The sequence below is a fragment of the Aplidium turbinatum genome, chromosome 1 (assembly GCF_918807975.1).
Source record: "Aplidium turbinatum chromosome 1, kaAplTurb1.1, whole genome shotgun sequence".
In the NCBI taxonomy this organism is placed as follows: Eukaryota; Metazoa; Chordata; class Ascidiacea; order Aplousobranchia; family Polyclinidae; genus Aplidium; species Aplidium turbinatum.
The window spans coordinates 60,638,608-60,749,211 of NC_137472.1; the positions used below are offsets into that span (position 1 = coordinate 60,638,608).

General features: G+C 39.2%; 4 protein-coding genes across 4 annotated transcripts in view; 2 read left to right on the forward strand and 2 right to left on the reverse strand.

Moving 5' to 3' along the window:
- LOC145773312 (serine/threonine-protein phosphatase 4 catalytic subunit B) overlaps nucleotides 1-4,818 on the forward strand; it is an 8,792-nt gene extending 3,974 nt beyond the window's left edge. The window contains exons 4-7 of the mRNA XM_082584796.1: nucleotides 2,647-2,808; nucleotides 3,103-3,178; nucleotides 3,414-3,603; nucleotides 4,572-4,818. Of these exons, the coding sequence (XP_082440922.1) occupies nucleotides 2,647-2,808; nucleotides 3,103-3,178; nucleotides 3,414-3,603; nucleotides 4,572-4,701 (558 nt within the window). The 3' untranslated portion in view covers nucleotides 4,702-4,818. The remainder of the gene's footprint in view (nucleotides 1-2,646; nucleotides 2,809-3,102; nucleotides 3,179-3,413; nucleotides 3,604-4,571) is intronic.
- Nucleotides 4,819-21,357: 16,539 nt separating this feature from the next.
- Nucleotides 21,358-77,803, forward strand: LOC145768138 (uncharacterized). The gene is made up of 18 exons (XM_082579614.1): nucleotides 21,358-21,532; nucleotides 21,700-22,020; nucleotides 22,590-22,663; nucleotides 33,190-33,427; nucleotides 41,254-42,119; nucleotides 53,188-53,266; nucleotides 60,650-63,097; nucleotides 63,517-64,215; nucleotides 68,339-68,418; nucleotides 68,741-68,968; nucleotides 69,213-69,288; nucleotides 70,166-70,277; nucleotides 70,430-70,527; nucleotides 72,823-72,878; nucleotides 73,073-73,263; nucleotides 73,390-73,495; nucleotides 73,883-74,034; nucleotides 77,136-77,803. The coding sequence occupies exons 1-18, from the start codon at nucleotides 21,358-21,360 to the stop codon at nucleotides 77,335-77,337; spliced, it is 6,201 nt and encodes a 2,066-aa protein (XP_082435740.1). The 3' UTR covers nucleotides 77,338-77,803.
- Nucleotides 77,804-78,918: 1,115 nt separating this feature from the next.
- Nucleotides 78,919-87,668, reverse strand: LOC145784345 (ATP-dependent RNA helicase DDX1-like). The gene is made up of 13 exons (XM_082596149.1): nucleotides 87,523-87,668; nucleotides 85,933-87,384; nucleotides 85,507-85,677; nucleotides 84,999-85,191; nucleotides 84,585-84,817; nucleotides 83,905-84,150; nucleotides 83,111-83,332; nucleotides 82,400-82,583; nucleotides 81,857-82,071; nucleotides 81,138-81,320; nucleotides 80,602-80,684; nucleotides 80,233-80,338; nucleotides 78,919-79,922 (listed from the first exon to the last, which is right to left on the reverse strand). Exons 2-13 carry the CDS (start codon nucleotides 86,359-86,361, stop codon nucleotides 79,758-79,760), a joined length of 2,430 nt encoding a protein of 809 aa, XP_082452275.1. The 5' UTR covers nucleotides 86,362-87,384; nucleotides 87,523-87,668; the 3' UTR covers nucleotides 78,919-79,757.
- A 1,266-nt stretch (nucleotides 87,669-88,934) lies between these two features.
- LOC145768148 (U11/U12 small nuclear ribonucleoprotein 25 kDa protein-like) lies at nucleotides 88,935-89,387 on the reverse strand. Its single transcript, XM_082579622.1, has one exon. It carries the CDS (start codon nucleotides 89,385-89,387, stop codon nucleotides 88,935-88,937), a length of 453 nt encoding a protein of 150 aa, XP_082435748.1.
- Between the last annotated feature and the right edge of the window lie 21,217 nt (nucleotides 89,388-110,604).

Here is a 110,604-nt window from a genome sequence, read left to right on the forward strand (position 1 = left end):
GTTTACAGACAAATTTAGACATGTTTTAAAATTTTAATTTTTGCAATGATGACATATTTTCTTGCATTTTATGGAAATTTTTGTGATTTCTGAAGGTTATGATAGTAGCAAGTTGGATTTACTGGTTCGGGTACATTCTGAAGCAATATAAATAGACTCATTAGTTAAACATTTTAACAGAAACAATGGCTAAGGAAGTCCAGATGAAAAAGTAGTATTATAATTCTTATTTATGTAACAAATTACATCACAGGCATGTAAGTATGTATGCTGTTTCTCCACCCATTAACTTGATTCCGATTTTACCTTCCAGGATACTACGAAATATACCTACCTGACTTATTCTATTGAATGTATTGTATTAGCTGAGTGTAAGAATGGCATAACGATCTTCAATAAAGGATGGTCCTTTTGAAATAGAAAAGTATGAGTCACTGCAAGCATCCGAACTTCCGCTTCGTTTGAATGTACTCAGACATTTTCTCTATCTCCGTACATTTCAATTTATGAATTCCACAACATCTAGTCAACTGCACAATCAACTCTACGAAGACATCATCAACATATATTCATCTGCATCTATAGCAGCCACAAAGTGCAAGAAGACCATCATAGACCAAGTAAAAGAGCTTGAAACCAAAAGAAAGACTGTGAACAAAAACAAGAATAACCATCAGATTCTTAGGTTTAATAATTTTTTTTTAGGAAGTCTTAACTTTAAAATTGGTATTCTAAAGGAAAATGTGTTGCTGAAGGTGTCGTGGATCATCTCACCTCAATGAAAATTAACATATCTAACATATGTGTTATTTGAGGACATGGTACAAACTCTAATACAGGCTGGAAGGATGGTTCAATGGCCCATATCGAAAGAAGTATAGGAAGACCTTGTCAGCATGTAGATCGCTTACTTCACTACTGCGAGTTATCACTTCGCAAACTTTTTGAACACATTGATGTATCAACTTCAGGGCCAAACAGTTTTAATGGCCCAATCGGAAAAATGCTTGCCAAAAATGTATGAGAAATGGAGCCACTATTATTTGAACCACTCATTAATATATATACCAAAATATCCTGAAATTTCGGTTCAAGTTGAGCAGAATCTTTCAAATGATGCAAAGCACCTGCATAAGCTGGGCAGTTTGCATAAGCTGGACTATTTGAACCACTAAATAATATTATATATATATATATCAAAATATCCTGAAATTTCGGTTCAAGTTGAGCAGAATCTCTCAAATGATGCAAAGCACCTGCATAAGCTGGGCAAGGCGACCAATAGTGGAAATCTTCCAGAAAGTTTAATCAAGAAAAAAATTGGCCCACTGTGTCACTCGCGTTGGTTAACTCTAACTTATTGTACCTAAGAATCTGCTGGTTATTCTTCTTTTTGTTCACAGTCTTTCTTTTGGTTTCAAGCTCTTTTATTTGGTCTATGATGGTCTTCTTGCACTTTGTGGCTGCTATAGATGCAGATGAATATTATGTTGATGATGTCTTCGTAGAGTTGATTGTGCAGTTGACTAGATGTTGTGGAATTCATAAATTGAAATGTACGGAGATAGAGAAAATGTCTGAGTACATTCAAACGAAGCGGAAGTTCGGATGTTTTCAGTGACTCATACTTTTCTATTTCTAAAGGACCATCCTTTATTGAAGATCGTTATGACATTCTTACACTCAGCTAATACAATACATTCAATAGAATAAGTCAGGTAGGTATATTTCGTAGTATCCTGGAAGGTATAATCGGAATCAAGTTAATGGGTGGAGAAAAATCATACATACTTAAATGCCTGTGATGTAATTTGTTACATAAATAAGAATTATAATACTACTTTTTCATCTGGACTTCCTTAGCCATTGTTTCTGTTAAAATGTTTAACTAATGAGTCTATTTATATTGCTTCAGAATGTACCAGAACCAGTAAATCCAACTTGCTATTATCATAACCTTCAAAAACCACAAAAATTTCCATAAAATGCAAGAAAATTTGTCACTGTTGCAAAAATTAAAATTTTAAAACATGTCTGAATTTGTCTGTAAACTTAATAAATGGATTAATTATCCAAAAACAATAGAAATGAATACCAACATGCCCTACCTAGCACAAAAGATTAAAATTTTATGAAGATTTCAAAATTCCGGTAGCCTGCAAATGTTCCGGGGCCGACAGCAGGGTCTAAACATTGACGAAAAAAAAATTTTTTTTGCATGCCTTAATTTTTCAGGCATACACAGATATTTAGATATCCCCCCAATTGAAATTAAAAATTTGCCCCAAAAGGGCGCAGCTTAAACAGCGGACTTCTTTCCTTGCTAGAGTTGTTACCTTAAATGCTTTTCCAACTCCAAGTGGAATGCTTTTTCAGGCGGAAGCATATTCTTCTAAGCATAGAACAACTTGCTGTTGAAATTGTGCATTTCAAATTCGATATACCTTTTCCATCAGACTTGTGACATAATTGAGAACTTTGATTATTTCGGAATAATTGATTTAAAGTGAAAGTACTGCGCAACATTCGTACGCCTGAGAAGTATTCCAGTGGCGTAGAAATGAGCATTGAAATGAAAGCGGGATCCTTGTATAGTGTCCCGGCCTCTAGTTTGTCAGCTATTCTGATTTGTTTGCCACCTTCCAGGTATATGGCTTCTATGACGAGTGCCTTCGAAAGTATGGTTCAGTCACTGTGTGGCGCTATTGTACAGAAATATTTGATTACTTGAGCCTGTCAGCAATCATTGATGGGAAGATCTTTTGTGTCCACGGCGGACTTTCGCCTTCCATACAAACGTTAGATCAGGTAAAAAATGAAGTTTTTGCCAAATTTGGCAGTTACAAAAGTAATAAGCTTTTGATTATCCTACCACTTGTTTTCACGACTTGCTTACAGTTGAGCTGATCAATATCATTTTGAGCTGCACAGCATTGAAAGTCACCTTCGAGGTATAACGCGCCGTCACCGTGCCAGTGCGTTGCATGTCTAGCTTTTTTCACGTCTGTGTCATGGCAAGACCTAATGAAATCTTTGACTACCAAACATGTCTGAATACGATTAAAACATGTGAATGTGATAAACACAAAAGTTTTTCTCTAGATCCGTTGCATAGATAGGAAGCAAGAAGTACCTCACGATGGTCCGATGTGTGATCTGCTGTGGTCTGATCCTGAAGGTTTGTTACCCGATTATTTATCTTGACTAGGGCGAGCCAGCATTAACATGTGTGTTCATCTTGCGTATGAGGCTATGTCATAAACGCTACGGCACAATTAGTCCACACTACGGATTGTTTGCTCATTGTGGGTTTGGAAACCTGCACAGAGCATATCCGGGTCACATTCTCAAAACTTCCCGGTCCGGAAGTTTTAAGAATGTGACCCGGACCGTGACAGCCTTCTATTTTGCAGACACCACGGGATGGGGAGTCAGCCCCCGTGGGGCGGGTTATCTTTTCGGTAGCGACGTCGTTTCCAACTTCAACCACTGTAACGATATCGACTTGATCTGTCGAGCACATCAGCTGGTCATGGAAGGGTTCAAGTGGCACTTTAACCAAACTGTTCTGACCGTCTGGTCCGCTCCTAACTACTGCTACAGGTTGTACAATCGTAACATATTTTGTTGTAAAAACTGTTTTAACTTTTTTAGTTGTATACAGCAACAGTGGATTATTGACCAATTAAATATTTGCTGATTGGGCAATTAATTTCGCGGGCTACATTATCCACCCATCGTAATCCGCTGAATAGAGTCTCCGATTACTGATCCACCGATGAGCTTTGCGCATAATAATAAGCTAATCGTCTGATTAGAAAGTATTCTTTCTCTAATCAGACGATTAGCTTAATCGGCCGCCTAAAATATCTGTTGTTGGTGCTACTGCAGTATTATAGCCGATGCGGCCTTTGGTGAACTAGATGCTCAGTTCGTAAATTGTTCCAATGTTCCCTTTGTCGTGCAGTATCCCAAAGTGTTCTTGGTTGGCTGATTGATGTATTTCGTTGAAAATTAGGTACAAATTTTGTTCGTTGCCTGCCACCGAGAAGACGACCGCTTAGACAAAGATTTTCGAATTCTTCTTTTCTGATGATGTGACCGAGAAATTTGAATTGCCTTTGAGTTATGTTGTTGATGCATCTAACCGTAAACGTGCACATATGGCGATAAAGAAACACCTGAAGCCAAACTGCGTAGTCACTAGTCAATCATCGCTTTGTTGCTAATTTTAAAAGTTTTTATATTTGAATTTAAGTTAGACTGGATGTTCTTCGTATTGGAGGCGATCAGTTTGTTTTAGTAAGGTTGAACCGATTGTTCAGTCAAATTATCGTGGACAGTTGGCTTCACGTCTCAAAAAATATTAGTCCACTTAGAACTTTTCACTACAGCTTGAAACCTCTTCAAGGAGGCATGGTGAAATTTTCAAAGCTACGCTTCCAAAGAGTCTTTATTAGACAAGTAGCCTTATGCCTCGATCAGTTTGCTTGTTGGTTGCCTACCCCGCAAAGTTGACCCGATTTGCCTTTCTGAGTTCTTTATTTTTTTGAATCACATTTATCTTGCAGGTGCGGAAACGTGGCAGCCATCTTTGAATTAGACGAACATTTACAGAAAGAATTTATTATATTTGAAGCGGCCCCCCAAGAAGCCAGGGGGGTCCCGGTCAAGAAACCATTACCCGATTATTTTCTTTGATTTATTATTGGATCATTTTATCTCAATTTTTACTTGAAATGTTTGTTATTTTTATTCCGTATGAAGTCACAAACGATTATGTGTCTCAAGTTTCTGAACTGAATGTTTCTCGTGGATATTGGGAAAGTTGATTGCAGGTTGTCATTGCAAGAGATAGTTACAGTAGCCTGATGCCTTAGGAGGTTATCACAAATCCATGGGTGTCTCAAATCCATGACCTGACAAGATCTTTCTTTTCTGCTGTCACGCTTCTTCTGATGTTGGGACGAGCAATTCCAGACAGAATGTGATGTTGGTTGGTTTGAGACAGCCTGTAATCAAACGGCAGCTTTGGTTTAATATAGGATCGGTTTTCTTAGCATGTAGCTCAGTGGTTAGTGCGTCCGCTTCCGAATCGGTAGACATGGGTTCGATACCATGTCGTGTCATACTAAGGACTTTTGAATGGTACTGAATTTAATTCCTGCTTGGCACTGAGCAATGGAAAAGATTCAGGTAATAATGTACTCAGTTGCGCCTCTATACGGTTGCATTGACACTGTCTTCTTTGTAAAGCGCTGAGAAGCAATGCATTCTACGATGAATACAGCGCTATATAAAAACAAGCATTATTATTATGTGCCCAGCGTTTCCAAACTGGGCAGGCATATTCTGCAGCCGAATAGCATTAGGCTAAAACAGCTGACCGCATTGTATCTCGAAGGGCGCCTCAATCAAACTTTTCTGTTTCGAGAAGCGACCTTAGCTCTTTCTTTTTCAATATGGGACTTGTATGTGAGGGACCTATCTAGTTTGACGCCGTGGGATTGATAGGCTACAATGCGCCAGTTTGGCTCCATTCCAGGAAAGGTTTAGTTGGCATGATGCAACCCTGGATCTGAGGTGGAATGCTCAAACTTGGGTTTTGTTGGAGTTGACACCTAGGTGTTTCTCCGTGTGGTATGTTGTCAGCCCGTCCAGAGCATCGCTAAGTATTTTCTCCGTTGAAGATAAGTATTTGTGTTGCGTTGTTATACACAGATCGTCAGCGTATAGGAAGCTTCTTGTACGAGGGTGGATTGGTCGGTCGTTCGTATAAACGTTGTACAAGATGGGGGCTAAAACACTCCCTTGTAGTAGACCATTAGGCTATTCTGCCGTCTCCATCCACTATTTTTTCCATCAAAATAAACATAAGTGCGACGGTTGTTAAGCAACGATTGTAGGGGAGACTCAGGTAAGTTGGCCCACTCTAAATAATTTTTTAACTACAATAGCCTAGTTATTGTTACGTATCGTACGCATACCGGTACTGAGAAAGTGCTGTTGAAACTACCTTATCACCAGGTTGGGAGGCTCCAGCAAGCAGTAGGCCTATAACCATGTGAGCACGATTTTTGTGTGAAAAATTATGATTTTTGGATTTTAGAATTTTTTGTATGTCGAGTGAGTTCTTTCCTACTATATAAGAAAGGTTATTATTTAGTGAGTGCAGCGCTAGAGTAGCCTACCGTAAACCGGGGTAGGCACTTTTACGTATTACACTGCCCGAAGAGGTAACCGCAACCATGCGTATCGTATATGACATTACTGGTGTTTTAGTCACAACTTTTCTCATAAACTCCATTGTTTGCAGTCACTACGATTCTTCTTGCACTCAGTTCAGTTGAAGAAAAAATAGTATTAGCAGAGGGTGGGAATCGAACCCATGCAATCGAAATTACTACTCCTCTGCCCTAACCATTAGGCATCTGCTTTCCATCTAAATAATCGGGAATCTCAGCGTCAACTGTCTGTCTCGCTAAAAGGAAATCCTTTACCATACACTGCAAACCCAACTTACCTTGGAGTAAAACTTGACCGGCAGTTGACCTACAGACCCCACATCGAGTCACTCCGTGCCAAGGTTACCTCGCGAAATAACCTCTTGAGAAGCCTAGCAGGAACAGGATGGGGAGCCCGAGCATCAACCTTGCGTACAAGTGCACTAGCCTTGGTCTACAGCTCAGCCGAATATGCCTCAGCTGTGTGGAACCGCAGCAGACACACAAAAAAGATGGATGTATGCATTAACGACACCTTGCGCATCATCACTGGCTGTCTCCGCCCCACACCTACTGCTTATCTGCCAACTTTGGCTGGCATTGCTCCTGCTCATGTCCGTAGGGAAGAAGCCTCTTACAAACTGGCTCTACATGCGAGACTCGATCCTCAACACCTTCTCCACAGTCACTCCCAAACAAATGGACCAGTCAGACCTCAACGCCTATCATCAAGGCGCCCATTCCATCGATACGCTATACAACTTGTGGATAAGAACTTCAGCTGCATGGAAACATGGGCCCAAGAATGGAACGAGCTGCCACATATCCCTCCCCAGTTTTCAGTTATGCCAGCACTCTCCATCCCTCCTGGAGCAGACCTCTCAAGAAAGGCATGGGTCACATTGAACAGGATCAGATGTGACGTTGGCTGTACTGGAGCTAATCTGTTTAGGTGGGGGTTGCATAATTCGCCGATATGTGTCTGCGGAGCGGTAGAACAAACAATGCAACACATACTCCACGAATGTTCCATCTTACGACCCCCAAGTGGAATCACTGGTATTCGACAACTGGACCCAACTACCGTATCTTGGCTGCACGAGGAGGCATTGCCAATCTAAGCTGCTACAAGTCAAACGAGAGAAGAAGAAGAAGACCATTAGGCAACGTTGGTTGTGGCGATGCATTCGGTTAAATTTCTTTGTATGAAAATCTTTCGATAAAGACGATCAGTTAATCACGTGTTGAGTCATGTCACGCATGATAGCGCTACCAACATCAGCGATGTCGTAAGTCACGCATGGTTGCGGTTACCTTTTCGGGCAGTGTAGCCTAATACGTAAAAGTGCCTAGCCTACCTAGTTATTAAAGCTCACTTTGACTGTGAAACCGTTGTTAGAAGGTCGATAGTTTGACATAAATTTAGTTTTTACAATATGGTTGCCATGCAGGGAAGTTGGCCCATATCGTGGGTGGGTAGGTTGGCCACCATGGCCAACTTGCCTTCACGAGGTATTACAGTAGAACTTGGTTAATCCGGATCTTCGCCTAATTCGGATAAAACTGGAAGTACAAATGATTTGTAATCTTTTTCTTGAGAAACAGCTTTGGATTATTTAATCCGGATCTTCGCCTATTCTGGACAAAAGTTGCGCTTTCTCTATCGCTTTATCCGGATTTGCCCGACAGTTTTGCCATTTTATGCTAAAACGTAACGGATTTCTTCCGTTCATGAACAGTATTCTCTCCTAACGCAAAATTCGTGCGCAAATGCCCAAACTCGTACTGTAACTTGAAAAGATGTCGGTGGAATTTTCGGTCGTAATGTCGTTGACGTTTTTCCAATCGAAGACTTTGTTTGACCGTGATTTTTTTGTAAGTTTTCCATAGAAACTCGTCTTCGTAACTGTTTTCAAAAGTTTTGTGTGAGTACAGATTATTCCGACACGCATCTGAAGATGTAACTTTTGCCAGTGTGTTCTTGCGTTAGACGCAGAGTCTACAAATACATTCATTTTACATGCATACTGCATTTCAAAAGAACTCTATCACTGGGTCGCTAATGTGGTGATCGCGCGTCTCGGAATTGGCAGATGACCACACTAATGCGTTCAATTTCGGTGATTTTTACCGATACCCTTGTACAGGGCCTCCAAGAGCCCTGCCGGGCCCCGGTGCAGATGTTGCTGCCGGGCCCCCCCAGCGCGACATGTCGCATGATCTCACAAATCACAAGCAAAATTTGTGGTGCGGGTTAATCCACAAGGCCAATGCACACATGGTGTTCTGAACAGTGTTTCTATTTTAATATCAGATCTGTTTAAAATATATATAATACAATTACAAAGAATACATTAGGTTTAACACTCCATTATTTCACAAAGAATGCAGTATTGTAGTGGTGTTAACAACTTTAAATTCATAAATACATGAAGAATGCATTGCTACTGGTTCATGACATTAAGAAATACCAAGTTCATTTCTGGATCAATATTCAATACTCAATAGGCTGTTGCTTTTTATTTTCACTCCTTTGGTTTTCTTTGCTTGTTTGAGTAAAATTGCATTTAAGCAGAATTGGAGGTCACTTTCTCTTCATTTCCACAGCAAGTGGTCAGTACTCAGTAGAAAACAAAGTTGAATATATTTCTATTTTCAATCTACCAATGATGTAAACGTACCTACATCTATCACTATACTATGTATCGAGACTTTACAGACACCTTGCATAACTGCAGAATGCCTGTTTGAGTCAATATTGACACTGTTCCTGAAATTCAAGAATAAGATTGGAATGGCCTGGCCAAAAAAGACTGCTAAGAAATAAATAGTGAAAACAAACGAAAAGAAAAACTTAAAAATATATAATATATATTTGTTGATATACTAAACATATTTTTGAAAATCAGCACCTTTCTGCAGTGCTGGAAAAAGTAAGTTGCACTGCAACTAGGACACTTCTAATTCTGTCTCGAGTTAAAAGTACTTGTACTTCAACAGAAGTGAAGACCTATGATTTTTTACTCAAATATCACACTTTCACTCATCTTTTATCTTTTTTTTCAATTTCTGTTAGACTGTTATCATGACATTTGGCCCTGCTACAAGAACAAAAATTATTTTCCAGCACTGCTTTTATGAAACTTGCTTGCATTAATATAGCAAAATGACTCAACAAACCCTAAAAACTCAAAAATATTGTACTGTGTATCAGAGATCAGAGAAGTTTCATGATTTCAGTATAATTGTAGGCTGTGTTTAGATATATTTACACTATATACTATAGTGTAAATATAGCCTCAGTAGCGTTGCCAGATAAGGAATTCTGCCTTAATTTGAGAAAAGTTTAAAGCTGTTGAAAACAAAAACTTGTATTGTGGAAATTTTTGTTAGTCCTGGGCAAAGATCAAAACCCTAACCTTATTCCTAACCCTTACCTTAACCCTTCCTGACTTTAATCTTAACTCTGGTAACACCGGATTGTAACCATGGCAGCAAGTGGGTAAAAATAGCTACTTCAATAATTTGTAACCAAAAAAAAAAACACTTAAACAGTTTTGTACCGTACTGAAAAAGTGACAGTGAGAACATCTTGCTCAGCAGGAGCAACTCTAACAATATTTCAATACACATAACTGTCACTGCTTGCTTAAGTGTCATAAATTGACAATTTGTCAGAAACATGCATGGAATACCTTCTGTGTAATTACTGTAACCTACCCTGATCAATCAACTGCTGATTAAAACATACACACCCAAATATTCACATTAAAACACCCAGACTAACACTGAAATTAAAACATTGAAATAAACTGAAATATTCACTCACACTGCAATATTTGCATTAAACATAAACACTGAAATATTCACAATAAAACACACATACAGCCTCCAAATCCTTGACAGACATTTCCACCACATTCAACTTTGCAGGGATTGCAGGCCTTGCCGGTGGACATGTTCGCTAGTCTCTGTCATGATTACACCTAGACTTCCAACAAGATTACAAAGCAGTGACTGCATATTTGATCTAACTATTGTTAATTGTAGAGTAAGAATGTACATTGTACAGTTATATATACATTTTGGAAGTTGTCTCAGGGTATCTCTCTGGCAGATGGTGCTGACCTGCTCATTAACACTGCTTGTTTACCAGTAGTAGCTTTGAAGTGTTTACAATAGACAATGAAAATCTGCAAATGATTTAATTTGACTTGGTGTTGCATTTTTAACAAGCCGAAGGAGGCAGTTCAGTTGGACATCCACAAAAACTGCAAATTCAAGGCCTGCACACACTGAAATATAACATAAAATCTACTCTCTGAAACAAGCCTATTCACATAAAGCCTATATTTTTTAGAGGAGCTTTTCTAGCCTTTCTACCAGAAAAATTTCTGATGTGTCAAAATCAATTGTTTTGGCTAGTTTTGATTCGATGGTTAGCCTGGCCAAATCAACAAGACCTTAGCGCTAAAATATAAACATTTTGTCGGGCCCCCCTGAACTAAAAAAATTGAAAATTCTGTAGTTTTTTAAAAAGGAATGCCCATGATGGACCAATCGAAATACAAAACTAATATAAAAAAAATATTTTATACAAAATCGACTTCAGCACGCAAATTTAAACATTTTGACGGGCCCCCTTGAACTAAAAAAATTGAAAATTATGTATTTTTAAAAAAGGGCATACTCCAGAAGGGGCCCAATCGAAACACGGAACTACTGTAATATAAAAAACAATATTTTATGAAAAATCAACCTTTGCACAATTTAAACCGATGCAAATTTAAACATTTTGTCGGGCCCCCCTAAACTGAAATAATTGAAAATTCTGTAGTTTTAAATAAGGGCACATCCATGAGGAGGCCCAATTGAAACACGGAACAAATATAGGCTACAAACAATATTTTATGCAAAGTTGTTGAAATTTTTAGCGCGTGAATTTAGACATGTTGTCGGGCCCCCATGAGCTCACCGGGCCCCGGTGCAATGCACCGGTTGTCCCCCCCTCTTGTGGGCCCTGCCCTTGTATCTAGGTAACCTCAGGCTTGATAGAACCGTCATCGGTTAATCCGGATGGAATCGCCGGTCAAATCGAATCCAGATTAACCGAGTTTTACTGTATACAGAATGATAATAATTGACTAATTAATACGATGACTTATTTTTGCAAGATTGAAGTAGCCTATCATCAAGTATCCAAAGTAAGTAAATCGCGGCTTTACATCGGCTTTAAACGATCAATAACAATAATACACTTCCTAACATCGTTTTTACGCCACAAATTGCGACAACTTATTCCTAACCCATATGATAATAATAGTAAGTAATCAAGAAAACCAATCGCGGAAATGTGTATCAACCACTTCTCAAGCGACGGTCTAAAACGTAGCCTACCTCGTTTCGGAGATACATCAAAAAATGTTCTACTTATGCAAAAATGGGGTTTGTAGCCTATTGCAAACAAGGTCCTACCTATCAGTATCGTTAAGGTGACCAGATCGTTAGGAATAAAGGCATGCCGTTCCAACTACATTATGTTTGATACAACCTTTGTTATTTTCGAAAGCTTATTTGGTGTAGGCTACTTATGTAAAAAAAGTTTACTGAGGTAAAATACAGCATTATAGCCTAATAGTAAATTATATTAATATAAACCATAGCCTACATGAATGCATAGGCTACATAGAAAAAATTATGTACGGTATGTATGCCTCTATAAAATCAATAAATAATTAGAAAGAAAATAAAGTTGGGGAGAAAGAGAACTTTTCCACTGTTTAATATACCATAGATGGACATGTTTTTCCCACGTGGCCAACTTACCTTCCATGATGGGCCAACTTACCCGCACAGGAAAGCAAGATGGTCCATTTTATTTTTTTCGGAAAACTTGAAAAATTATATACCTGAAAATGTTTGTTTGATGCAAGAATATGTCCACTTCTAGAGTGATGAATTCTCTACTCTTCAATAGCATTCGCTTTAACATATGTTTTGTTATTAGCTCACAAATTCAATTTTTCATTTTGGCGAACGTGCAACGCGTGAAAGAAGGCGCGCGGCCAAAGAACATTCAGTTCTTCAACGTCCATGTGAATAACACTCAAGGACGTCCTAAGATGCGTTGGCTAAACTACGGCGGAGAAGGTCTGCGGTTGGCAGGTTTTATCTTGGTCGACTTTCAAGACCGGGTGGCATGGAAAAATGGCAACCAACCCTCGCAATACCGGGAACAGGAGGGATTAAATCGTACAGATAGATGGATGTTATTGCATTGTCAGTTATATGAATATTACGCATGTAAACAACATTAGGCTACTTTTGAGTCATATTAGCAGAGAATGCGAGAACTAGTTGGTGATTTTAAAGTGGTAGGTTAGGCTAAGTTATAAACAAGGAAAATGGTTACGAACAACTGCAGTAGGCTATCGCATTGTTTTTCAGTAACAGCAAAACATTTTTAGGTGTAATAAATTCAAGACATTGGCTAAAACTTATTTCTAGCTTCTTCTTGCGTTTGAGGCCGCCACAGGTCACGTTGTTACATCCAGGCGCAGCAGCCAATGGATTGTGTTTTCATCGAGCCTTGTGAGGTCCACATATCTGTCCTGGGGTCAGTGGCTCCGGCAGGGGGGGGGCAGGCGGGGCAGCTGCCCCCCCAATGTTTTGGGCATCATCTTTTTAATTTTTTTTTTTATTAGAACAATATTTTTTTAATATTTAGATCCCAACCTCAAGTAAGTCAACTCAAGTTGCAAGGGAGGGGGGGGGGGGGGGGTAAAAGTTCTCTCTTTAAAAAAAAGTATGGAAAACCTTGATGACTAAATTGTACAGTAGATAAAAAGATTTTCTACAGAAGCAAAGATATAGACTTTTTAAAGTTTTAACTAACGAACGTCACATTGATGTAGAAAAATAACAACCTGTTAAATTTTTGATATCTCACACTCCCGTGACTTCTTCCGCGCGCATTTTGGCATTGGTTGCTTGTAGTGATTCTTTCACTTAAACAAAACGTTTTGTTTCAGCAGTTTTGAGTTGTTCGATTCATAAGTTGTAGGAGACTCAATTTCTCCAATATTTATCATTTATGTTTCTTCTTTAATCTCAGCAGAGTATAAAACTTGTAAAAGTTTTTCATTCATACGACGTAATGAATGAAGTTATATCTCAAATCGGCGTAATGACGTGACATCATCTAAACATTTTACCGAATAATAAATTAACAAATTCGATCGTCAAAGGTGGTTTGGTGGTGGTAAATATTACGAAATGAAAAAAATGTGATAAGGTTGGAAGACATGACGTCATGTATTTTCAATACAAATTGAAGTTTAAAATTTATTCTTTGGTTCATAGTCGTAACTCGTAATCCTCCTTCAAAGCGGTACTACAAAGAACAATTTTCGATAAGGGGGGCATCAAGAATAAGTCGACATGACTTTTAACCCTTAGAAGGTTGGGCTCCTGGAGTCTTGCTCAGTTTGGGGGGGGGGTGTCGATTTTTCTTATGCTTTAGGAGTGATATCTCTGTTATATTGGCACGGTTTCAAAATTTGGAATTCACTTTGTAAAAGTATTCACGCTGAGCATATCCGAAAATTAAAACTATGTGAATTTTAGTACTGCCCATATACGTTGAAATGTTGAGGTCACTTATGAGTTTAATTTGTAGCGTGAGTTTACACATTATTTTTTGGTAGAGTAATGAATAACGTGCCTTGTAATGTTGTGATTAATTTTTTTTTACATTATTTTACATACAGCCAGTGCCCTTCACGCTGTGAAACAGTTAGGATTAACGAGACATGGGCCAAATTAATTACTTTCATCCAGCTGGTGGAAAAATGTTTCAAAATAGAATACGAAATATTTCAGAGGATTTGCTGAGAAATGCCTTATATCTTTCAATTTATAACCTTTATTCGCTCAAAATTTCAGCTCAATAGAAGTGAATAAAAATTAGGAAAAGTCAAGAAATCTCGTAGTCGCAGGCCTCAGTGGTTTTAGAGATACAACTGTTGATACAAAAAAGTTGAATTGACAGCCCCCCCCCCCCCAACCTTCAAAGGGTTTGCATTGAGTCAACAGATCTATGCCTTAAGGTTTACGTCAGCTCCGGAGATCAGTAAAATATAAGGTTGTCATCTTCGGTGCAACAAGACCATTGATTGATTGATTGATTGGTTTAGTGAGGATTCGTAGTCCCATTGATTTCATTTTGAGTGATCATACTGATTTTCAATTTGCTCCTACAAGACGTTACGTAATGAAAAAATATATAACTAAGGTTGGAAGACATTACGTCATATCTTTTCAATTCAAAATGAAGTTTAAAATTTATTCTTTTGTTCATAGTCGTAATCCTCCTTCAAAGCGGTATTTCAAAGAACAATTTTCGATAAGGGGGGCATCAAGAATATGTCGACATGATTTTTAAGGTTTACGTCAGCTCCGTAGATCAATAAAATATAAGGTTCTCATTATCGTGATTGTAAGCCGCGGGAAATTTTTTCTCTAAAAAACAGATTCCCGGGAAGCTAAACATTTTTTCCAGCCCTGGTAGAAAACAAGAGAAATTAAATAATATACCACTGTCTTGCATGTCTTGTACCAGTGGCGTAGCCAAGGGAAGGGGGATCGGGGGTTTCAACCTTTCAAATTGAATTTACGGATGTTAATATACATTGTTTACAAGAAAAGCTTTAGCCTATGATGTAATTTCTCGTCAAACTGTGCAAGGATGCAAGCCATCTGCAACTGTTGAGATCGCTTGTTCGATCTAGATTAACATCTAAACAGCTATTCGTTATACAAAACTTGAATATATCAGAAATAGCCTAAAGTAACTTCATTGTCTCAAAGATTTTTGTTTGACACTCATCAAGATGTATGACCTCTATGACGTTACATTTTCTAAACTTTGGGTTGACTTCAGAGCATAAAAGTTAGTGACTTACCCGAATAAGATCGCTTTTTCAATCAACCAAGGAGAAAATTGATAAATAATAAAACTGTAATAATCTCGCAAAAAAAAGCAATCAACCTATGTCTCTAAAACAAAGTTTGCCTAATTTTAAACAAAACTGCATTAAAAGAGCGAGTTTTGCCAATACCAAACATTCAAATATCTCAGTCTGGAATTAGCAACAAGAAAACATAGAGACTTAGCTTTATTTCCGAAAAATGCCGAAGAAAACATGATCTTATCCTTTTGCTATGCCACCGGACAGCACCATTTTACAGAAATATTCATACCCACAATTTTGTTGAAAATGCTCTCAGAATGCACCAAACTGAAAGTAATTTTTCAAAAATTTCTGGGGGAGACCCCCCAGACCCCCCGCCGCTAGGTGTCGCCTTCGGCGAACACGCCATCGGGCTTCGCCCGCCGGCTGTCAACACCCCCCCTTTCAAACTTTTTGACTACGCCACTGTCTTGCACTGTCAATTTTTGCCCCCCCATTGTTCAAGGTCTGGCGGCGCCACTGCCTGGGGTCGATATACAGTGCTGTTAAAACAGGATCTTCGCAATTGAAAATAGGCTAATCAGTCTAGCTTAGCCTCTAGCCTTTTGTGTTTTTTTTTAAGTCAAACACCGATTAGTCTATAGGTTCAAACCTAGAAAAATTTAGTTTGTTTTTATTTCTAACCATCACAAGAAAAAACAACATTTGCCAAACATAGCAGAAGGACACTTGAGTTGAAGTTTTTACTTGTGGTTCCATGTAGGCTACAATGTAGATTATGTAGGCTACCTTTGAATGGAGAGCTACGGTAGGTTACCCTTCTATTGAATTGTTTTGAGCAAACACACTCGTGAGAGCATTCTTGCTGCCGTTTAGCTATTCGTTCTCGGGCGTTAATCCAACAGCGTTATCTGGGAACTTAAAAACACTTTATGTGATGATGTGTCGCATTCACTCTCACCTGTTAAGCCATCATATGTGTAGGGTATAATATTGCTGATCAAACAATATCTGTTTGCTTCTCAGCGGAACAATTACGTAATCATTACGTTAATAAATTGTAATACAACCATGGGTAGGTACTTTGCGCTTTCCAAATAGATTTGTGCTTTATTGTGACAATATTTGAGGAATGACGGGCTCCATTCCAGTCAGGTTTAATCGACGACATACTCATGTAGTTGCTGTCATAGCTGAATATTTCAGTTAGTACGCTGAGCCAAGTGATAAACAGACAGCTTACTGTAACGTTAGTAGACCATGGTTTCTACGTTTTTTAACAGCTGTGTATTAAAAACTTTGTCAGCATTTCAATTGCTGTTGGTTCCGCATAGTGTTTGATAGCACTTGAACAATGAACAGGTTCTATTCTTCTTCAAGTAAATTAATCCAATAGGCTCAGCTCACTGCAATTTAGGTCCACTGTGAAATTGAAAATCTAACCTAGACTGAGCGAAAGTAGCTTACTTAAGCCAGAAGAGTTTTATTTTATTGAAAATTTGTAGTTGCACACAACGATGTTGGCGTGATTTTCCAGATAAGCCACTTTTTTTTCTATATCTCTGTTTTTGACAGCTAATTACAGTCTTTTCTAGTTTTTTCATACAAACAGCTTGATTTAAAGTAGTCTATATTCAATGTACACGCGTACCTTTTGTTGTCAAGTGATGTACGCTAGAGGTGGGAATTTTCTAAAACCAGCAGCTTAAATATATTCTTGCTCGTTTAGCTAAATGGAAAAAAATGAAATCAAATATTTCAAAACCTAGCATTATTTGGTGTGCATGCTGTGTTAGGTGGAGTGCGTTGTTTTCGAGAAATGTAGCCTAAGTCTGACCTACTGTGGTGTTTTATCCAGTCAGGCAATTTTTACGGAAAGTGCTGATGAATTTCAAGCCAAAAGTTGACCTTGAAGCAGTTTGTTTCCTACTTATAGCCTACTTTGCTGTTTGTTAATTTTTATTTTTTCTTACTGAGCAAATGCTGTTTGAATTGTGATTGTTGTAGCCTATTCCCACTAAGAGCTTTAGACAAGTAGGCTACAAGTTTATTTAAAGGAAAACTTTTTACAAATTTTAAGTAGAGCTAAGCCCAATTCTAATAGGTTTCATAAATAATGAACAATTTATCCGTAGAGACTTTTACTACTGAAATCTCAACAAATACTAAAAAGGTTTGTCTGGAGAGAGTTATTTCATAGACAAGAACAATGGATGTTTGTATTATTTAAAAAAATTCATGCCTTCTTCGCCGCTTTCCCAAACTGTTGAAGACCTGCAGCTACAGGTGATATTTCTTCTTACTAAACCATAGCTAACCATGTAGGCTACTTTACAATGCATAGCCTTCATAATAATAGACTGTGTTTTTGTTTTGGTTCATTAGAATTTTCAATCAGACCTCAACTTCCGATTTCTGCAGCAGTGACGTAGATGGAAAGAAAATTTAAGGGGAGCAAAGGCAAAGGGCAAATATTTTAATGTTGGAAAAAAATAGTTTGTTTAAAAATTTAACTACTGCATGCGGCCAAACATTTATGGAACGTCATTAAACATATAACGCAATGTTATTAAAACGTTTTGATAATACATGAAAAACATTTTTTGGAAGGGATGCAAGATAAAATGTTTGGAAAGCGATTGCCCCAGTGGCTGCGTTCCTGTTCTGCTGTAACTACTGCAATGTGTCGAAAAGACTTTATGATCGAAAGCCAAGAAAAGTGGCCTGTAGTCTACTTTATGAAAAGTTAATATATAATTTCATCGTTTATTAGCCTACCCTCATAATTATTTTTAAGGCAAAAATTTGGCCCTTAAAATGACAAGTTTCAGCGTTGTAGATCTTTATCTTCGATCTGATAAACTTCTTTTTGAAGTTTAAATCTGAAAGTTAAGCGAAGCCTTCATGGTTGGTTGGTTTTGAATCTTTATCTTCGGACTGACAAAGCCTTGATAGGTTATTTCTGGTAGTTTCGCATACGTGTAGACTCACTGTAGAGGCTTTTGACTCAGGGCCGGTTACCAAGATTGGCAGAGTGAAGTTTTCCGATTGTTGAAGTGTTGTTGCCGGGGGATTATTCCATTCACTAGGTGCCGCTGAATGGAGAGCAGTCCTCAACGTGCTCAAGCGCACACCTCGAGAGTCGAACCAGCGCCGCGTGATCTTGAGCCTGGCGCGTAACCACTGAGCTAACGGGGCGAACGACCCTAAATGGTATTGTAGGTGCACTGAGACTAAGCTTGACCCATGCACCCAACCAGTGGCGTACGCAGGATTTTCTAAAGGGGGGGCATTGACAATAGCGTAGCCAGGAATTTTGAAAGGGGGTGTTGACAACTGGCGGGTGAATCCCGACGGCGTTTTCGCCTAAGATGAGCGGCGGGGGGTCTAGGGGGCCTCCCCCAGAAAATTTTGAAAAATTACTTTGAATTTGGTGCATTTTAAGAGCATTTTCAACAAAAATGTGGGTATGAATATTCCTGTCAAATGGTGCTGTCAGGTGGCATAGCAAAAGGATAAGATCATGTTTTCTTCGGCATTTTTCGGAAACAAAGCTAAGTCTCTATGTTTTCTTGTTGCTAAATCCTGGCTGAGATGTTTGAATGTTTGGTATTGGCAAAACTCGCTCTTTTAATGCAGTTTTGTTTAAAATTAGGCAAGTTTTTTTTTTAGACTGAAAGCATCATTCCTAAGCATAAAGAGACTGAAAGCATGATTCTCAATATCGTGACGTCATACGCGTGCCAAGGGGGGGTTGTAACCCCCAAACCACCTGGCTACGCCACTGGCCATTGATATCCCAGACGTCTTCATAATATCCCAGTATGGTTTTAGTTTAGACTTTATCCATTTCTTTCTCACTATAATAGGCTTACAGAACACTATACTAGTTATGCTACATTGGCATACCTGGGGTGGGGTAGGTGGATTGGGCCATGTATTTTGTATTGGCTTAGACTATAGAACAACATTGTTAATTGCTTTGACAGTGCAACCCAAAACATATTAAATGCCTTAATCTACGTCGTTAACTACTAAAACATTTTTAGGGGGGCCATACCCCCCTGCGCACGCTAGTGCACCCAACCATCCAAAGCACTAAGTGGCTAAGGCAGCACTTCTCCGTTGCTGTTTGTAAATTATTCCATTTACTCGGTGCCGCAGAGTAAAGATCCAATGGCTTGAAGTGCGTTACTCAAGCACCCACCTCGATAATTGAACCATAGTTGCTTGGTCACTATTTCTTTACTTTCAAACCCGTGTATTATTTTGGTATTTAAACTGGAAAGTTATCAATATATTTTAACAGCTCCGACTATGTGGTTCCATGAAGGAGAGAGCAACTATACGGTCTGCTATACAACAGCTCCGAGAGAAACAAGGCAGGTGTTTAACTGTTTGTTAATGTGTTCGCGATGACGTCTTCTAAATGCATTTCTCCGTCGATAATAACTTGGCCTACCGGTACACAGCAGTCACGTAGCCAAAGAGGGGGTAGTAAGTTCCGAATCTCCTTTGACACTGTGACGTCACAAATCAACAACTATGTTAATCATTTTGAGTAATCATTCAGCGTGTCCTCCAATAAGACTACCATATTGGGGCTAGGGTTATTGAAAGAATGATTTGGGCCCGGTGTCAACGAGATCCCCGAAGTAAAACAAGCTCGTACGCCATAGACATGCATGCAACAAATACGCAAAAAAATTAAATGTGTATAGGCGAAGTGACGATCGAGTGCGTTTCATAAAATTTTACGGCGCAGTAATTTCCACATGTCAAGAACAATAGTGCGACTGGGAGGAAAGAATAAGCTTGCACTGCGGTGAGATGGAAAACTGGTCATAGTATCCGAAGTGATTGTTATATCCATAGATTGTTAAGTGGAATTAAGTAACCCTAGTTAAGTTAAGTGGCTTCTATACGGTACTATTGAGAAATAAAACAGAGTAACCTTAGCGGGTTCAACATACTTTTTAGAAAGTAGCCTATATTAAACCCACTTTTAAAAAATTATGTTAAACCGGCAAAGGTTAATCTGTTTTATTTCTCTAAGGTTCAACAAAGCAAACTCTCTACCAAAGCTTTAACAGTAGCCTACTATTGATCCGATAACTCTGACGTCACACAACTTACAAAAGAGGGAGTTTTTATATCACCCCCAAATTCCCAACCCTTGTTTTATGCAAAACATACACTAGTTTGTATTGTTATGGGGCCATTTCTGTGGCATCATATTTGAAATTACACTTTCTGTTTTAGCTTTTAGAACTTTACATGGTTTCCTTAAAGATATATTTCCTGCATTTCATTCCAAACTTTTAATATTGCAACTTGAAGTTTTTTCTTTTAAACGACATGTGATGATGAAATTCCTTTTTCGCTTCAAGTTTTTATTGAAAATGGGCGTTTATCATTTTAATTCCTCAACATTCAATGAGGCATAATAGATCAACAATTTGTTTACGGCCAGATCCCTTTATCCGTGGGACGTCAATCAGACGAAGCAGAAAGAAAGCAGCTCAGAAGGCTCCAGTCGAGTATGGAAATAAAAATAGTAAATCTATCGAGCAAACTGTTGCTGATCTGCAACCTTCTACTGCAAAGGAAGAAACTAAATCCACTGGTGAGGCGAATATTGTACAAGATAGTTCACATTTGTAGCGAAAACTTCTTAACCGTTAATTTTGTCTATTCCAGTCATACCATTCAGAAGAACTGATATGGACTCAGACCACTCAGAGGAACTAAGTAGATAGAATGATTCACTGACGAAACTTCGACAATCACAAAATTCACTCTGTTAAACTCGGTGACCGGGCCTGAGTCAGTGATTCAAAGCTTCTGCAAGTAGATGCGAAACTGTCAGGATAAAGCTTCTAAAAAGCCTTCTCCGTCCGACGATAAAGATTTAACGAAAAATAGAAATTATAACTCAAATTTGTTGAAATCGATTTGTTTTCATTTCATCTTTAAATTACTCGAGAGAAGATTTGATAACCTCGCTAAACAACGATTATTTGACACAAAGTCGAGTTTAGTCTATTTCTGACTACAAAGAAGTATCCAGCCAACAAATCAGTTGTATTTTTACAATTATTCAACGTTTTCAAACGTTAAACAAATGTAAAAAAACAATTGTTTTGCTGTGTAGGTAGTTAATGTTTGATGTAATAGATTTCATAGCGGTCCGATCTTCCTTGAGGAGAAGCAGAAGACGACTCGCTCGGCTGCCACCTGATGACGATAAAACAAAATCAAATGAGACACTTGTTGGCGACAACAACGAGTCAAAGCAGCAGCGCTCAACGATGGAACAACACCCAAAGAGTCAAGGTAAATGGCTATTTAATCATTAAGCATTATTTTATAACCCTCACGAAGAACAATTTTAAAGGAAATTTGCACTATTCTTAAGTGAATGTAAAATATGTTTTTGCAATTCTTTTTATCTTTCACTTCTAAGATTGAAACATTCTATGAAAGCATAATTATTTAAACAGATGAAACCCAAGATGTTCCTGGATTGGGGTTGTTCTCCCAGACATCATCTGTTCGACGAAGCAGAAGAAAATTGCCCAGACTACCAAAAGACGACCCCAGTAAAACAGAAGTTGTTGTGGAATGCGCTCGAGAAAGTGACGAGAAGAAATCGAACAATGCTTCCAATGAGGAAGAAGTAGAAGACCAAGAAGATTCGAATGAGACTGAGGAAAATGAGACGATGCCTGTGAAAAGCAGCGAGATCTTCCAGGACTGGAAGAAAGACATTGAACAAAGTCTTGTTGCATTCGTTGAAGATGAAACCTCCTTAGATCAACCGGGTAAGTTGCATGGAATATTTATTAAATATTTCTGTTATACTCACAATTTCTGGCTTTCCTTCAGTTTGCTTCTATTCTCTGCCATTTGCACTCCAGACAGGCAGTCAAGCACTTTGAAGATGTCGGTTGTGATTAATTACGAAATGTTGGCCAATTTAGAGCTATCATTGTTGTGCACTGTGCAGCTGCATGGCTGAACACGTTTGAACTAACCTATCGGCAGCACAAGGCTGTGTCTTGGCCATACTTATAGTGGCATCATTGTCCAAGTGATTGGGCGCAAAGGACCGTTTGCCTTGCCTTTCTTTAGTAATTTTTTTTGGTTTATCATCAAAGTGTTCTGGCTCAAAAACAAAAGTACCAACAACAACAAACGATGAGTAGCCAGCAATGAACTGAAAAAACTGACAAGTTATAAAAGATTAATGCATTATGTAAACTGCGTTGTATGCTAGAGGTGGTTCTTAAAATCACTTGACTATTTTCAGTCTTCTTCAGTTTAACATGATTTTAATTCACTTTGTAAGGGTCACCAGTAGGCTATACGCTATCGTTCATTTTGCTTTCAGACGAACCTGTTCAAGAAAATATCATTTTCACAGCGTCAGCTTCTCCAGCAACCAACGATCCACAAGCGCACGAGGTAAACCAGACCAAGTAGTGATTTGCATACGTTTTGATAGGTCCGTTAAATGGCGTACAAGATTTGTTTGTCGGAACTGTTGTATTTTCGCTTCCGGCACCCGGCCTGCAGCCAAACTCACATCAGCCGGAAGATGCGATAATTCACAACTTTATCTTGATATGTGTGAAGTTGCACTGCGCATGCGTGAGCAAATGTTAAAGAAGGAGAATTCTTGTAAAATTTAAAGTTTTAATTTAATTTAATTCCTCTTGTTGTTTTGGTGCCGTGCAAGGAATGGTGCGATTTGAAAAGCGGATTTTCTCACATGTTTCGCTCTTGCCTTCACTAATGTGCCAATTATTGCTACTTGTGTTACTGATACTTATAATATTTTGTACAATCATGAAAAGGAGCAAATTTCCTGACTTGTTACAAATTGTTCATGGTTTTGTTTTGTCACTTTACAGCCGCAGTAATTTTTATAAAGCAGTTGCCTTCCTCTATCACTTGCTTTTCCCGCGTGTGTTTATTTTTATGGGGGAGGGCGATATCTACCCCAACTATATATTTCCGTCTAAACTGCGGCCCCAGCATCACAGTTGTGGTCTGCCGCACCATTTCATCTGTCCTTTCATCCTGGTATCATCACATGCTTACGCCATGATCAACTTACCCAACCAGCAAAAGTTGCCATTTTTAGGTTATTTCAGTGTTGCCAGACGCTTTAACAATGAAGAAAGGTGTAATTTTTTTCAATGGAAATAGCGTCACGCACGAACAAACGCATCCGACGTAACCTGCTTAGTCTGAGCATGGACATTGCACGCACGGTTTTGGTTTATTTCAAGCAATTCTTTTGAAGTTTTTTGTTTGACATCATTTCAATAACTAGTAACTTTGACGCTATATAGGAGATGGTTTCCCTTGCTAAAATGGTCGCACATTGATTCAACGTCTGTAGGCGTTGAATCAATGTGAAAATGAAGGAAATTTTGCTGTCTCGGTGTGTACAAGGCTTCTGTTAGAAGCGAAGATGAACATCCACGTTCTTGCTTTCAATGTTCAATGCCGCACTGTTAGGCGGGTCTCCACAGTGTTTGCTTTAGTAATTTGCATTTCGCAACCTATTTATTCAATTCAAATTATCTTTCACTTCTGGAATGTAAACACAAACACGAGGCACGGGAGGTGGTGACAAAAGGAGTTGGTGATAAAATCTGGATAACGTCCATCTGCTGTTGGTGGCAATGCAGGAACACTACCACAAAACTTTCTTAATAAAAAATGGAGCCAAAGAAAATAAGTGATAACTTTATTGAAGTAAAACAGTTGAATTGCTTGATCAAGATTTCCAGCTCAGAATGGATCACCAAGCCATGTCAGAGAGTTTGACTCAACAGAAATATCCATCTATCCTTAGATAACTACAAAATCTGTTTACGCGATAAATTGCAATAGCAAGGCGTGATTTAGTTTTGCTTTTCATTCCTGCCAAAAATCTTGAAACGACACAGTTCAATCAACGGGCCAATGTCGTCAGCCAATAATGTCTCGGTTTCACCCATTGCGCTCGGTTCCAAAGAAGAGGTAGATTTTGTAATTTTAGGTACTATCAATTATATCAATGGAGTCGAGACTTTCTTATTTTTTTATATTGTGATTGAGATTTGATTTAGCGAGGTAATTGTCGGTTCGTTATTTACGTCATGAAAATGTCGTCATCGCCATGCATTGTCACCTTCGTCTGTGGTAGAGCCATTGCTTTCTGACGATAATTGTTTTGTGTAAACAGAAGAAACATTCCGCTTTAAAACCGCAAATCTTTGAGCGCTTTCCGAATACTTTGCATACCACGCTAAGTGTTCTGGCCACAGATACCTTCTTCTCAGAAGGCAGAGCCACCATTTGTATGCAGAGACGTTTAATTTAGCAGCTGGATTTGCAAGAACTGTGATACCACAGAAAAAGTTTTTTGGGCTACGGAAGCATGTTTAGAAATTTATTATTGGTTGAGCATAGCACCAGTACGATAAGTGCTACTACTTTGTATTGAGCTATGTTTGACCCCGGGTCAGTGCAGTGGCAGATTCAGGGGGGGGGGGGGGGCGATTGGGGCGAACGCCATCTTCTTTTAAACACAGAAAAAGTAACTTTATTCATGGCGCATTTACAATATCGGGTTAATGCGAACCTACACATTACTGTATTGTGTTATGTTGAAATCCACCCCCTAAAGCTACATGCCAAGTCCGCCCCTAAGTCAGTGGTAAGGTTATCCAAATGGCTGATGATAAGTGGTTGGTTTGTATAGATCAGTGGTTCTTAACCTTTTTTTCCCCAGCGCCCCTTTTCAGAGATTTCCATAGTCTGGCGCCCACTATAATATAAGGGCTGTAGCCTACTAATGACATTTTCTTCCAAGACTGTAAGGCTAGCCTACAGCCAGTAGTAATTAGTTATTAGTTAGTAAGAAAAAACTAGTTTAAGCCGATGTTAGTTTTAATACTAAAAAATCAGCACAGATGTGCCTTAAGGCTCTTAACTTAAAAGTCTTAAGGCACATCTCTGCTGATTTTTTAGTAGTTAGTAAGAGTTACACTAATAACCATTATTGAATGACTATTATTATGACCAGTCCTTATGGTTTGCTTGCACTGCCTGCCCGCTGTCCCTGCCAAAAGCTGACCACAAAATGCCATTTACTTACTACAAGGAAAGGGAAACAATGCCCATTATCAACAACAAAGGCCATGCACAACACCATCCGACGTCCACGCTTGTCGGATGGTGTTGTGCATTGTGCTGTATAGGCCAACATAGAATGCTCTGAGAGAGAATCACTACTTCCCTTGTTAAACACAATCTCTATACTGTATATAGCTCCTCATCCTCGGTGGATTCTCGTACCCCCAGCAGAACTACTAAAGCAAATTTGCAGTGAGAAAAATATCGTTACACCTTCTGAATGTAGCGCCCCCTATAACGCCCCCTGAATATTTCCGCCCCTCTAAAAGTTAACAGCGCCCACTAGGAGGCGGTAGCGCCCAGGTTAAGAACCACTGGTATAGATAAACTGTCATGGCAATATCGTTGCTTTACAGGGTGGTTGTTAAAGTGTACAGCAAATGTTCAGTTCAGTTTGTTTTTATTTCTGACCATCACAAGTCACAACGAAAAAAGAAATAAATGAGCAGTTGTCACTGTCACTCTCTGGCTACTTATGAACATTTTGAAGATGTTTAATGATTTTGATCAGACAGTGTTTCAATGTATCTTTCACCAGTTTCATTATTTTTCCATGCATTGGATTGGCGTCAATTTCTTTTGCTTCATTCAACTTAATTCTTATGGGAAGAAAGAACATGTTTTTTAATGCTAACTCCCGACCGTAACCGATGTGAACCTCCTTGAAGAAGAAGCAATTTGAGCAGGGCAGGTTCTCAAAAAAGAGTAATTTTTATTGCTCAGACTGCAAATCAGCCGTTTTTACATTGATTCAACTTCTGAAGACGTTGAATCAATGTAAAAAACTAATCTGCTGAGATAGCTGCAGAAGGAAATATCAAGAAGGAATAGAGCAGGCGATATCAGATGAAGCGAAACCGAAGATGAGAGTTGGGCGAATAACATGGAAACAGATCGCCTGACAAACACGCGCGCACACATAAGTTTAAGTTAAGAGGTAGATATCAGTTGACAATTTAATTATTTCTGTAGAAATCTAAATTATATCAATCAAAAAATAAAAAGTCTAATATACTGATGTTTTCATCTTCAGTGCCATTGAATGAAAAAAACAATGTTATCAAAACAATGTAGTTTTTGAAGACTTTGCTAAGCATTAGTTTAGTATTCACATGTTGGACTTTATATTTTTTGATAAATCAACCAGGCATTCAAACTATTTTACTTCCATTCATCAGATGAACATTGCAACTACTGCTAGAAAAGACAATAATCCTGATGAGCACCTAAACTCTTCGGTATTTAAAGGAGATTGTTGTGAGAAAATGTTTTTCTGGCCACAGCAATTCTACATGTCAGTGACGTAATGACATGCTTTGCATTAGTGTGCACTCACCCGTGACGTTCATTGCCAAGAATTCGGTTCCGACATTTTGAGTCTTCAAGTGTTCGTCCTGGCTCGCAAAATCGGTCAGTTTACCTCAAGGCAAGATGTTAAGTTGTTGAATCGATGTAAACGGCCTAATTTTGCCGGTAAATATGTCATTGCAGGCAATGATATAATTCCTATAGTTTGCAACTTTTTAGCGTTAAACTGAACAAAAAGTTTAGACTCCGCTTTAAAATCGCTGCGTTGCGTCGAATTACGGAAAGAGAATACGTTGCCTCGGGCGCAACCATCCGGTTGATTACACAATCGCTTACCCCTGCTAACCCATACGATGGTGACGTCACAAATTGGCCATTCATTCTCTGCAAATAAGATTGTGACATGTGTGATCGTCAGATGATGATGGAATAACGTAAAATGGGATTTGTTTCTGAATTTTTTGAGTGTCAACTTCCAAATTACGCCAGACTAGTTCAAATGTTGGATAAAGTTTCGTGTTCGTTCAAGTTGAAGGAATTTACATAAAGACGGAGTTTGCTAGTTTGGTTGATTTAACATTGCTTGACATATTATTCGCGCTTATTATTTGTTGCTGCTTGAATATTGAAAGGATTTGAAAAAAACGTTACATTGAACATCAGAAAATACCCTGTGGACAAAGTCAGTTGTTTTTCATTTCATGGTTGTTTCCCTCGCTCATCCGTTCTTTAAATCCGTACAAAAGTGACAGTCCAGACGTTGAATCAATGTTAACAGACAGATTTTGTTAGCTGAGAAGTTTTAGTGCTCTCAAACGACTGCTGCTAAAATTAAATATTTTAAAGTAACACCGTAGAGTCTCTGCTTTATTTAACTTTGGAAGTTTTCTTTGCAAGCTTTCTCAGTCAGGCTGTACAGAAAACACAACTGCAGAACTAGAGAACCAGTCAGCTGGAAAGAGTCATGATCAAATTGGTTTCATTCATAAAGGGACGCTACAAAAATAGCACTTGGATGAGCTTTTCCGAAGGTTACATATTTTTTCCTGAAATATTAGAACTTGGACGCATTTGCAATAGCATTCGAACTTTCATTACCTTCTGAAAGCATTTTCAATTTGTTGTCATTTTAAGTGTTTTAAGGTGATTGGAAAATGAATCAGTTATGGCTGCCATTGACTGACTGCCATTGTATAATTTTTATTGTTAATGCAATTATGGCGTGTTTTTTTGAGACGCTTGGTAGGTTGTACCTGTGATTGTGCAAGACGGTTGTTGTTGTACTAAGGTACAAAACGTACTAGTTTGGCAGATGTGACATTGAAATTTATAATCTTAAATACTCGTCCGCATTAAGCATTGATTAAGTTTTTGCTGAAAGTTTTGCCTTTCTTGGTGTAACAGTTTGAAGACTCAATTGTTTGCGCACGGCAAGCGATAACGAAATTCTGCAGAGTGCTTGAACTTGAAATCTGGACGCACCGTCACTGCGTGGTTTGCTGCTTGTTCGGGAGCTGGTATTAATTGCGTCACAGATCTGTTGTTGTCATTGTATGAGATAATGAGTGTCTCAAATATTGTATCAGCTTTAACTAAAACCGCAATTTACCTGAAAAGAACTCATTGGACAGCAGCATTTTGAAAAGCTTTGCTCAGGAATTTAAGAAATTTTTTTAATGGAATTGTTACCTACTAAGAAGGTTATGTTGTTTTTGTTGCCGTTTAATAACAATCCAATCAATCGACTGGGTGGTGATTTGGGCGTACTGTTCTGTTAAAATTGGTTTGTCGCACTGCAAGAATGAACAGGACATTAGTATAGCAAAAACGTTTCTCTGCCGTAGAGAAATTTTCCACTCGGGTGAAAAGTTATCAAAGTTTTCCCTAATAAAAAAACATTATGATGGTGGAGGTAAATTTTATATATTGAGGAGTAAAATAAGGAATTTACTAAATAAGAAAATACAAACTACATGATAAAGCCCAAAATCTGATAGACCTAATGGGGGTAATTGGACAGTCAGCCAAGGGTAAAAGAGAGTAAAAAGATGATAATCGTTAGCATTGCAACACTGGTCGAGCTATTCCGACCTGACTTTCTACTACATTATGACTGAAATTACCGTATTAATTATCACCATTGTCATGTACAGCGCCCAGGAGCATAGTTTGACTGTGGATGTGGCGCTATATAAATGTTGTTATTATTATTATTACTTGCTTTGAACTTTGGAAAATCTGTCTCGTATTGTTTTTTCTCAACTTTTTTTTGTTCAAACACATCTTTGTATTATAAATGATTTTTGTAAATGATTTTTGGTATTCAACTGGGAATTTAATTTTGTGAATTCATTGTACTCAACTGTAAACCCAATTTCATCTGCTGAGATTGCCTATTCTATTTAAAAATAAATCACAAGTTAAATGGAGAGACGGTGAGAAATATACGAATCTATTTAAATTCGATGTAAATTTTCCGGTGAAAACATAACAGTTGTGTAGGGCAAGGTACAGTGGCTCACAATACTTACTGTGATGTAAAAATAACGTAAAAAAAAACCTTGATTGTCTTGCAACAGAGGAATGATTGGGTTGATCTGAGAAAAAAGTGCCGCGACCAAAATTTACAATGAGTTATTTTGGGAAGTTTGTTTGTACAAGCATTGTACAAGTCAGAAGTTTATACAAGCCGATCGGCTAACTCATTGCTTGTTGAAGGCTTGTCTGAGCACTTTAGTGTATAATGGCCAATAGTTTATGTTGAACTGTGTGTAGTAGCACTAAATGGGCAAAATAATCACTCATACGGCCAAGAGAAGATAATTTGAGCCCAGTTCTAATCTCTCGTACCAATCGTAATCTGCTAATTAGAACCGTCGATTACTGATTCACAGAGGAACTTCACGCAAACTGATTCTCAAATATGTAATCCGACGATTAGATAATTTGCACCCACTGTAATCCGTTGAATAGAATCGCGGATTACTGATCCACCAATAAACTTTGTGCAAACTGACCCAAGATTAACTACAGTAATAAGATGGCTTCCCAAATCGGCCGTTTAAAATATTCGTTGTTGGTTGCTGTGATCGCGTTCATTTTTGTTTATGACGTCATCATGACATAATATCGGATACAAGACAATAGTAGACGGTTTAAGCAGTTTTATATGAAAGTATGATGACTGATGAGTTCTTCTGGCGTGAATGAGCTAAAATAAATTATCACCAGAAGGGGCACGTGATAACCCGCATTCATTACGACGTTTCGTCAATTAGACACGACTGACTTCTTCCGGGTGCTAGATCAGTTAATGAACACTTTTCCAACTTGGCAGGACACAGAACTATGTTGCAATAAATAATTTAACATGTGCAATAAATACCAAAAATTGAAATTGGATATTTTGTGCAAAGTTTGAAAGCCACTTGAAAAAAGGGAATTTAAATGTTGTCAAGTGTTTTTTAATTAACACAAAGTCAGGAATCCGTTAAAAGGGAACAAGAGTTAACTCCTACACAGACTAAAAATCTCCGGACTAATTTTTGAAATTGAGAAATTAAATTTTGAGTTGTACAATAAAGTGTAATAAATCAAGAAGCCATTGTAGCCCCATTGAATTATTTGATGTATAGGCTAGGGCCGCTAGGCAGTAATTTCTTGTGCAAAATTAGTAATGTTTCACTCTAGGCATGATGTATGAGGTAGTGTGGTGCATTTCCAAAGCGTGACTGATGTAACGACAAAACAAATGCCATTTACTGTTTTAGTTCAAACGTGTTTGGTTAGTTTCATTTCCCCACAGTCCTAATTCATCTGGCCCTTATTCCTTTTGCTTCAATGATCGTGTTACCACAACAACAATGTGGAATTACCTGCCGCCAACCTGCGATTAGCTTAGTTTCTTGATTGTACTGCCATTGATTGTTTAATCCTAACCCGCCTCAGGTTATAACCTCAATTTAATTGTTGGGAGATCTTCAATCTATTCTTTGACCTGCTGCTCTATGTCTATGACGTCATCGCCGTTATAATGTTTTATTGCATCTGAATCACTTGTGACGTCGGTGGTTGTTATAAAAGCGGTTTCATTTGATTGTTGTTGATTGTGGCGTAACAGGTGGCTAGAGAAGCGGAACGGAAAACAGTCGTTTCTGAAAGGCAACTTATAGTAAAAGTAGACTATTTGTCCAGGTACTCGAGGCGATTTTCAAGTTGATTCAATGTTTAAAAACGTTTATCCGAGGTTGAAGTGGCAGCCATTGTGACTTCGAGTTCATAGTGTTCGACAAACCGCAGCCCATGTTTTAGCTATTTAGCAAATTGGACAGAGCCGCAAAACGCAGCCAGCAGACACGATTATAGTAAGAGGACTTTTACAAAGTTCTATTGTGCATCTGCATTCAACAATTTGCTTTCACAAAACCAGCAAACAAACTGAATAATCTGAATTAAACGTTGGTCGTTGCATCTTGTTTTTAGAAAGTTTAGTATGAACATAATAGTTTCTTCTTCTTCTTGGTCAACTATTAATATTTGTTTATGATTCATCAGTCGCAAAACAACTAGATGTAACAATCCATTTGTGTTTCCAATGATTACGATCGACAAAGAATCGGAATAATTCATCGCTAGTTGAAAGGCACAATGTCAGATCTTACTCTCTAGCTGTGATGTTCATGACTGTCAACGCTTCCTCTTATGCGACGTCCTCACAATTGTGACAATAAACGGTCTTGCTTGACGAATAACATTATTTCAACAAGAAATGCACTTTTACGTGAATCAAGTGTGCAGTTACGTTATGTTAATATAACAAAGATGTTGAGCAATACAGATTTTACAAATAAGGAGAAAATTGTGACCGAATGACCTCAAAGTTAATGGACTGTCGCAGGTTATCTGGCTTGTTTCTGTAAAAAGTAATTTTAGAGTTAATTTTAGAGTTTTGTTGCATATCAGGGGTATGACAATTTTTTAACTTAAGTGTCTTTATTCGGAGCCTCATTTTCTCATTGCTACCCGACCATCTCCCCAACGGCTCGTACAGCATGTGCACATTTTTACACTACAATTTCAAAGTCAAATGATGGTTGAAAGTTTCTTCTGCAAATTAGAGCGAAATTTGTTTTGTAAACTCGGTTGATAAGAAACTCTTGTTTGTTTGAGTGTAAAGTGCCATAATATTGCGCATATAGCTCAGGAGAAGTTTGTTGTGTGCCACTTGGCAGATTAGTTATTTGTTACATTGATTTAGCGTCTGCAGACTTTGTATCAATGTCAAAAACTGGTTTGCTGAGTTAAATTTTTTGTGTTTACCTAAGTAACCGCTGAAAACAGTTGTTGAAATATTTTCTCTTAATGGTAACAAAACATTATTAAACTCTATGTAGTTTGTATGGATTGAGTTCGACCATCACTGCTTTAAACATTCCGCTAACTGCAACTTCTTCTGGAATCAATTTCAGGGATATTGTCATGTAATCACAGCTCCTGCTCAACGTCTCATTATGTCAACGTTTACTTACAAACTTTCTCGTTTGGCTGCGCATGTATGATCTTGATAATTGGTATTTGAGTCAGTGCATCTGCATATTAGTGAGGGATGGTGGATGGTTTTGTGCTCTGGTTTATCATCAGTGTAGCTTTCAAAACTTTAGATTTGTCTGCATTGTTAAAAGTAAACCCATGAAAAGGTTGAGGATATACGAAAGTAGGCTATATCGAAGGAAAGATTTTCAACGGATAATTATGTTTCAAAAGTTTAAATATAACATACGTGATAACAAGACAAGTCATCAAAAGGTTAAATCCACATTTAAGTTTTTGGCTTGAGGAAGCTTGTTATGTTTAGTTGACGGGACGTTTTAAATGGGGGAAGATCAGCACATACAGTTCCTTGTATGTTAGTTCATCTTGCACAGTTCAGTTGCATACATTAGCAGAAGATGGTCTAGTTTGCTGTGATTGTCTGGCGGACAGCTTCATTCCATTTCTCGTGCATTGTGTTTCCGCTGATATTCTGAGCAAACCATAAGGAACTACCTAGACAGCAAAATCCGTGGTTTTTACATTGATTCAACGTCTGCGGACGTTGAATCAATGTAAAAACCACGGATTTTGCTGTCCGGGTACCCGGTAGAATGTAGACATGCCATTTGCGTAGTTGGTTTTACGTATTTGTAGTTATGCTATTTATATTTCAATAAATGTACATTAAAAGGAAATTCTCTAAGTTTTATGATTTCAAGTTTGTTTTTAAAGAATACCGTGCCACATTAATTTAAGATAAACTTGATAGATTTGCTTCGTTGAAAGATGCCTGAAAGACAAATTAAATATTTACACAACAGAAAAAACAATATTCTATCAATAATTTTGATTGAAGTGAAATTTTAATAAAGTTATTCTGTGTCTTAGACAAATATTTAATATTGAAACTTTCATACTTCAGACGACGACCTTACACTTAAGCTTTAACTTTTGTGCAGCTTCTGTCTGAAATTATCGAAACTCCAAGTTGTGGCTTTCGTTTTGACGTCACAAAGGACTTGTTGTGTGACGTCACGAAGGGAAGCGAACACCCGCGTGCACCTGCCGACGGAGATAGCGCACCTGGGCTGGGTTGTACCCCAGTTGGATCTGGGAATAAACAGATTTATCCAAAAGAGTTCTGCTCAACTACAACTGCTCCGGAATCATCAACAGCTGGTGAATTTATCGCGTCAGGTAAGAACAGTTTATGATGGTTCTTTCATTATCTTGTTGAGCAGTTATTTATATCAGTTATGTTTGGCAACTATATATTTATAAACTTTAGACTTAACTTCATATTTGGTATATATGAAAACTTGTATCATACATACGTACATCTTTGCAATGTTTTTCAACGTTGAATTTGTAGAAAGTGATGCAATGGCCCACCATTCTTGGGAGGTTGACATCATTCCTTGCATGGGAGATGCACAAATATTTGACCAACTTACTATGGTCGTTTAGCGCTTAGTCCATCCTTAGACAAAGTCCTTTGTTTACCTTGGGCGGATATTTATACAACTCTTTTTATTTGTTTACATGTTCAGCAATGCGGTTTGTAAAGTTTACCCATCGATAAATGTTATGACGTCATCACAAAGTGACCATCTAACATCAGTTTTACAACATTTTCTTCTTTATGTTGACTTATGGTCGCAATATCTTAAGTATTTTAGATTTTTTTACAATTTTTTAAAGTGGCAGCAAAATTGTGACTTGTAAAATTGCTTACAACTAACTTTTAACTTGTGTAATCACCCGTAAGCACTTTGCTCAAAGTTTTTGCAGATGAAAAATTATTTTGCCATAAATGTAACCAAAATCTGACCAATTTGTTCGAAATACGTTTATTGGGGTATGATGAACAAAAAGAATTTTCCTCCCACTGCATAAAATGGCCGGTTATAAAACTGGCAGTACTTCAATCCGCGAAGATACAGACCGGCTGCACACTTATCTGCAACCGTGAAAAATTGAAGAAAAAAAAAACGAAAAAGCGACTTTTCAAGATGCGGAGCTCAAGTCATGGCGAAAATAGCTTCCTATCAAACTATACGTGGAAGGTCAAAGCTATTTTGATATGAGTGAAGTTTCATGTTTTGAGAAGTTGGTGGTTTTTTGTTTAAATTTGTCAACTTTTTCAAGTCTGCTTGAATTCTTTGCGCATCCATCACTTGTATCATGGTCCGATCCGATAAATGTCTGCAGCCACACCCCCTCTTTTCTTACAAAAATACGACACAAAAGTGCCTTTAAAATCTCTTGTCGAGCGCAATCGAAATCGCTCTTTTGAAGATAAAGAAATGACAAGAGACAAGTTTTATTGCTTTATAGTTTGTATACCAACTGAGGAATGTGAGCATGGTTGACTAGCTACAGTAGAACAGAAAATTGATGCTACTAGCCAAATTCCTACTTTTTTATGTTGTCTTCTCGTTCACGTGACTTACTTACATTTATGTGAAATAGTGGTTTCAATAATAAACAATTCAAATGAGCTGCAAGCAACTTAATGTTTTGTTCACGACTCCAATGATCGCAAACTCTTCACCAACCTGAAAATTAATAGAAGTTATCAATTATGATGACGTCATACATGACGTATGGTTGGAAAACATTAATTTGTGACGTCACATGTAGTATAACACTGATTCAGAAATGAGTGAGATGGCTTAAATGTTTGTTGCTTGTAAATGACAGTGTTTTTCAAGTAGTCGTCTTTTTGTCACGTAAAGCATTTGTTGTTGTCAGTTGCCACATTATCACCTTGACAATACCTTGATTCTTTTGCGACCGAATGGACTGAATTAGAAGTTAGAACATACGATGAACCATATCAATTCTAAAAACATGTTCTTTTGGTCTTTAAACTCTTCGAGCATCATATGTTTTCCCGCAGCACTGCTTTTGTATCGATCTACCTATAACCTTTCCAGGCAGCAAAGTAGTGTTTTTATGTTGATGCAACGTCTGCAAGCGTTGAAGCAAAATACAAAAGGATTAACTTGTTAGGCTGGTTGTCTTCTTGTATTGGCCTTGTGCAGATCAGCAAGCTTCAAGCTTCACTGTATTGTGCTGCTCTCTGATACCACAGATCGAAATCGAGTTTTAGCTGCGATTAAACTGACTGGGGAGAAAATATATTCGTTTCGTTTGTATTACAATGGTATAATACTGCTATTTTGCATTCATCAAATGCTGGCATTTGCACAACAATCTAACCTTTTAGTGTAATTTATTAAGTTAAGAATCGATTTCGCTATAGTAATAGCATCTTCAGCTTATTGAAATAGAATTATTACAAGACATGTATCCGAGTCGTTCAAATCAAGCATTGTTGTGGTTTTGACACTGGTCAGAAGATATTTTTTTTTCCTTTTTCTTCGAAGTGGATAAATTTGTTTCGCCATTCCCAATGGTCGCTATCTTGTCTTTCGATGATTTTCCATTATGCGACTTTAGCTCTACTGCGTCATCTTGTGGTTTCAAGTACGACCATGTATTCTCTCCATGTGTTTGTCTTGTCGACTGGTTCTCACGCCACGTGATATGGGACATCAATCATTCTATGCTTAATATTTAGAAACCTTGAACCCTTAAAACGTACCATCTTTGTGGTTTTGCTTACTGCTTAAATGTGGCTAGATGTACTGATACTACGCGAGTATGGTTGATCCATTTTTATCATAATTGCATAACCAAATTTTGCAAAGCTGAAAGTGTATGTTAGAATGGTATAGGTAATGTATTTCCACTATCAGTCACAGATCCATCTTGTTCTATGTGAGTGCTTTTCATCAGAGAGAATTTTCTTAAATATTTTTGTTGTAATGACGAATCCCAAACATCGCTGATTTGTGTAATTGGTCGCTCAGTTCTTTTGTGTTGATGTTTTGAAGACAATGTTTAGACTTGGTGTTTTGTCTATATCAAATATCAAACAATATCATTAATTGTTTGTCATTATTGCATCCGGTTTGAAATGATAGCAGACAACTCGCTACAATAAGCAATAATCAGTCAATCAAGTAAAAAAGAGGTAGAAAGACTTTCAATGATTTAAAACGTGCATCCACATACCCCAGCAGTGTCTGAGGCTGGGTTTGCCCTAGACACGCAAAGGTAGAGGTAGTTTCGTGCCATACATTACCGTTTCCACTACTACTTGTGTGTTTCCCTCTACAGTGTTTACTCAAATGTTGCAGTAGATGCAAGCGACTCCACCATGTAAAGTTTTATAAACGTTGAAACTTTTTGTTTCAATAACCGTCTTTAACTTCAGAGTACAAAAGAGTTTTTACCTATTTACGAAAATTAAATCATTGCCCGAAGGTGTTATGTCTGGAGTTTGGCATTGTTTTGTAAAATCGTGTTCCAGACAGTTTTGAAATCTGACCCACTTGACGAGTAATCGTAGCCACTTGAAATCACGAAACACAATTCTTTCTTTTTCCCTTTCTATTGTCCCGCATCACATATACAATCGTGTTGTACATTGTGACAGCATAGAGTTGATACACACGAGAAAGAAGGGTAGCTTGTTTGGCGAGAACGTTGACCTATTTAAGCTGGTAAATGTTGCCCTTTTACATTCACTTTCTGTTTTTAAAATATCTTTGTTGTTTTTGTCTTGGTAAGTTTCAGATTTTTTGCTTTCAGAACAAGGAACATGACACCAGAGCAAGCCGGATTGATGATTGTTACAGCGTGTTAGTTTTCTGCGCAGTTGGTGCCGTGTAATGGAGTTGGTAACGAAGAGTGTTTGAATGATACAGAACAGAATTTTGTTTTAAAATATTCTTAAATTAGTTATGTTCTGTGCCACTTTAGACTGGTGTGAGTGACAGCGTTACTTCAACAGTAGCTAGGCACAACACAGGGTTGTTAGTTACCGCTAAACATTGCACTAGTCATTGTCAACTGGCAGCTGGTTGCCTGACCTTGAACCACGTCTTCAGCTTCCCTTAGTGTGAAGCGTTTGCGTTTTTCTGCAAGGCTTCACATAAAAGTAGAATATTTATGTCAATGTCTCCAGGAATATAGCCAAAGTTCAGTTGCGTTTTGTCTTCTAATCACACCAGACTGAATGTTAGTTGCTGTTTGAGTTTCCTAAGCAAATGATCATGGATGAATCTTGCTTGACTTGTGGTGCCGTTTGCAGCACCAGGTAGCAGAGTGAAACAATCATACTCAGTTTTATATTTTTTTTTGCAGAATGCCGTCACAATAAGCTTAAAGGAATGAGACAAGCTTTTGAATTATAAGCTGCTGTTTCAACAGCAATAATAATAATCCCAAACAGTCTATCGCACAGCTTTACAGAAGTTTGTTCAAAGCTTTGAAGCTGCTGTAAAAAAGAAAAGCTCCACCATATGCGTTGTTTTTTCTTCGGCAAGCGTTATTTTTATGTACAAAACGTCATCTTCTTGTTGGTATGGACAGATTTGCGGCTTTGTGTAGCCTACAAATCATATCTTCACCATTCAGTTTAGTCAGGTGCCCGTGCGCTGCGAAACAATGCTAAGCATTCCGGTCTATCTACTGTGGTTCGAGGTAGCAAGCTATAAAGATGACATGGCACGCATACTGGAATATTTAATCAATCTCTCAATTCAACCGTAATCCGTTGATTAAAATCGCGAATTGCTAATTCATGTTTGCTAAAGAGTGAGTGGGAGAGAAAGTGATTTTATTAATCTTTCAAATACCAATCAAGAAATATTGGAACACAAAGAAAGAATGAATGGTTTTCGCACAAACTGATTTAAGATTAACTAATCAAACGATTAAAAAAAAAAATGCGTCTAACTATAAGAATAGAAATTAGGAAAGAAATGCAAAGATAAAATCAGCATGTAATCTTTACTAGTTGCAATGGATGCCACAAATTTCTCAGCAAATGTTGCGACTCATGAATGAGGACTAGAAGTTAGAACTTTGATTGTTAAAAAAGCGAAGTTATTTGTACGTTTTCAATATCTACAGTAGTTCTAAACAAACTGTTTCAGTCCTTACAAAGATGAAAAGGTCTACAAGCTGAAATAACTTTGACCAAGAGCGTGGTTAATCGAGATGGGAAGCGAACCGGCTCACTATCCTCGACAAGCAAAATGTAGAGACTGGAGCCTTTTGACTGATATATCGAGTCAAAACACAGTATTTGCACAAAAAATGTTCTAATTGACTCAACTGCTTTTGCTGATTTTACAACAAATGGTGTGTTTTTATAGCGTTGTAGAAGCCCAACCGAGCGCATTGTCCATCGGACTCTGTGCCAACAAACCTGGTCACACTACTGACACAGTGCCGGATTAACCAAGTGTGGGGCCTGTAGCAGATTGATTTGATGTACAGATAATGACTGGGAAGTAATAGAATATTTCATAGGTTTGATATTTTTTCATTATAGTGTAGCCGCTCTTGCCCCATCGTGTTTCGCAAATAGGCTAGGCTAGTTTTTAATCAACTTCAATTTTGAAAATGATCTTTCTCCAGTAGCCTACAATTAGTTACCATCATACATAGATAAATGCGTAACAAATTGTCAATGTTAGGAAACGTGGTGTCAATATTGTTTTCTTTAATCGAAGTGAAATAGTTGAGTTCTGGAGAGGAGCAATCATTAATCAATAGCTTTACGAATTGGTGTATGCCTTGCGACGTTGCTCCAGCGCAGATTGTAAGCTTAAGCTGTCCAATACTGCAAGAAAAACTTCCACCGGGAATCTGTCTTTAGTTGATATCCATTGCATCTGAAATTGAACGGCCACTGCCTACATTCTCATCGTGCGTTCGATTTTGGACAATTCTTCTTGTGCTTGTTGGTCGGTAATCCGCACTTGAATCAGCTTCTGCGCCTCTTACTCAAACTTAGTCTGTAGAAACTTGTTCTCTGAAAGTCTGTAGGGATCCTGCCAAAGAGGCACACAACTCTGAAGCAATGTTGAGATTTTGCCGCTTTGTTTGAAGAGAGGCTTGACTTGCCTGGAAGCGATCGGGTAAGCTATTTTAAAACACCACTAAGATTCCAATTTCGAGCAACTCCATTTTCTGGAGGAGTCAATTTGGCTGCTGTCGACATTCTACCTTCTGCACTTGGTCATTTGCAAGTTTCTCCAGTGCCTTTTTGAAAAGAAAACGTTCTTTAATTACTTTAATGGCATCAGCTCTTCCGACCATCGTGTTTCAGAGAGCTTCTTTAGCACTCCACCACATGAACACTCCAGAACGGACCACCGGTGGGTTGAAGCAGCAAAAAATAGCCTACAGTCAAAGAACTGAACTGTTTCTGGACACGATTGCGCAGCGCGCTGCATACACCAACTTAATTCAACGAATGAGCATAGCATGGAACATATTCTGCAACAGCACCATTTTTTTGACAAGTGCCTTTAGGTCTAGTCCGTTATATTTTCCGCTCATGTTGGACGCGTTGTAATAGTTCTGTCCAAAGCAATCGGCAAGATTGATACTCTTCTCACTGGTGTACACTTGTACAGTACAATCGAATAATCTTTCAAACAACTAATATCGTGGACTCGTGGCACTCGATCAGGCAGTTGCCTCCAGCGGAAATGACCGGTTTTTAAAGTTTACAATAATTAGGAAGGGATAAGACGTTGGGACTAAGTAATTTAATCCTACAACTATAATATTCTCCCATGCCATACCAGTTTGCAAGTCAAAAATTATTTACCAACTATGTTCAACATTTTTTTGCAAAAAAAATGTTTTGCTCACCAAGCGCGGGGCCGTAGCAGCTGCTACATCTGCTGCTATAGTTAATCCGGCGCTGTACTGACATCGGGTTTCGTGGCTCTCTACAGACTGGTTCTCTAGCATAGACCATTCGTGCAAAGAACATTGCATAATTTATTGTATTATATTGTGGAACAGGTGTAGACTAAGTTCCTTGCTTACTTTCTTATTGTCAATCGACAAACTGTGATTTGTGACGTAACAAGGTGAAGCTGAAGCCAAAGACAGTGAGTCACCTCCTCATTTCTTTATTGGACTGGCACTTGTCCTTTTAATTCTACAAACATCATAAGCAACCAGTTTGTTGAAATTTGATAATACTATTAAGTATTAATTGCTATATAATTGAATGATGACTTGAAGTGGTATTATTCTTACGGGCCCATCTATTGTATCATGGGTAAACTGAACTCTGGTCAAAGCTATTAAAAAAGAAGACGAAGACATAATTCACAGAAATCCGTGCGTCTTTCTCTCACGCCCATCAACACCTTTAATAAAGTACCAAGGTCGATCTATAAAACATTATTGTCTTTTTATACAAATCTTGAAAACATTCTATTTTCGATGAAATAAATTGAGAATTCTCTTTTGTTTCACTTTTTTTCCATCCGATGAATGCTGCTTATGTTGAACACGAAGGCTTGTTTACAAACAAAGCGCAACAAATAGGTCACGTCGTAAAGACTTGAACAACCGTGAAGAGATTGATATCCTCAGTCCTTGCACAAGCTGTGATTTGTAATATGGTGATGTTTTAAACACATTTCGTTTAGGTGACGTACGTTTTACGTGTTTTTTTACGTATTTTACGTGTTTTACGTATAGTTCGCATGTGATGAGTTGCGACTGCTACACTGGTTTTGGGTTTGTAGCGATTAGTTTTGAGTTGGATTGAGTGAATTTTACCTGATTGTGAGGCGTGAATTAATATTAACCTTGAAGTAAAAAAAGCTTTTTGGAGTCTTGATCCAAGCAGTTTCTTTTGGAGGTTTTGAACCAACGACAGTGGTTAATGTTCTCATTTTCAACGAAGTGTTAATGCTTTCAAATTCTTCCATCACTCCATTTGCCGTTGAACGAAGAGTTGTATTTGAAGCGTGCTACATAACTGCTCACACCGAGAGTCGAACTACCGTTGTTTGATCTTACCAAGTATTTTTTTAATTGAATCACTGGCCATAACTTTAAGTTCGATTTATTAAGTTTAAAACTGAAGGTTATTGTGGAACATTTCTGACAAATAATTTTGTTTCTTTCAGTGCTTTCACCAAAACTCGCTCCGGAGTCTTCGGGCAGGCGATCCCGATCTCGATCTCCGTTTTCGCGTTTCCTGAAGACGAAATCATCCGAAAATTTTCCCGTAAAGAAACAGGAACCAAAATCGCCCCCTCCATCGGAGAGCAAAGATTCTGGGTTCGGTAAAAGACGATTTTCAAAGCGTTTTCGCAAACGAACAAGCAAATCAAATTCGTCAGGGGAAGTTAAAGAAATTGCCAAAACAGCTGACGAAGGAGGTGATACGCCACAACTTCCCTCGCAACCGCCTATCGCTGTTTCGTCTCGATCGAGTGGGGTTATCTCCGACGACTTGTCTTCTCGTCCAGATTTGCATTCAGACCCTCCTTCTTCTTCCGATCCACATAGCGCGAAAGCGACATCTAGCGTTCGCGATCATTCGCGCAAACAGTCCGCACGAGTTGTATTGAGAGCGATTGGAAAGAAGCTTTTTACTCCAAAACAAAAACTTCATAACGATTTGGAACCTCCTGTTAAGAAACCCAACTCGCCACCTTCAACCCCATTCCGACACGAACCTAAATCACCCACAAATTTATTCAAAGTCGAGCATGAAATAAAACTTCCTTCTCGATTTGCGACCCCCCTTACCACCCACCTTGCCTCATTATCCTCCCCAATACCTTCCCAAAGCGAAAAACAAGCGTCTCCTGTTTGGAAGAAACGTAAATCTACTAGTGGCGAAATGGAAGTACTTGCCCGCCCACAAGATGGAGCCCCTAATCAACTCCAATCAAGCTTTTCCAGCAACAATCAAGAGCGTGATGACGTCACCGTGAGGTCATCGGTCGATTACGAAGCGATGAGCATCAGCGAACTGAAATTCTTGGTGAGCAAAACTTTAATTAATTTTGATCATTCTTAGACAAATACCGATATGCAGTATCAGCTACAATACCATCAGAGTAACGTAAATTAACGAACAATAAACGTAAATTAATTCCGTACCGTAAATTAAACATAAATTGTAAATTTGACCAAAATTGCCCGATAGCTCTGTTGGTTAACGCGTGACTTCGTGAAAGAGGAAGCCTCAAGATCAAGCGGCGCTGGTTCGACTCTCGGGGTGTGCGCTTGAGGACTGCTTTCCATTCAAGTCAAGTCAGCGGAACCTAGTGGATGAAATAATTCCCCGGTAACAACACTTCAACAAGCGGGAGCCTCACTCTGTTAATCTCGCTGACCGGTCCTGCGTCAGTGATCCAAAGCCTCCACAAATATGCGAAACTAGATTAAGCTCTCAAAGGAACTTTTCCAGTCAGAAGATAAAGATTCAAGCAATCAATTAATTTACAGGAGATAAAAATAAATTACGTCACTCCGTACATAGTCTTGAGTGGCCGTCGTCTTATTAGGAGATCATGAATATATTTTTGGAATAGAAATTAACTTTTCAATTAAGAGAGTTTATTTTTATCGTTTTGTACTAAAACTTTCAAGTGCGTCTTGCCTGTGTAATATTTTTATTTTGCTACACTCATTTTGATAAACGGAAACTATTGTCTCTGATTTTGATTGTCTTGCTGCCCTTTCAAATGACAGTGACATCTTTCCATATTTGTATGATCATCATGACACATTTTGATTGATGGAAGTTTCATGATGTGAGGTCCTTCTGAAAGTGCTGCCTGTTTATTTGCCTTCACTGCATGACGTCATTTTTGCAAACCGAGAACCTAATAACCTGGGCAGCTGAGTGAAAAAGAAAATTATAAATAGTCACTTTGCCTTGTATGGTAATCATTGCTGCATTTCCTGGCTAGTAAAAGTTTCAATTGTTGATGATGGATTACACAAATTATTACGTGAAATTGTCAGTTTAAGTTAAAGTTGCTTGTATATTTGAGGCGACTTTATACCCAGGCAAGCAGGCTTAGCTGGTGGAAGCATAAATAGTTATACTGCTGTGTATATAACAAGCAGTGACGATGTAAAGAAGCTCCAACATCAGTGTATGTATTTTCACTGACTTTGAAGTGGCTCCATTTTTGAGGAGTATGCTGTCTTCTTGCAGTTGTTGGTGGAATAGGCAACACAACGACATCATCGCTTTCCTATCTCTGACCTTCACCCGTGTAGAAATAAGATTGCCAGCGTCTGATAAAGAACTAATTAACTACAGAATAGAGCATTATAACTATATTTGTAAGCATAAGTAGTGTACGGGTCAGATGATACGAAATATGTTTTAGGTACAATCGATTGTATCTTTTACTTGGTGGTCGTCAAATGGAATTTAATTACGCAAACAATGATTCGAATAGTCTGCGAATGTTTTCACCAAAGTTAGTAATGCTTCCGAGGTATTGCCGTGCGAGATCTACAGTAACGTAATTACTGTCGTAAGGTATTTCTTGCATTGTTTCAACGACTGTAGACTTCAAATCAATTCAAAGACGACACATCCCGTTAGTTTTCACAAGTGCTACTGACGAGAACTATCACTAATTGATGATCACAGTTACATGTTTGTGAATCAAACACTGTACGAGAAAGATATACCTGAACACTTTAAATCAAATATAGTTATTAGTCTCTAAACCTTTGACAACCTGTTTCACCTAAAAGGAGGATCATCAGAAGGACCTTTATAGAATTTAATTGTATAATTTAATTGTATGCTGAGGTGGAATCTCGCGCAGGTCAAGCCCCGTGTCCAGTCCAGATGTCGTGCCGAGTTGAACATGAAGGCGACATCTTCGTCATCACAATTTGAAGCTAACCGACAATCGTGAGAAACAAATGTTGCCACCAAATACTATTTAAAAAAAAAAATATTTAAAACATGACCCAAGAAATTGGAACGGAAGAAGGAACGTTCGGAAGCTTCGAAATCGATTTACACTTTCACGTTGATATCCGTGTAAAGTCCCAGTTCCATTGAAGCTTTGACACAAAATGGGTTTCATCCCTTGCGACATTTACTTCTATAAAAAGTTAAGTTTAGGCGGAAGTGGTAGATTTTTAATATTTCCATACTGCGATGCAAGAATTGGACTTGAAATCTTGGAAATCCTTCAATCTCTTCCGTTTTGACCGTGGGAATCTCTTTAGTTGTTGGACAGAACAGTGCGACACAAACTGCAACGATTTATGATTCTGCCAACATCGCGGGATCTTTAAACAGTCGCTTGTGACGTCACACTAATAGATCTGAATGCCATTAACTACTTTGTTGTTTGGACTGACGTGGGCCGCAAACATAAGTAAATACTTGAAACTTTCTCCCCGTTTTTGAAATATGTTACTACATTTGAAAAGATTGGTTGTGATAATAAATTTTAATTTCCTTGCAGTTTGAATGATGATACCACATCTTTAAAAGCAAAATTTGTAACTCCAACACAGCTTCAATGATAACCTGACTGCTCGGAACTCGATACTTTTGGTTGACTTTGTTCTCTTGAGGCTACCTTAAGCCCAAATAGAAACTGATCGCAGGACCCCTCGGAGGCTTATTATGGAGACGTGCAATGCAACCGATCGACTAACCCATACCCCTTCCCCTGATTGAGATAGTCTGATGGTCTATTAGAATGGAGAAGTATCAGCGGATACAACTTTGGCAGAGGGAGATATCTTTATTGAACTGATGTGCGAACACTATCAAACAACAAACCACTGCCCATATATATCAAAAAAGCAAAAAATGCCAACTTTTTGTTGACACGTCTGGCCCTTGTCGCAGACTATTATTTTTGCATCATGATAAAACAAATTTCATGACAAATTCTATGTTATTGCGTTGTATTATTTGCATATGAGTGAGTGAAATGTATTTTCGGTTAGTAAAGTAAACTATTGAGGGCCCACTTTTGGATGAAGAAAGCTTTTAGTAATTTCAACAAGTTTTTATTTAAATTAAACGTTATTTGATGTTGGATCAGTTTCTGACTTTGTTTGTCAAATTATTTTCTTTCAATTGAAATCTCGTCAACTGAATGGAACAGGTACTCCCATTCAACAGATGGGATATAGTCACGTAACATTTCACTTCAACCAAACGTTGTATTAATGCAAAACAGCTTCATCACCCATTCACATGTTGACGGGGTAGAGAGGTTATGAGACCTTCATTTGTATAGTATCCAGACTATAAACCCCACGACTCGGCCATTTCATCAACATGTCTATCTGATGTGTCCATCGTGTTCTGACCAGTTTCACGTCAATTAAACAGAAGATGACAGGAAAACGGATATTAAAGTCGCAGTGGCACGACATTGCTTGCGCATTGAATGGTTCGCGTCTTGCCACCAGGGTTGCCAGATTGGCCTTTTTACGGCCAAATGTCAGAAATTTCGCCTTTTTGAAAAGTGTTTGGCTGGACAATTTTTGTTTGGCCGCTTGGCCTTTTTTTGGCATTTTTTAGTTTCCCGATTGGCATTTGTTTGGCTTTTTTTTTCTTTTGGTTTTCATAGTTCTTTTGGTTATCCCTAGCAACAGTGAAAAGTTTTGGTGTAGCGTTTTACATCATCATAATTATATTGGGTATAAATATTGTATATATATATACTATTTCATATTGCATTAAGTGATATGCCAATATTAACTCCTTCTCACTAGTCACCTGGGTCTCACTGTTGGACGTTAATGGCTTTTTAGTCTACAGGATGACGCTTAGCCTAATGCTGTATGCATATTTCAGTTGTATTGTAATTGTTTCCATACCTATCTGTTTGTATTTTATGGATTGCATTTTTTCAGGAATTTTACTAAGCGATTCTTCTTTAACAGATAACATGTAGAACAATAGAAACTGGGTAAATATTATCTAATTTGTTGTTGAAAGTAAGTGCAAAAACACCACTGATTTCAACAAAGAGAACAAAACCTCAGGTTTGGCCTTTTTTTCTATAATTTGGCCATTTTTGGGGATGCATTTGGCGTTTTTTGTTTTATCAATCTGGCAACCCTGCTTGCCACTTGCTTTCAGTAACTCTCCGCAATGACAACTGCCGAGTTTGTTACTTGACACGTTCTGGTGTTTGCTTTATGGTCTCAAGTGATGTTCACAGTGCATAGGCGGGATAGTGAATTTTACTGAAGGTTGTAAATGAAAAGAATCGTATCCAAAAGAAAGTTTTGGAATTGTTTGATTAGAAAAGCGCATGGCAAGAAAGCTTACCCAACCGAGGCAACCAAGGTTTTGTAGCATCTTTTCTATTACGTTGTAAATTGCAGGCTTGCAAGCATGGTACATTTATTATGGTGCTTCCCAATCAACAAGTCAATCATTTTGACTTTAAGTCTACGTCTGCAGACGTTGAATCAATGCAAAAAAGGAGCGCTTTGCTGATTTAGTGGTAGCTCAATTAGAAACTTGTTCAAATCATATAAACTGAGCAAACGTTTTGTAAAAGTGAAGCAATGTGACACAAGCAGTTGAAAAGATCCGTGCCAAATTGTCATGCTTCAAATGCGTGCCCAGTCTAATGACAATAAGTGTCAATGTGGCCTACTCAGTCAACTCAACACATTTGTTGAATGCAATCAAGTCTTGTTTCTAGTGTTAGTTTTTTTGTGCCAGGACCAGCAACACTGGGTGACGTTTAGAGCTACCAGGTGCCTACGAAGTAGTCGCAAATCGACCAGTGACCGACATCACTCGCGAACATGATATGACAGTTTTTCTCTATCCCTACCTTGTTTTGCAAGCCAGTCATTGGAAATCAGCAAAAAAAAACGTTTTTCTTGTGGACTTAATCATTTTTACAAACTTATTCAGTTGTTTTAGTTCTGCCGGCATATTTGTTGCAAACTTTTTCTTTTTAATTCAAGTTGTTAAGATTAAAATTTTCAAACTTAATAACGTTTTGTGATTCTTTTGGCCACAAAACTGTGTGTGAAAACTCAGCATTTTGAAAAGAGACATCACTAATGGATAATAAATTGTAGTGAACACCAATAACGTTCTATTCATTCTCTGTGTTCAACTATTCATACCACTGCGTAGTGCGTAGGATATGTATACTTGTGAATTGTGATCGGTTTGAACTGGCCATTGGCAGCGCTATCTATTCCTGTTATAAAGTGGAGTTAAATATGCTAACTTTCCCGTTTGAGAATGTTTGAGGTCGATTTCCTGTAATTTGTATCCAGCACGAAGATTGGTGCAACTTACTTGGACTCGGATGAAATGCGTTGAATACAACAAGTGCGATCATCTTGGTCATGTTTTGTGCCATGTTTCTAACTATTTCATGTGTTCATAAAGGTTTATTTTTTTCTTGATTTTACTATCAGTGCCCCAGGGTGTATGTGGTGCAGCAATCGTAGTTGTGTTTATGTTACAACTGGTTTCTCTGAGATTTGTCACTGAGATTATCGGCCGTTTGGACAATATTACTTGTCTTTTGACTTAATCGATATTAACAACACCTGATCTTTTAGTTACTTATCATAGAAACCAAGTTGTTGGGTCGGTGAGTGCAGCGATAAAGCCATGGCCATGTAATTTTGGCTTTGCACAATTGGTCTCTTTTGTTGCTTATCTCACATTGTGACGTATAGATACAAAGCGCCATTTCTTGCTCTGCTCTGGTCGTAAAATGGATCACTGTCAAAGATAAAATGTTAACAACGTAGAATTTTCTCGGTGGCTACGAATCTCCGAGTCCAATCAACAGTGGCTGCAGTGAGTCACGCCTGAGTGGTTTTATTGAAATTTTTGTATTAAAGAACTACTCTATATTTGACTGCAACAATTTACACATTTGACAGGGGTGAAATGGCAACATTGCAAAGGCAGTGTCACATTGTCACTTGATTTATGTTTGAAATGGAACAGAATACCGCAATATGAATGTGATGAAGTCACAATACCCGATGTTGATAATGATTGAAGAAGATTAAAGATTAAATCGGTTGTTCTCTGCCCGTTGAACCAATGCTAAAAAGGAATTCTTCTGCTTCGTCGTGTGAGCCTCTGGGGCCGAAGGTCTATCCTTTAATTACCCCAGGTTTACGATGTTCCCGCACTACACTGGAAGGCTGCCAGAGAGCAGCCAGTCTTTGGACTGGTTTCCAGACTGTGTAGCGTAGTAGGTTTTGCTAATTGTTCTGGAAAACATCGGTTAATTCGACATCCCAGAGTAGTAATAGGATGGACCTCTGACTAAGGCCTTGCAGAATCCAATGAAAACATGCAAATGTTGCCCCTTCAGGAACAGTAGAAATATAAATTATGTGACAAAACTCAACATAATTTTTCCACGATAAGATTTACTGCAGACTTCGAGCGATGACCAATGCCAAAAGATATTGAAAAACACGTAAGAGTCGGTCAGGTTGACGTGGGGGATTAAATTATAAAATAATTATATCACCGGCTGTAATAAAAAGAAATGTTTTCCAGCACAGAAGATTAACACGTGGTGTACATTACGAAAGAAGAACAAGGTTTGCTCTCACTGGACTTGGTAAAAAGGAAGAGAATTTTTGCTTGTATTTTATTAGGCTTGCACTCAGGACTTCAGCTTCTGATTGTGACGTATCTTGCGTAGGAAAACGTCATTGAGTCACCGGTCACGTGTTTCAGCTTGCACGTATGTTGCCAAGATTGCCTTGTAGGAAACACATCAATGTTTGCCATGATATGAATCCCAGTGTTGTCCTTTGTGCTTTCACTGAGTTCAAGACAAAGCAGATTGTCTCGAACTTCATGCATCACAATAAGGGCCAGGCATACGACTCCTCCGAAGTAAATTAATTTCGAAAATATTTTGTTTCGTTGCAAACTCGAAACAAAAATAAAAGATTTGCTAATGATTTAAGTTTCAAACCGCCTTAGTAGGCTACCTTGGTGAATGGTTGTTTCTGAAGGTCATGACAGACGATCGAGGCCAATGGCGCGCTAAGTAGATGCCGCATTGTTCTTGAAACAATCAAACCGTGAGAATCCGCTTGTGTGGTCAGCATAAGGAGAATCAGGTGGACACATGGAAATTGTCCAGATGAGGAGCAGAAAGTATTATAGAATGATAGAAAGTGTCAATGTAGAATATAAAGTTTTACATGCACTACTGCAATGTGCTGAAGATTTTACTTTTTTAACTTCTTGGAATCTATTCATATAGTTATAGATTGGTCAAACGTAATAACTTGTTTTAACTTTTATATGACGTATGCAAAAAGCATTCACTGCTATATTTTCCACGTTCGTGTGCAATGTGGACAAGCTTTTGTTTTACAATTGAAACCACAGACATTTGCATTACATCAACGTGTTTTTGTGCACATCTAGCTATTCCCATACATCTTTTGATCATGAGGGCTGAAGCACGTGCATTTCCTGAATCCAATTGTTCAGCATCTGTGTGGTGACACTCCAAGCAAACAAATTATTGTTCTACGTAGATTTTACAATGAAATACATAAATCAATCGAAAGCTATTTCCACCAATTTGAGTTTGATGAATATCTTATGATCATGGGAAGTGGTAATTGCACTCGCCAGGTTCACCTCGTCACGAAAGCACGATTGCAAGTTATTTGTCAACGCTTTGTGACGTCAGCAACCCGAATGCGGCCTTTTAAATTTTTACCTCGTGCTTACTTTCATCAAACACCAAGTTTGCTCATCGTGGTGTTGGGTGTCAAAAAAGTTGCAATTCATAGAAATTGATTGAACGAGGTTGCATTTCTAGCTTCATGTTTTATTGTGCCAGCTTCGAATGCATTTTGCTTTTGAATCGGACCATTATAAGTTATTTTAATGTCAAATTGATGAAATTACCGTTTTTAAAAGCTTGATACTTTACGTTTGACATTTTACAGAAGATGCTATAAATGTAGAAGAAATACACTTATTATAAGTGTGATGTTAATGCACCTTTTGATATGAGTCACTCAACCGACTCAAACGTTTGAGATTGAAATTTGCCTGGGTTAGGTTTTCAATACCAGGAAGGTCTTATTGGATTGAGGTGATTAATATATTTGGAATTGCGCGGCTTTACTGAAGAGTTACTTTTGATGTGGCATAAAGATAATTTTTGTAGTAAACTGTGAGTATCATTTAGAATTGTATGAATTTCCATGAACCATTATTAAGTCCAAAGCAGTTTCTTCGGACACGATTTCCAGTTAAACTACTTTACAACCACGACGGTTGCAAGTGTGGTGAGATCTTAGATTTAAGTTTCTCAATCACTTAATGTTGAAACATCATCAGCGGATGTCAAGTTGCAGCCAAATGATAAAATGTTGGAATTTGTTCTGTTTCCTTTGCATTCATCTTTGGAGTTGTTCAGCTTTATCATTCACTTTGTCTTCTGGGTTCCTGTTTCCTGGTAACCGAAGTTGACCATGTTGACGGTTCAACGACCGCGTGTTCTCTGTTCGTTTGTACAAACCAACAAATGCATTCCACGAATAATTTCACACCAATCCTACACGGTTGAAACTAAGACGTGACTTTCTGCAATTCTTTTTTAAAACGACTTTATTAATAACTAAAAATCAAGACGAAAGATTCCTCTGCCGACATTTCTGGCACAATCTGTGTGTTCCCAGTCCACATTGTCTCGATGGATTTGCAATTGTAACGTTGCCTATGTCCTTGTGATGACGTCCGGTGTGGCGCTCGGCAATTCATTCAGTAACTTTCCCATTCAAGGGTAGTTCTACCATCGGGCGCACGATCTTCAGGAGTTGAAGGGAGCTGCAATGCAAAACTCTTGAACTCGCATGGCATTTATTTTCAAAGCGACTCATTTGAGCGGATATCAAGATATTTTGATAAAATTTGAGCATTTACTTTTAAAAATCAAGATGCAAGTCGGTGAATTTTAGGCAAGCATTTGTTGCTAGTTTGTTGAGATTACTTTATGGTTAGATTACGTTAAAGTCACGCAGAGACAGAGCATTCGTTCCAGTGACCCGTTGTTGAGTAAATAGATGCTTGGTTGTTCACGGATGAGAGAAATTTGAAATACTTGATTTCATTTGACTAAATTCTCTTCTTTTAGTTGATATCATGTTACCAGACGTATCTTTGACGTTTTCTGTTGCGGTTTTCTGCTAGTACTGATGGGTCTCGCATACAAGGTAGAACAAAATCACAAACCCAAGTAATGCAAACCACAGTTTAGGTGGGAATCTAAACTATTGTGCAGAGGTTGTTTTCTGAAGGAGATTGTCTAGTTATCTGAAAGAAAAGGTTTTGTATAACTAGGAATTGTGAAATTAATATTCTTTGAATTAGATTTGTTAAAAAAAAGTAAAGCATCGAACTTGAAAAGTGTGATTAACTGGACGGACAAGATTGGTGCAAAAATGTACAATTGCTCATTCGGGCGTTTCAGATAAGGAATTTATTGAACGATTTGAAATTGATTTGAGAATCAAGTTACTTCTTGACGTTTTGCACGCCGTATCACATCGCATCTTCAGAGTTACATGTGTATCAAATTCATTTTGGGACTTTCGAAATCAGGTTCAATTGCTTCTTATATTGAGAAGTATCTTTAATTTTAAAAGTTTTAGTAGAATTGGAAGCTTCTACTGTGTAGTGTGCTGACAGAGAACGTGGCGTCTACTATGCTTGAATTGAAGGAAGTTGTCAAAGTTTATCGATTTTGCAGAATGCCCGGAGCAGTGATTTGTGCAATCTTATCTGACCACATTGATAGATATACAGATGTGTCTTCATAAGCTGATCGGTAATAAGGCGGTTTGTTTGAACGACTTAAGTTGTCTTGGGTTGCAAGGTTGGTATTTGCTGCAAACCCACGCAGGTGGCAGTCAGCTGGAGAGAACAGGCAGACAGTTTTGAGAAATTTGTTCTTAGCATAGTTGGTACATTATCGGAGCGAAACAAAATGCGGTTGTAGCTTTGCTTATGGTGAAACATCGTTGTACACATAGTGACTGAGGTTTAAATGACTTTATCCCAAAACGTAGCTGGTCATTAAACTTTTTAAACAGAATGAAGATTTTTGGTTCCGAGTTAGCATTGAGTGTGGAACAAGTAGACCATTTAAATAGGACTCATCCGCATGTCATAATTGGATGTTGTTCATGTTCAAGTTAATAGTAAACAGGTTGCAGCAAAACTGCTGTCATCAGCACATCTTAGTCATTTTGGTGCGTTTGACAGATTTTGAATGTTTCAAATTACAATTTTGTTCAAGTGTTTGCTGCACCACGCATAAACAGCCATCCCGTTCGATTGTGACGCAACAACAAGCTATGTGACAATAAAGGAACTGTTTGCGTCACAAATTAACTGCGTTGTGGGCAAAAAGAAATTACTTATTTAAAATTGACAGTCTAATTTTAAATAGCTGCATCAGAAAACATGGAAACTTTTATTTCTGCAACATCATCAGGACCTACACAATCAGGGTACCCGGTCATTTGGTCGACAGGACGTTTGGTCGACAGACATTTGGTCGACAGGACGTTTGGTCGACAGGACGTTAGGTCGACAGAACGATTTATTTTAGGGTTAGGGTTAGTTAACTAACCATAACCCTAATCTAACCTTGACTCTAACCCTAACCCTAACCCTAAAATAAATCGTTCTGTCGACCTAACGTCCTGTCGACCAAACGTCCTGTCGACCAAACGTCCTGTCGACCAAATGTCTGTCGACCAAACGACCGTGCACCCACAATCAGTGCCTCAGTGCATCAATCTTATGCTGAGAGTTGATATATTTTGATCCATACAAAACAAAAACACGTTTGCATCTTTTGTTGCAAATCAATGTGTCGCTGACAAGTTGAGCGAAAACTCAAAACTGTTTAAAACCTTTTGTTACGTAGCTTCACATTATTTCTAACACGATTTTACAGTTTTCTTAGTAGGCATGACTGACTGTTATTTTTTCTTTTCATGTTTTGGATCAAATTTTTTGTGAAAATGGATAAATTGAATCGATGTGAAAGTAGTTGAGCACGAGTTCTACGCTTCAAGAGAAAGAGAAAATCCGAAGCGTCATTCGAAGCCTTCTGGAAGACAGCGACGAAGGTTTGTTCTGGATTCTATCTTTGAGATATCTATAATTTGTTTTCACACAAGGATGGGTCTCGATGCTTTCAATATTGTATTGATCGGTTTTAGCATCTGCTGTTGCAAACAGCGTTGATAAAAAGATCCGGCGCTTGTAATCGTGATGTGATCTACCAAACATTTTTGTCGTTATAATTTGCGATCGACGTAAGCATTGTGAGTCTAACTACAAACTACTTGTTACTCAAACTAAAACTACAAACCACAAACTAAACTACAATATAGATCGTAAATCGTGCAAAATATCTATCAAATATTGCAGAAACACTCCTTTAGTTTGATCATGTGTCAAACCACGCGATTGATCCGCCTCTGATCCGTGCGGATCTGGTCTTGAAATGTGGTACATCATGACATTATTAGCATGTGTTTTGTTACATTTTTCCTTCTTGCTGTTAAAGATGTCTGGGTTTGTTTGGTTTGCATCATGGAATTTATGGAAATCGCTGTGACATTCAAGCGTTCTCCAACATAGCAATGTTTCTGTATACTTTAAATTTAACAGTTTAGTGTTGTTTTCCAACTATCTACTTTCGTATCAAATGTTTTTCATTGTTAGTAGCAAGTTGTATACAAGCTTGTTATGACGTGTAAAATGTTTTTTTTAAATATTATACCATGTGATTCTTAATTACAAAAATATAACACTCAAAACAACGCTTTGACTTGTTTGTGCTCCTCATGTTGAATTTTGAAACGACTTGAAAAAGTTGAAACACTGCATATTATGGTGACAAACTATGAAACATACTTTTTGATGAAAGCGGATGTTTACGGAATAAGTTGTCGCGTTGTATTTCTTTAGCATTCTTACATTGATATATTGACGGATTAGTTGTTTTGATGATGACGAAGTCACTGAAGTTTGTCACCTGATGATGAACTAATTGACATTTTGTGGCTACAAACAGATTGTGATAAGCATTTGTCTTTGCTAACTTAGTTGTTTGCTGAGTGTTTGTGACGGTTGAACATAGAGGCGGAAACGAAGTAAGTTGTAAAAGTGTTGATCCAATATTTTGTTCAAATAGTTTTGCACTAAAATCTGCGATTTCGTACAACTTTGGTTAAGTAGGTTACTCGTGCTATGACAGATATGGTTCATAATCTCGGAAGCTCAGAGATTGTATGAGATTAGTTTCGTCCGGTAATTAGCCGACAGAGGATATGAAGTTGCAAGAAGTTTGCGGAGTCAACAAGAGAATGTGGTTTTACGATCACGCCGACGGAACCATTTTCTCCATCAATCTATATAATACTTGGTCCATAAATCATTAGTCGAGTCATTACGAATTGATTTACACGATCTTGGACAAGACCAACAGGTTTATCTGGGCATGTCAAACACGATAAAATTGTCACAAGTGTCACAAAATGCATTGAGTCAATATCAGGTTTATACGAACGTCTGCTAAGTTTTGTTTCGCTGAACAATACAATGCACATATTCATAGCGCGATTCTTGTTAATCCTCTATGTTGAAGTAGATGCTGTCAGAATGGCGCTGGTACGTCTGAATTCATTGACCATCGTCTTCTAAATCTCAAAGTGATATCTTGAAGTCTTCAAGAGTTTATTGGCCTTGTTAATGATTAATACAATAACTAACATGAGATGGACAAGTGAAACTCACTAAGAGCATCTTGATGTTCTGGTGTGGGCTATTCCATTGTAGCAGTGCTTGTGTTTCATTATGTGGTTGCTTGATAGTTGTTGAAGTCAGCCAGCTTCTGCTGAGGGCGTCTGTTGATTTTTGTTACATCTTCTGACTCAGACAGCAAATCAACCATTTTTTACATTGCTTGAACGTCTGCATACGTTGAAACAATGTAAAAAATAGTTGATTTGCTGGTTGTGGAATTACATGACTTGATTAATGCAGCTTCCACGTTCAAAGAAATAGTCTGAAATGTACAGTACTGTAAACTTTTTTTTCATCTATGTTGTGAAAATTGACTTAACATGTTCGAGCAAACCATCAGATAACGATCGTTAAAGCCAAGTAATCAAGATTAGCCGATTCAATGTTAGCTTTTACAGGCAAGGTATGTCTTTAGGTAATGATTTAATTTGTGGGTTGAGTTGTTACATTTTCTCAGGCTTGATTTTTACCTACCATGGCTGGATAGATAGGGTGATTTTTAACGACATTACCATGCATACTTCCAGCTTTCAGAGCCTAACTCGCGATATAATTAATGAGGTTGTAGACGAAATTAGCCCCTGTACTCACTACTCAGCCGTCTGTAATGTTGGATAAAAGAAAAACTAATTTGCTGACTTGGCAAGTGAAGAGACTAGTCCAGACCAAGTGTGAGGTTGACGTTTTTGGTGGTTTATTCTTGTTTTTGTTCTCCTCTTGCGGACAAACCCAAGTTGCAGCGTCACTACACAGTGATGCCATCTTGACTGTGCTTTATTTCTATAATGTTTTTTACACTTAATAACGTAATTGGTCGTGACATTAGATAGGAAGATTGTATCTGGTCACTCAACTTATGATGACAGAATGAATGCTTGTTATTTCATAATTTATCGTTCAGCTTGATCAGATTTGATCTGGTTCTATGAAGGGACTATCACTCATGGTTACAACTAAATGTTTTTTTAATTTGTTGAAACATTTATTTGAGAATTTTCTCATTAAACATCACAAAAACAAAGTTGCGTAGTTTCAAATTGAGTATATTTCAATAGTGGAATGAAAGTTAATTTTATCAAAGTTTCCGCAATAGAAATAAAATAACATTGTAGACAAAGCTAGTCAATGGAAGGTTATGAAAATGCGAAACAATAGCTTGAAGGCGCAATTGCAGAATTTGTTTGTTAGGTTTTGGTCCTGGTTGTTAGTTGTGTGATCGGTATCTTGACCATACGTTATATGCATGGAAGTGTTTGTGGTTGTGTACACCAGCCACATGTTCTATGTCACATTGTGAGGAAAAAAAAGAAGCACAGTGTACAGTAGATGTTTGGTTTGCTAGGGGGTGGTTTGCCTAATTGACAGCCGCAAAGTTGCGCTCGTATCTGAGATAACAAGAAGATGTAGAAAGGTTGCTCCTAAGTCCTAGTTAGCAAATTTTCCCTTTTTTATATACATACAGATCAGTCCGTCTACAGACGTTGAATCAATGTAAAGATCGATTTACTAATCTGGAGTGATTTTATCTCATTATTATGGCCCATGCTGCTTCACACAAGATATGTGCAGTGTTAAAAGCTACCATACGACCTTGCCTGGATTCGAACTTTCGCCCTACAGATGCAATCATCAGAACAGGTTTCATTTCCTCCGAGCATGCGCGTTTGTAGCTGTTGTTGATAAGATGATCCATCATACATGTACACTGAGGTGGTTGTGTGAACAGAGGACGTTCTTAACGTGATGTCCAGTCTAGCCAGCGCATGTTTTGGAGGGAATTCATTGCTGCGTGGTAGGATTTGTTTAAGTTCATTCGGGCGTTCATTATGTGTCAAGTGGCTTTGGATTGATGATGTCATAGTGTCCGCTTGTGCAAACCAATGAGAATAATTCATTGCAAATCGTGCACGATTTCACTTTACAAACTGCTTCTATTCAAAAACGTTTATGATTGAGTTGTTGAGCGTTGTTGGGCACCTTCGTTTTAGGATTAATTAGTTAGGAATATTAAACTTGCAGTTCTAAGATTAATGAATTGCTGTCAGGCTTGGTATATCAGACAAATGCACTGCCAACACACTACTCACAGCCTCATCTGATCATGCAAATGTTGGCCCAACGAATGTTTCTCATCAATCCACTTGCTGGCTTCAAACGAACCTATCAATCAAAAGTTGTTTCTGCTGCAATTAATTTGAGTTCTTGATTCATGGTCGAAAAGTTTTCGGCTTATCTCCTCCGAAATTTTCAACTTTGAAACAAGTAACTTAAAGCTAAGAAGTAATTTTTTTCTCCAAAGAAAAGTGACACAAATTATTCCCAGTTTTGGAACTCAAACATGATTTTAAATTTAGCCGGCGTTGCTTTTAAACGTCTAGTTTTATCTGGAAGATTATTTGGTAATCTTTATATGACAAAGATATAACTTTTTTGTTCGATTTCAGTCAACAGGAAATATTGTAGTTGCGTTGAGTTGGTGTGTTGAAACGTTGCGTCAATGTACGGTTAATCACTTAGTTTACATTACCTGCTGCTGCTGCCCAAGGAAAACAAAGGTAAAGTTTTTTCAAAGCAACTAACTTTACAGCAACATATAGTAAGATCATACAAGCAACGACTAACGTCGGAGCTTGGCGCGCAACGTTTGGTTCCGAAACAGGTTATTTATTTTCTAAGTAAAAAACCTAAAGCTTAAAAATGTAAAAATTAAACTATATTCAGCAAACATTCCGCCAACAAGACGTCTGTATAAAGTGGCAGATCCAGGGGGGCGATCAGGGCGATCGCCACCATCCCTAAAACACTGAAAAGTATCATTTTATTCATCATACATTTGCAAAGCCCGGTTAATGTAAACCCTACACATTATTGTGGGATGGCGCAGCGGATAAGGCGCTCGCTTTCCAATCATGTAATCCTGGTTCGACTCCCGGCTTAAGCTACTTGTTGAAGAACACCGCTCACCTCTACCCAGGGTGTAATAAATTGGGTTGGCGTAATTGCTGAAGTAAAGGCGGCCGAGAGAAAGGAAGTGGCCATCTTACTCTCGTTAGTACCGAAGGCTTAGTATAATGAGAACCTTATCTTCTCATCCCCCGATGCTTGGATCAAGTATGGGGCTCATCTTCCCCCTACACATTATTGTGATTGGTTGAAACTACCCCCCCCCCCCACCAAAGCTACCTGTTGGATCCGCTCTTGTCTGCCGCAATACTTTGAAGCGTTTGTTGAGCACAAATTCAACTTCTACTCTACATTACTGGGCATTGTGCTTTTAAGTCAGATCGACACAATAGCTCCAACCTCGTCACTTTTTGGCCAGTTATGTCAACCTCAGTCAATTCAATTGTTGAGCAACAAACGTTGTAACTTTGTTGAAAATAACACATCGCATTATTGGTTGAAGGAGCTACGGAAGTTATATCTATCAGAAATTATGTTCATTAATGCTGTTAGAAAGCACTCTGCAATACTTAATGACGAACTTCCCGTGTTTTGTCACGATACTCCAAAAGTTCTCCAAACGAAGTTCTTCACGGCCACTAAAGGCGCGATATGAAGTGGGCCGTGTTCACGATGATTAGCAACGATCGTAATGTCTTCTGTCCAACTTTAGTGGCAAGATCATAAGCGATGCTAATATGGCAATTAACCTTTGAAAATGGATCGATTAATCTCCCAGTGGTAAGCTTAGCAGGCTCTGTGGCTATGATACTTGGCAAGTCGCTTGGCTTTGTGAGTCGTTTCGAAAAACGTTTTTATTTTGATTGGTGGTTTAAAATACAATTTCTTAAAAGTACGGATTGAACGAAGTATTGCTAAGTGAATGAGCGTTCGATTTGAAATAGCTAGATATAAAGTTGTAACTTGTTGCATAAGTGTAATGTCTAACAACAGAACATTTCTGATTTTTCGGCAAAACTTTGCGGAAAAGGATAATACAGAATTAGGAATAATCTAAACACAGAATGCTTCTTGTAAAAAGCAATGACTTTTTTCGTTAAATCCTAATCGTCAAGCAGCAAAGTAATGGAATCTTGCGCTTGTTAAATACGATCTCGGCAATGTGCAAACTGCAAACCTGGCTGCTGGCATTCCTCAGCTTTAGAGAGCTATCGATCATGTTGCATTTGTTAAGAATTTGACTTCTTACTTTATCCGACCTGGATTTTCATTGTGCTGTTCAGAGTGCAGGCTCCCAGAATCTGGTAGAAGTAACAACTTTTTATGATGTCAACTTATTTACAGTGTGCGCATTACAAAAAATCATTAAAAGTTTATAAAACCTCAATTGAGAAGTGAACATTATGCTTCTGGCCATCAAATGTCTGGTAAATAATTGCCTTTAAATTTAGCAAGCTTACTCTAAGCGTGCAGTTTCTGGTAGAATAGTAGTTTGTGCTTCTGTTAAAAATATTACTTATTTAATTCTGAAACTTTTAAAATTGTTTTTGCTTGAAATGAAAAGGTCACTTCTTTGTGATCTCACACATTGAATTCTTCAGCAGATTATAATAATTGCGACCGCTGTTCCGCGAGATAATACCAATGTGATCAGGTGTTGTGTTACTCATAAGCTCATTTCTGGAATGTGCCGCATCACTTGCGACGTAATTTAACATTGCTACACGTTGAAAAAATGTTGAATTTTTGAAATGTTTGGCTCCCTGTATCAACCCGAACATCAGTTTGCATGAAACTAATGAATACGGTTGCTTGGAGAGGGACTCTCGTCAGACGTAAAGAGTGTCAAGACCGAAATGAATTGTATTATTGACACTGAAAGTTTTGATTGTTTATTAAGGACGATATCTCCAGGATAAGAAAAATGTGCTACTTGTCTTTGATCCAGTTACCACGCGAATCTTCGCTGTCAGCTAAATTCTAAATGCACAGATAAACATTTGTGTGAAACCCAGGCATGTTTCTGATAAAAGTGATTGGGCTTTTAATTCACAAAAATGATCTAAGGACCTTGAGATATTAAGGGGATTCGTAGTAGTCAGCGTAGGGGACCAACCCAGACAACAAAATCCGTCATTTTAACATTGATTCAACGTCTGCAGACGCAGGCGTTGAATCAATGTTAAAATGACAGAAATTGCTATCTGGGACTGCAGTGCCACGATTTGTAAAAGTCCTATAATTTTTCGTAGATCTATTGCAGCGTTGTTTGGTTTTTCTGCCTTGTTTTTGAGATCTCTGTAGTTTTGATTGTTACGTGTCTTTCATCGCGTGGGCATTGTGCAAATAGCCCTTCATTCATTCACTCGAACAAGTTTATTTACAGTTCATTTGAACAAACATTGTCGCGTTTATCGACGTACGTAAAAGCTTCTTTAGGTAACTTTGCTAGCTAAGTAAACGTCATTGGTCTTCCTGTCAATAACCGCATAGATCAATCACTGTCACCTTTCTAGAATCCATGATATTGAAAACCACCACCCAGGTTTTACAAATTGCAAAAGATATCATTCTGAGCAAATGTTATTTCTTTGAATTCTATCTTTTGATTATGTGTATGTTGTTTTTTTGTTTTTTTCTTCTGAGATACTGTATGTGTTATTTTGTATGACGTTTGTTGGTCTACAATTGATTTCCATATTGGCACTGCATCTGCATTGCTTTTGTTATACTTTACTGTATATCTAAGTTCAAAATCCGAAAGTTGAAGATAACCGGATATTATTGTGTTTCAGACACTGCAGCGTCTTTTGTGAACTCACCATCTAATGGACCTTCTTCCTCATTGAAGAGGAGCACTCCCGTTCAACGCACCGCATCTCCATCGTTGGATCAAGCCAAATCATCTTTTAACGTCACTTTCAACAACAATAAAGCAACAACAAAACCTTGGGATCCTTCTCCAACACGAAAGCATTCCTTCCGTCCTGTTGCTACGCCAACAGCTCGGACCACAAGCAAAGAGGATCATTCGAGTCCTCCCGACAACGCCCGTCATTCGCAGGAGGAGACTACTCCTAAAGTAGGACGATCCTCCAATTCGAGGTTCGGTAAACGTGAGTTTTCCGCCTCCGTTCGAACCTTCCGGCCGTCTTTCCAAGCTCCTGGACCTTCCATCAACCGAACAGAGTCTCTGAAGCTTCATCGGCCCAAAGACTTCATAAAGGCCGATTCGTCGACGTCGTCATCTGGCGCGTCACCGGTCGCTAAACCGCGAACAGTTCTCGAATCATCGAAATCATCGAGCAACGTTGAATCTGCATCTTCACCGAAAGTGTCTAAAGTAAAAGCTGCGTTTAACTACTCCTTGAAACAATCGCAACATCCCATCTCCAGCGTCACTCTTCAAAGATCGGAAAGCTCCAAAGAAAACGACGTTGCTTTCCCGGAAAAATCTCCTTTTATTCCTGTGGTTCGTGGGAACAAGCGACGCTCACGCGGTATTCTTGGAAGAGTTTTAGGATTTAAGATCGACTCAGAGACCCATTCTTCTCCTAAGCAACATACGACTCCTCCTAAAACTTTCAATTCGGAAAGCAAATCTACGCCAGCTCTTCCAGAAACGGTTTTAGATTCCGTTTCTGAAGAAAAATCGTCCCCACCTGTCTTAGAAAATAGTAGTCATCTCAAGAGAGCACAACTTTCTATTCAACCTGATACTCTTCCTGAAGATTTCTCTATTGAAAATTCAAACAAGAAAGAGTCTGACACTGATCTAAGTGAAGTGGTGTGTGAAACCGAAGCTGAAAAATCAAGATCTTTTATCGAAGAAACTCAGCATCTATCAGAAGACAAGTGTGTCGTGCTCACCGCCGATCAGTCAATAAGTGATTTAATCAGAGAGCTAGTTGACAAAACTGTTGAGCTCATTTCTTTACCTGAGCTGCCTTCTGAGCATCTACGTCTTACACAAGACGATCCTGAAGAGAAAGCTCTTTTCTTTTCCGACGTTTGTGAAAACGGGAAATCAGAAGACAAACCAGCGCTTTTTTATCATCCCGAAGAAGCACAAGTTATAGCAACCGACGAGGTTGTTCAAACAAAGGACTTTGCTGCCATTGTTCAAGAATCTACTTTGAACGACGATAACCAACTTTTGAGATCTTGCAGCGTAGAAGTTTGTTTTCGAGAAGAATCCATCACATCTTTTGATCCTAAGGATTCTTGTGAAGTCAAAGAAGATCCAGTCAGAAAAATTCTTCAAGACATTGTTGAGAAAGTTGCTGGTTCTTCTAATCCCAGCAACGAAAACAGAGAAGCAGCGAGCAGTTTGGACTCGAGTTTAACTGAAACGACATCAGACAGCTCTGGAAACGAGATAGATTTTGAAGACGAAGACGCGATGGAAGGAAGATACTCCGTCAGGAACAGATACGGCTCGAATGCCGGATCCGTGAAATCGCGGATCTTAGCGAAAGAAGATTCCAGCCGCTCATCCGCAGCAACAGACGTAGTGCAGCTCAAGAAATCGCGACAAGCCGCGGACCTCCGCGCCTTCCGTAACTTAGAGGGGGTGAAGAGCCGCATGAACAAGTTTTCCGCGTCATCGAACGTCAGTCCCATCGCTAATGGATCGAGTCGCTTCGAGCGAAAGACAGAGCCAAAGAACAATCGAGTCAATGAAAACTCGAAAACAAACGAAAGAAGCGAGCGATTGAAAAAGTACGAAAAGACTACTGATGACGTCAACAACAATAACATCAGCAAGTCATCGCTCATCACTCGTTCCAAGTATTCGAGTGACGTCAAATCAAGAACGATTGTATCCAATGGTGAGGTCACAAAGCGAATCGACCGCGAAACAAAGATACAAAAAGACGTGAATGAGAACGAAACCAAGTCGTCTGTTGTCGTAACGACGGCAATTGAGACGACAACGGTGGATTCTTCATTTGATGTTGTCGATTCCCCGCAAGCCATTGAAGAGCAACCCGATAACGACACGCAAGTCCAGCAATCGGAAGAGAAAGAAGAAGAGATCTCATCACAAGGTGACGCTAAAGAAACTGAACAAATTGAGACCTCGTCAGATGATCACACAAATGAAGACAATGACGTTGAGGCAGTCAAGCGTGACTTAGAGCTAACAGAGCCTGCAACTGCGAAGGAAGAAATCGAGGATGACATCACAAGAGCGCCGAGTAGCTATGTGAACGGTGACGTCAGATCATCATCAGAAACAGGTAAGTGAACATTTTGTTATATTTGAGTCTACGATGAAACAGCAAATATTTCACAGTGCTCTTTAACAGCCGCTCTCAAGAGATTAATCAACCCAGACAGCAAAATCCACAATTTTTACATTGATTCAACGTCTGCAGACGTTGAATCAATGTAAAAAATGGCAGATTTTGCTGTCAGGGAAACGTCTGTTGAATCAAACACAAAACTTGTTGTTGCTTCTTCAAAACTGAATGTTTATTTGTTGTTTTCTTTTTACTTTTATTCTTCTTTAGATTAAAAAAACGAAAAGTTAAAATTAAAAGATTTCTCACAATGTGACCCAAGGAGATCGGCAGTAAGGTTATTAAGAGTGTCCATGGATGTTAAAACGTTCAAGAGCCTCTGTTTCAGCATTTTCTTGTTTTTTGTTACGTTTCAGACTCCAATGAATTGATTTCAGCATCTCCAAGTTCATCACGAGCGAAGCCAGTGGACAGTGATCAGTCGTGCGCCCAGCCGAGTGAGGACGCTCCAGAGAAAGTGACTGCATCCGAACCTGAAAGGGTTGTCCGAAGCAGACGTCAACGACGTTCGGAAAGAAGTTCGGCTTCCGAAACTACAGAAACTGACTCGACTGATATTGCGAAGGAAATGACGTATGAACAGCCAAGGAAGGATGATCTCCAATTAACAAAATTGGAAACGAGTGCAGAACCTCCTGTTCCTGCAAGACGCCGCCGTCGCGTCAAAAACTCCAAAAATCTTTCCAAATCTTCCACAAGCAGTAGCACGGCGTCTACTCCAGACCAGGAAGAAAAAGTGTCAGTTGCAGATACTCCTGGAAGCCGAAAATCATCCTCCGCATCCACTCCTGAATCCGCGGAAAGTCCTGTCTTTACAGACTCGGTGACTGACACTGCAAATGTTTGTGAACCCGAAGCCAAAGCAACCCTTGCAAGCGCAGAAGAAACGAGTCACGTGACTAATGGCGACACACCAGAAGAGAAAGAAGATGGAAAAGATGACGTCACCACTATCACAGCCGCCCCGAAGGGAGCTTCACACATCAAGCTGAAGCGTATTTGGTCGGCGCCGGACGACGGCCAACTATTCTCCAGCGACATAGATGAGGCCACAGGTAAGCGTTGTAAAGTGTGTGTGACGTCATAACTGGTTTTGCGACAAGGATACTGTTGCTATTTGTATACATTGTTTCAAATTTAAAACAGCAGGGAAATTCGAGACAAGTTCCTCAGGCAAGGTTGACCTCATAACGTGATCTAACATAATATTTCGAAACTGATTTTTTGGTACCGCGTAATTTGAGAGTAGATTTGCGGGTTGGTCCAACGAATTGTTGACGCATGAAGGGTGCATTGAAGCAAGGTCTAGATTGAAGCGGTGTTGTTCAATGTCATACTTCATCGTTGGTTTTTGAAAGTGAATCATAGTTGCGTGACGAATGAACAGTTCGTAGTATGAGATAATCAAGCGTCGTCATGGAAACACCAGTACCAATATTGTTGCTGTGCTTGGAGAATAGCGGCAGCGTTGCCTCAGCCATCAAAAAAATTTTGTTAAACAATCAATTACTCTTACACTAATTGTTCACTTTTCCGGTACATGCATGCGTGTTAAGACAGGCACGCAACCAGCAAATATTTTCGGGGGGGGGCATTTAATTTTTATCAAAGAACAAACATTAAAATGATGCATTGTGACATTTTTATGTTAATATCCACGCCCATTGATAGAGTGTGTGGCACTACCATGTTACGGTTCAGTGGTCATAACTTATGTCAATCACGTTTTTGTTTAGTACAGCATTAAAGGAAACTAGCCTTAGTAACCTTTTCTCATTTAGTTATGACTACCCAAGGAAGAAAATTACGATAATACAGTAATGTGTTCAGTCGATTACAAATAAAATACAACATCTGTAGGCAGTGCCGGTCTTAGGGTATTTCGGGCCCTGTGCGGAATATGCTTTGCTGGCCCCTATAACAATGATCCAATTCAGTAGCGTAGCTAGGTATTTTGAAAGGGGAGGGAGGTTTGACGGCCGGCGGACGAAACCTGAAGGCTTGTTCGCCGAAGGCGACACTCAGTGGCGGGGGTCTGGGGGACCTCCTCAGAAAATTTTGAAAAACTACTTTGAATTTGGTGCATTCTGAAAGCATGTTCAACAAAAATTTAGGTATGAATATTATTGTAAAATGGTGCTGTCCGGTGACATAGCAAAAGGACAAGATCATGTTTTCTTTGGCATTTTTCGAATTGAATTGAAATTTTTCTATTGGAAATGACAAAAATTACTGCATTTTCTGAGTAAATTGCGGACCCCCTAATTTGCGGGCCCTGTGCGATCGCACGGTTTGCACACCCCAAAGACCGGCACTGTCTGTAGGCTACAAACTGCATTGGCACCCACGACTGTGGTCATAAATTAATCAATAACATATATATTTACATCAACATAAACAAACAGATACATAAACTCCATAATAAAAACAATGAAAACTATCAATACTACAAAACAGTGCTCAATGCTAAGCAAAAAAGCAAAGCAGAGCAAATTAAATCAAATATAGTTATTACTATCTGAAGCCTTTACAAATTGTTTCACCTAACGGATCATCAGAAGGTCTTATTCAAATAGAATCAGTTTTGATAGATTCTATTTGAATAAGACCTTCTGATGATCCGTTAGGTGAAACAATTTGTAAAGGCTTCAGATAGTAATAACTATATTTGATTTAAACTCCATAATACATAAACTACATAAACATAAACTAAATTACAATCCTGAAACATTTTGTTGGCTCAACAAGTTTTATGTTTGTAGGCCCAAAGAAGTTGACTTTGCAAATGCAAAATGACAGTTCAGTTCAGTTGTTTTTATTTCTGACCATCATATCAAAACCAGTGCTTCCACTTTTACAAAGCTAGATTACCACTTATATTACCACATTTGTCCTCAGATTACCACATTTTTCACTGTGACTTTCTTTCCAATTTCCACCGTATTTTGACTTACTTTCACATTAACAAAGTGGCTATTTTTACCCACTTGTTGCCATGGCTACAATCAGGTGTTGCCAGAGTTAGGATTACAGTTAGGAAGGGTTAAGGTAAGGGTTACACTTAGGAATAAGGGGGTTTTGATCTTTACCTAGAACTAAAAAAAATGTCCAAAATACAAGTTTTCGTTTTTAACAGCTTTAAACTTTTCTCAAATTAAGGCAGAATTTCTTATCTGGCAACGCTATTATTTGGCTATATTTACCGGTACACCATATAGTGACACTGATAGTACTGGTAAAAAAAACTTTATAGCCTAGGCTAGGATGCAACCTAATTCATACCCTGGACCATTCGTACCCTGAAAAAATCAATAAAAAAATAAAAAAAGCCAAAATAGCACACGGATCTGAGTTTCCGCTTAACCCTAACCCTAAGTTTAAAATACTTGCGGGAACTCCGATTAGGGACTTCGGCTTTGTTGCGATCAGCGATTTCGGCTTTGTGCTATCTTGTCTGTCGATCTTTTCAGGGTACGAATGGTTCAGGGTACGAATTAGGTTGCACCTCCTAGGCTAGTAGGTCTAAAACAACTACCGGTACTCAGTTTATTAACAGTACCAGTTATTAACAGTTATTAAAACATCCAAAATAAGTAAGCAAAGTACTGTATTTGACACCGCAGCCAGAATCTGAAAGACATCTTCACTATGATCACATGGTCACCCTCAGGACGCATTCCAAAATCAAACTGAAAAACAGCCGAACATGCTAGTCGTATTCTATTATAAGTAGTTTTTTGCATATCTGTTCGATTTCGGAAGACAACAGTTTAAATGCTCTTATTTATTGATAGTATTTTATGTCAAATTTTCAAAATTTATAATTTCCACATTTTGGCAATATTTCCACACAAAATTTCCATATTACCACTAAATTACCAACAATTTTTCATTACCACATTTTTACCACAAGCAAGATAAAATTTCCACAATTGTGGTAATTTCCACCAAAGTGGAAGCGCTGATCAAAACAATACACGTCAACATAGCAAAGGTCGAGAAAAGGGTAGAAGCGACAAAACGCGAACGTTAAAACGTGCTTGAGACCGAAGTAAGTTATTGATTTGAAAGAAATTTGGCACGGTGGCAACACCTTCAGAAAAATTTAAGATATAAAGGGAAAATAAAAAATAAAATGTTACAAAAAAAAACAAACAAATAAACAACATATATTTAGGCTATAGCTTTATTAGCCCACATAGCTTTAGCTGATATATTTAGGATTTGTATGGACAGTTGCTATGATTCTACTTGATTCGGCAAGTTCGTTTAACACCAATTCTGCGCTTGGAATTTGAGTACCGGTACGATGGCTTTGCATGAGAGCTAGTCCAGAAAGCCTGTCCTGCCCCATAGTGCTTGTAAGGTAACTTTTCAAGCGTCGTAGACAGCTAAATATTCTTTCTGCAGAAGCAGTTGTGACTGGAAGTGTAGCCAAAATTATCAAGAGTTTGTAAATGTTTGGATAAAACTCTTTTTGGGATTTTATTGCTGACACCGCATCAATCACACTTGCTGGCCTTTCACTTTCAAGAATTCGTTCCCACTTAATTTTCCACCTGGCAAGTTCATCTATCATGGCTTCGCAGTCAATGTCTCCTTTGTAAAATTGTACTGTATTGTCAATGTCACTATACCTCGTTGAAGCGACATTTCTAGGCACAATGGGTTGAATTTGGGCAGCTGTTTTAAAATGCTCATGAAATCTTCCTTGCAGTTCTTGTAGAAGGCCATCTACATACGGTATGTATACAGATTGACGATAGAAATCTTCCGAATCATTTGTCTCGTAGTTTGCTCTCATTGATTGGCGACCAGCTTTCCTAGGTATTGTTATTGCATCTAGAGACACCTCTTGGGCCTTAGAATATATTGTTTTGAAATCAGCAACTGCATTTTCTTTGCAATCAAATACAACTGCTTAAACCTCCTGCGTAGCCTACTTTCGGTTTCGATAGTCTACACTGTACAGTATTGCTGTACGTCTATTTCATACTGCATAGAACGCTTAAAATTTTTTCAAAAAATTTTGGGGGGCAAATGCCCCCAATGCCCCCCCCCTGGTTGCGGGCTTGGTCCAAGATGCAGTCAGGCCAAACAATAGGCTAAATAGCGTAACCATGTAATTATGACCAAATCATGACTTCATATTATGACATCATTATTTATTGTGACTAGACAATGTGGTCAAAGAGCAAGTAGATTCACCCGTCATCTCTACGGAAGATAGATCTGAAGATGCAGGAAAATCAACTGAGGTGAGTTTTCTGCTGAGTAGGAGTTGAATCGATAAATGAGTGGACCCCTATTCCGGTTATGCCTGGCGTCACTGGATCCCAATTAGCCGCCAGTGTCACCCCTCCACAGATCAACCCATTTTGCCAGTTCTCTCGCTATCTTAGTACCGTCATAAGTTCAATTTGGTGTTTTAAAAATTGTTTTTGAAAAGCTATTTTCTTCTACTGTAGTTAGAAGGTTTGTTAATACTTTTTGTTAAAACGGTGGTTAGTGCTGCGCTGTGGGACTCGTAAGCAATCATTGGGCGATTTCTAACGAATTGCTATGACACTTTTTATTTAGACCACAGAAGCCCCTGTTGTTGAAGAACCTGTTGTTGAAGAACCAGCAGTTGAGGAACCAGCTGTTGAGGAACCCGTTGTTGAAGAGCCTGTTGTTGAAGAACCTGTTGAAGAACCAGCTGTTGAGGAACCCGTTGTTGAAGAACCTGTTGTTGAAAAACCTGCTGAGATACGGTACACATTGAACAACTTCGAGGAATGTCCTGATGAATCTATCTTGCAAGGCTTAGTAAGTCTAGTTACTGTACAATTGATGCTAAATTAGTAATCACCGAACTTTTTTCAATTTTTTCTTTTTTTTTCTTTTTTGTTTCTTCTGTCATTACTTGCAGTGCGAAAATTTTGCTGTATATTTCTTGCCCTGTACAAGTGTAGTGTACATATAGCCTACATTGGCTCAGTATGAGAAACATCAGTGGAGGATTAAAGCACTTTGCGTTGATTCAATAATCCTTATTCAATTTGTGTTCCAGCTTGACAAAGCTGATATGTATGACGACAGGAAAAGAATTAGAGCTGCCATACGTGCACTCAAAAAAGCACGAGCAGGTAGGTCGTGACACTTAGCGCTGATGCAGATCATTGCGTCTTCTTACATCAACGTCATAACAACAACTCATTTCACTTTCGCTTAGATTCAAATGTCGTTTGCTTTCTGAGCTAGACTCGTTCTTCATGGGTGTGTCTGGGAAAGCAGTTGACAAGTTACTGTTACTGTTAGTTACTGTTAACATGTGGGAGCGCTGTATCCATCGCAGACATGCGTTGCTCTCATTGCCTTGCAGTGCAAACTGTGTTATTCCCTGAAATCTTTTTTTATTGCTGAGTTCTAAGTGTGAATAAAAATCAGTGTAAATTTCATTTGCTTCATAGCCAGCGAGCATTAGCGTTGACCATGGGGTACTTTTGAATGTGGACCAGGGGCTTAAAGAAACCCCCATTTTTTAGATAAACTCCAACTTGAAGAACCCCCCCCCCCTATTTTCTAAGTATAGTCCAAATATTTTGTTTTTCAATACAACACCTGGTTTTCTAAAAAAGTCACCAAAACCTATAGTGGATGATTTATTATTATTTCCCCTTAGTTTTTTTTAAGGGGCTTGTTTATTTGAGGTGACTTGGCTTGAGAGCCGTGGATCTCGTTGGTACTGAACTCAAGTTATCTTCTCAATGGCTCCACCAGCGAGTCGCGGGTGATTGCTGTACAGTGTACACAGTTTGCTTGTTCAGTTAAAAAAAGTTAAACTGGTCCATGCTGATTTGATTCGAGTAAAGAAGTTGGGTGACTCGTAGTTCACAGTTTGTATCATTCTGATTGACTCGATTTATCATTAGTATTATGCACTTGCATCAGACAGCTTCAGCGCAGCCAGCATTTTCTGTTGTGCACTGATTCTTTGTCACTCACTCAGATATTCCTTTGCAGATGGCGGTGGTAGTGCAACAACACGACTCAGCAGCCAGAGACAAGCGAGGGCAACTACTACGATTAAAACCGCTGACAAATCCACCACAAGAACCATGACCACCAAGACTGAGTAAATAGCCAATGAAATTAACTTGATGTTGATTCAGTATCAGGACACGTGCTTTAGATATGACATGAACTTTAACCTGGATGAGCTTTGAATTGACTGCACATCAAATTATATCTTCGGTGAGTCCCAATGCTTATTATATGTTTTGAAAGGTACAAAGAAACTAAGACGACCTCTAGTAAGTGGCAACCAAGAACTAGTTCCCCTCTAGTTGGAGCTAAAGCACCCACCGACCCGAAATCATTGGCCGGTAAGTTACATGACCTTGCATGGCTGACTTATGCACAATGTTTGTTACATGAGGACGATGCTTTAAACTTTGCAACGTCAACAATGCAACATCTTAGGCTAGTATGAGAGCATAGAATTGTTTAGTCCAACATGCAGCTATGGGAACTCCTTTGCCAGCCTTCCTTGACTTATCCGTCCTATTGAGTTGTTGTGTCAGACTTGTTCCCGGCAGTGAATGGTTCACGCGGCTTTTACAAATCTTTGCCTCTTCTGAAGTTCTTTCTCAACCACTTTTACCTCAAGAGCAGAGGCCGTGATCTGAACTAGATATTTGTCGTTTTCATCTATGCCAGGGCTGCCCCAGCTAGCAAAAGTGTTTTTTTACTATGATTTTGCATTAAAGATGCTTCAATGTAAAAGAGGTCAATTGCACTTCACTCCCTAGGACAACTTTATTAGCGATCTGAATGGACGACAGTTGATTTGGTTGAGTCTTGAGTGATTTGGAAAATTGGAGGACTGTCTACAACGTCGCGGATTAATGATGCTTGTAAATCGACCTGGCGCTGGTAGCTGATATTGTCGTATTTTCTATTGATGCAGTTTGCACAAACACATATTATGCAAGTGATGGTGCAGCTACGTTAAATTTGCGTTGCAAAGATGTCATTCTATGGTTGAGTGCATCACTATCTTCGCATTAACTCTGGATGTCTGTTTGCCTTGTTGCGTGGCAGCTCACTCGCCATTATCAGTAAACTACACCGCCAGGCGCCAAACTGTTTGCCACTCATGCTTGCAGCATGAAAGAGTTTTCGTCAGATATCAGCTTCAGCCTCCACCTGATGAAATGTATGAAGTTTTAAAGACTGCAACTAGTCGCTAGTCAACTTGCCACTAAAGATGTTGTGCCTGGTCTTCATTCTGGTTCTGTTTCAAGGATAGCAACTCTTTGATAAGACACCCTCCCATGTTGGTTGATGTCAGTTTGACACAATGATAATGTCCACGTAAGTAGATGACGTGTTAGCTCCTTCTGTGATTGGTGGCTCGTTCGTTTTCATTATCACCTCACTAACACAACGCTCTCATTGATAAGGTTAATTGCTTCTGAGCTAAGATAGCATAGGACGTTTTTATTTACATTATAATTTACTTCATGAAGTTCAAAACTAAGCACCTAGCTAGAATCGTATTGTTGTAAAATACCAATTAAAAGTTTCGATTACCAAAACAAATAGCAATGTCTTCCCTGAAAGTTACAGTCTTTGGTTGTTACCAGTGGTCATTTGAATCAGGCTCTGGGGGAAGCAGCAAGATTAGAATGTTATCAGAGTCTTAAGAGCTTTAATCTTTCTTCAACGTTTTCACCATTCTGAACAACTTGCACCCTCTTTAACTCACATTGATGTTGAAACAACGTAGAAGTATTGCAGTTTACTCACACACCAAACATAACCATTCCAAAGATAGAATTCCGTTCTTTGAGTGACTTCTTCGCTGCTGATATGATCTGCTTTAAATTTTAAATCTTCTTGCCCAAGTTCCATTCACAAGACTACACGAAAACAGGCACTGTGTTGCGTATGGTCGCTTGTGCAAGCTAGGCAGTTAGATGCAGGCAACTTTTCATTTAAGTATTAAAACTAAAACACCAAAAATGCCTTTATGAGGATACTACAGGTTGTGCTGACAGTATAAACTTTTAGCCAGTAACAAACTGAAATAGACGAGGTACGATTAACATTACCCAAGCTGCCCGAGCGTTACCTTCAGGTTAACAACAAAGTGTTGCAAGTGAGAGTTGTCTTTGGCTTATTTAGTATTTTTAAGTAGAACCGGCTTTGAAAGTCAAAAAACAAAAAATTAACAAATTGTACAATTTATTGTTCTATGATTGATTGAATCGTTATCCTCGGAATGGGAAAGCTTCTTGCAGAGCTTAATCCTGGCAGTTTCGCATACTTGGTCAGGCCCGGTTTGCGCAGGCCCGGTCACCGAGATTGACAGCTAGTGAAGTTTCCAATTGTTGAAGTCTTGTTGCCGGGGACACTAGGTGCCGCTGAATGGAGAGCAGTCTTTAACGTGCGTTGCTCAAGCGCACACCTCGAGAGTCGAACCAGCGCCGCTTGATCTTGAAACTTCTACATTCCAGAAGTCACGCGCTAACCAACTAAGCTATCGGGGCTTTATATAAATCCCATGAGTTTAGCAATAAACTGGTTTAGAAACATTCCTGAACCAAAACTTCATCTAGCTGCAGCTATCACTGCTGGTTTCCATCTCGTTTTTTATTAACTCTTTTGTTGCTCAGAAAAATACGCGCCGACGTCAACGACGAAGAAGGATATGACGTCATCATCTAAAAAGGTGAGGCAATCATCAGTTTGGAAAGTAAAAAGGAAACTGTTTTTAGTTTTCAACTTGTGTTATCAAAAACAACCGAAAATTATCAGACGTGCTGTGTCGAAGTTTTGTTATCTATTGCAGTTAATTCTACTTGTAGTGTAGTTGCATTCAGCAATGTTATTTCAACGTATTACCATCAGCTTCTTCATCCTCAGGTCGGGAGCATATTTGACCGAGAGGAAGAAGCTCCCAAGAAATCGAGTAGCAGGCTGGATGTCGAGCGCCGACAAGCGGAAAGGAAAAGGGATGCACTGAGCAGGAACAGATCAATGCCAGCGTCCTCTACTAAGGATGCAAGGAAGATGTTTGTGGCCAAGCTGGAAGGAGAGAGCGGTGGAGGAGCAAAGTACGGAGTGATTCATGAAATAATCTCTTAAAAATGTGATGTGGAATTTTAAGTCAACTTGTGCAAATGTGACATCACTATCCACGATGTGTTTCGTCATTAACTCGTTTGTGACGTCACTCACAGATCCGGCAAGAAAGTGGGGAGGAGTCCGACCTTCGTTGTTCCGAATGCGAACAACGTGAAGCAGATGCTGCTCAAGTGGTGCCAGTCGAAGACCAGGGGATACGAAGTACGTACATTTGTGTTTCATACAGGTTGCTTCTGGCCATCTCAGTTTTCATCAGCGTTTGGGTACGTTAGCTAGGTTTCGGCACTGCAAATTTTATAGATATTGACCATTTACCTGGTTGCGTTTCAACAAAGTTTTGCAACACATTTTCAATGGTTTACAGAAACTATATCTTTTAATTTAATTCTCTGTGTTACTGTCGCCATGATTACGTCACTGTATCACATCTTCCCATGGGTGAAGTTGCTCAGTTCTGTGCATGCGGAGCCTCCTGTCGTTTTAGTTTCTTTTGATTTTGAATTCAACTTCACATTGGTTACAACCTATATGTATATGGCGTTGTGAAATACACATTTTCAATTATAATCAATCTCGTTATTATTTCAGCACGTTGACATCAACAACTACTCAAGCAGTTGGGCTAACGGGATGGCCTTCTGTGCTCTGGTCCATAATTTCTTTCCTGATGCTTTTGATTATTCTAAACTTGACCCAAAGAATCGAGCTCATAATTTCGACCTCGCCTTCACTACAGCTGAGTAAGTGAAGTGTGACGCCACTGACTTCCATAATTAAGCCACTATTGCCACATAATGTTGGATACTTGCAATCCATGTTTACTGTATGGGAGTAGAACGACGAATGGTGCGCTGACGTTTCGCCGTTGGTACATCTTTATGGTTTTATTCCACATCTTGAAAACATGGTTTACGAATATTCTGCTCCTTGTTTAGATTGTAATTTGCACGCGCTAACTCACAGCTAGGATCTAATTTCACAACCACACCTTCTGTCGTGCTATTGTGATCCACTCGAATGATGACGTCATACTGTTATCAGAATCACGTTATCGTCCGTAATCAAAATATTGGTCGACATGGAATAAAAAATGTAATAGTAAATAAACTTTTCGAAACTCTGCTGGAACGTGACCTAATGTAGCGACTGGTCATAGCTGATGACGTCAGTTATCTGATGCGCATCACATGAAGTTTATGTTTTACTTAAATTGCAAAGTATAGAGCTATAGACATGCAGTTGGTACCGTCCTCAATATAGCTGTGTAGCTGACACATGAATAATTTAAGGCTTAGTTTCTAGCGGTACCTGGATGGTGGTAGTAGCCGCTGCAATATCGGGGCTCGCAAATCATCTGCATTTCATCAAATACGAAAACTTATCATCTCCACAAATAACCCTAGATCGCAAGGCACCACAGTGATATCGCGTGGTCGTCTAACTTTTGCTTGCACCAGGCGCTAGGTTGTGCTGCTTGTAGGCTTGGTGGTGCAGAGGTTCAGCGACAGATTGGTGATCAATAGGCTGCGAGTTCAAATCTTTGGAAAGATGTATAATCACATCTCCATCAAACCAATAACAAAAGTAGCAACACCTGGCCGTCCAAGGGATGGAAGGGGAACGGACTACTGTACGACTACAACAACACAAGTTTTCATGCGCTAACGTCTCGCATAGATGTGTTTAGGGAGATATTTGCGAAAATTTTCCGGGATTTTGTTGGGTATACAGAGCAACAAATTTAAATTGCAAATTTTATGATGAAATATTGTTGGTCGTAAATGTTGCATTTTTTGTTTCACCAACCATATGATTGTAGTCACGTGTATCACGAATCACGATGACCGTGAAAAGATCACGGAATGCAGTGTGATAATGTAATCAACTAACACTTCACCAATATTGTGTACTCATACAATGCACTTTCTTGTTTCTCTTCATGTGCTGCCACGCGTGTGTGCATGCCCTGCTGTGCATGTGCGCGTGTGTGTGCGCAGGAGCCGCGGGGATGTCCCTCCTTTGCTGGATGTCGAAGACATGGTGAGAATGAAGGAGCCAGATTGGAAATCAGTCTACACCTACCTCTCGGAATTCTACAAGTACATCCGGGAACTTGGATTACAGTAGCATTCCTGATGTCCTTACCTCACGCGTGTCCTCGCTCAATCTCCTTCCAATCATTTTATTTTTATTTCAACGTCATTGTGTTGATTGATTGTGATGTCGCGTCTGCGCCATCAGGTTTTCTCAAAGCAAGTTAAATTATTTTTATTGTAGTTTTTATTTCTCAGTTTTGGCTTAGCCAACACTTAATTCTACAATTAACTTGACCTTTCAAGAAAGATAAATTTCGAAGGGATAAAAATTTTATGTCTGTGGCAAACTTTCCTGGCTTATGCAGCTAAAGGGTAATCCCCTCTTTTCATCTATATTTTCGCCTGTTGGCATTACGCTGCGATTGTGCAACGTAGTGTTACGAGGCATCGGGTCACCATTGCAGCGTTGGTAGCAAGTAGTCTCTTAATTGTATCCGTAGTTTGGAACGCTTTGTAGGTTTGACAAGGATTTATTTTGTGTTTGATGCATTTTATTGGTGTAAATTTGTTAGTTCAAACTTTCAGTGTTGCCCTACATCCTTGTGTTTTTCCCACGTTGCTGCTTACTCGTCACGCTTGATCAATTATTGCACCGCTCAACGTCAAGCGACGTTGTTTTAACATTTGCATTCAAACAGTGTTTTGCATGTTTAACCCTGCATGATGCGTAGCTGAGTCGTAATTGAGATGCCTGCAATATCTCTGTTTGTTGTCTAGGGCTGGGCTTCATCCTTTGGGGAAGGAACAATTTTCTTTCCATATTGTTCAAGGCACTGCTTACAATTTCACAACGCAATTTTTTTTATAGGCTTAAAAGCGGGGTTTCTTGATAAAACCATGGAACTCTTTCAATAAAACTTTAAACTCCACATTTTTCCATTTTGCAAAATTTTGTGAACTTTATTTCGTGAACTTGTGACATAAATATTCTCCCTCCAAGTAGCGGATGAATATTCCAGGCAACCAATCATGAGCAGCGGTAATAATCATCTGCTGTTAGTCTGCAAGGAGGCAGTTAGACTGATTCTTACATGTACTCAAACTTGCACACCACACAGACTAACAAAGCAGTCAGCCTTGGTATATAAACTATATCAACTAATTATTTCCACAATAACAAACTATATTAGTCCATCTGCACTGACTAGCTTCCATGACAATTGCTTTAATTATTAATGACGATTTGATTAATTTCATAGCGTTTTTGCGGTGTAATACTAATAGGCCTACTTGATTTTTTTTCTTTATTAAAAAAACTTTAACAGCTTTGATCCTTGTAATGGTAAAGTTCCTTGTAGCCTAATGGTAAAGTGAAAGATAATTATAATGACCCTCTCCCCACCGTCCCGCTTTGGATTGGCGACTGCATCAATTGATAGGTGTCTTTAACTCTGGATTCACCACCAGCATGTTTCCCCTTACGTTGACGTTACGTTTACGTTACGCTCTCAGCAATTGTTACGTCCGTTTATGTCACAGCAGCCCTGGTGGGCACCAAGCTGTTTGTTTATGAAATTTTAACAAAAAGGCGAAATTTTATAAACTTTTTTAATAAATTCCTTTCACATTAAAACTAAAAAATAAACTTGTCTGCTTGGTGTGCACTAGCATCATGAGAAAATCAATCAATCTAATTAACTGTCTAACCACCTCCTTTGCTGTTACACCCGTCACCTTTGTTTTGTCGCAATGATGCACGACTCAGAGGCTACGTTGTTTATGACGTTTGTGACCTATGACCTTAGAAAGCACGCAAATGCCGATCCTCTGCTGGAAGTGGAGGATATGATATTCATGGGCAATCGGCCGGACAGCAAATGCGTCTTCACCTACGTCCAGTCTCTCTACAACAAACTGAGGAGATTCGAGACTCCGCTTCAACCGCTTGCTCCGCTCTCTAAAGAAAAAAGCGGAAACATTGAGAAAAAGGCTTCGGATTCCGCTTGATCTTGATCCTTAGAGAATATGTTTTATTACACGGTGACGCTCTAGAACCGGATAGTGAATACATTGACGACACGATCATCTCTCTATTACGCGTGACTCAGATTGTATGATTCTTTATGTTTGCAAATAATGACACAACATAAATTTTAATCTGTTGCGTTTTCTTTATTGAAGTTTATCCGCATTTTATTTTCATCTTTTCTATCAAGTGTCTTGGACAAATTTTCATTTTGTTTATAATTTTGCATCTTTCCGTTTATTGACGAATCAGATAATTCGTTTGCATCCGTAACCGGGAAAATGCCGAAATTTTGTTGATCTTTGCATTTTCTTTAAAGCTCTTTCGTTGTTGTTGGCCCAAATACTTTGCCATATTGTGTTTTGATCAGTAGCGTTGGCAGGAGGGTCCAGAAGGTATTTTTGGACCCGGTTCCAGAAACATCAATAAACCACATGGTGTTCTTTGGATACAGCGTATTTTTCTTAGAAATGTCTTTATCTGGCACCCAAGGATCTCATTGGTACCGAGCCCGAAATATTCTTTCAACGGCCCTGGTTTTACTGCAACACCATTAAACAAGCACCACCAGGCAGCTCTAAGCTAATCCTGGTGGCAAGTTCGATTGACTTGACAGCACAGGCGGATCCAGAAGAGGCAATCAACTCGGTTAAAAAACAGAACAATTTTCGAATATACTGATAGTGGGTCATGAACCCAGCTAGCAAAATTCGTCCTCTTTACATTGTTTCAACGGTTGCCATGTAAAATCAACGGATTTTGTAAGCCGGGAATACGATAACGTGTCATTTATGGCATAATCCTGACATCAGTCATCTATTGTTTTATCATAGTAGAGTTGTACTGTCTCATTGTCTCTCTTACACATAAACGACCCCTTTTTTAGTTTTTTGCCCAGTCACGACAAAACCCTTCTGAAGTTACCCTCTGCTGAAGCGTGGGATTAGTTTTAAACTAGAAATCTATTTAGGGGCTCCGCTACAAAGAAAGAATAGCGTTTTACTTGTAGGCCTATTAGTTTCTTTTTTGGAGGTGCCATGTTTGCAGAGCCCGGGCCCCAATTATCCTCTCAACGGCCCAGCCTCCTGGACCGCCAATGCTTGGCAATCCAGTGTTCATCGCTTACCAATCATATCAACCCGGTCCTTTGAATAAGCGTGCCATGATGCCGTAGCAACACGAACCAAATCGTCTATTATGACGCAACTGCTTCGTAGCAGGCAACTTGGAGCTGGATGACTTCGTGCCTTGATTTGTTTGCTCGTTTCTTGTTATTACGTTAGACATTGTTTCGCTTACCGAGGAGTCGTTTCACCATCGCCATACTGACGTCATTCTTACGTCATTACTCTTGCTCTTTAATTTTAAACTTTTCACAAATGAAATAAATCAATTCTTAACAAATGGCGGTTTTTATGCGATGTCAAACGTGTGGCCAAGGGAGTTTACCTTCTGGAGCGCCACCCCGCTGTCTTCAAACACCGCATTAAAAACCACTTGCGTCGCTATGTGTCTGCATGGCTAGAGTTAGCCTACAGGAAAGCTAGAACAGTAAACACACGTTTGCAAATCAATAATTTATTCCCTCCACCAATACAAAGGAGAGCTAGACGCTAATACAAGGAACGGAAAGCTAGGATGGTGTTGCAACGTACAAACAACCTCGTTTAACGTTACTATTCTGTGTACAGGCGATTGCCGACACTTCAAATGACAGTAGTAGGTTTCCAACTGTTGGTAAAGCATTATATTTGAATAAGGATTAATGAGAGCCTACTGGTAGTTGGGCGACCAAACAGCACGAAGTCTATTTCTGAGGCCATCTCTGGAAAAACAAAAGACAGATGCTCAATACGTCTACAATTTCAATAACAAACATCTACAAGGGATGTACATTAACTTAAGATTGCTTCACGATGTCGATGTCAACGACCTTGCTTTAGCCTGATGCTGCGAGTTCGCTGTGGTAATAGCGAATTGCACTAGCTTTCGGAACACAGTTCCCTGGTCATGTGCTCTCAACGGTTCTGCCTTCTGGACCGCATATGTTTGGCAATCCAGCTAGAGAACTGTGTTCCGAAAGCCAGTGCAATTTGCTATTACCAGAGCGAACCACCCGCAGCATCAGGCTAAAACAGGTCGTTTGTATCTACATTGTGAAGTAAGCAACGATCATGCTGCTGAAAGCGAAACTCAATCTATTGCAACTTATGATTGATTGCTTACAGCAATCCTAAAACTAAATTGAATTGATTTTATCATTCAAACTCGCTTCTGTCGATTTGATAAAGGCCCACGTCACCGATGGGTTCGTGGCCTCGGCGAAGGAACGTCATCTTGATCGGCACCATTGAGGCTTCTAAGGAGCTCATGATAACCACCACGATAAGAAATGACGTCATCACCGTCCGCCTATCACGGATTTTGTTTTCATGGAAAGATTAAGGAAGGAAGTCTGCGCCATCTTCTCCAGATCCTGGAGGTCCTTCACGGTTGGAGCGAGGATGTCCGCGTGGTTTGTGTACAAGCTCCCGGAGTTTGTCTCCCTCTTTCCTCCATAGACGACCTGGAAGATAATGCAGCTCCAGTTTAAACAAAGTTCGTTGAATAAAACTCAGAAAAAATAATCGGTGGATTAGCTAATCAACCGATTAATTCCACTAATGGCTTACAGCGCTCCGTGAAGTAAAAATAACTGTTTTGAAAGTTAAACAAAAAGATTTTCAGTTTGCTACACAGCAGGGAACAAAACCCTTTCGATTTTTGCACTTCACAATCACATGAAGTAAATCTATAAAGTCGTTTCTATAAAGGTATTTGGCTTCTATAAAGTTGCCACCCGAAGTAGGTGGTTTGTGCGTAGGCCAATCGATCACCTTTCCATCAAACTCATCGACTGGTATCTCCATCTTAGGAGTGGTCTGTTCTATTGTGATCTTCAAATGGTCTTCTATCTCGCCCAATAATCCACCTTCGTTGTACCTGGTAAGTAAAGTTTGCGCTTATTAAAAACATTCATACAAACAATTCAAGCCAATGGCACAAGTAAAACTGTATTTGCAACATTACACTTGCATCACTTTGACATAATTTCATGAATAATGAGACCTATCGTGTGCAGGAGCGCCACCGCGCGTACGAGAAAAAGTAAAAAAATGTGAAGTCGAAGTGAGGCAAACGTGTAGCGATCCATTATTGCGTCAAATAAGTTTTCTTTTCAAAATGTAATGTGAAATCGAACGTACCAAATGCAGCAGCCCCCGTGTTCAGTGAGGTTGGTGTTGTAGCAGCCACGACCTCTGTTGTTGCAATTACTGTGGTACCAGACCTGTTGAATGACAGTGTTGAAATACAAACAACTTTGGCAAGATACGTTTCAGGAATACTGTTAGCCTAATCAAATCCTGGAAGAACGTTCGACCACATGGGTGACAATCAGACCGCGAAAGTTATGAAACTATGATGTCTTGTGGCAAGATGAGGCAACGAGGGTTCGACTCTCAGGGTGTGCGCTTGAGCAACACATTTTAAGGATGGTTCTTTATTCAATGGCGCCTTGCGGAGCATGTAATAATAATTCACAGACAACAATAGGCTATTTGATAATAAACAAAAAGAGAAACTTCACTTCATTAGTGCACTCCTTGCACCGGTCCTGCTAAATCTCTATGTGCAACCGCCAGGGTTAAGCTCTCAAAAAAGATATTCGCCACGATTCCCACGAACCATTTTCGAACATCATCGCGAATCAACTGTCAATCGCCATGAACCCGACAATCACCTTCTCCTTGTGTTTCGTTGCGACCAACGAGACTGCGAGTCCCATCCGTTCCGCTCGACCGACCCGACCAATCCGGTGAACGTAATTCTGCTTGTCATCCGGGAGAGTGACGTTGATGACGAAGGGCACGCCGGTGATGTCAATACCACGCGCTGCTACGTCAGTGCAGATGAGATGACGCACCTGTGATGCAATAGACATGCTGCAACTCATCATTCACATGATGAACAGCTAAGTGGAATTTATGGGCCAAGCATTTCATTTTAAAGATATTTATGCCACCACTAGATGATGCAAGTGATCATGAGCTTGACTCCGATAATGAAGTCAAAGTCAAACAGCTCTGCTTGCACAGGAAAGCAGCAGCACACATGAAGATAGTGGCGAGTAGTCTGTCTGGAAGGTAAGCCGGTGGGCCATCCTCGTAGTGAAAGCATCGGTCTGGCGGTCGGATAGGTTCCACACTTACTCAGGTCACATACTGTGAAAGTCATTAAATGGCTTGAACGTGAACAAGGAAAGTAAACCTCCAGCCGCTAGCATAAGCAATTAAGCATGTATTAGCTGGCATATATAAACAATAAACATACATTTATTGAGTTCCCTTAAGGATGGGGGATCTCCTGACTACGAAGTAGCAGGCAAACGATTTTCCATCAAGAATCAGTTCAGAGTTCAGTATTTTTTATTAAAAATACTAAACAATAAACATATGTTACCTCCTTGTTCTTGAACTTCTCCAGATTGCTCCTTCTCTCCGGGGGCTTCCTGTCGCTGTGGAGGCATACGCAAGAGAAGGGATGGCCGCGCTTCTGGGGGCCCCCGCCCAAATCTTTAAAGTATCTCTCCATGTTGTCGCAATCGAGCTTGGTTCGACAGAACACGATCGCTTGCTCCATCTTGTGTTCGCGAATAGCACGGGCGCAATACTCGCCTGCAACAGACGACTTGCTTAGCAAGCACGGTTGGAGTGTTGTCAAGTCAAATGGAGATTAAAAGTAGGAAATATTCGTTAATTTTCATGCATCGTGGTAAAGCACACCCTTATGAAACTTCATAATTTCAAAAACGTTGCATTGTAATTTGTAAGCAGATGAAAATACTTGATAGTTTTATTTTTCATTTCATCACAGCAATACTGCAACCACTCTACAGGAAAAGTATGCAACACTTTACAAATAACTTTCATGGCAAGCGGTTATTTAAACATGTTCAACTCTTCAAATTCATTCATCCTTTTCAACTACGTCACTCGGCTCCACCTTTCAATATCTTGATCCCCTCCGACCACTTCTCGGGGCTTTCCCTTGCCCTACTTCCAACGTCATCGCGCTGGTGGACCCCGTCGGTGGAGACGTGCGACCTGAGCCCCATCCAACTGGGGTCGGTTACTGGGTCGACGGGAACCACAACATGGTGGACGGTCTCAGGGACGGAATCTTCACCCTGCGGGGAAAGTGGGGTGATTAAATATCTAGGGAAAAGTGGGGTGATTAAATATCTAGGGAAAAGTGGGGTGATTAAATAAATAGATCAGGGGTGATTAAATTACGGTCCACAGGGGGTGCGTGGTCACTGGTCACCCTTTGGTTTTTGCAAACCCTGCATTGTACAGAACAAACCCAACACCTGGTGGGTTCTGATCTATGGTTGTTTGTTAGCATCAGCTCGACCTCTTGTGATGAACGTTTGGCAGCCCTTAGATGTGAACATCTAATTATTTTAAAACTTTATTTGTCATGAAGAAGCAAACGAATTCACTACAATGATACTCGCAGAACTTATACTACTGAGCAAACGAAACGAGCGAAAAAATTTTACAAAAACGGAGACAAATTACACTGTTTTAATCGATTTTTAGGGTGCACATGAACAAGTCCTCTCTGGAACCGCTGCTTAGTACTGGTAATACGTGAAGCATAATACTACTTTGGTATTTATATAAAGTAAGGCAAACATACTCCACGGCTTACCTTCAAATCAACCCATATAGGAAAGTGCATGATCTTCTCTGCCAACTTTTTGACGTCGAAGCTGTGCAGGGTGGCAGAGCACACGATCACCTGCAACCGCTTCCCGTCGCTCGTCACCTGCGGACATCGCGAGTGCATCCTCTTGATGAAGTCACCGTTGCCACCAGAGAGCAACCCATCACACTCATCCAACACTAGGAAGCGTATCTGGCTCAAGTCAATCTAGAAACCAAATGGACGTTGTTGGGAGAAGAGTGTGAGAACGAAATTAGATGTTGGGCTGGAGGTTAACACTTTGACAAATTCCTATTGGGAAGAACTCCAAACAATATCAAAGTGATGGCAAATCTTGACAACCAAATACTACACAGAGATACCTATTGCATCACCATCATCCAATTTTGATTATACAGGCCATGTATTAATTTTCCCGTTGAGGGTGTGGCCTGTCTGTCTGTCGAGAGCGAGGTCTTACTCTCCACAACTCGCGGTCTGTTGGATTGACAGAGTCCATGTTCAGAGCTAAAAGGTCATGCTGAACAAGTTCTTCCAAGAAAGTTTAGGTCTACCTTGACCCCGCTGTGCTGCAATGTTGACACGTCTGACCTGAGAGATCCAACTAGTAATGCAATTAACGTGCCCAAGCCATCTCATTCTGTTTAATTGGAGAACTTCACCAAAGTCTCTTATTTTAAGCCTTGATAGAAAAGTCTCAAACTGGATGTTGTCGGTTTAAATGACAACATGATAAAGGTTTAAATGTCGGTTGAGTTTTTTGGCAACAATCCCTTTACCTTCCCTGTTGATATGAAATCGTCCACACGGCCGGGAGTGCCGATCAAGATATCAACACCTTGCTCGATGAGCCGGAGTTGGTCGCTAGCAGGGACTCCTCCAACCACCAGGACCTCTGAGAGAGTGGGATTGTCAATATACTTCTTCAACTTCCTGATGATGTTGCAAGTCTGCTCAGCGAGCTCTCGTGAGGGTTCAATGATGATTGTGAAAGGAGAGTTGTTCGCCTTGTGCTGACTTTGCTTCTATAGAAACAACATCAACCTAACCCGGTTAAAAATCCGGCCTTCTCTTCATCACATATCGCCCACAAAGTTGTCAACAACTATGTCCCATTTAAAAACTTCAAAATTAAAAAATTACGTTGAACTAATACATCCCAGTATTGGCTTGAGATAAACACAGCACATCAAGCCTTTACACGTATTTTACATATCGTATGCTAAAAAAAACAATGAGTTGATTGTTTCAAAATTTGTCCTAATGGTAAGTCAGAAACAAACTGTTTCGTTTCCGAAACACACTGGCGCGCTGCAGTCTTGCGCTTGATGTGTGAAAACACCAGGTTGTTATTATCTTTATTTCTCATGCAGCAGCAAAATCAGCAAATAGCCATACGCATTACATTATGGCATTATAAAATATGAGAACTAAACATTGATAACAATGTTCAACTTACCTTCACCGCTGCGCCACCAGTTTGAGTGCTCATGGCTGTGCACCGGTCGGGGGCACTAGAAAGGCCAACAAATCCGTCGCTTGGGGGGTGCTTGAATGGTTTGTCGCCGAAGTTAAACTGAATCTCCGCATTCTTCAGCACGCAAGCCGCAAACATGGGCTGCTTACGTAGGAAGGCGGGAATATCGAAGGCGTGCCCCAAATCAACCCCATTCTTAGAAAACTTGATCATACCTAAAGTGGAAACGGCTTGCTTGACATGGTTCCGTAGTCCGTACCTTAATACGTTTTTTTGCGATCTCAAACAAAATTAGTTGTTTCAAACTGTGAAAAGTTTCGTTTTGTATATAATTCATACAATTAAGTTGTCATAATTATTAAATGATAAATTAATTCAGCAGCAGCATTGTTTCACCTTGGTCCATGTCCAGATAGCACCCTATGATGTCATGCATCGTGAAGGGCTCGCCGTAGGTGTCGAACTGACGGTTGTTCGACTTCTTCCCGGTCCCACCAAACCCGAATCCATGCTTGTCAGTACCCAGGTTCAGGTCGGCCCCAAGAGCAGCCCAGCCCACCCTGTTCAACCCCTCATCTTTGCAGTGAGCCTATTCATAAAGACGAGTAACGTCAGAACAAAACCAGAAGCAACAAACGAATATTTTGCAGTGATGTAGAGAATTTGGACACAAACCTATAAACATCCTTTCGTGAAATAAAACAGCAATTGATTGTTCATCTTTAAAAAGTCAACAATTTATGTCATAAACGTAAAGCATTACTAATACAGGATACTGTGGGTAGAAAGAAACCAAAGTGGTGTGAATTACAATTTACATGCATTACAAATGTATCATTTATATCTTTAGTTAAAAACCAACACCATTTCTAATTGAGTGCAACAAAGTCGAGCTGCAGCATACCTCATAATAATATTTTCCTTTCATAACCCCCTTGTTGGACCTGCAGCCATGCCAATCCTTAAACTCCCTGGACTGACATAGCAACCCATCTGCTCCTATAGCAAAGGCACTCCCTCGGTCGTATGGGTTCATCTGCCATTGTTTGAATATCCCGCTGCTCTGCGACCTTTTCTACACAAAGCAAGATGCGATTATTTTATCCATCCTGATCTTGTGTCAGAACCCAACACAAAGAGTGAATATTGTGAAATAATCAAAAGCTTTAATTTCAATTTACCACTAAATTTTGTAGCCTTGTAGGTACAATGGTACATGGACTGTGTTATGACGTGGAGTGTCTCATAACGTAGGTACAACAAGATGTGGCAATACGTCGTTTTAATGTAAACACCTAAAGTAAAGCGTGAAATCAGAGTTGAGACTAACCGAGCTACTTCCACCTTTTCCTTTCAACGCATCCTGGTAAGACTCGTGAACAATCTGGATCACAGGGATGCTAAAGGCGGCTGTTTTCCCGGATCCTGTCTCTGCCGCCATCAATACATCTCCTCCTCCAAGGATGAGAGGAATCGACTCTGTTTGAATATCTGTCGGCAGTTGCCATCCTATCTCAGAAACAACCTTCCCTATTTCAGGCATAACCCCTAAGTTTTCAAACGCGGTCATGACTGGAAACTTCCTAACACTATATGAAAGTTGAACAACAAAGTAAACAGCATCAATGATTGCAAAGTCTGATGCACAAAAACAAGCAGAAACCGCACGGGAGAAACCATTGTCCAAAACAACAGAGATATTTATCCCACACAACCATTGGCCTCTGTCATTGCTTACGATCTCGATTACAGTTTGCATAACACAAAGAAATAGGTCAGTCTAATTGCAAAAAGATAATTGATTGACAACAATTTTGAAAAAGAAAACACGACTTCAACCTACTACTGTAGTATAGAATATAGAAACACACAAAAAGAATTAGAATAGAAAATTTTAGAAAAAAATATCTCAATTAAATAAACAAAAACAGTCATTCACTATGTGATACAATTCCAGCAGAAGCAATGAAGATGTGCAGTAAACCTATGTAACAATCTCCATTTAAACGATCTGAGTGCTTTGACACTCCTTGTCTCCAAGCAGACCATTAGCAAAGTTTTTATACAATTCTTGCTCAGTGTCCGTGAGGAGCTCCAGTGAACAACCAGTGTCCGAAGAAAGTTTTTGGGTGAACCGATCAAATATTTGATTCCCTTGTGAATCGGGCACAAATTTCATTGTGAGGTCATAATGTGGAGGTATGGGCGCCTGGCAACAATCAACTTGGTGATGGACAGGATTGTCCGTCTGCAAGCTGTGTAATTTTGTTGTTTGATAAGTTTCAACATGGTTTTCTTGATTCGATGCTGGCTCAGAGCAAAGACTGCTTGCTTGAAGGCTTATTGGTCTTTCTATATTTGTTTCAAGACAACCTTTATTTGTTTTTACATTTGGTGAGATATTCGTCCAATCACGTTGCACCACTGTTATAGGCAGGCTAGGAGTAACATCAGACTTGAAAGGCGTGACAGTAAAACAATGATTGTATTCCTGTTGTAAATGCTTAGCGTCACTTTGATTTTCTTTACTCGCAGATGATCTTGAGCACCGAGTATGTTCATCTACAGAAGTTATGGCTGATTTGATTGAAAGATGATGATCTATTGGAGAGGGTACTTTTAGGGATAAGATAGTGGAAGACTTTTCAACTTTATTGGACTTTTTCATGATAGGAAATGCTATCTTTGTTTGTTTCAGATTTTTTTCAGGAGGTAGTTGAATGCTTTTCATCGCCGCATAACGGATGCTGGACATCTTCGGAGTGTAAGGCATGCTGATATTCTGCAATATGCACAAATACAACAATTATCATCAATAACATAGAAATATTACCAGTCGCTAAAGATGTCAGGTTACCAGATTTGGGAACTATCGTTTTGCATGTTTTTTGAATTTTGATATCAGTTTAAAATCACTTACATTAGGTTTTGCACATCTTTTTCTTGACAACCATCCATCTTTGACATCCCAAGCTCCATCAACTGAAACAGATTTCCGTCTCTTCATATTTAAGAAACCGGCTTTAACTTGACTGGCTAATTAATAGGTTAATTTATTATTACACTTTTAACACATGATCTAAAAAAGCACAAATTAAAAAATCAATCATACAGTTTTGACAAACTATGCTATCTAGTTAAGTCTTCAGAAAATAACAAATAAAAGTATAAAGAAATGAAGCAAAATAAAACAAGAAAAGTATGATTCAAAGTAGTATCGTTATTATTTACAAAGTGTGTAACAAAAACAGTACGGTAACCAACATGCTAAAACTGTTTGGAGTGTATCTTTATGAATATCTTTATGAATATATGACATCCATGGTCCAAATGGCATAAACTCAAATTGTATGTTGCAAGTAGCTAGGGGTGTGCAAACTTGCAGCACTGCTGGGTCAATTACACATTATAATCGGCTTAGGGGCTTACACATAATTAGCAGGCTCAGTTGATCAATAATCACTCCTTGTTCACACACAGCATGCAAGCAGGCAATTTTGACTGTAAAACAGCAGCAGATTTTTTGTCTGGTCTTTTGGCATATGAACAACATAAAATTAGTTCAAGTTTTGCGCTGCATGTGAGCAAATAGAATTAGGCTGCCACACATAAAATGGGACTACAATCAAAGGATGTAACTACAAGGGATGTCGTTGAAGATTTGTTTGCTTGATTTCACAGTGGTTGAACTGGTCAGATTGCCAAACAAAAACTAATGTTTACTAAACGTTGCAATCTTGAGGTAAATGAAAATCGTCTAGCAAGCCACAAATTATTTAAAATCTGGACCCTTCCACTGGCCAAAAAGTTTAAAGCTTGTGAACCACATTTGGCCCACGGGCTACGGTTGTGCACACTCCTGACATTAGCAATATTTCTAAACAGTGCATTGAGTGCAACCTTAATTAGACACAAAAGAAAACTAAGTCTCGAATCATTCAGGTCTCGTGGTATACGATTAATGTATCAGAAATGTACTGTAAAATTTTACACATATTCACGATGAAAAATGAACAAACTACAAAGCAATAAACAAACCAGCCTTCACCATGCCTATGCAATAAACCGTTAGTGACAAATTTATTTGCCTTTTTTAAAGGGCAGTGTCTTTGAAAAATTTATTGTTGGTATTTTAAAAAAATGTCCTTGTTTTTAACTTGAGTCCTTATTTCATCTTACTTTCACCAATCACAAAACTTCTAGGAACAGACTTAGTGAAATGACAATCAAATTCCTGAGCTATTTTTTTCAGCTCATGATTCTCTTTCTTTCTGGTTGATTCTATGGTCATGTTCTAGTGTTTACCCATTGATGCCATCACAAGCTTGAACTTTATTCTCTCAATCTTTTAATAAAGTTTACTTCATCTCGATTACGAATACCATATTCTTTGAGCGTCTTTGTGTTATCCTTTAACTTTTCTCCCTGAAAAACAAGCCAAAAGGCTTTCCACAAATATTTCCAACTTATACGCACGTTTTCACCATCCCTCTCCTGCTTTAACTGTATATACCGCTTGATTGCTTTTTTAAGGTCAGAAACAGTGGCAGTTTGACTCACAATAATTGGATAAATTTCACCATCAGCACGGCAAACCTTGACTGTCATTGCCTGGCCATGTTCCAATGCAATCAATGATTTTATCTCATCAAGTGCTGCATCTTGTGGGAGGTCACATAACAATGGATCTCCCAACATTTCATCAAATTTATCATGAAATATTTCCATAACTTGATCGAACGAGATTTCTTTGCTACTTGTAGATGTTTCAGACATTTCTGCCATGCCTAATTCACAAAATTAAATTTTGCTGTGACAAACAGAAATAAAAATAATCAAAACTGATGTTTTTCACTACCAGTGTAATATAAGTCTGGACGATCGTCAGCAGTCTTACAAATGCAAAGATAAAATTTTCAAAATCTGCAAACACAACCCTGAGGTGTCATCACAACAATATATAAACCAACAGTAGGCTACCAATTCTACCAGTACTCAGTACTAGAGTCCAGAAAAGGTAGGCACTTTAACATAAGACAGTTTTCCGTGCGAAGCAGCTACCAGGCATTAGCATTGGTTAAGAACGGTAGGACAATTTTCCTCATAAACTCAATTGATTACAGTCATTAAGATCCTTCTTGCACTCAGTTCAGTTGCAGAAAAAAAAGGCAGCGGCTATTTGACCGGCGCCGGTTTTTGAATCTGAAACACTATTTAACCGGTCATGACGTCACTACATAGGCATTTTTTTCTTTTTCTCTTTCAAAACAAAAGATGAGAATAGTGCCTATATAAGTTCTAAATTCGGCAGTTATGTTCAACAGATTCGGTGGCACGTAGGATAAGTCTCCGGCTAATGCTCCAGAAAGAATGAGTTTGATACTACGCGGAAGCGTTCTTTTATTTTTAATTTTTAACTAAATTTTGACCCGAATTGACTCAATCGTTAAGCTGCTGCATTTTTGTAGTTAATTTTCTGTTCGTCATAAGAGGATGTGACCGTGTTTGCCGAACGACGCATTACATTTTTGCGTCGTTCGGCAAACACGGTCACATCCTCTTATGACGAACGGAAAATTATCCAGAGAAATTCTTAAATTCAAGAAAATTAAAAAACTCTTAACTTTATTACTCGTATTTGAAAAGACATAAAAAAATTGGGCTGTAGGCTACTCAAATTAAAAATTGACCACAAAAATGCAGAAGCCTAACGATTGAGTCACATCGGGTCAAACTTTAGTTATAAATTTAAAAAAAAACGCTTCCGCGTAGTATCGAACTCATTCCCTCTGGAGCACCAGTCCGATACGTATCCTACGCGCCACAGAATCAGTTGAACATAGGCGTTGAATTTAGAACTTATATAGGCACTCTTCTCGTCTTTTGCTTTGAAAGAGAAAAGGAAAAAATGCCTATATAGTGACATCATGACCAGTCAAATAGTGTTTCAGATTCAAAGACCGGCACCAGTCAAATAGCCATTGCCGAAGAAAAAAGAACATCAGCAGAGGATGGGAATCGAATCCACGCAATCGAAATGACTATTCCCTTGGCCTAACTTTAACCCATTAGGCCACGCTGCTTGTGGCGATACACTCACTTATTTCTTTGTATCAAAAATCTTTCGAGTAGATCGGTCAGAATATCACATGCTGAATCGCATGACTGAAATCAATCAATCATTTTATTTTTCGTCATTAACGCGTCCGGGACGAAAAAGATACTAAAATAAAATTTAAAAAAATAAAACAGAAAGAAGCACACATGTAGTAATGAATAACAGCCTAATGAAAAGTGTTGTGGATTGAATTAACTGCAGAATTAAATGTAGATTAAAGATTAACTGCAGTATCAGTGTTGCCAGATTTAAAAAAAAAAAGAGCCCAAAAATGCGCCAAAGCAACTTAAAAGTAGCCCAATTTGCCGTCGCAACGTCGACGGTTGAGCAACGAAGGCGCAGGCTTTCTAGGGGGGTTTTTGGACATGCCCCCAAGAGTCATGGACAAAGCAACATCTTTGTCCATCATGCTGATTGTGTAGATACAAAATACATACATTATACAACATACAATAAGTACAATGTTCAATATTGAATCAAGCTTTGTTCAATAGAAAAAAACTTAGACGAGCCAATGCTATACAGACTTCATACAAATTCCTATTTTCAAATTCAAGATACAAATGGTTCCATAGTAGATGCTAATGCATAGCATAAGCCCGTCAACTCAGATGAACTAGGGTTACTAGGCTACTAAGAACCAACACCCAACAAAATTCTATCATCAACTGCTGAAGCTTCATTTTCATATATAGAGCTGTCATGCTTCCGCATTGATGACCGGGGATCAAACAGCATTTTTCCAATTGTTGCAGCAAAGTTCTGATCCTCACAATCGCTGACAAAAGTTGAAGACCGATACGATTTCGCAGTTTGGTTTTGATTGCAGAAACTCTCGAAAAGGCTCGCTCAACTACCATAATGCATTGCTGATTGGTATAGGCTACACTGTTAGTGCCAATTGAGCAACTTCTCTAAATTTATACTCCCCTGCAGCATTTCTAAACTCGTACACCTTGGTACAAAAAATACAAGAATCTATCATTGTTTTTTAATCATATAAGGAAGACCAGTTTACATTCAGTAAGTTTTTCCACTGACATTCAATTTTTCCCACTTTAATTTATAGCTTAGACACCAATAAAAGCTTCAAAAATTATGGTACGGTACTAAACCAAGATCATAACTACCCTATAATTTCCGATCTTCGATACAAGTGCAATTTCGCTTTCGCCACTTGCCAGTCAGTCCTTCCATTCTCCCGGATGAAAATGAATACAGCATTGCTGTAACAACAGTCAATGCTGCTAATGGTCAGCAGTAAAATCAATCCTCATGCCGAATCAAAAAAATAACGTCATTTTTTCCGTAATAAACCGAAACTTTACCAACATTTTCAAAGGCTGTTCGGATTCTACCAATTATTCAGTTCTGCCAACTCAAAATTCACTGTCAAACAACTTAAAATTCTGCCAAATTTAAGCGCCGTCTCGCGCCAAATCAGAGACTGAAAGTAGCCCAAAAAAGCGCAAGTCGCAAACCAACATTTTTTGGCGCCAAGCCCAACTAAAAGTAGCCCAATTGCAGATAAATCGCCCAATCTGACAACACTGTGCAGTGTGCAGTATCTGTGGCTTTCGCGCATACTTGGTACTTTTCTGCAGCTATGTTGCCAGATGTATATTTTATTGGAATTTTATTACTGAAAAGAAAGAATTTTGTAATGAGGACAAAAAGTTTTGCCAAAAACTTTGAATTCAATAGCATTTCTGTTCAATAGGTACGTCAGGTAGTTAGCGTTGGAAAAACTATTAATTTGAAAAAGTGCTACGTGGTAGAAATAGTAAAACTTTAGATGCTTCTAGCTCTACCGGTAGTTGCAACGTTCATTTGATGAAAGTGGAAAGTGAAACCAAGAGGACACACAGGTGGAATTATATTGCTTCATTGACGATTTGCGCATCATGACAATGCGCATTCTCAGAGCGAATAACATACAAAATAAAATTTACAAAGTTGGATACTGTACGGACGTACGGTACTGCAGTGCGGATCACGGCAAGAAACAATTTAAATAAGAATCAATAGGCTATACGTCAACAAAGAAACGTCCGCCCCACTAGCTCATTGGTTACGCGCCCGATTCATAATCACGCGTCGCTGGTTCGAATCTCGGGATGTGTGCGCTTGAGCAACGCATTTCAGGACTGATCTCCATTCAGCGGCACCTAGTGAAAGGAATAATTTCCCGACAACAACACTTCAACAATCGAAAAACTTCACTCTTCCAATCTCGGTAACCGGCCCAGGGCCGGATTTAGCTGATGGGGGGCCCGGGGCACTTTTTGATCGGGGGGCCCTCGTGCAAAAAAATCAGCAGCATTAGTCCAGCACAGCACAGCATTTTGCAGAAACTTCAAAGGCTGAAAGAAAAAAAAAAGCACAAAATCACATTTTTTTCACGTATAAGGGGTAGGGACAGTAGATTACCGGGACGAGCAACTCCGTTGTTCCGCCAACATTAGAAGTGTAAATTGCCAATTTGACATTTATTCACGCTTTGCTGCTGGCTTGCTTTCAACTAAAAACTTTAAATTACTTCAAAACCAACTTCACTCTTTTTATATACGGTAACCCATAAAAAATACATTATTTTGTAAATAAAATAAAAAATTACCCTTCTAATGTTGCGGATAAACAAAAAAGCGGATGCAGTTAACAATCCCGGTAATCTACTATCCCTAATAAGGGGGCCCTTTAAACGTCGGGGGACCTGAGGAACCTGTACCCTCTGCCCCCCTAAATCCGGGCCTGACCGGCCCTGCATCAAGAGTTTGTCAGTCCGAGGCTAAAGATTCAAAACCAACTAAACCAACCACCAATATAACTTTGCGTATTGTCATGGTGCGCGAATCGTCAGCAAAACACTAAGTCAACCTGTTTTTCCTTGCTTTTACATTAACTTTCATCAAATGAACGTTATTATTATTATATTGTATTCTGGTCCAGTACACATGGTAGCCTACTACAGAGAAAAACATTAACATACTCGCAAATACCAATTGATAAGCAAACATAAATAAATAAAAATAAGAAATTTTTGAAGAGAAAAACAAAAATCACAAAGAACAGAAAAGATAAGACACAATCATAAATAGTTTTCGACACGTCGCTTAAATATCCCAATAGACATAGGCTACTATTGACTACATCATATGGTAAATCATTCCAAGTGTCAACTACTCTATTGGCAAAGAAAAATTTACGGCAGTTTAGTTCAGCAAACTGTTTATGCAATTCAAAATTATGACCTCTGGTTGAATTAGAGTTAAAAAGGAAATATTTGGAAGATGGTGATACCGAAAGTCCGAAACATTGTGTACTAATTGGTCACAGCGGTAAACCATAATCTCTTCGTGGGAAAATTGTAACATAAAGTTCCCGGATCCGTTTGTCTGCATAATTATAGTGACCGAAAAAGAAACACTTCTTGAAACGTCTATTCAATAAGTGTATTCCTGTAAAATTAGCCCGCGGCTATCGAAATGGAGATGCAATGCCTACACCTCTAAAACTGTCACTACGATACAGATTACTTGGATAAAAGACGGAGAATTTGTCCAGCTAGCAAGCACCAAATAAACCAGTTAAATGTGCGACCGACTTCCAACAAACAACTTCGAGAATGAATCAGAAAAATTTGTGATAACTCAAAGGCACGAGAGCAGTTCGTGACGCAATATTTCATGTCCAAACAGGTCTCAAACTGAAACAGGTTTAAACCGGTCTGACACGAGTCTTACGGACGATGGTGCAATTTTGGCTCATGTTTTAGGAATTTCCATGACGTAATATTCAGGAGACCCGAACGGTTTTTATATGACGTTTGACCAGGCGAACAACCGTCTGGAACATAGCGACCCCTAGTTATGACAGTCTGACATGGCATAACTAAAAAAGAATTGACGACAATTGTGAGCCAATGAATAAAAACACATGATACACAAATTGTTTGAATCACTCACGTTTAAGTTAATACGCAAATACAAAGGGCATGCAAAGAATGAACAACAATAAGAATAAACACGACGATACATGAAATTGGTACCATAGGTAGTAGGTACACGCAAAAAAATGACGCTATATACCATGGTTGCGATAATAACCGACTGTTCTGGGCTCAGACAAGTGTCGGCCACCGCAGACAAAACCAGGCTCAAACCCTAACACTTAGGTGTTCTTTACGGGGGCGAGGCACGAAATATCCCTCAACACATAGTCTACTTTCACTTTTCCCGTACTCTCATCATAGTTGCAGACGGCAACTTTAGCTCTACGAACCACAGGCTTCCCTTTCCTAATTTGTGGAACTACCTCATGCACCCTCCCAAGTTGATACTTTCCACGTTTACCAATGTCCTGGAGAGAACCTACCACTACAAGTTGACCAGGCTCCAAATTCTCGGCCATTTTTAGCCATTTTTTCCGGCCCTGAAGACCTAGCAAGTAAAAATCGATCCATTTACTCCAAAACTGATGAGAAAGTGACAAATTGAACCGATAATCCCTTCTTAGTTGGTCACGATCATGTGGTTGCCCAACAGCACAGTATGGGTCTAAGTATGGGGTCATATCGGTAGGGCAAAAACGCCAATCCTGGGCTCCAGACAACAATAAAATATGCTCAACTCGACGCGTAATAAACTTATTCAAACGTAAATCAGGGTTTTTAACCCACTGCAACACAGTACGAGAATCACATCAAAAATACTTAAGGCAGTCTGGCATCTTCAATGCCTCGTAGGCCTGCTTCACGAGTCTGGCTGTATTCAAAGCGGCAACAAGCTCTTTCCTAGCTATCGGCCAAGAAAACTGATTTTTTACAACAATGGTAGATTTACCCAGAACGAAAGACACACTCGGAACTCCGTTAACCAGTCTACGTAAGTAAACAACAGAAGAGAAAGCTTGATTCGAAGCATCACTAAACCCATGCAATTAAAATAAAACAATATCATCCGGACTGCACACACCAGAGTTTGCAAAATACCATCTCGGTAACGAAAAATCCTTAAGCAGGTCCAAAGAGCGAAGCCACGACTCCCACTCTTTAACAAAGCTATCAGGGACCTCGGTGTCCCAATCAAACTTGTCTATCGCCAATTGCTGAAGTATAAGGCGTGCTTTTAGAAAAAATGGCGCTCCAAAGCCTAGCGGGTCAAAATTTTGTCCAAGCTGACTGAGCATACTTCGGCGCGTGTGTTTAGCTAAGGGCTTTAAGGAACATGCGATACGCATCTCGTCAGACTCGGTTTGCCACACACAACCCAATGTCTTCGCTGATGGCAAAGTCATATTTTCAGTCTGAAAGTCAATGTCACGAATCAAAGGTGAAAGCATCTCATTATCCAAATTTGACAAGACAATCATAGCCTCCTTGTTAGCACTCCACTTACCAAGTTTAAACCCACGGCTATCAAACAAAGCAATTGATTCATGAGTGATTTGCTGAGCTTCCTCTAAGCTATCAGCCAAAAATATAAAATCATCCATGTACATATTATTTGCAATATTGCAGAGAGTCAATTCACCAGCACTGCTGGGATTCTGCTCGATCATTTTCTTTATAGCCAAGCAAGCGATATACGGGCTACTCTTTATTCCCCAAGGGTGTACACAAAAACGAAATGGTACCATCCTACCATTTTCAAGGTCATCATCTTCAAACCACAATATACGAAACAAATCCCTTTGCGACTCAGGTAACATTATTTGAAAGAAGCATTTAGTCACATCAGCCATGAGACCAAATCTACCCAGCCGAAATCTAGCCAAGACATCTACCAGAGGGTTTAACAAGTCAGGACCCGAAAACATTACATACACTTTGATCCTCAAAGGGAGGCCAGATCTGGCCCCCCCCTCACATTTTTTTTAATTACTTGAAGCACAGTAATGTTATGCACTTGGTTTTTCTTGACTTTTCCCAAAATTGCAAGGCGGATCTGATGATGTAAAGTTTGATAGCAAAAGTTGTGTAGTTTGTTTGTAAATTCAAGATTTTGGTGAATTTTTGCTGTTTTTGGCCAACGTTTGGCAAAGCATGAAATCGATTACTTTCCGCTTACAAGGGATAAGCTCATAATTGCTCCGTGAATCAACATGCGCGAGGAGAGAGACTATCGCGGAGTTTTCCATTGTTTTGTTTGACCTAAATTTGTCCCGAGCGGATGGCTAGAGCAATCCAGTTAGAAAATCACTTCTTTTTTATATTGATTCAACGTCTCAAGACGTGAAACCAAAATAAAACAGAAAAGATTTTCCTATTGAGTGGACAATAGAACATGTTATTCCTTTTTCATAGCATTGCATTGAAAAATCGCACAATGCCCAAACATTTCTTGTGCTATAATATACCAGCCAGTGAGACTGCAGTTGTTCATGAAAAAGAATACGTTCTATCTTGTCTTTTTAGCGACTCGGGAAATAGTTACCCACCACCAAATGCTCACATACAATTTATTGAAAACAGTAGAAGTTCGATCCAACAAATATCCATTGCCGTATACAATACGTCACTGTACGAAAGACATATAAAACCAATACAAATCAAAATTCTATGGAATGAGCAAAAATTGCCGTAAATGTGCTTGATTAGATTTGAAGGCTTGATGTAGCTATAAAAATTACCAGAAACGTGTTCTTTATTCAAGTATTGGTAGATCTATTACGCAGATTGTTGCCATTGATAAAGTTTTTTGTGCTGTCGTTACAGAGAGCCTTGTATCATAATCATATCATTTTATTCGAAATTGCATGCTCATATCAGCAGTGTTGGAAAACTTGTGTTCATGTTTGCGTAAAAAAAGCATTTAGAACATGAGAAAATCCATCATGAAACTTCAATTAGTGTAGCCTAATTAGCGGTATATAGTAAGGGTTTTCAGAAATTCAAGGTTGATGATTTGGACCGTGTTTTTTTAGGTGGTGGACAGATACTAAACTCGGTGATCATTTACTTTTTGTCATTGTGACATCACATTTTTACCACTGGATACAGCTATGAATGGATTTTGATATAAAATTATATAAGTTATTTTTGATCAACCTTTGTTTTATGTTTATTTTTTATAGTTTTATGATTTCATGGCATTGATTTTCCTACAGAATTCAATTATTAAAAAATATATATTGCCTAAATGATGTATACACAATGGGATAGCTTTTTTTACTCCACATGTCAGATTGCCAGTAGGCTATTGCCATAAACATTCAACTACGTTTTATTTGTGCAGGATCTATGTTTGAATAATAGAAAACTCGCTCTTTTCGTTTCCATAATCTTGAAATTTTTGTTGATTTGCTAAATCGCGTTAGAGGTTTCAAATTATTACGTGACTTACTGCACAAGTTTCGTTTTCTACATAGCTAATATTATGGACAACGGATCGACAACAAAGTAGGCTATTAGTTTGGACAACTATTAGAGTAGATAGACAACAATATGGGATTGATTAGTGTTTTTCGATCCAATTACTTTGTTGTCTATCAATTGTTTATGGTACAACAAAATAACTTCTCTTCCAAGTAACTAACAAAACGTAATTTTCAGCTTTGTAATAACAGGAGACTACCATAGACAGACATAGATTACACCACACACAGATGATAGACCGAAGGGTAATTGGGTTTCAATAGGGTCATTCAAACCCAATTGATTTGTTTTGCTTCTGTCTAATGTACAGAAAAATTACTTCTTTACAAAATAACTAATAAACGGTGACAATTTTATTTTATCAAAGCCGGATTTATTCCATTCTAAAAAAAATCAGACAACACGTAAGCTTATTAGGTCGATGCAGCAAATGGTGATAATTAATTAGTCGTTCGACTATCCAATGAAAAAAATTCCACATATACGAATCAAAGTAGAAGTAAAAAAGCAACAGAGTCGGAAAGGGTGTGTAGAACAAAGGGTAGCTTAGTACCACAGCAACGTTACTTTAGCTAGCAAATGAATATACGCCATATCTAGCAATCAATATTATTTTGCAATAATGAAAGGAGAATAAAGATCTGATCTACAAAACGGCACCTCATCTAGATAGTGAATAGATTATGCTATTGGTGTATATTACTATGCTGCTACTTATTTAACCAACTGCTACTAATCGGGGTAGCCTACGGTAAAAATGAAAATTTGTTTTGTTTTACGCAGGAGGGGTACGACAAAACAAGAAAAGATTGACGCATAAATTCAATTTGTAATAGAGCTTCGGAAAACTGTTGCATACCGTTAGGATATTTTTTATGTGCTTTATTTAGTTTATTACTGAAAGTGTAGAACGTGTAACATTCATAGAATGGCAAGACAATGCTTCACGGCCGAGGAAGCGATAGAGCAGTTGATTTCTGGCGCAGAAGAAGAAGAATCAATCAACCAATTGTACGCAGACGATGATTTTTCATCAATGGATTCATTGTCAGCATCCGATTTGACTTCTGAAAGTGAAAATGAAGAAGATGGAGTTTCTACAACTCATTGCCCCAGGAAAGCCACATCTCTTCCCTCAAGGCCAGTGCATGACCTTGACTCTGCTCTGAATATTAACAATTATTCTATCCTTCCACTTGCGTCAGAACCGAAATGTTACAGTGCCATTCTGGATAGACCCGCAAGTAAACGTGCTGCACCTACTTTCATAACGTGGAAAAGTGAAAGGCCTCTCAGCAGTGGTCGCCAACCACTGCATAACGTAATCCTTGGCAATCCTGGTCCATCACAAGAATCGCAGCTGAAAACTGATTCCCGTGGTGTATGGGAACTGTTCTTTACTTCGGTAATGCTGGAAATGGTAGTAACCGCAACAAACAATCGTATACGAAATGCTCGTAAGTCTTTCGATGCTTCCACAAGTCGCAGTACATTCACCTTCACGAACGATACTGACAACACTGAAACATCCGCATTTTTGGGGCTAATGTACGTGAGGGGGCTTACAGGAATGAATGATAAAAACGTGCAGGTACTTTATGATCCCATAGTTGGTCCACCAGTGTTTGGTGCCACTATGAGTAAGAACCGGTTTCAATTTCTTAATTCTTGCATTTCTTTTGATAATCAGGAAACAAGAAACGAAAGATGGAAGTCAGATAGGTTTGCTGCAATACGGGAACTCTTTGAAAAGTTCAACTATAATTGCTCCAAGCATGTTGTGCCTGACGATTACCTATCAATTGATGAGACTCTCTATCCGATGCGCACCAAAATAGGATTTAAACAGTTCAACCCGAGCAAGCCGGCGAAATATGGACTTTTATTCAAATCGGTAAATGCTGTTAGATACAGCTATACCTTCATTGCAGCACCTTATTGCGGAAAACCAGTTGAAGATCCAATGCCTTACTATGTTTCAGGCACAGAAAATATTGTGAAATACCTCATCGAAAAGTTGCAAGGCCAAGTCGATCTCCAAGGAAGAAATATTTCTTTTGATAGACTCTACACCAGCATTTCTCTTGCAAACTGGTTGCTATCCCACAACATCACGTGCGTGGGAACTTTGCAAGCTAACAGGAGAGGGTTACCTGTTGAACTGAAAACCTGTGGAAATCGGGAAGTTTACTCCTACGAATGTTTTTGGGAAGAACAAGAAAAAAAAATTGTTTTGCATTCTTACATTGTAAAAACAAAAAGCAAAGGTATGAGAAACGTCCTGCTTCTGTCAACGGTCCAGCCACTGCTAGGAGTCACAAAAGACGATAAGAAAAAACCCGCCATTTACAAGCTTTATGACTTTACGAAAGGTGGTACAGACGTGATGGACCAACGAATGGGAAACAACACAGTAAAAACCAAATCAAAGCGATGGACAATCCCGGCCTTTTCATATATTTTAGATACTTGCCGCATAAATGCATCCACTGTGTTTGCAATGAACAATGGCAAAGATCCTCGAAAACAAAATTCTTTTGAGTTTGGCATGGATTTAGCTATGAGCCTAATTAAGCCCCAGATACAACGGCGGTCACTCAATGGCTTACAAATGGCCGTACGACACAAGATCAACCTGGTTATGGGCATTACATGCGGCATTCAAGCAGATAGTAGTGCCTCCAACGATACACTACTGAAACGATTTCCACTAAAGGCTGAGTCGCGAAAGCGATGTGGAATGTGCTGCACAGAAGCTGCAGGTCCAGGGCAGAAGAAGCGGAAAAACAGCATGTCAAAAATAAAAACTTCATGTGAAAACTGCGGAAAACCGTCTTGTAATAGACATGCCATAAATGCGTGTATTGCATGCTGCTCCAAGCTGGCCGAAAATCAACAGGATAGACAATAAAGGTAATTTGCAACTCGATAATTGCATGATAACCATTATAATTGTGTAGATCAGATAGTGTTCTTTTGCAGATGCTTCATGTCTTGTGATGAATTTGCTGCAACAAATCTTAGAGGAAGAATTATAAAACACGTGTTTTGTTGAATCATTCACCATCATCATTTTTTACGTTTCAGATGCAACTAAACATAGTCAGAACTTATCCCAAGAAGATTTCTTTCATATTTCAAGGTTTCAAACTGTATTTATTTGTATAATAGCAGCCAAATTGTTTCAACAACGCTGTGTTGTTTAGACAATGTGAGGTCATAAAGAAGATTCTCAATCCTGTGGGGTATCTATAGGTTTGGAAAAGTTGAAAAAGTGTTGGAGCAATCGGGTAGCCTACAAATTAACTGTTTTTTATTGTAGCTCTATGTCAACTTTTATCATAAACTTTGAAACTACGTTGAAATCACATCTGTTGTTGAAACCATATGGTAATATTTTTGTTCTTGTTAAAAACTATTCCTAGAAAGAAAATTCTGTCATTTTTACATTGCTTTAACGTCTGAAGACGTTACATCAATGTAGAGAAAGGACAGATTTTGCTGTCTGGGATAATCTCTGCTTAGCTTGTACTCATTGTTTGACCACCTCTTTCACGTATAAATTTCTGTCCAACCATATTTTCTTTTTGTTTTGTCTTTGTTGCTTACCACGACGGCGCAAGTAAACTGTCTGATAAAAATCTACAATAAAAGAGGTACTCAAACCTAGCGTGATTTGTATTTGTGTTTAGTGAGTATCCTACATGATTAGTAATAAACGTGCTAAAGTGAAAATGGAATGGCTTTTGGTTGTTTGTTAGACGCTGTCGTGAAAATCAATAATTTAAAAATCAACAAGTTTACAAGTTAGAAATTTCAGATAATTTCAACAGTAGGTCTATTGCAAGCTGCTCTTCTCAAATCGAAATGTCTACATGCGATTGTTAGCCAAAACCACACAAACAAAAAATTCAATATTTTAGGTACTATTGCTGAGGGATGCTTGGTTCCATAAAAACTAAACATTATGTGTTTCGGAAAGCAATGGCTTATGAAAAACTAATGGAATTTTTGTTTCAATTTGATATCGAAAACGATATAAACCATTGATATTAGGCGGATATAATTAGTCATTCTTGCATTGCACAACAATGCAAACCGTCATTATTTACTAAAAATTTCAGTCATTGTTTACATTGTAACAAAATGTAAACTATGCCAGATTTTCCAACTAGTAAAATATCTATGGGCTTCTTGCATCAAAGATTTCTGAAGTAAAGCACGATGTAAGATTCGCTCGCAAAGCTATCTAATATAATACACTGGCACACACACTCCGCATTGCGTTGGAGCGAGCTCATTGTTTTGCAGCGCTTTGCGTAAAATTGGATTAGCACAGTAATTATAAGGCGGCAAGATGAAGTAAAATAAGCGTTTTTGGGTATCTTTGCAAAAACTGAGATATCAAGTTAAGCATACAAAATGTCAGAATATTAATATTTCAAACTTATAGACAAGTGATTTTGCTATACATCAGTACAAATTCTGTTCAAAAAGAACCAGCAGATCAGACGTAACAGCTGGTTGAAATTGGTCCAACAACGGCCCCCCCTTGAGCAGTCAACTTGCGAAAAAAGGTTGAAAAGCAAAGGGTTAACACAAGTTCCTCGAAATTCAGACTTGCCATCGTAAACAATGCGCTTTTTTAATTGTGACGTAACAAAGTATGGTAAATACCATTCAAATCCCTTGACATTTCCTGCTTCACCAGTACGCTCAATATAGCCATTTGATTTAAGATCTTTCATGGTGTCAGTAAGGAAATCACGAAGTTCAGGTTGTTTTAAAGCTTTCTTTCTTAAAGCAGCAGCTCTATCTGACGCCAACACAAAATTGTTAGGTAGATCAATATCTTCCTTCAACGGAACAGGTATCTCAAATCGACCATCTTTCAACTCAATATTCGGTTCAACAAGTTCTCTAGCCAACTTATCATTGCGAGACAATTCACAGGTTTCATTTTGCAACGTCAAATCCTGAATGACTTTATTCATGTCTGCTATTTCCATATCACGAGACTCAATTTTACGCTGAAAGCCAGAGATGACATCCGACTCTGAAGACGTCTGCACTCTGCACACTTTAGCAACGCTTTCATCTAAGGGTGACTTACCACCACAAGCCAACCAACCGAGAGGAGTGAGCAAAGCATGTGGTTCACTACGATTTTCACCAACACGCTCTTTTTTTGCACACATCAAATAAGCGTTGTCGTTGCCAATCAGTACATCTACAGTACTACAATCATTCAAATGAAACATATTCACGTCATGAAAATGACGGAAACCATTTAAATCTTGTTTATGCGGTAAAGTTTTAACATCATCAGCCCAAGCTGGGTTAACCACCGAAGTTATATCACAAAACAGTTCATCTGTCTCTAACGACTGGATGTTGAGTTTGACAAGGTCAGCACAAGTAGCTTTCTGACCAGCCAGGGTATCCATTTTAAACGACGCTTTATCGTACGGTTTAAGATCAAGTTCACACACCAAATCACTCGAAACAAACGTCAACTGCGAACCAGGATCATGCTGACAATACACCAACTTCGATTTGCCAGTCATTGGATTCAAAACACGAGCAGCAGCAACGCGGTTAAAAGCTGCTTTAACATTTCCAATCTTAACATTACGCACAGGAACTCTGGCACGAGCATCATCTTTCCCAACCGAATCCAGAGAATCACGTGACGTCACATAAAAATCATGCAGAAGAAAATAGTGTTTCCTATCGTTGTTAGGCCCACACTTACGACAGTTATTTGCATGAACGCAATCCCTAACCATATGCTGGCGCAAACAATTCAAGCATTTGCCAGCTTTCACAATGACATCTCTCTGATCTTTAGGTGTCAAGCGCAAAAATTCTTTACAATTAGACAAAAAATGATATTCAACTTGACCACGTGACGAACAACAAATACATGCCGGTAGGTTTTTACGTCTGGCTTCACCACCGCGCGGTGCGCCAACAACAGTCGAGTACTGCGAACTCCCTGACATCACATCATCATGGGGTTTTACGGACGTCTGCCTAACCGGACATGAAGGCAATTTTCCTTTGCCAAACTTTTTAAATTGCTGCGACTCACCAGAATCGCCCATTAGCATAATGCTAAAATCAGTCGACTTACGCGTTTCCTCCCGTACTACAAATTCAAACAAACTCTGAAAGGTAGGCTCATCAGTGCCACCATACTGATCACCTAAAAAGTCAAGATAACGCTGCTTAGCGTCAAACGGGAGTCGCTTAGCCAAATCCAAAACAAAACGTCCTTCTAATTTATCACGCTGACCATAAGCTTGCGCATAAAGCAAACACTGCGATAATTCATCTTTAAACTCTTTCAGATCACTGGAAGAGGTCGAAGTCAATTTGCTACCATAGCGATACTTTCTAATTTCTGGTTCTGCGAAAAGACCTCTACGAACCCCAAAACGCTGGGACAAGCGAGCTAACGACATTTCTATCCTGTCTTCCTCTGACAAGCCAGGGGTGTCAGAAACCAAATTAGCAATCGTTTGCGCAGCTGTCCTAACACAAGCTGCTTGTAACAAAGTTAAACGAGTCCCCTTAAAGGGCGAAGCTGCCATTAAGGCCGTAACACGATTTTTAAAGAAGATAAATGGCATATTATTACCATCGTAACCAATCAAGGCCGCCTTATCGAAAAACGTCCTACTATTTTGGTATTCAAAAAAGCAATCCTGCTGTTGAGAACTCGATTTAGCGGGAGAAGACAAGCTATATCCCTTAAGGGGCTGAGTGGGCTCAGTCACGTGCACAGCCCGATCACGATCCTCACACACGTTAAAATCAGGAGACGCGATACGCCTCTCACAACCACCCAAATTACGTGTAGCTGGGCGATCAAAACCTAGCGGCGCAGAAAACTGTGAAGGGGGCAAAGCATTACTACTAATGGCGGCCCCGTGACCTGTACGCTCTGGGGGAGGAGTTCGGTTGTAATTCGCAGACCTTGGCTCTAGAGCATTCGGAAGACCCTTAGCCGCGGCCCCGAGACCTCCTGAAACAGCTGGAAAACGTGTGGATTGCCCTGGTCCACTTACAGGTTGAACGGGCGTTTGGAAAAGGTTATGTAAATTAAACTGCGATTGATGTTCATTTCTGGAATGCCTAGAAGAGCCCTTCTTAGAGCTACGCCGAGAGCCCACCTCTGATCGATATTCAGCTAAAACTACCTCTTTACGTTGTTCAGCCCTCAACTGAGCGTCTTTGAGTGCGAACTCAGCAGCTCTCGCGGCTGCCTCAGCTCGAATGGCCTCAGCTCTCGCGGCAGCCTCAGTTCGTATGGCCTCAGCTCTCGCGGCAGCCTCAGCAGCTCTCGCTTCGGCCTCAGCTCTCGCGGCAGCCTCAACTCGAATGGCCTCAGCTCTCGCGGCAGCCTCAGCAGCTCTCGCTTCGGCCTTAGCTCTCGCGGCAGCCTCAGCTCGAATGGCCTCAGCTTGTATCTGGAGCTCCTCTCGTCTTAGCTGCAGGTTAATTTGTGCCACTATCCGAGACGAAGTCCTAGACATCCTAGTGCTTACATTTGAGGCGCTATCCTCAGGATGTATGTCAGCATCCAACATATCTGAGAACTCACTTTCTTTTTGTTCAAAGTTATTTTTTAACGAGTTAAATTCGGGATCTACCCTATCACGAAGTTCTGCCAAGATTGCAGAGTTAAAGATTTTAGTCAAAAGAGCATGGAAATGCCGTAATTCCTCTTTTAAAGTAGATAACTTAGATCTAAAAATTAACAGTTCCTGCTTATCACTCAAAGAACCTAGGGCTACAGAAAGTTTCCCAATTTGAGTCAAAATATCCCGTCTAAGATGCCGGGCCTCTCGAACTGACTTAGCCTCATCGTTAATGGGTCCCTCTCCAGAATGGCCTGCCCGACCGCAAAGAACATCATCAGGCTTAAACTCAGTCGAGTCCACGGCGGTCGAGTCCTTGTCGCCACCGAGTGTAGACATATTAAATGTTGGGGCTAAATTTAACAATTAAAAAAAATGAAGTTACACAAACACACAAAATTATTAGGCTACAGTAGTTATAAAAAACTTAACTGCAAAGACCGTAAAAATACAAAAAAGAATTTAAATGCACGATACCGTAGCTGTACGGGTATGAAGTCCTAAAGTCCACAAAACTTGCTTGGATTCTTCCACTTGAATCTACAAGCACAGATGGATTGTCTTTTAATCTTCTTTCTTGCCAATGAATGTCAAAGTTATTTTTCTTCTGTACCAAACTGAGAAGAATTGTCTTTACTTTTCTTTGCTTCTGTAAGAGTGTAGACTACCAACCAACAAATCTTCTTTTATTATTTCTTGTACTTCTAAGTAGTTCTTCTGCACTAGCTGACAACAAACACGTCGTTTATTTTTATGCCTTCAAGTGCTTCTTGGCCTACCAGCTAACAAATCGTTTTTTTTTTATTTTTCTTGCTTTAATTTCTTCTTGACCTACCAACTGACAAGAACTCGTCTTTTATTTTTTATGGTCACAGCGGTAAACCATAATCTCTTCGTGGGAAAATTGTAACATAAAGTTCCCGGATCCGTTTGTCTGCATATAGTGACCGAAAAAGAAACACTTCTTGAAACGTCTATTCAATAAGTGTATTCCTGTAAAATTAGCCCGCGGCTATCGAAATGGAGATGCAATGCCTACACCTCTAAAACTGTCACTACGATACAGATTACTTGGATAAAAGACGGAGAATTTGTCCAGCTAGCAAGCACCAAATAAACCAGTTAAATGTGCGACCGACTTCCAACAAACAACTTCGAGAATGAATCAGAAAAATTTGTGATAACTCAAAGGCACGAGAGCAGTTCGTGACGCAATATTTCATGTCCAAACAGGTCTCAAACTGAAACAGGTTTAAACCGGTCTGACACGAGTCTTACGGACGATGGTGCAATTTTGGCTCATGTTTTAGGAATTTCCATGACGTAATATTCAGTAGACCCGAACGGTTTTTATATGACGTTTGACCAGGCGAACAACCGTCTGGAACACTAATTTAAAAACTTCTGTCAAATCAAAAATTAATTTCCGTTTTTCCAACGAGAGAAGTTCAAACAGTCTTTGTTCATAAGTTAGGTTTTTAAGTCCATAAATGCATTTTGTTGCTCGTTGTTGTACCCTCTCCAGCAAATCAATGTCCCGAACAGAATGGGGATTGCAAGCCGCCACTGCAAATTCCAAGTGGGGCCTGATCAACTGTTTATATAATCTTAAAAAGACATGCTTGTCCCTGCTGACCAGTGTCCGTTTTAAAACACCCAGGACCATCTCCGCCTGTTTAACTGCATACGAGACATGGGTGGATGTTTTAAGATCAGTCGTTATCATGACGCCCAAGTCTTTTTCACTCTTTTTAGGGGCAATTGGCATGTCACCTAGAACAGGGGTCCGCAAATACTTTTTGGTGCGACCCAAAAAGCAATCGTTCGAAGTCTTCGCGACCCAAACGTTTCGGAAGCATATAATTTTGCGCAAAACACTTTGCAAACTAATATTAATTCCAATACGGTCGTCCCCACTTATTAAGGCCACATCGACGATTTTGGCTGCCGGAGACAATTTTCCACCACTCCTATACCTTCAGTAATTCCGGAATGGACCAAATTGGGCTTAATAAGCGGGTAGACCTATTAACTGTGCGCTTCGTCGTCGTGCAAGCCTCTGGGGCCGAGGGTCTACTCTATCCTTTTACCACCCCAGACTCAAGATGTTCCCGGACTACACTGGAAGGCTATTAGAGAGCAGCCAGTATTTAGTTTCATCACCCATGACACGCAGACCTTCCACTCCGTTAGGTGGCTTGAAGATGGTACAGTTATTGATGATGTGGTCTGCAGTCTGTTCCTCGGCACCACATTCACAGGAGGAGGAAGAGGCTAATTCCCCAATGGCGCATGGTTGACCGGAAAAGACGACGCACGTACGAAGACGGTTGAGGCGCACCCATGCTTGTCTTTTTAGTGTCAGTCGGATGGGGCATGTGTCGGCGTTGGGGATGAACGAATGAAGTCCGGTGGTACTTGACTTCCTTTCAGAATTCCATTTATAGTCCGCCCAAGTAGCCGCAGAGATGAAGTTCATCTGCTGCGTTGATCAGAAGTTGAGCGGCTGCCACGAATGGTTGTCTTGACTTCAGTCGACTGGGGTGCTGGTTTGGGGAAGCAGAGATCTTGTGGTGAAGAAGATGGTTAGGCTTTAGTGCCCGTCGGCTAAGAAACAGAGTGGCTTCTTCGTGACGAAGCTCAGAAGGTTGGATGCCTGCGAGAATGGCAAAATTATCTAATGATGTGGGACGCATGCATCCGGTAACTGTGCGCAGGGTGCTGTTTATGGCAGTGCCGATGTTATGGCAGTGTGCACTGCAGCACCAAACAGGTGCACAGTACTCTGCTGAAGAGTAGACAAGGGCTAAGGCTGCTATACGCAAAGTGTCAGCCCTCGCCCCCCAGCTGTGGCCTGCCAGGCGCTTGAGTAGTGCAGCGTGGGATGTCATTTTCTTGTGCAGTGACACCAAATGGTGGCGGTATGTGTACGATCTGTCTAGTGTCACCCCAAGATATTCTGGTTTGGGGCAGAAGGTCAGAGGTGTTCCATTGTTCTGAACATGTAGCTCACGATCAACTTCCCGACCGTAGGCTATAGGTGGAAAGCTGCCGCCAAAGTTTTGTTTTCGCTAAGTTTCAGTCGCCAGTTCTGGAGATAGCCTAAGCTGAGAGAGTTTTCATGCCCTGGCTCAAGCTGTCTTCCAGGCTATATATATAACCGTGGGCTTAACTACTGTACTACAATCGAAAGTATAAATTTTCTTGTAGCCTACCAAACTGTACGAAACTCAGCACATCAAAGACTATATGATTGTATTTATTTTTGCCATACAAGTTATATTTATGGTAATTTTAAACCGTTTTGCGACCCACTGTGAATGGTCTCGCGACCCAAATTTGGGTCGCGACCCAGTATTTGCGGACCCCTGACCTAGAACGCTAGAACATATTGATGCTCTAATTTGCCATGACCAAAGTGCAGAGTGGAGCACTTGTCAACATTAAACTGTAGTTGCCAGGATTCAGACAACTCCATTAACGATTTCAAGTCCGTTTGTAGCAGGGATGAGGCAAGATCAGGATTATCCCTGCTCAATTATGTGTAGATTTTCATGTCATTCGCGTATTTCAACAAGGTGCTGTGACTAATGTAGTCATCAGTGTCATTGACATAGGCAATGAACAGCAGAGGCCCGAGATAACTTCCCCAAGGCAACTTCCCTGAGGCACACCCTGTTGCAACTAGTGCTATGAACGATAATGTTCTGAACTCTGATGAACTTTGGTGTTGACAACCTAAACTTTTCATTCAAAACATTGTACTGAATTTCAAAACAATTAGAGTGAACATTTTCATTGAAATGAGTTTGCTAGTTGGAACTTGGAATATGGCAACACTGATTACGGCCTGCCAGATTGTTTTGCACTTGCGCAGTTTTATTATTGGCAGTGGCTATTTGACCGGCGCCGGTCTTTGAATTTGAAACACTATTTAACCGTCATTACGTCACTAAACAGTCACTTTTTTTCTTTTTCTCTTTCAAAGCAAAAGACGAGTAGCGCGTATATAAGTTCTAAATCCGACCATTTTTATTCAACGTGTTACGTGGCGCGTGCGACACGTCGCCGGCTCCTAGCCTAGAGGGACTGAGTTCGATACTAAGCGGAAGCGCTCCTTTTTTTATTTATTTTTTTTTTAAACAAATTTTGACCCGAAGTGCATTTTTGTAGTCAATTTTTAATTTGAGTTTTCTACATCCCAATTTTTTATGTCTTTTCAAATGTGAGTAATGAAGTTAGAGTTTTTTAATTTGCTGAAATTTGAAAATTTCTCTGGGTAATTTTCCATTTGTGGCCGTGCTAACTATAGCCTACTACATAATTTTTCATTCAGGCACGTTTCAGACGTTTTAAACAAAAATGCACTTCGGGTCAAAGTTTAGTTAAAAAAAAAAATAAATAAAAGAAAAGGGACGCTTCCGGGTAGTAACGAACTCAGGCCCTCTAGAATAAGATCCGCCGACGTATCGCACGCACCACGTAACGAGTTCAAGAACATGATCGGATTTAGAATACGCGTTTCTCGTTCTTTGATTTGAAAGAGAAAAAGAAAAAAAGTGACTGTATAGTGACGTAATGACGGTCAAATAGTGTTTCAGATTCAAAGACCGGCGCCGGTCAAATAGCCACTGCCTTTATTATTTATTGGTGTCGACCTGTCAGGTTGTGTGTGTGACTGGAAGTTTTGTTGTCCCCAATTGAACGATTGTAAAGATCGTTGGGACTGGGAGAAGTAATTTTGAATTGGAAAATTTCAGGTTGTGGTGGGCAGCGACTAGCGTGATTTGTACAGAAATTTCTATGGCATCTTAGGAAACAAGTCTGCTTGACTTTCAATAAATCAAGTTTCAGTTCATGATA

Bases quoted from the DNA above. Each gene is read 5' to 3' on its own strand.
- LOC145768138 (XM_082579614.1), top strand. From the start codon at position 21,358: ATGTTTGATGTAATAGATTTCATAGCGGTCCGATCTTCCTTGAGGAGA. The intron at 21,533-21,699 runs GTAAATGGCTAT...TTATTTAAACAG, and splicing joins ACAACACCCAAAGAGTCAAG to ATGAAACCCAAGATGTTCCT. The intron at 73,496-73,882 runs GTACGTACATTT...TTATTATTTCAG, and splicing joins CGAAGACCAGGGGATACGAA to CACGTTGACATCAACAACTA.
- LOC145784345 (XM_082596149.1), bottom strand. From the start codon at position 86,361: ATGCAAACTGTAATCGAGATCGTAAGCAATGACAGAGGCCAATGGTTG. The intron at 85,678-85,932 runs GTTAGTCTCAAC...TGCTTTGTGTAG, and splicing joins GAAAAGGTGGAAGTAGCTCG to AAAAGGTCGCAGAGCAGCGG. The intron at 84,818-84,998 runs GTGAAACAATGC...TTTCCACTTTAG, and splicing joins CTATCTGGACATGGACCAAG to GTATGATCAAGTTTTCTAAG.
- LOC145768148 (XM_082579622.1), bottom strand. From the start codon at position 89,387: ATGGCAGAAATGTCTGAAACATCTACAAGTAGCAAAGAAATCTCGTTC.